The sequence below is a fragment of the Hippopotamus amphibius genome, chromosome 6 (genome assembly GCF_030028045.1).
Source record: "Hippopotamus amphibius kiboko isolate mHipAmp2 chromosome 6, mHipAmp2.hap2, whole genome shotgun sequence".
Lineage (NCBI taxonomy): Eukaryota > Metazoa > Chordata > Mammalia > Artiodactyla > Hippopotamidae > Hippopotamus > Hippopotamus amphibius.
Window position 1 is genome coordinate 121,193,671 of NC_080191.1, and position 143,488 is coordinate 121,337,158.

At 46.6% G+C, this 143,488-nt stretch overlaps 1 protein-coding gene and 1 long non-coding RNA gene across 10 annotated transcripts in view; both read left to right on the forward strand.

Annotated features, from left to right (window-relative positions):
- The first annotated feature begins 8,151 nt into the window (after positions 1-8,151).
- PXYLP1 (2-phosphoxylose phosphatase 1) lies at positions 8,152-78,153 on the forward strand. Of its 9 annotated transcripts, XM_057740026.1 has the most exons (8): positions 8,152-8,217; positions 8,573-8,808; positions 18,930-19,119; positions 43,581-43,712; positions 61,636-61,794; positions 62,608-62,734; positions 70,946-71,085; positions 75,789-78,153. In XM_057740026.1, the coding sequence occupies exons 4-8, from the start codon at positions 43,634-43,636 to the stop codon at positions 76,724-76,726; spliced, it is 1,443 nt and encodes a 480-aa protein (XP_057596009.1). In that variant the 5' UTR covers positions 8,152-8,217; positions 8,573-8,808; positions 18,930-19,119; positions 43,581-43,633; the 3' UTR covers positions 76,727-78,153. The 9 variants fall into 9 exon arrangements, with proteins under 9 accessions (XP_057596009.1, XP_057596007.1, XP_057596010.1 ...); XM_057740024.1 differs by lacking the exon at positions 18,930-19,119 and having other exon boundaries at positions 8,573-8,943; XM_057740027.1 differs by lacking the exon at positions 18,930-19,119.
- Positions 78,154-97,600: 19,447 nt separating this feature from the next.
- Positions 97,601-143,488, forward strand: part of LOC130856117 (uncharacterized) — a 59,030-nt gene continuing 13,142 nt past the window's right edge. Inside the window, exons 1-3 of the long non-coding RNA XR_009054436.1 lie at positions 97,601-97,706; positions 138,494-138,656; positions 139,779-139,861. This is a non-coding gene — a long non-coding RNA (uncharacterized LOC130856117). The remainder of the gene's footprint in view (positions 97,707-138,493; positions 138,657-139,778; positions 139,862-143,488) is intronic.

Consider the following 143,488-nt stretch of genomic DNA (forward strand, 5'->3'; position numbering starts at 1 on the left):
TACACACTCAGTCACAAATTGCTCTGTCACCCAGGCGTGTCACTTAACCTCTCTAGCCGTTGCTTTTATCTGTTACATGAAATGGGATTATGTTTGTTCCTGCTGAACTGACAGTGATCACATTGCGATCTTTGCTTGTTTGGCCAGATGTCTCCCCAGACAGGCCCAGGAAGCTGTTCAGGAAGTGAAGATTCACTGTTGTCTTCAAGGTCCCCAGCACAGTGCTGGGCAGGTCCTAGGCACGTAAGGAATGAATGGGGATTGGCGGCTTCTTGCACCCTCTCCATTCTTTGCCCACCCCTCACACGGCCTTTTTGCTGGCCTCTCACTCTTCCAAAGGGACTTGGGACCATCCTACCTTTCATACTCTGGGACAGCAGGGAGCACCCCAGTTGTCCCAGGCCTGCTTTCCACTCTACCCCAGACAATGGCTCAACTCAGCTTCTCTGCTTTGGACCATTTTGCAGCCCAGGAAGTGTCCAAGGTGTTGGAGCCAGGTATGATGGATAGAGAGAAGGGGGCAGAGGAAGGAGGGTGAGGCCATATAGCTTTTTGCTCCCTGTAAGATGTGTGAGAATATACTGGATGCTCTGTGCGTCAAAGGAGCAGCTAGATCTAACAGTGCTTCAGTTTCTTGGGTGGAAGGACTCTTTTGAGCCCCCACTAAAGGCAGGTGGACAGGTTTCTCACTAAGCCCCAAGCAGAAGAAACAAAAGGAAAACTACATCAAAGCAAATCATCATCTAATTGCTTAAAACTAGTGATAAAGAGAAAATTATAAAAGCAACCGGGGAAAAAAAAGACGCATTATGTAAAGAGGAAGAAAGAGAAGAAATGATGGTAGATTCTTGGAAACAATGCAAATCAGAAGACAGTGGTGCAACATCTTTAAAGGACTGAAAGAAATAGACTGTCAACCTAGGATTCTATACGCAGTGAAAATATTTTTCAGAAACAAAGGTGAAGTCAAGATATTTTTCAAACACACGAAAACTGGAAGAATTTATCACCACAAGACCTATAGTACAAGAAATGTTAAAGAGAGTGCTTCAGGCAAAAGGAAAATGATACTAGATGAAAATATGGATCTACACAAAGAAATGGAGAGCGCCAGAAATGGTAAATATGTAAATAAGCATAAAATGACTCTTTGTTATTTTAAAAATCACCTTAAAATATAGTTGATGGTTTAAAGCAAAAGTAATAACAATGTATTATGGAGTCTGTAACAAACATAGATGTAAAATGTATGAAAACAATATTGAAAAAGGCAGGAGGGAGCAATCAAAGTATATTTTAATAGTTTCCTTATACTGTACATCAAGTGGTAAAATAAAACTAGAATGACTGTGATAAGCTAAAAATGTATAGTATAACCCTAATACAACCATTGGAAATAAAAAAACCAAAGAGATATAACAAATAAGCAAAGGAGGAAAAAAAGAAATCATAAAAAAATACTCAACAAAAAAGAAGCAAAATAATATAGAATGGGACAAGTAGAAAACAAATAGTAAAATGATACCATTAAACCGAACCAAATTATTAATCTCATTAGATAAAAATAAACACCTCAAATAAAAGGCAGCGATTGCCAGACTGAATAAAAAAGCAATGCACGACTTTTTGATGCTTACCAAAAAACTACTTTACATTTAAAGACACAAATAGATTAAAGGAAAAGAGAAGGAAGAGGATGTACCATACAAACCGAAAGAAAACTGGAGTGGCTATGTTAACATCAGATGAAGTAGCTTTCACATCAAAGAATATTAAAAGGGATAAAGGGGCAATTCATCAAGTGTACATAAAAATCCAAAACATTTCTGCACCTAATAAAAGCTTAAAAACACATGAAGTAAAAATTAATAGGTCTGAAAGAAGAAATAAATTAATTATAGTAATTATAGTAGACATCAACCACTCACTCAATTTTTTTTTTCAGATCTTTACTGTAGTATAATTGCTGTACAATGTTGTGTTAGTTTCCACCGTACAACAAAGTGAATCAGCTGTATGTATACATATATCACCATATACCCTCCCTTTTGAGCCTCCCTTCACCCTCCCTATCCCACCCCTCTAGGCTGTCACAAAGCATAGTGTTGATCTCCCTGTGCTGTGCAGCAGCTTCTCACTAGCTATCCATTTCACATCTGGTAGTGTATATATGTCAATGCTATTCTCTCAGTATGTTCCAGCCTCCCCTTCCCACCCTGTGTCCTCAAGTCTGTTCTCTACATCTGCGTCTTTATTCTTACCCTGCCACTAGGTTCATCAGTACCGTTTTTTAAGATTCCATATATATGCATTAGCATCCAGAATTTGTTTTTCTCTTTCTGGCTTACTTCATTCTGTATAACAGAGTCTAGGTCCATCTACCTCACTACAAATAACTCAATTTCTTTCCTTTTTATGGCTGAGTAATATTCCATTGTATATTTGTGCCACATCTTCTTTATCCATTCATCAGTCGATGGACATCTAGGTTGCTTTCATGTCCTGGCTATTGTAAATAGTGCTGCAATGAACATTGCAGTACATGTAACTTTTTGAATTATGGTTTTCTCAGGGTATATGCCCAGTAGCGGGGTAGCTGGGTCATATGATAGTTCTATTTTTAATTTTTTTAAAAATACATTTTATTTATTTATTTATTTATTGGCTGCATGGGGTCTTCGTTGCTGCACACGGGCTTTCTCTAGTTGCGGCGAGCAGGGGCTATTCTTCATTGTGGTGCACGGGCTCCTCATTGCCATGGCTTCTCTTGTTGCGGAGCATGGGCTCTAGGCTCGAGGGCTTCAGTAGCTGTGGCACATGGGCTTAGTTGCTCTGTGGAATGTGGGATCTTCCCATAGCAGGGATCAAACCTGTGTCCCCTGCATTGGCAGGCGGATTCTTAACCTTTGTGCCACTCAGGAAGTCCCTATTTTTAGTTTTTTAAGGGACCTCCATACTGTTCTCCATAGTAGCTGTATCAATTTACATTCCCACAAACAGTGCAAGAGGGTTCCCTTTTCTCCACATCCTCTCCAGCATTTATTGTTTGTAGATTTTCTGATGACCGCCATTCTGGCTTGTGTGAGATGATACTTCATTGTGGTTTTGATTTGCATTTCTCTAATGATTACTCAATAATTGATAGAAAAATAGAAAAAAAAATCAGTGAGAATCTGGAACAGTTGAAAAACACTATTGACTTAATTTGCATCTATATGACACTCCACCCAATAATAACAGCATGTACATTCCTTTCCATTACTGTGATTGATTTGGGGCAAATTGATTACCCGCTGTCCCTCGTTTTCTCTGAGCATAGAATTCTACATTGGCAATGACTTCCTTTCAGCATTCTAAGGCTGCTTCCTAGCTTCCATCTTTTCTGTTTCAGGTCCTAAGTGGAAGTCTGGGGTGTCAGCTGGGGCCCACTCCTCTCATGTGTACTGACCTCCCATTTTTTTGTCTCCCAAGCAGCTATGAGACTGCAGAAAGCTCCACCAGATTCCTGCTCTCCTCCTGTCTCCTTTCTGCTTGGCTTCTAATTGTAAAACGAGAGGGATGGGCTTCCAGTCCCTTCATCCATTCATCCAGTACTTATACGTGTGTTTTTGGCACTTCTGGCACTGTTGTAGATGAAATAGACAGCCGAAATCCTCGTTGCCCTTTTATGACTTCTAAATAAGATTTTTGTGGGTTCATTTAGTGCTTGTTTCTTTTTCCCTTAGAAACATCTTTCAGTTGGGCTCAGAGGTTAGAGGACAAAAATGAATCTTTGGATCTATGATTTAGCAAATTACTTCAGTTCTTTGTGATTTTTTTTGGCTCAAGGTCAGGTTTGAAGCCATCTCTTATTTTTATTTAATGTGGTTATTTTGTGTTCTGTTCTTCCAGATTTGCCTTTCTAATTAGATTTCACCCAGATAGATGGTAAAATGAGTTTGCCATCCCTGGTTGCTCTTAGGAGGGGCAGGGGCTTGTATAATAAGCCTGCTGGAGTGGGGAGAAGGGGTTGCAGCTGGTAGCAAGTACAATGACCATGCATACATAAACAATGCAGCACAGACCACCCTGGAGCTGGGAGGCCCGCGCTGCAGTTTTGAAAAGTATATATGTGTTAGGGAGAGTGCAGGATTTTTGAAAGAACCTAAGAAATGACCTTTAACCTTTTACAAGATATTTATCTCCCTGAGGCCCTGGGGTAGCCAGCGGCGAAATGGATACACGCATGGAATAGTCTTCGCGCTTTAAATCTTAGTTTACTGTTTATTATATGATTTGACACAAATTTATTACAGATAATTTAAATTGTCATCATTACGTGTACTTTGTCTTTTCCCAAGTTTTCACAATGAATGGGTCCTTTTATAATCAGAGAATCAAAACCCATGGTAAATGGAACTTAAAAATAATATTCATAAACCTGATACCGTGGTGGGCACAAAATACATGTTTTGTACGGATGTATTGATATAATTCTGTTGCAAGGCAGGGTTGTGGACAGCACAGACCTTTGGAACTTCGAACCTCACCCGGGCCCCTAAGGGCCTCCCTGGTACCATTGTTACCTCAGACTCCATGTTAGACTACTTGTCTTCCCCCAGTCAGCCCTTTCAGGGTGGGGGCAGTAGCCTCCTGTTTCTCTAAGTCTACAGTGTAGGACAAAAGAGGCTGTACAAATATTTGCTCAGCTTTTTTTTTTTTTGCTCATTAGGTTGAAACTGAATTGAAGATGGGCACCCACTCCCAGCTGCTCCAGGCAGGGACTGCTTGCATAAAATGACAGCTAGTGCTGCGTGGCAGAATATTCATGACTTGGCTGAGTTGAGTACTATTTTTATAAGATGGGAGGGTTCAACTTTCCATGAGTTCTGAGTTTCCCTGGGGGCCAAAATGTGTGTGTGGGAAGGACAAAGGCTGGGAATAGAAGGGGAGACCCAGGTTACGAGCAAATGGCACTGCGCTTGTTTCCTTTCTGCTCTGTTTTATGGTCATTGACGGGCATAGCTTGCTCCTCTGTTAGATGAACAATGATGGTGATCGTGACTCTTTTGCAGGGACCAATGTGCCAGGCGCTGCGCTATGGGCTTGTGCTACTCAGGAGTCTTGGTAGCAAGTGATAGAAAAACCAATTTTCGTTTGCTTGGGGAAAAGCAGGGATTTATTAGACATGTACTTGAAAATCCAGGTCCTGGTTTTAGGCCTGACAGAGAGCTGCCTATCTCTCGACTCTGTTTTCCTCTGTGTCAGCTTTGGCACAGCCTCCCCAGGTGCTGGCCAGAAGGCCGCCAGCTGCTTCAGGCCATATCTTAGCTCCTCAACAACCACAGAGGAAAGAGGTTTAACGGTGGTAATGGTGTTGGGTTGCTTCCCCATATATATTTTCCCTGCAGGAATCTTTTCTTTGTCTTTCCTTGTAGCCCCTTCCTCCTTTAAGTTTCAGCCAAGAAGAGTTACTGCCCCAGGGGCAGGGAAGGGTGGGTACCACTCAGAACCCAAAGTCCAGAGGGAGGAGGGAGAGGATACCTCCTCCAGGATGGAAGTGGGGATTGAAGCCATCAGAGAATAGGGAGAGTGAGGAAAGAGACTGAGAGGTCAAGTCTAGGGAGAATATGATGCCTGGTTCCCTGAGGGGCCTGGGGCCACCTGCATACCAAGTCTTGACTTAGGGAGGGCTATGGTACAAAGACAGAAATCCCAGATGAGTTAGGGGGAAGTTGTAAGCAGAGAGGGCCTGTGTCCCACTTCCTGTTTGGAACTCTGCCCCACAAAATGCCCTGTGCCAATACAGGAGCTGCAGCAAGGTGAAGTGTAGTGTGGCAGATTTTGTGGGAACTAGTTAGCGATGGTGCCCCTGTGTCACCTTCAGTCCTGCCGTGACAGAGAAGGGACCCAGGACCAGGCACTTATGGGGGATGAGAAGGTAGCAGAGAGAGAGGGAACCACCATGGGTTCACAGTGGCTGGGAGAACAGGATGGACAGGTGACCTGCTCATGCCAACCAGAGTCAGGCCCCAGTTTTGCAGGAATGGTAGGCAAAGAGAAGCATTTTTCTTTCTTTTTTTTTTCCTTTAAGAACTTTTATTGAGATACAATTGACATACAATAAACTGCATATATTTAAAGTGTACAATTTGATTTTTTTTTCTTATTAGCAATGTATATATGGCAATCCCAATCTCCCAGTTCAACCCTCCCCTCCCTCCCCCCCCACCCCCCCACCGCCCCCCCCACCCCCGTCCCTTTCGCCACTTGGTGTCCATATGTTTGTATGAGAAGCATTTTTCTTCTGGCCTTGGTGCTGTGAGGTTGTGAGCCTGGATCTGCCAAGGACTTGCAGGGATCCTGAGAGTATAGCTCACATGCTAGGAAGCAAAGCTGGGAGATGGAGAGTCCCTGAAGGCTTTAGTTTCCGGAACTAAATCCAGACCTGAAGCAGATGTGCCCTGAGCTTTTAATTTATGTAAGTCAATCAATTCCTTTTTGTTTAAGCGAGTGTGAACTAGGTTGTATGTCATTTAGAGCAGAAAGTGCCCTGACTCGTGTAGGGAGGAGGGAGGCAGCACCAGGGAAGGGGTAGAGGCTGAAATTAGTGAGAGGACAGTCAGCAGGATTGTAGGGGGAAGGAGGAGAGGTGCTGGGCGGGGTGGGGTGGACTGAGAGCCAGGTGGGAGGGTCTGGGGTGATGCTCAAGGGGATAGTGAAAGGATTTTGTGCTGCGAGTTGTGGTTGGTGACTGGGAGGGGTTGTGTCGGTGGTCAGGGCAGGAAGGAGCTCAGCACAGGGTGGCATGCCAGGAATGGGGTGAGAAAAGCAGGTCATCGGGGTTTAAAAGCAGAGGCTCCCTGGACATAGAGCCTTCAGCTGAGGAAGGCAAACCAGGAGGTTGTGGAAATGGTGAGACCATAGACCAGATGTGGTTGGGAGCTGGCCAGAGGTAGAATTTGGTGCTGGGAGTGCTAAACTGAGATAGAAAGTTCTAAGCAGAAAACCAAAGAGTAGGTAGAAATATGGGTAAAACATCTCCATTTCGAGTGTGGATTTGGGAGCCACCAATACAGAAGTGAAAGAAGGGGCCATGTGAGAAACTCCTCCAGAAAGTGCGCCTGGAAGGTCAGCAGTAAATATACTAGGAGCCTATTCTGTGCAAGACCAGTTGCTCTGGGGCACGTAGGGGTCACTGTAGACCTCGAACTGACACCAAAGGCCTCTCTGACAGTCGCAATTGGTCAGATGATCTCGCGCAGAGAAATCAGGTAGGAATCACCACCAGCTGGAACCCAACATTTTAAAGAAATGACCCCTCCCCCCCAATACGGTATCAAATCAAGTTCAACGGCATGCCTCTTGGGTGTCTAACAGGGAGTTAGAGAAATCAGTCAGGTGCTCTATGGCTCTGCAGTAGCGCTGAGAACGCTGAGGACCACGGACCGGGAAAGGGTGGGAGGGAGGCTGCCGGGACCCCAATCTCCCCAGGGCGCCTGCAGGCCACCCCGAGACAGCAGCATGGAGGTCTAGAGTTGACACACAGGGCCGGATGTGGTCGGAGCCGGAAGGGAAACGTGGAATAGGCTGGGGGCGGGGTGGGGGGGGCAGGTGGCGAGAATCGTGACAGTTTGGGTCTAAGTGGCTGCATTCACCCGGCAATGGTGGACCCCAAACACGCGCGCCCAGCTCAGCACCGGACCCCGGGCGGCGCCGGGATAGGCACACGGCCCACAGGCACCCCTAACAGGGCTCCGGACCGGGGCCGTGTCTGTGCACCCGGCCCAGGCGTGGGTCCGTGCAGCCCCCGATCCCGAGTCCCGCACAGTTAGGCGCGCAGCGGCCCTGCGCTCGGGTGGCCGCCGACCGCGCGCACTCAGGGTGCCCGTGGCAGTGGCTTTCGCGCGCCGGGATCGCTGAAGACTGGCCAGTCTCTGGGGCTTGTGCGCGGCCTCCTCCAGTCAGTGTCCTCTCCGCAGCCCGCTCCCTTCTGGCGGGCCGGGCCGCACCGGATCGCCGCCTTCGGGGCGGAGCTCGAGGCGCCCAGCGGCGGGGCGGGCCGGGCCGGGCCGGGCCCGGAGCGCGGCGAGGTCAGTAGGCGGCGCTGCGGCGTGTCGCGCTGCCCCGAAGTCGGTGCGCGCCGCCCTCGCCTCCCCCTGCGCCGCGCGGAGCAGGCGGCGAGCGCCCCAGCGCGCGCGGCGTGGCGGAGCCGGGGCCGGGCCGGGAGCACGGGCGGTGAGCGCGCCGCCGGCCGCGGGGCGGGGGGGTTGCCTCTGAGGCTGAGCGGAGCCCCCCTCGGAGGCCCGAGGAGAGCGGGTGTCCCAGGGTGCGGGGCTCGGAGACCGAGGGGGTCTCCTGGACGCGCCAAGGCCGGGACGACCGGACAGTGACTCCGGTGGGAGGGAGGGGTCGGGGGCGCGCTTCTGAGCCCTGGGTCTGAACCCCGCTACTAAGCTCCCTCCTTCTTCGCCGCACCTTCCCCAAACCCCAGCCCCCGACGCTCTCGCTCTCCCGGACCACCCCCCCTCCGCCCACCCGCGCGCGCCGGGATCCCAGCCCCCGCCTGCTGACCCGCCGCCCCCTCTCCCAGCCCCGGCGCCCCCTAACCCGGCCTGCGATCCCGCCGCCCCCGGCGGGTGCCTCCCCTGAGCCCCGCCGCCTCCCGCCTCTCCGCCTCCAGCCCCGCACTCGCCCGCCTGCCTCCGCGGTCCCGCGCCTCCAGCCCGCGGCTGCCCGGCCCCCGCACCCCCTGCCGCCTGATTCCTGCCGCAGCTGGAGCTCCCGGGATCCCCCTGCCCCGGCCGTGGCGAGCCCGCCGGTCTCCAGGTAAGCAGGCGGCGGCGGCAAGTTCTCCGCGGCCTTCCTCGGGGGTGCGGCCGGCGCCTCCCGGCAGCTGCCCGAGTCCCGGGGGCCCCGCGGAGCGGCCGCTGCGGGCGCAGGTCAGCATTCCAGAAGGCTCAGGTGAGGGCTACGTGGTTCACACCTCCCCCACCCCCCACCCCGCGTTTCTTTTGCTCGTGAACTTGCCTAGGTCGCAGTCTTTTAGAGAAGCCGGTTTTGTCACCCACACAAAAGTGGATGTGCTTCGAGCTGGTGACTCTCCGGACGGCTGGGTCGGTCTTCCAAGTTGTACCTGCGGGTGGTTAGAGGATTAGCGGCGCAGGAGCCTTATTTTCCCGCTTCGGCGGGGCGTTTCGTGGGGAGGGAGGACGTCCCCGCCTGGGTAGCCAGTGCCTTCGTGGGAAGACAAGGATGCTTTGTTAGCATTCGGAAAGTAAAATCGGGAGAGTCGTGGAATCAGATCGCGTGCGAATGGGCAAAGGTGGCGTGGACGCCCAAGGGAGCCTCAAGAAGGCTCCACAACGTGGGGACATTTGTTGCTATCTGCCGAAGGCCCGCGGGTGAACCAGAGTGTGGAACTGGCAGTGCCCAGGCAGCCTCACAGACGTGACGTGACTGCGGACGGAGCTTGGCAACAACTCCTTCTCGGAGGTGTTGGTGCCCTGTCTGGACATCTGTGAGAAGGGGGTTTACAGCAGGTGGTTTGAAAAGCCTGGTGTTCTCTGGAGAGAGGTGGAGATGCAGGGTGACCGCCAGAAAGCCAGTGCATGAACCTGCCCCATCCCTTCTGCTGGCTTTTATTAAGTCTTGAATTAAATGAATTGGCTATTTTAGAGAAAGGACATGTGGGAGGTGTGTCTCTTTTACAGATTAGCTCCTGGCCAGCCCACCCTCACTGATGGTTGGGAGTCTGCTTTTGGGCACCAGGGACTAGATGGGCCACCTGGCCTTTGGAGCACCTCACTTAGAGCATTTGTGGAACTGTGGTATCTGCACCTCTTTCTTTCTAGTGATTGGCCCAAAGACTAATTAGCTTAATATCCTTTCACCTTAGAGTAGTGAATTAGTAAGTAATTAGCCCAAGGTCACACTGGGGCTTGGTAGGCTCCCTCTGAGTGCCGACAAATTCCTGTGGGTTTCTCTTCAACCTTCACCAGGCTGCTGTGTGATGAGTCGTTGAATGTCAGGTGCCCCACTGCCCAGGAACACCTTCAGAGGTGGGATGGAAACATCTTCGTGGCCCCAGCATTCTGCCTGGCACCCTCTAAGTGACAGGTACTCGGTGTTTGTCTAGTAAAGAAGTAGATGTCCCTCCTGAATCCAAGCTGTAGGAGTCCATAACCCATGTGTTGCCATTGCGCTGCACTGTTTCCAAAACATTATCCTTCCGTGTATCAAATTTTAAAGAAATATCTCATCTCAGCAGAGACATTCATTTCTGTGTGTTTTGGGGGCAGAGAGCTCAATTTGGGGGTCAGGCTTTGACATCTGGGTCTCTAACCTCAGGGGGTACTCCAGAATTTCTGCAAAGAAAAGCCGTTGTCCTCGTGCCACAGTTGGGGTGAGAGGGTGATGGGCACTGTGAGAAGCTGAGGCTTCCTGCTGAGGGGTGAGTCCTCCACAGCTTCACTTCTAGGGCACTGAGCTGTGGCCGCAGCCCACTCCAGCATCCCTCATCCTTGCGCGTGGTGGGGGAAGCCACCGGTGGAGCCCCGCTGCCTGCTTCAGACCACAGCATCTTCACTCCAGTGGGTGCTGCCCACCCCAGGGAGAGCTGGAAGCACCAATTCTTGCACTTTTCCGGCAATCTGACTTGCTGCTCTGTTGCGGGGAGGGAGACTGGTGTTTGGGGAAGGTGTTTCTGTCTGTGGGAGGTGGCAGTGACCCACTGAAAGGTGGATCAAAGTCCAGCTCTTCGGCCTCTGTCAAAGGCCAACCCTGGAGAGAACGGCCAGAGGCTGAAGGGGTGAGAGCAACGTGTGTCTCCTTTTTTCAGGAATCTGGAAAGGGCTGGAATTCAGCGTGTCACTTTGATGTGGGAACCTACACTGCCCACAGGTTCACAGCTGTCACGGGCTTATCTTCCTCACCCTCACTGTCTCTGTCTCCAGGCCTGGCTCATACCCAGGATTCCTGCAGCTGGTAAAAAATCTGTTTTCTAGAAGAGGTTTAATTAATGCCTGCAGTTTGTGAGTGAGAGAGGAAGAGAGAGAGAGCTTGCTATCAGGGGTGGGGGGGAGGGTAGGAAAAAGGGTGGCAGAATAACCAAGGTCCTGGAAACTCACAGAGGTAGACCTCAGTCCTGGGATGTGGTTCTTGGTTGGTAGATGAGGACATGGGTCCATATCCTGGTGGAGGGGTTACCATTAGGAGCAAAGTCACTGAGATAGGAAAAGTGGCCCCACAGTTACCTGAAACAAGGTGTGCTGGGCCCAGTGTTCTGCTTCCTAAAAGGCCTGGAAAGCCAGCTGAGGGCTGCACGCGGCGAGGTGGGAGAGCACTGAGCCATCTGAAGTTTTGGATGAGGGTTGTGCCCCTTGAGCGACAACGTTGGTCTGGGGTCTGGCCTGGGGGAGCCAGCACACACCTGAGATGCTGAGGGGAGTGGCCAGGGGAGTGGCCAAAAGAGCGGCCGCTTGGAGGGTCTGTGCTCCTGCAGTTACAGGGTGGAGAAGAGGCAGCAGCTGCTTTCTGGTAGGATGGTGAGCCTTTTGGCAGAAGCAGCCTCCCAGGGACTCTTCTTGAGCCTGCTGGGCAGCCTTGCAGATGGAGTAAGGCCTGATGAGGCCCCTGCACGGCAGCCATGAGGAGACACCCGTGAACCAGGAATGACCTGTAGGTTTGCTCTAAGTCCAAAAGGCAGGAGGGCCAGCATGGCCTAAAGGAGCCACAGACTCCAGCATAGTCAGTAGCCTCCACCCCTGAACCAGGAGGCTGCTCTGAATCTTCTTGGGCCTTGGTTAGAGAAGCACTGGCTTTGGAAAAGAAACAGCGCTACCAGTAATGAAGAGAGGAAACATCGAGGAGCATGGAGGGTGTTAATGATTAAAAAGCATTGAGAAAGAACCTGGAGGAGCTTTGCGGTGTAGTTCCTGCAGCCAGGAGGCAGCCTTCACCTGTATCCTTTAGGCTGCCTCCTGACTGCTAGAACTACTCCACAAGGAGTATCTAGGATTCATCGCTGCATCCCGGTCCCTCTCTCCCCTCCTCCTCTGCAGCCCCATCCTCCTGCACTGCACACATGGATCAAGCCACCTCTGTGCTGGTACTAGGGTGGAGGAGAGGTGGGGCAACTCAAATATCTAGTGGTAGCAACTTAGGAACTTGAAAATCCTGTGTATTTGCGCAGTCACTTCCCCAACTTATGTGTTCATGTTTCTGTATAATGAAGCATCCTTTTGTCACCTGCTTACCATGCTCTCTGTCTCTGTGTGTAACCAACATCCTTAGAGAGAGCCACAATCAATAGCGTAGAAACCAGAGCGTTAAAGAGCAGACTAAGATGAAAATTATTGCACCTGGTTCTGAAACCTCCCCCTCCTCTCCTCTCCACTCCTGTTTGTGGTTAGAATCATCATTTACACCCAATTTACAAGTAGTTTGAATACTATTGGAACTACCTCTCAATTACATGGAGATGTGTCTTTCCAACTAACAGAGACCACAGCTTACTTTCCTAGACTCACCTCACTCTTGGATCCAGCGCCAAACCTCAGGCCTTCAGAGATAGAGCAGTATTATTTTGAGCTTTTTAATTATAAAGTAAAATGAAGCTCTTGCTTGCTAATTGTCTCAGTTGCTAATATAGGAGAATTTGAAGTTAGAATAAGACAGTTACTGCCTTGTTAACTCTTTATGCTTCTAAAGTGAAAGAAGCAGTTGGATTAAGGTAGAGAAAAGTTATTAAAGTTAGGATAGAAATGTCTGGAAGCTCAGAAGTGATAATGGAGGGACACAGTCTTAAAGAAATAAATTACGCTTTAAACATTGTTACTGAAATGTGGAGAGATATAAATAGGAACTTCCGTAGACGTCTGCGCAAGTGTAGGATTTTGACAAGTATAGATTGATAGGCATAGAAATTTTGATCTGTCGTTTTATTGAAATGTATTAATTATTATGATCATGTAGCATATGATATTATGCTTATGTAGTAGCTTACCATTTAAATAGGCAGCTGTGTTCATGATACTGTTCAATCCTTCTAGCAAGTCTGGGATCTTCTTAGAGATGGGGATGTTGGACCGCAGAGTGTTTGTAAGGCTTCCCCTAGAATTCAGATCTCTTGAGCAGAGAAACACTGTATACCTAGATCTTCCTGCTACAGTCGCTTGCTAACTCAATGTGGTTACAGTGTTATTTGAAAATTACTGGTGTTCTCCTGCTTAGGGATAAAAGTAGGCATTGCTTTTCTTTAAAATGTTCTGTAAGTCAGATGAACAAAAACAGTGCATGCTTAGCACTGTCAGAGACTGTCTGGAAGGATTTTTCAGGGTGTGTGGATGTCAGAGGTTCTCTCTTTTTATTTTAATTTAATTTTTTTAATCGAAGTATAGGTGGTTTACAATGTTGTGTAGAGGTTCTCTTTTGATGATTTCCTAATACAAAAGTTGCTGTGATTGTGCACTCAGTGCAGTGGTTCAGCGTGTAGGCTCTGAAGCCAGATTGGCTTTAAATCCTGGATTTATCATCATTAGACTTGTACCCTTGGACACGTTACTTAACCTCTCTATGCCTCGGTTTCCTCTTTTGTAAAACTGAGGTGATGATAATAATACCTACTTCATGGTATTGTTATGAAGCTGAAATGAGATAGTGTGTGACAAGGACTTAGAACATTTACATGAGTAAATGTTAGCTGTTTTTTTGTTTTGTTTTGTTTTTATACTATTTATTCATTCCTTAATGTATTCATTCAAAAACAGTTTTGGTACCGAGTGCACGGAGATGATGGATGTAGGATGAAAGATAAGATACACACAGCCTCTGTCCCATGGAACGGAGGACATCAGACTTAAGTTCACAGTGAAGGACAGGAATAATAGTGCGGGCATTTCCCAGGCACTCACCTGGCTCCAGGCCACCTTTTATGGCCACGAGAGGTTAGGGCGTAGCCTGGGAAGCATTGACTGTTGGGGTCGGGGGAGGCAGTGCAGGGATGGTCCTTCAGCTGGTCCACGCTGGTGACGTGGCCTTGCCAGCTGTGGAAGACAGGCACTCATTTGACTGGTCTGTGTCTGACACATGCTGGTCGTTCATGCTTTAACTGTTACTCTCGGCCCCAGGTCATTAGTGGGAAGCGTGATAAGAGACTGTAAACTCGGTGTTTACTCACCCGGCTCACCAGCACTATACTTGGTCTTGGTCAATAGTACCAGATGCTCTAACTGCTGTTCTGGACTGGCTCTCCTGCAGCCTGGGAAGCCCCCGATACCATCAGAGACCCAGTTCTCTGAGTGGGGAGTGGCACATCTGCTCCTGAGGGTGGGTAGGGGACGAGCCTGAGGCAGAAGGCCAGGCTTCTGCTAAGACACAAAATCCAGCCAACTAAATGTGAAGATCTAATTGGCTTTATTCAACGGCTTGTGATTTGGGCAGCATCCCATCTAGTAAATAGAAGGGCACTGTGAGGGGCTGCGCAAAATAGAAGGTTTTTATAAACAGGAGGAGAAAGGGGCAAGGAGACTATTAGTAAACGAAAATCAGGAGTTGTTTCAGCCAAGTCAGCTTCTTCTTGGTGAGGGGCAAGGGTCTATCATGTAGTTTACCTCTACTTTCTTTGGGCGATGGGGGGATAGAGAGGACCCATGTGACAGATTATCTCGCTGGTACTGGCCAGAAGATTCCAGACTGGCCAGTTAAGATTACATTTCTTAGGACTTCCCTGGTGGCACAGTGATTGAGAATCCGCCTGCCAGTGCAAGGGACACAGGTTCATTCTCTGGCCTGGGAAGATCCCACATGCTGCAGAGCAACTAAGCCTGTGCGCCACAACTACTGAGCCTGCGCTCTAGAGCCCAAGAGCCACAACCACTGAAGCCCGAGAGCCGCAACTACTGAAGCCCATGTGCCTAAAGCCTGTGCTCTGCAACAAAAGAAGCCCCTGCAATGAGAAGCCAACACACCACAACGAAAGAGTAGCCCCGACTCTCCACAACTAGAGAAAGCCTGTATGCACAGCAACAAAGACCCAGCGCAGCCAATCAATCAACTAATTAATTTAAAAAAAGATTACATTTCTCAGGAAGGTCGAAACTGCACTTAGGTCAGGTGTTAAATCAGGTTTGGTATCATGGGTTTTAGCACAAGTGATGCCATTTTGGGCCTGTGGTTTTCTCTTTCACCCTGTCCTGTGTCCTGTGTCTGCCATAGCTGGAAACTTCTTGACCTGAAAGTCTCTGGGAAACTGTTGATAGGCTTGGGTTTAATAACTGGTCCCGGAAAGGGAGGTTCTTCCTCCTCAGACCTCACCCTCCCTTGCTCCAGTGTGGCAGCGTGCCCATCTAGCCCTCACCATCCTGTGCTGGCCTGCAGCGGCGGGCTGAGGACTGCGGAAACCTGTGATTGCGGCCTCAGAACTCAGGCGCTTCTCTGCCTCGTGTGATAAGCACACCCTCTGCTCTACACTGGAGTTCTTTGTGCTGGCGAGTCGGCAATCAGACTGGAAACCTGATCATCAATTCTCTTAATGGGGAGCTTGCTTATTTTATTCCTTTTTAAATTTCTGGAATTTGAAGTCAATGAGGCTTTATCTTTTTTCTTAAAATGCTTTCCCTATGCTTGGAAAGTAATGGCAAGTAATGCCATTCATTCATTATTTATTTTTTTATTTGTGTGTGGGCAGCATTGAGTTAAAAGGAGGAAAACCTTTTCTTTAGTTTCCAGTTGGTTCCCCAGCTGCTCTGACTTCTCTGGTTTGGTTGCCTCTTGATTTCCCAGTTGGGGTCGACTTTTGTCGCCAGTTTGTCTCCGTCGCAGTTCTTAATGGAAACACAGACCCAAGAATCGAAGCTTGGACGTTTATGGTTGAAGGTCATGGCAGAGACATTTGATTTTTCCGGCTCTGTCTTCAAGGTGAAGAATTACTGTGTCTTTGAGAAAGAGAGTCTGTTGTAGGAGATCCTCGTGTCGGCAGGCAGGAGGACCTGAGCCAGCCTGCCTCATCCTCAGCTCACATAATCGCCAGCATTTCTGAGTCAGTGCTGTGTGAGGGTTTTATATTCTTCTCTTGTGCGTCTTGCTCTGACTGCTGATTATCTTGAAACAGCTGCATTAATTGATGGCGTTTAGGGACTCAACGTGCAGTAAGTAATTGCAGTTGGCTCGGCTGAGCATAGCTCATTCTTGCTACTTGCTTTTTTAGCTTGAGGGGTGTTTGCTCTGTGTGCCCAATGCCAGAAAGGGAGTTGGGGGCTCCGTGCCTCAGTGCCCACCCACCACTCATCGCTCACACACACACCCCCTCCCCAGGACATCGTGTGTCACCGCAGCATCCCTTCCCACTGCATTCAGATTGTCTGCCCAGCTTGACTGGGAGCTTCTGGAGGGCAGGGGCTACACCCAGCTCATCTCTGAATCTTCATCCTTTAGCACAAGAACAGGCATGAAATAGCCCTCAATAAATGTTGGGTGAATGAATGAGTGGTTGCAAAGCAGGATTGTGTTTGGCTGCAGAGTAGCAGAAAGCTCTACCTTAGTGGTTTAAGCAAATAATGGTTTATTTTTCTCATGTAACAAGATGTTTGAAGGTAGGTGGTTGCTGGCATTGGTTTCAACAGCTGATGTGTGTCTGAACTGACACTGTTATTTTCTTGGCCTTTTCTTCATGGTGGCAAAATGGCTGCTGCAGGAAGGAGACACCAGCCACACTGGTACAGACATTTTTCCTCCAAAATCAAGCAGACCCTCCAGCCAGAACTGTGTCACATGACCACTTCCTGTTAAAATGGCCTCATGAGTATTTAGCAGGGAACACTGCTGCTAAGGTAGGCTCCACTGAAACAAACCAAATACAGTTGACCCTTCAACAACACATGGGTTTGGGGCACTGACCTTCCTCCACCCCCAAGTAAAAAACCTGCATGTAACTTTATAGGTGGCCTTCCATATCGACAGTTCCGCATCTGCGGGTTCAACCAACTTCAGATCATGTAGTACTGTATTTACTGTTGAAAAAGACTTGCCTGTATGTGGACCCATGTTGTTCAAGGGTCAGCTGTACACTTCAGCACTCAGATATGATGGGCATTTACTTTTTGCTCACACAAAGTCCAAAATGGCTGTTCCTGAAAAGGGAGGTGGGGTCTCATTTCCAAAAGGTGATTCAGGGACCCAGGTTCTTAAGGCTGCCATTCTCATTTGCATCAGTCAGTAGACGAGGAAGGAACGTGGAGAATGGAGCATGGGAAGATTTTGTGGGCCAGACCGGAAGATGGAGAATTACTTCCACTGACATTCCATTGGCCAGGGCTTAGTCACATGATCACACCTCCTGCAAGGGTGGCTGGGAAATGGAGGAAGAGGAGATGGGTTTCATGATGAGCTAGCAATCTCTCACCATGAAATCTCTCACCATGTCCCTCCCTTACTCCTACCCGCCCCCCGCCAAATCAGGATTCTGTTAGCAAGGAAGGAAGGAATATTGAGGGGCAACTGGAGGTGTCTATCTTGGAAAGAAATGCTGTGCTAAGAAAGCTCCAGCCAAAAATTGTCTTTATTCTCAGATTAAATGTCTTCAATCCTGGCCTCTGTTCCTACCTTTGGAAACAGGACTAACAGAACAATGGAAAGTCTTCATTATTCCTCTTTCTTGACTCAGGCCATGTTCTTAACAGCTTTGAGGGAGTGAGTCCTAGTGGATTCCCCTCAGCAGTTGGAGGTTACCTGAGAAGAAATGGCCTTCAGCCTCCTCAAGACCAGAGGAGCCTCTGAGAACACGAGCCTGTGAGAGCTGCTTGCTCATGAGCCTTTCAAGTACCCCTGTTCACCCAGCCTCCCAGCATTTCTCTTCCTCTTCCCCAACCCCAGCTCACATCCAGAGAGGAGGGGATGCCACAGCAGAGTGACCTCTGCTTCCTACTTGAACCCACTGAGAAGTATTTTCCCACCACTTCCTGCTATTTTTTCTCGGTATACTTGTTGGCGAATGGTTCATTGACCTATTGGATTTCAGTGCTTTGTTCTTGTTCAGTTTGCTGTAGGTTTCAGTGACCGGTGCTTCTCCATCCACAGCATCCTTCTTGGTGTCCTTCTTTCCTCCCTCCGTCCCTTCCTTCTTCCCACACACACACCTAATGAGTACCTGCTGCTTCCCCAGCTCCGTGACACCCAGCCCTGGGGGAGGTAGGTAAGGAAGCCGACACGACACGAGCCTGTGGCGTTAAGGAGTGTTGTGGGAGGGCTGTGGTTGCCCAGTGTGGGAGGACCTCACCCAACCTTGGGGTTAGAGAAGGCTTCCGGGGCGGTGGGGGTGGGGGGGTGGAGGGAGGTGGGATTTGAGCTGAGTCTAAGGATGACCGGGAGTTAACAAGGTCAAGAAGGCGTCTGGGCCAAGAGGGTGAAATGGCAGAGACACTGAGTTGGCAGGAGGGGCACTTGGGATTCAAGGGAATGGCGAGGATGCAGTGTGCGGGAGTTGGGGTGGTTCGGGGTTGTCGCTCACTCATTAAACGCTGCCATGCTCTAGGCCCTGGGCTTAGAGCAGTGAGCAAGGCAGATAACGTCCCAGCCCCAAAGGAGCGCGCGGTCTGGGCTCTAGGAGAGGACAGGGCTGCAGAGGAGGGTGGGCTTGGCTGCAGTCCCAGACTCCTGCTCCAGAGGGTTCGCTGTCGGAGGCTGAGTAGGATGTGGGCTCCGTCGCGCGTGTTGTCACCTCTTGTGCCCTGTCCCTCTGTCTCCAGTCCTCGTCTGGTCCTCTGCCCTGGAGGTACTCAGGCTATAAAAATAGAGGCTGGCACCAGAACACCAGCGTGCAGTTGAGGAGGAAAGCTGGAAACTGTCATTACATATCAAGAAAGGTGCCAGCTAGATTTTTGGTGGAGTGCATTCTCGGAGCCCCAAGGATACGTTTCTAAAGTTTGCTTACAATTTTCTTTTTCTCCTTTCAGCTCATACCAAATCTTCTGGCCACTTGGCTCAGAATAAATATGTCCTGGGCCTGTTCCCCACCCATGGGCTCATTGAAATGAACACTCAATGCTGAAATCCACCAAGTGAGGACTGGCCTTGCCCTGGGCTGGCCCGATTGGAGGGGCTGAGTCATCTCTGCGGGGCAGCCCATCCCGGGTTCATGTCCAGGTGAGGACTATGGTCAGTGCTACCTGAGGAGGGACCAGCTCTCACCCGCCTGAAAAGATTTTCTGGTCTCCCCAAGGAAATGAGAGCTGAGCCAGGGTTTGGAAGAGCTGTCAGCTGGCTTCTCAGTGATGAGTGGCCCCAAGGGTGGTTTCTTTCATTCTTCCTTCCCAGCCCTGTTTATTGCAGTGAAATTGATGCTGGGGTGGGGGTGGGGGGTGGGGGCCCGGAGTGCAGAGAGAGGATCCTTTGTGCTAGTTCAAGCCCAGGGCTGAATGTAGGGCACTTTGTTTCCAGGTAGGGGGATCTCAGTCTGTGGACCAGTCCTATGGTGTTTATTGGGTACCTTTTTGGTGCCAAGTGCTATAGGGAACATGCATAATAATAGAAGAGAAGGAGAATCATTAAACCTGTGATGTTGTGATTTATGGTAAGAAATATGTATTTGTTCTTTGTCACAGTTTCTGGCACTGAGCTCCTAAGGCCCTTGAAATTTCCTAGAGGAGACTGGAAAGGTGTCTTTTATTATGTTAATGAGGTGACTTTTGGAAAGCCCCCAGGTAACCTAAGGAGGCGGGCTGGTTGCCGGGAGAACCAACCTTGTGATTAGAGGATTTGAACTTTCAGCCCTACCCCCGACTTCTGGGAAGGGGTTGGGGGCTGGAGGTTGAAGGAGTTGTAATTGGTCAATGATTTAATCAGTTATGCCTGTGTAGTGATGATCTTGGTTCTTGTCTTCTTTGAAAAAAAAATTCTGTAAAGAGATGTAGAGTAAAGCAGGAACGGTGTTTATAAGTGTTGCGGAAAACCGATCCCACGAGAAACCAAGCACCACACTCAGAGAGTTGGAGAACTCAGGTTTATTACGCCAGCGGACCCAGAAGAGCTAACGCTCCAAACTTCCCGGCCCCGCTTCAGGGGAGTCTTCTCCTCGTATAGGTTAAAACATACAGCTATCATTGGTACAAACTATTGGTTACAAAATTACTATAGGTTGGGCAGTCACAGAGCCCGGGAGCTGCTGTGGGCCACATGCATAAGGGGGAGGGCTTCTAACAAACTTGCAGGAGCAGAATATTCCATTCTTATCAGGACTAAGGTCACAATTGGCATTCTCATATTGGTTACAGGTTGAAGTTAATGATCACATGACAAGTCTATGTGCAAAGGGTCTCAAACAAAGGCTAGGGGTGGGTGCCTAAGAAGGAGGCATTCTTCCCTTATCTGATCACTCTAGTAACTCATTTTACTGTTTAACTGAGAGTGGCTGAGCAGGCTTTTGCAAGAGAGAGGAGAGTAAGCAATCACAAGTATTGAAGTTCCAATTTTCCTCATCAGTTACAGTTGATAACTAGGTAATCTTGTTCTTATCGCGGCACAGCAAGCCGTCTTTACAGAAACAGAGCTAGCATGACGTCATAAACGTCACATCTCCCCCCATCATTAGAAGCAGAGTACGTGTGGAAAGGACACACGGGTGGATTCAGAGGAAGAGTTGTGCTTTTAGGGTGACTTAAATTACTTGTATGGGGGCGTTTTTCCAGGTTTCCTCTGGCCATCTTGTTCATTGTCCATATCTGATCTACTCAGGGCCCTTCCCAATGTGCGTGCACATCTTGTAGCCAAGACGGATCCCAGCGTGAGGGTTTCCGGGAGGCTGGCAGGACATATTATGGGCTGGCACCCCCCCTTCCCTGACCCCAGAGCAACTTTGCTGCACACATGTAGTTTGGGAGGTCTGCTTGACCCCAGGAATGAGAAATATGTGGCCTCCTTACCTTTTTTCACCCAAGCAGGGCTCAGCTTCTGCAGAGGATTATCTTTATCTTTACGTATCTGTCCTCAGGAGACAAATTCCAGCTGCTCAGCCTGGGGCCCATCTACCTCCTCCCTCAGTGATGCCCCCATAAAAACTCAAAGGACTGGTTTGGAGAGCTTCCATGTTGGGGAACACATGGCGATGTAGGGAGAGGGGCACTCTGGGAGCGCGTGTGAAAGCTGTAAGACCTTGCCCACAGACCTTGCCACGTGCATCTCTTCCATGTGGCTGTTCTTGAGTCATCTCCTTTTGTAATACACTGGTAATCTAGCAAGTAAATTGTTTCCCTGAGTTCTTTGTGCCACTCTAGCAAATTAACTGAACCCAAAGAGAGGAGGTTTGTGGGAAGCTCCAATCTATAGCCAGTTAGAAGCACGGGTGACAAGCTGGATTTGCAGTTGGCATCTGAAGTGGTAAGGGAACAGTCTTGTGGGATTAAGCCCTTAACTTGTGAGCTCTGAAGCTATTTCCAGGTAGATAGTGTCAGAGTTGAGTTTGTCAAGTGAAAAAAGTGCACAACCTGAAAATTGGGAATTATGTTTTATTTGCCAGACAAAACCGAGGACGTAAGCCCGGGACACAGCATTTGAGATAGCTCTGAGAGACTGCTTCTGAAGAGGTAAGGGAGGAGCCAGGATATATAGAAATTTTTGCCATAAAGATCACATAGTCAGAATATCAAAAGATCACTGTTAATTAAAGAAAACCAGACATCTCAAGTGAAAAAATTTAGAGCTTTTCTACGTATGGGAACATGCAAAAGTCAGGGTTCATTGAAATCATTCCTTTGATGTGCGCCTCCTGGGGCCAGTATCCTGTGCCTTCTCCTCCTGAGTCCCCTCAGGGTGCACCCTGGGGGGTGGGGTGAACACCCAGCTGGTATCGGAGAGTTGCTTGGTGCCGTGGGGAAGAAAACCCCATACACGTTGGACTTAGATGTAGAATCATTACTACCCTAAGTGCTTTCCAGGAAATAATTAATCTCTTCCCCAAACCCAGGAATGGATAATTTTACATTCTACTGGAATCTAAGTTCCACATGGGTAGGAATTTTGGACTGATCTGGTCACCACTCAAACCTGTTTCTCTGACTGTACTTGGCATATAGCAGATGCTCAGTAAATATTTGGTGAATGAATAATTGAATCACCATTTACAGGTGAGGAAACTGAAGCTCAAAGAGGTAAGGCAATTTGCCTGGGGTGCCACAGCCTGGATCTCAATCCCAGGGAGGTATCAGGAGCTGTGGCTTGGGGTTCCCAGCCCTATTGCTCTTGAAATACCCAGTTACTTCTAGGATAGCTCTGACCAAATGCAGCACAACCATGACGGAACCTTGCGTTGAGTAACTGAGCTCAAGGCCCAGAAGGTTGTCTGTCTTCTTTGTGCCAACGCCTTATAACTTGAGGGTAGGCTGAATACACAGGAGTGTACCCATCACCAGAGAGTGATGTTTCTATAATGCCGCCTTCATCCTGTCGTGTATGTGTTCAGGAACCTTCTGTGGCTCCCTTCTCCTACGGGAACCTAGTCTGGTTCCAATCATTCTCTACCTGTTCACTGATGAGTCACTGCATAAAGCCTGCCATCAGTAAACAGTTCAGAGAGGAGCTGGCTGCACCCCCGCCTCTGTACCACCGCATACATCATTTATCCACCTCCAAATGCCTGCTCACGTCAGGCGTGCCCACTGATGTCCTCCCTGCCCCTTTAGTTTTAACACAGTTTCTGCCGCTTCCCTGAAGCCCTCTCTGACCATCCTAGCACAAGCCACCCCCAACCGCCTGCAGCCCCAGTCTGTTTGTACATTGCATTTCCTAATGATGTTTCTAGAACCCTGAATTCTGCAGTGTGATGGGGCTTCCACTGAGTGGGACATGAGGCCCCTCCTAGCAAGCTCTGCCTTTATCTTTCTTACACATCAAATTCCATGTTGCATTGAGCCTTTCATAACCACTGGTCTCTTTATAATTTATCCTGTACCCACCCTGTGACTTCTTGCTTAACTACATTGATAAATAAATTTTACAGCTTTTTTTTTTTTCTGATTTTAAAAGTAAGGCATGTCTACTTAAGAAAATTTGGAAAATGCAGAATATTACTGATGAGAAAAGAAATCTTCTAAGATCCCATCACCTGCTTTAAGAGTTGTATGCCAGTCTTCTGTCTTGCAATTTGTTTGTTTTAAAGAAAATTAAGATTACTTGTAATCCCAGCTATAAGCATGCATAACATTAACGGCATTTTTTTTCTCTTTCCAGTGGTTTTTAAATTTTTTTTTTAATCGTCATATTATTTTTAAAAATAGTAGTAGGTTCAAAGTTCTGAAGTGGAAACAATAAAAAGTCCCACTCCCACCTTTGTTTCAGATCACTCAGTCCAGTTTGGTAGCATGTCTTCTTTTTAACATAATTGTGTTCAAACTGTACAGCTGTATTAGAGCTTGCTTTTTTGATTTAGCAGTGTAACATTTTCTTCTATCATTACTAATCTTTTAAAATTTGTACACGACATGTGGTGGAAAGAAAGCATTAAATATGTGAGTAGATATTGAAAAGTCTACAATAGTGGTGAAAAGTCCACCCCTGTTAATTTAGGGGGCTGTCTCCTTCTAGACCTTTTTCTGGAAGTTCACATGTTGCCTTAAAATTTCCACATGTCTGTTGAGATATGCAGATGTGAGTTTTACCTACATGAGATGCTCCTGTATCTGTTACACTGCTCTCAGCACCCTCCCGTCTGTCTTTCACTGGGCAGTGTCTCCTGGAGGTTTGTTCACATCCACACCTGACTCCATCTCTTTGTTTTAAGGCTGAATCATGTTCCATTGTATGGACAAACTGTAATTTTCCAGCCATTTCTGTACATGTGAACATTTCAGTTGTTTTCAAATTTTTGTAGTTACTCCTACTGCTGCTTTGTACACATGAGTGAGCAATTTTGGGAACTAGATACCCAGAATACAGATTCTTAGAGCAAAGGGTATATGTATTTATTGTTTTAATAAGACCACTGGTTCTCTACAGATTCCATTCCAGGTAACCCCCTCACCAATGGTGTGTGAAAGAACTCATCCCTATTGAGACTAGCATTCACCGGAGATGAACAATCTTTTATTTTTTTGCCCATCCAAAGGTTGAGGAAAGCCATGTCGTTTAAAAATTTGTATTTCTTTCCACAGTTTTCTAAGCGTATACAGATATGCATTTAAAAAATTTTAGAGTCATGCAGTACACAGTTCTGTATGCTTTTTTCCTTTTTCATATGAAGTCACATTAAGATTTTCACATTTTCTTTTCCTCGTCATTGCATTGTCCTCAAAAGCTCAGTTGTTCAAGGATATAGTCTTACTCAACTATTGCAGATCACCTGGAGTTTATTTCTGTCCTTAATCTCCAAAGACCCTGGGAATGACAAGGAAGAAAAGAGAAACCCTCTGTGGAGAATTAACACAGGGTCTGTCCAGGAAATAGGGACCACATTAAAATCTGAATTAAATGTTTGCGCAGGGGCTCACCCGAAGGTATTTGGCAGGGAGATGCCTAAAGAATCACCATGAGCTCTTGTTCTGTTAGGTATTGAATACCACGTGTTCAGTGTTAAGAAGCTTCACAGTTTCATATGTTCCATTATGAAAAGCACTCGGCTTTGTTTGTTGTGTTTTGGATGGAGGATTATGATGCTTCCAGAGCATTTAACTTCCGTGAAAACATCCAGGAGGCAGTGTGGTGTAATGGGAATCGCGTTGAGCTGGCAAGGTGGAGAGCTGGCTCCAGCACTTCCCCTGACGGCTGTGTAGACCAGGAGAAGACACTCAGCCTCTTGGGTCCCCCGGGTCTACGTGGTGAGGCTGACCAGGGTGTGAGTGGATTTGGAAAGCCTGGTGGAGGATAGGCTAGTAGTTAGAGGCCAATTCCAGCTTAGTATTAATGAGAATTCTAAGAATTCGCAGCTTCTAATAATGGGATTGTCTGTTGTGATATCATAAAAAAAGTAATATTTGGTCTTTGTCCCAGCTTCCTGGTACACAGCTCCTAAAAACCCTTGGAATCTCTGGAATGCCAACGTGTCTTTTATATGCTAATGAGATGCCGGGTAGCTGGTTGGGGTGGGGAGGCTACAGAGCTTCAGAATGAGCGCCTGTGCCCAAAAGGAAATGATTAAAGGGTTATCATGATCAGCCCTACCCAGGACTTCCAGGCAGGGGAGAGAAGAGAGCTGAAGCTGAGTTAAGTCAGTAGAGGATAGTGATTTAACCACTCTTGCCTGCGTAAAGCCATGATAAAAAACTCTAAACGGTGGGGTTTAGAGACCGTCCAGGTTGGCAAACACAGAGAGGTGCCAGGAGGGTGGCGAGCCCGGAGTGACAGAGCCTGGAGGCGCTGTGTCCCTGCCCCATACCCTGCCCCATACCCTGGCCTCTGCGCTGCTTCCATTTGGCTGTTCCTGAGTAGTACCCTTTATAACAAATCCATCGTCTGTTTCCAGATTTGTGAGCTATTCCAACAAATTATCAAACCTGAAAGTAGGGAATTTGTGGGATCCCCTCTGACTTTGGAGCCAGGCGGGACAGGCACAGAGGTAGACAACCTGGGGACCAAGACTTGTGACCGGCATGTGAAGTGGGCAGTCTTTGGGTCTGAAGCGAACTCTGGGCGGTCAGTGTCAGAATCGAGTTGAATTATGGGACACCCAGCTGGTGTCCGGAGAGTTGGAAACTTGGTTGGTGAGAGAAAAAACCCCCCATGTTTGGCGTCAGAAGTGTTTTGAGTAAAAGTAGCTGAATATCATCTGCCTCCAGAAATGTTCTAATATGCCGTCAGGCAGCTCTGTGCCAGGCATTGTCCAGTGCTGGAGACACACTTGTGAACAGACAGACCCCATCCCTGCTGCTCGGTGACTTACAGTCAATCACAGCAGGCCAGCCAGGCATTTCAGTGTGCTTGGTTATGTAATGATAGTCCTGTGAAGTGTCATGAAGGAGAAACACGGGATGACTCGAGGGTATCCGACAGGATGCTGATCTAGAGAGGGCAGTTCAAGGGCAGGTGCCCTGAGAAAGTGATCTTTGAGCTGGGATCCAAGCACGGATTGGGGGCAGCAAGGTGGGAAAGAGGGAGGCACAGGAGAGGCAGTGTGCTGGCCACAGGGAGGCGGGGAGGATGGGTTGCTGGTGGCTGGAGTGAGCCTCTCCTCTGTTCATTCATCCAACAAATATTGATTGAGCCCTTGCTCTGGGCCAGGCACCGTTCCTGGCACTGGGGTTACGAGAGCAGGGAGCAAGACTAAAGTTCCTAATCTTATGCCTCTCACTGTTGCTGCAAAACGAGTCCTCCTCAAACTGGGTGCTTAAGATAACTGTCCTTTTCCTCTCATCCTCATGGTCTGGAGGTGGATCAGGCTCAGCCAGTGCTTCTCGCTCAGATCTCTCATACAGCCGTTCAGGAAGTGGCTGGTCTGGAATTGTCCGAAGGGTCCCTCACTCACAGGTCTGCTGTTGGGCATCCCTGTCCCTGGGTGGCCTCTCGTGTGGTTTCTCCTGTGTTGTGGCCTCAGAGCTCCGGAGCAAGTGACCCAGGAGAGAGCGAGCCAGGTAGAATCTGCATAGACTTTTCTGACCTGGTGTTGGAGCTCATGCAGCATCATTTCTGTGCCTTTCCACTCCTCAAGGCAGCCCAATGCCTGTTCCCAGGACCTAGAACCTCCTTCTGATGAGAGATGTGACAGAGAATTTGTGGACATGCATTAGAACCTCCACGCTCTCACACTGTGCTCTCCCGAGCATTTCAGCCTTGGCTTCAAACTTACCTACCTACCTTGGGTCACTCATCAGAGTCTTCCTGAGAAGGCAGCCTAATGGCCCCTGAGGGACCCACCTCCCTCCTCTGCCCAAGCAGCTCCAGAAAGGTATAGTTTTTTTCCACCTCAGGTTCTCTCCTGTGAGGGCTTGTACCCTTCGTGGACTGGTACCCCAGCCATCTGCCCAGCTGCCCCAGCCTCCTAATTGGGTTGTCAGAGGACCGGCATGGACACAGGTCCCAAGTCCCTAAGGAGCAAGGCTCTTCTGGGGGGCTGAAAGATGGCCAGGATGGCTGGAGGGCTCTCAGGCATGCGCGTGAGGTGAGGCTGGGCCTCTAGGCCATGAGCAGGGTTTGGTCCTCATCCCAAGAGCCATATGGGAGACGGCTAAAGGGCCGGAGTTCTGATGACCACCTGCGGGGAAAATGATAGAAGAGCGTCCTTCTGGAACAACAAGATTTTTGCATTATGGTTTTAAATGAATCTGTTAGGATGGTTTATTTTTCCTACAGAGGAAGGCGTCGGGTATGTTCCTATTTTGAGAAAACGAAACAGCCTCCATCCTGATTTGATCAGTTGGAGCAAGACTAGTGATATGGCAGTCTGTGGTTAGTTATCACGGAGTCGGTGGGCAAAGCCAGCCTTCCATAACCAGCAGTTCACAGCAAACATTCCCACCACCGTGATGTCCTGTAATACACACAACAGTGCCCAACTGATAACGCAACAGACTTTGGAAGATGACTGTTAAAACTCTAAATATTACAGGATAGCTCTTTGCCCTGTTTAGTACACATATTTAGAAACTCAGTTTTATGATGCAAATACAGAATAAGTATTTGCTCATTTAGCCTAAGTTTGTGGAAACTGGTGCGTAAACAAGGATTGTGGCTCTACCCGTGTTTGGCATTCTCAAAAGCGCTTACATCAACAGCTTCTTCCTTCATGTTTCTCATTAAGCACTGTTGAATTTTTTTTTTTTTTAGGACCCCTACTAAATTACAAGTGAGTATGACTCACTTTGGAAAACTTGAAAGGGCCTGCCATCCACTGAGTGAGGTGGCTGTCTTTGTTCCGAGATCTTTCCCTCTCTCAGCTCCAAGTTAGGGTTCAAGGCAAGCATGACGTCCCAGATCACAGTGATGTAAAGATGTAAATAGTCAGAACTCTCCAGAAAGTGTTGCCTGATAATAAGCTTAGCGGGTTAGCCCCAATGTATGCATTTAAATATTCCTAGAAAACACTTGCTGCAAAGCAAAAAGAAAAATTTATTGGCGTATTTTCAGATGGGTAGCAGATCCATGAGCAGAAAGGAATTAATCATTACTGAGCTACTATGACTCTGGTGTGTTGTGACTATTTTGCTTAATCTTTATCAAAAGCCTATGAATATGGACAAGTAATTGTTAAGCTGTTATGACAAATATACCCCCAAATTTCAGTGACTTAACACAACAAGTTACTTTTCTTTTACACAACTGGTCCAGTTTGGTTCCAGGACAGTGGTATCAAGGGTGAGGGTGTATGAAAGGGGTGAGAGCTCTGTCCCACACCGATTTGGGGCCCCACACTTGTGGAAGCTCTGCTTTTGTAGCATGTGACTTTCAAGTTTGCCTTTTTTCTCTTTTCTTTTGGTTATTTAATTTTTATTATTTTTCAACACTGTACATTCATATTTACTCAACACCAATTTATATCCTATCTTCTTTTTTCCTCCAGTTTTATTGACATAATTGACATACAACATTGTATTAGTTCACCTTAAACATTATGTACAACATAATGATTTGACATATGTGTATATTGCAAAATAATCACCACAGTAAGTCTAATTAATATGCGTCACCTCACAGAGTTACAGAAATTTTTTTCTTGTGATGAAAACTTTGAAGATCTACTCTCTTAGCAACTTTCAAGTATACAATACAGTATTGTTAACCACAGTCACCATGCTGTACATAACATCCAAAGAACTTATTTATCTTACAGCTGGAAGTTTGTACCTTTTGACCACCTTTACCCATTTCCCCTAGCACCTACCCTCTATCTCTGGCAACCACCAATCTGTTCTCTGTTTCTATGAGTTCCTTTTTTTTTTAATATTTCACGTATAAGATTTCACACAAGATCATACCATATTTATATTTTTCTGTCCAATTTATTTCACTAAGCATAATGACTTCAAGATCCATGCATGTTTTCACAAATGGTAGGATTTCCTTCTTTTTCTCAGCTGAATAATATTCCATTATGTGTATGTGTGTGTATATAAACAACTAAGTGTCCATCAATAGGTGAATGGATGAAGAAAATATATAGATGTAGATACAGATATATATCTTGGTTATTATAAATATTGCTGCAGTGAATATGGGGTGCAGATGTGTCTTTAAGGTAGTGGTTTTGTTTCCTTCAGACGTAGACCCAGAAGTGAAATCATTGGATCATATGGTAGTTCTAGTTTTAGTTTTTTGAGGATCCTCCATAGTTTCCTATAGTGGCTGCACCAAGTTACATCCCCACCAGTAGTGCACAAAGGTTCCCTTTTTCCATATCCTTGCCAACACTTGTTATCTCTTGTCTTTTTGATAATGGCCATTCTGACAGGTGTGAAGTGATGTCTCATTGTGGTTTTGATTTACATTTTCCTGATGATTAGTGATGGTAAACATCTTTTCATGTACCTCTTGGCCATTTGTATGCATTTGTATGTTGTCTTTGGAAAAATGTCTATTCAGTTCCTTTCCCCTTTTTAAATCAGATATTTTCTTTTTCTTTTTCTCTTTTTCTCTTTTTCTCTTTTCTTTTCTTTCTTTTTTTTTTTTTTTTGCTGTTGCGTTGTGTGAGTTTTTTTTAAAATATAGTTTGGATATTAACCCCTTATTTGATGTATTGTTTGCAAATATTTTATCTCATTCCATAGGTTACCTTCTCATTTTGTTGATGATTTCCTTTGCTGTGCAGAAGCTTTTTAGTTTGATACAGTCCCACTGGTTTGTTCTTGCTTTTGTTGCCTTTGCTTACAGTGTCCAAATCCAAAAAATCACAACTAAGCAATCTTGGAGCTTACACCTATGTTTTCTTCTAGGAGTTTCATAATTTCAGGTCTTACGTTCAAGTCTTTAATCCATTTTGAGTCCGTTTTTGTGTATGGTGTGAGATAGGGATCCAGTTTCATTCTTTTGCATGTAGCTGTACAGTTTTCCAATACCATTTATTGAAGAGGCTATCCTTTCCCCATTGTATATTCTTCACTTCTTTGTTGTAAGTTAATTAACCATATATTCATGGGTTTATTTCTGGGTTCTCTGTTCTGTTCCAGTGATCTATGTGTCTGGTTTTATGCCAATAGCATACTGTTTTAATTACTATAGTTTTATATACAGCTTGAAATCAGGAAGTGTGGTGCCTCCAACTTTGTTCTTTCTCAAGATTGCTTTGGCTAATTGGGGTTTTTTGTGGTTCCTTAAAAATTTTAGGCTTGTTTTTCTATTTCTGTGAAAAATGCCAGAGGAATTTTGATAGAAAATGTAGATTGCCTTGGGTAGTATGGACATTTTAACAATATTAATTCTTCTAACCCATGAGCATGGACTATCTTTCCATTTATTTTGTCTTCACTTTTTTTCATCAGTGTCTTATAGTTTTCAGTGTACAGATCTTTCACCTCCTTAGCTAAATTTATTCCTGGTATTTTATTCTTTTCAGTTCAATTGTAGATGGGATTGTTTTCTTAATTTCTTTTTCTGATGGTTCATTTTTAATGTATAGAAAGGCAACCGATTTTTGTATATTGATTTTGTATCCTGTAACTTTACTGAAATCATTTATCAGTTCTAATAGATTTTAGGTGAAGTCATTAGGGTTTTCTGTATATAATATTATGTCATCTGCAAATGGAGACAGTTTTACTTCTTCCATTCTGATTTGGATGGCTTTTAATTCTTTATCTTGCCTAGTTGTTCTGACTAGGATTTCTAATACTGTGTTGAATAAAAGTGGTGAGAGTGGAAATCCTTGTATTATTTCTGATCTTAGAGGAAAAGCCTTTAGCTTTTCGCTGTTATATATATGAGTACCATTGACTTTGAGGCTTATGTTTCATTACAACTTTAACCCAAGCTCAATCAATCTAAATATAGCTTATTATGGTGTTATTCCCTACGTTATTGGAAGGGAGCTGGGACTAAATAGCAATTCAGATTCCTTCCAAGATAAATGTCTGTGATTCTATGTGACTGTGTTCTTAGCTCTGTTTTTGTTCTGTCTCTTTGTACATGTAAAGGAGCCCCTCCCCCCCCCCCCCCCCCAAAAAAAGAAAGAAACCAGTTTTGAGAGTTTCTCAAAACATCTGACTCCGAGAATCTTTGGATCTCAGCACATGGATGCTCCTACAGGTCCCCCCTGGCAGCCCCTCCCCAGCACCTCCAGCAGATAGCTGCACATTTGACCACCTCCTTGGGCAGGAGGGCTCATTCTCTATTGACACTGATGCTGCCAGCCTCCCATTGAGCCACCCAGCAGTTTTCTAAAAGATTTTTTAGAGGCATGGACTTCCTGTCGACCAGCACCAGCAGTGATGATGACACACACAGGACCTGGGGCCCCAGGTCACGACCGAGTCATGGGATGGACCAGCAGTGAGCACAGGTTTTGTCAAAGCTCTGTAGGTGAGGGTGCTCTCAGCCTGAAAAAGCCCTCCCTGGGAGAAACGCCTCAATCTGTTGCATGGATAAGTGCTGCGTTGAGGTATCCGCCCAGAGCAAAATTCTATTTTCATGTAGTATTGTTAACACAGAAAAAATGCAGCTTTCAGAAAGCATAAGTGGCCTTGGCAACCTGCACTTTCAGGCATGCCTGGTTCACTTTGTACAGCTGAGATTCTCGGGACATTGTAAGCTTTTTTTTTCTTTCTTTAGAATTTTGACTTCATCCCTGAAATCTTCAATTGTACACCACTTATAGTTCCAGTTTTACAGCCCCGTCTATTTAATCCTTTTGTGCTTTCCTTGACATTTTAAGAAACTTTTAATTGACACAGTTTGCTTGCAAAATAAAAAGAATCAGCTATATTTTTATGAGTGGCTTTGTGGTGAGTAAGGCATGCCAACTGTGTGTTCTCTCTTTTTTGTTGAGGTACTTATCGTTGCTCTTGACGTTCTAAAATAAGAATGCCAGTTTCAGATGCGATGCTTCTAAAACTTAAGAAAGAGCAAAGCAGCCAAGTCGGCTGGTATCCAGACTTCTCCCCAAATGTCAGGAAAAAAATCACTGCAGAGTACATAAAAATGAAAATCCTGGCTTGCTGGATTATTTAATTCAGTCTGTTCTGGTCCTGTGAAATGATCAGTAGCCCTGACAAGTTTACCCTTTGTCGAGCTGGAAGAAACCTCAAAGGGGAGAGTGGTGGGCATGTGTAGCTCACAAATGCAGGGCAAAAGAGCACCTCTCCTATTTCAGGGATTTAAAAATACTAAGTCTGCAGATTATCCGCTTCAAAATCTTTTTGGAAAGAAATGATAGATAAATAATTCATGCTGCATATTTAAGCACATGTGAAGTACGGAATAAAAGTCTTATCGGTAGAACATGTCATCAGTAGGCTGAGGGATGCTGCTTTGCTGGTTGTACCTGAGCAAACCAGCACTGACGCTCCTTAAACACACAATTATGACGACACGTGCTTTGATTGCTAGATCTGAAAAGGGCTGTTACTGTCATCAGATGACTGGGTTTGAGAATAAGTTTTTAGAATAATTGTGTGTGTTGTCAAATCTTTTCCAGCTGTGGGCTGTTACAGGCATCCCCTCCCTCCCTAGGTCCTAATGGAACTCTGATTCTGTTCACCATCTCCCTCCCTGCGTGGGCCTCTGCCAGGCGATGAATCCTGATTGGTTTCACCCAGTCTCTGAGGTCTGTTCGCAGTTCTGGTGATCAGTTTTGGGCACGGGCGTGTGACACAGTTCTGGCCACTGGGTGTTTGGGGAAGTCCGCTGGGGGGTTTCTGGGAAAGGCGTCCTGGCGTCCAGTAGAAATGTGCAGGATCGTCCCTTCTGCCTCTGCCTGTTGCCAAGCGGGATGCCTGGAAAGTGGTCACCATCTGTGATCCTTGAGGGGAGCCATCCTAGGGACACGACAAACACAGAGGGTGGCAGACAGCCCAGAGATGGAAAGATCCTGGCTTCCTGATATTGCCTTTGAGTTGCTGAATTAAGCAACCCTGGAGCAGCAGTTCCTAACACTGTGACACGTTATGTGAGAATGTTGACGGGTCCCTTTGCATTAGCAGGGTTTTCTGTTACCTGCAGCCAAGCCGTCTTCATAGATACATGAATTGTTTGAGATAAAACAAAATATAACTCAAAAAGAGCAAAGGTTACCCCAACCATGTCTCATTTATATCATGTCTAAGAGTGATGTTCAGCCTGGTCACTGATGAACTTAAGGCAGTCCGTCATGAGTGTGTGCGTGCCTCCGCATCACACCCCACAGAGGGAACCCCCCCGGAGAGGACCCATGTTCTTTACAGCTGGTGGTGAGTTCTAGTTAGGGTATTGCTCTGGCTGCTTTGACAGAAATGAAATAACAATGACTTTTTTTTTTCTTTTTAAATTTAACTTTTATTTTATATTGGAGTATAGTTGATTTACAATGTTGTGTTTGTCTTGGGTGTACAGCAACCTGATTCAGCGTTACATATATCTATTCTTTTTCACATTCTTTTCCCATATAGGTTATTACAGAAATACAATGACTTTAGAAGATTGTGAGATTGATTTTTCTCTCCGAAAACAAATTTGAGCTGGTAGGCGATCGAGGAGATGGGTGGCCTGCCCCACGGGTTCTTCTCTGTCATCTGCAAGGATGTTGTTTCCATGGGCACCGAGAAAGCTGGCTTACCACCACGCCAGGGTTTCAGAGCCTGGGAGGGGGTAAGAAGGAAGGGCAGAGTCGAGTAGTGGAGGCAGCCTCCTTTTGACCCAGAATCGCACATATTAATTTCCAGTCACAACTCATTGGCTGGAACCTGGTCACATGACGACAGGTAGCTGGAAGGGCGTCTGGGAAATAGCTGTCTCTAGCTGGGTGGCCATGTGTCCAGCTAAAACCTAGAGGGTTCGGTTAGTGAGAAGGCAAGAATAAACACCAGGTGATGGTTAGGAGTGTCTGCCACGTGTGTGTCCTGTGCAGTGACAAGGAAGAGCGTGACCAAGGCAGAGTGCTGGCGGCCACTCTCTGGTTGTGAAGCGGGGATGTGAGCCAGGATGGCCAGGCTCCCAGAGCAGCCTGCAGCCTTGTACTGGTTCTGACCTGCCCTCGGCCCGTCTTCCGGTCAAACAGGGGACTTGAACCAGGTGGTGTTTAAAACCTCTTCAAACTGACCTGTTCTGGCACGGCCCTACAGCACAGGCATTCTGTCCCTAGAATGGGCGCAGAGAGCTGGTGGCAGCAGGGTGAGTAGCCCGCATGTGGTGGTGAGCATTAAAGCCATGAGAGAAGTCACTGCCGACCTTTACTGAGAGCTTATTAGGAGCCCGGAACCGGGCTGTGTCCCTTACACAGATTAACCCCTGTGAGATGGATTGTTCCCATTTCACAGATGGGGCCGCTGTGGCTCAGGAAGGGTTAGAGAAGGGCTCTAGACCCAGAGCCCACATACTTAACTCCATGTCTTGGGAAGGACTGGGACCTGCAGTGGGATTTGTGGGGTGTGGCCAGGTCATACTGAGCCCAGAAAGCAAGGCCGGAGAGCACTGGGCCTGATTCTGCCCTTATCCAGGGCCAGCTTCGGGCGTGATCTGCAGCGTTAGTTGGCTCCCCCACTGGTGACCCTGTAGCCAGGAGGTGGCTGTTGCTATTCTTTGGCACATCTGGGCACGACGTTGCCATGGGTTACATAACCCCTCACCAGGCTTTTCTTCAGGAGGAGGGCAGCGTGGGTAAGAGAGGCGCCCGGGAAGGTCGGTGTGCGGCGCAGCCCAGAATGTCCTGGGAGGCACGTTGTGTGGCTCTCAAGCATCCTTTAAAGTCTCACCCCTGCCTCAGGGCCTGCTCCTGTCCCGTACTCCCAGAGGCGGCTGGTGCTGGGAAGAGACAGAACCCCGGCCGTAGAACCTGAGGGTCAGTCCACGAAGTAGCCGTGCCCCTCAAGCTGGCACTGCGTGCTGGCCTGGCTCCTGAGATCAGACCCCTCCTCTTGCTCCAACCTGGAGGTCTGTGGCTTTGGGCCCTGAGGGGACTCCAGGAAGGGAGGGGGCATCAGTGGGTGTGCAGTCCCCTTGGTGGTGGGATTCCTTGGGGTCCATGGGTAGCCTGGCCTAGGTGTGGTGGGGAAGGCCCTTGCAGCCACCTACCTGTTGGCCCCAGGCCACAGGCAAACTCCCTGTGGAGGAGCAGACCCAGAGGAGGTGAGGGCTCCCTGGCCCCGCCCCAGTGGGGCCTCTGGGCAGCCAGCTGTCCCTGGGCGCAGCAGACTCACCGCGTGAACAGCTGTGGGGTGGTGCCCGGACTAATCCACCTCCGTGCTCTGGCTCCTCTCACTCACAAAGATGCAAACCCTCCTACTGCTCCCGCAGAATCAGGACAGTCTTACTTAGTGCTGTTTCTTTGGTTTGTTCCTGAAGTGCAGATGTTTTCCTAAAATGCAGTTATAAATGCATCAGCTCCAATCTGCTCCTTTTTTTTTTTAAAGGCTTGTGCCTTTTTTAAATAATTAATTATTTATTTTATTGATTGTGTTGGGTCTCTTTTGCTGTGCACGGGCTTTCTTTAGTTGCAGTGAGTGGGGGCTACTCTTCATTGTGATGCACGGGCTTCTCATTGCTGTGGCTTCTCTTGTTGCGGAGCACGGGCTCTAGGCGCGTGGGCTTCAGTAGTTGCAGCACATGGGCTCAATAGTTGTGGCTCACAGGCTTAGTTGCTCCACGGCATGTGGGATCTTCCTGGAGCAGGGATCAAACCCATGTCCCCTGCATTGGCAGGCGGATTCTTAACCACTGTGCCACCTAGGAAGCCCTCCAGTCTGCTCTTGAAGATTGAGCTTGGGCTGAGTCTCCTCCACAGGAAACAGCACCACCCTCTCTGGGCCTAGCTGGGTCCCCTCCCCTCCCCCACTCTGCTTCCCCCTCATGGTACTGGTTTCACAGGCTTGATGTTCTATTTACCCATTGCTCCACTGACCAGATTGTGAGCTTCCTTTTTTTTCTTTGGTTTTTAAACACTTAAAGAAAAAAAATTTTTTTAACCTCAAAATGCAGAGGATCGTATGATATACCCTCTAGGAGTCATCACCCAGCTTCAGCGATTGTCAACAGTTTGCCAGTCTTGGTTCATTAATTCCTCCTTGATCTTTCCCTGTCACCCCCCTTCCAGAATGTGTTAAGCAATGCCTACATCTCATCTCTTTTCTCCCGTAAGTACATTTCAGCTGTGAGCTTCAAGGTGGCAGAAACTGTGTCCTGTGTCTTGTGTCCTCAGCACTTCAGGTGGTGCTCAACACATACTGGCTTTGGGGAAATATGTTGCTTTGAATCAACTGATTGGCTGGATGAATGAATTGGTTTCAACCTTTGGGACCCAGCCGGCACATCAGCTGGAATTTGAATAACTGGAGTGTGAATGACTGCTGGGAGCCCACAACTTCTTTGGTGCTTTCCAGGAGGTTCTGGAATCTATCAGGCTCTCACTCATCAGACTTTAAGGTTGGTTTATTCTTAGCCAAGCCTCTTTGATTTTGCAATTAAACTCCACTTTGAGGCGACCTTGGAGAGGGAGAACTATGAAGATGTAGCTTTTACCTTTGCTTGGTTCATATTTAGTTCACAATTATAGACTTGAGTTTTTTGTTTTGTTTTGTTTTTTAATTACAATGCTGTATTTACTTAGGCCAGAATGATTAGGATGGGGAAAAAAAATCAAAGTATATAATACATCTAAAGCATTTTCTTTAATACCATCTTTCTATTCCTGGTAATGGTATTTTAACTACACAAATGAGATCATTGAATGCACATTTTTCTTTCAAACGGTCATGGTCATGTTTAAGACGCTAAATTCTGTACACTTGGAAGGGGACTCTGAGACTGGAGTCCCTAGACACGGCATTTCCAGCTTTTACAAGGTGAAAATCGGGCCAGGGTTTGGGCTTTGGAAATCTCTGGTGGCAGAATGATAATGATATATTCTTTTTTCCTCTTAATTCAGAAATGGTGTTTACCGTCATACAATAATGGAATTGCCTATTTACTAGTGCTTTTTTTCAGAATTACATTCTAAAATTTTTTCTTTCACTATTCAAATCTGTTGTAAAGTTGGATTAAGTTAACTGTCTTCTGTTTGCTTCTTTGTTTGTTTTCTTTTTTGCTGCTTCATCAGGGATTCAGAGTCACACTTCTCTTTCTGGGTTTAAGATAGTTTTACCGTGTGGGTTTAGCAGTGGGGACTGAGGCTGTGCCCAGGAGATGTTTGATGACTGTTAACTTTATATGTTCAGCCTGCAACATGAAACAGTGGTTTCTGCTGAAGTATGTACAGGGCTTGGATCTGGTCATGATGCCATGTTGAGTCAAGAGCATCTTCCATGGGAAGTGATGGGACTTGAGAGAGATTTTATAACAGGGAAGAGCCAAATCTGACTACCTGTTGCATTTGTTTCTTTTACTTTAACCTTTGCTTCCAGTTGCTTTCGTTCACTAAAAGGATACTGTCTATACATGATGGCCTGCCTCAGGGAACTCTGCCTCTCTGCCTGGATGTTAAACCAAAGTGCCTTTGTTCAGGGAAACATCCAGACCCTGTCTACCTATGGATGGCTGCGAGAAACAGGAAATTAACACATCCCCTTGCCGAGGCTGTCCGTTCCAGGGGATATTTGCAAAACTTTTGGCCTTTTTTTCTTCCTCATCTCCTCCCCCCTCTCTGTGCTATAAAAGAAACTGGATCCAAACCCAGATAAGATGGTTATTTGGAGACATCAGTCTACCATCTTCTCAGTCTGCCGGCTTTCCGTCCTTGCCTCGACACCTCCTCTCCAATTTACTGGCCTGTTGTGCAGCAAGCAGAGTGGGCTTGGACTTGGTAACAGTTTTAGGATTAGGAGAGGTAGGAGCTGTGCTGAAGTAGGTCGCAATCCCCCAGCATCTCACCCTGCTGGTGTGGCAGTGACTCTTCCTGTGGACTTTGCTTTCTGGGCTGTGAGTGAGCAGGCTGTGGGGTTTCTGCTGTGGGCTGAGTCCAGGCTGTCGCTTGGCATGACTTGGACAAGTTCAGTGGGGTGTCTAGAAGAGCTGCAGTAGACCCCAGGGCTGTGCGTGCTCCAAACTCCCGTGGAGGGAATATACAGGAAGATGGCCAGAAGGGAACCCAAGGAACGCTTGATTTCTTGAGTGGCCAAGAGCCTCCTCACCGGGGACGGGAAAGGAGAAAGGGGCTCTGGAGCATGGGACTGGGCTTGGGCTCCAGAGACGGAGAGAGCCCGTTGGCTGGTAATCCTGTCTTCTTAGGGTGGGGCCCAACAGAAGCTGAGACAGATGTTCCAGGCTGGGAAACCTGTGGTGAGGCGGGACACCACAGCTGAGTCAGCTCCCAGGAAGGCAGGCTTGGGGGGGCAGGGGCAGGAAAGGGTTGCAAACGTGGCTGCTCGCCCTGGTGGATGGGGCTGGGCTGGTGCATAGGGAAGTGGCCCGTGCCCAGGACTTGGAAGGGGAATCACAGCATGGAGCAGAAGCAGCAGCTCAGGGAAACGGCCGAATCTTTGTGTTTAGATGGTGGGCAGGGGTCTGTATAACTCCTCCAGGGCTGGAGAGTCAAACACAGCACATCCCTGCTCTGTGCCAAGTGCTCTGCGTATTATATTTATTCCTCACCACCCTCCTGCTCTTTTACACTCTTCCCCCCAATCTTATTTAAAGATCAGGAACCTGAAAGTCAGCAAAGTGAAGCTGTCAAGAGAACACAGAAAACAGCCGCAGAGCAGGGGATTGGCGCAGATCTGCCGATCTCTGAAGCTCATGCTTTCCACTCTATCAGGGCTCTCCTGAGTCTCTTCCACTGAAGAAGTGAAGAAACACCCAAGGCGGAGCCATGCACCGGGTTCTCACATTGGAGTCCTAGCTTCAGCTGCAAATGCAAACTTCAAAGCCATGTGAATTTTGCATTATATCATTATACTGTAACCATTAAAAACAAAAAAGAAAAGAGCATGCCTTTCCTCTCCAAGTTTTCTGGGAAAAGAAGCTCCAGCAGAAGGCATGTATGTGTTTACCTCATGCCTTGGTGTCAATGTGCTGCCCCCTCCGCCCCGCCCCTGGGCTGTGTGCACACCAGGCTGGGCCTAACCCAGTGGAAGTAGTGAGATTCTGACCATGATTTGCCATTTGCAATCTGCCAAGGGAGAGTCAGAAGGTAGGGGCACAGAAACCCAGAGCATATCAAGGGGAAGTGGTGGGTGTTCCCAGATGGAGGCCTGTATCATCAAATGAAAAGCCACAGATATGTGGAGATGTCAGTAGCCCAAGAACTAAAAGCAGTAAGGCAGTCACATGATCCCAGCCATCTGGTTAACCCAGCATATCTTCAGTATTTTAAATCTGGAACTAAATATAGCCCCTTTCCCAAAAAGCCCTCAGCATATTGAAGAAGGTAGACGAGATGGAGCTTTTGCATGGGATGCCTGTGAAAAAAGATGAGGATATGGAGATCTAGACCCTGGCTTGGAATTTCCTGGTAAAGACCCAAGGTATTTTCTCTTTATTGGAATAGTTAGCTTTTGCTTTGCATGTATCAAGCTCCCAAAACTTAGTGGCTTAAAACAGCAACCTTAACCTGTTTGCTGTGAGCTGGGGTTTGGCCACGCAGTTCTTTTAGTCTGGGCTGACACTCCAGATCCCCATCTATGGGTGGTGTGGCTGGACTGGATGGTCTGGGCTGGCTTTGCTCCCGTGTCGGGTGATTGGCAGGCTGGTTGTTTGAAGAGCGCCTCAGCCGGGACTGCTTGCCTTGGCCCCGTGTGTTCTCTCATGCTCCAGCAGCTTGCCTGGGTATCTTCACACAGTGGTCTTGCTGTTCTAAAAGCAGCCAAGGAGGACAAGCCCTAATGCATAAGTACTTTCCATGCCTCTGTTTGCAGTTTCTTTGCTATCTTCTCATTGGCCAAAGCACATACCTTGTCCAAGCTTAGAGTCAGTTTGGGAGGAGACTACACGAGGCTGTGGGTACAGAAAGACATGAACAGATTGGGGGCCGTCACTGCAGCAAATCAAACCTGTCTGTAAGCCTGAGATTTAACTTAGCAAAAGCAGTCGTTTCCACCTGATGCCCATCTGAAGACGACTCTGAACCATATGGTGATTCATCCTCGTGTAAAAAGGCAGTGTACTTAGCGGTTCTGGTGGCCTCATCGGTCTGTAAGTGTGGTGGAAAATCTCCCAAGAGGCTGGAGGCAGGAAGTGGTTAAAGGGCCAGTCTAGCCTAGCACCAGAAGAAAGTTCTCACCTCCTACACCCAAATGCAGAGCAACCAAGAGACAAGCCTGGTCTCTGAGCTGCTGAAGCAAGAGACACCACCAGGCTGAGAAATCAGGGGCGGGTGGTTTCCCCGGGCAGCAAGGTTGCATCCCAGGCCCACAGTGAGAGGCTGAAGATGGCATTTGAGCCCGAGTGACAGAAAGAGGGGTGGGGGTGATAACATGTGACCACTTAGTACTCACAGAGCTGGAGGAACCAACAAACAGGGTAAGAAACTCTCCCTGTTTCCCAGGAGGAGGGAGGAAGCAGCAGAGTGAACTGACAAAAGTTGGGTAGGTAACAAAGCTAGTGAAAACCATTTTCTTTCGAGTGTCTGCCATATGCTGGGGATTGTACTTAGCCTTTAATTTAGTCCTCACAACATCCCCAGGTAATTAGTCCCAATTTACAGATGAGGAAACTGAGTCTCAGAGAGGTTAAGTAACTTGGCCCATGGTCACCAAGCTTGAGGTTCTGACCCAGGTCGGTCTGCCTCCAGAGTGCTGTGCCCTTTCTCTGCATGTGCTGCTGATGTGGTCCCACATGAAAAAGTATCTTTAGGCAGCAAGTGCTGTCCCTTCTAACAGAACTCGGAAAGACCCCAAAGGCCATCAGCCAGGCAGGAGCGCTTCAAGACATTTGTGTAATGGAAAAGGAGCCCTTCCAAAGGTGGTGGTAGCCTCAAAAGAGGGTGGTAGCGTAGCAGAAGGGAGAGGAAGGCATGAAGGAAAGCCCCAGCATATTTATTGTTGGGGTACAGGGACACCCACCCAAAAGGAGACAGTGCACTGAACCTTCTCACCATTCTATGATCTGATCTCCAGTCACACACCCCACTCACCTTCCCCAAACTAAAAGGATCCCCTTATAAGAGGGTCATTGTAAAGTAGAATAAATCCAATCAGGAATGACTGAGATAGTGGGAGGTTCTGAAATCCACAGGCTAGTGAGCCAGAAGCAGCCAGCTGTCCTCGGGCAGCTGGTGAGTGGCACATGCCAAGAGTTAACTTGTTCTGTGTAGGTACATGGACTGCAAGAGGCACAGATCTCATTTCGTATCTTGTCATCACCACTTAATAACCTTGTGCCCTTGAGTTTCGATTTTCTGCTTGCACGTTAGAAATTACCAAGCCTGTTCTCCACGCATGTCAAGGGAAACCTAAGGGAATGGATGGTTTTGAACGGTTAGAAGTTCCTGGTTCCTGGAGGAGTGGAGCAAGGGTTGGAGGCTGCCCAGGGGAGGCTGCTCAGAGGGAACACGGACATCCCACCCAGCTGGGGTGTGTTTTGGAAATACTGGCCAGTGTTTGCAGCTGAATTTCGGTGCCTTCCATGTTCATCCCTGGGAGCTTGGCCAGGCAGCAGAACCTGTCCAGGGTGACGGATGGAGAGACTGTGATTTGGATCTGACTTAGGTTGTTTTCCTCTGGGCGGGGAGGGGCATGGTTACTGTTGAACCATCAGATGAGCATGGCCACGGACACCCCCAAGGTCAAGGATACGAAAGAATGGACTAGGATGCCTCCCAGACACCCCAGGCGAGGCACTCGCCAGCCTGGATCAGGGGCCCAGAGCCACCCAGGCTTGATGCTTTACATCTAGGGTTGGGGTTTGTCCACATGAAGGCTTCACCCTCTTTGTTGCCTCAGGAGGGAACAACTACAGGGCTACCGTCAGGTGGGCACATATCCTGTCTCTTACTGTGACCTCAGCCACTTCAGGGGTTCAGTGTAAAAGTCCTGGCCTTGGCCCCTCACCACGTGCAGATTCTGGTGAGTTGCTTTCAGGGTCTGTGGGTGTCCTTGCAAACACCCCCAGCGGGAGGCCATGGGGAGTTTGAGTTTTTGGAAACAGAAAACAGTTTTGGGGGGTCCCAAATATATGAAATCCTGGGTGGGATCAGCCGGGGTCGTGAATTTGTTTTAGCCAGTAATGCCAGAGAGCTTGTGAGGCTGGTGAGTATCCCCAGGAGGGAGATCATCTTGGGACATGAAGCACTGGCCCCCGGATAGGCGTGGTGACTAAAGGGACAGAGGCAGTGCTCATTTGAAGGTATAAATTGGAACCTGTTTTTTAACAGAGTTGCCAGATGCTTGACCTACAGGCTGTTGTGAAGTGCAAGTGTATTTTCGTCCGTCTTTTAGCCAGTGTTCTCTTGTGGTAGAAAGTCAGACAGGTCTTTTAAAGGAGTGGTTCTCAACCTCCCTTGAGGACCCCAGGTGTGGAGGTAGGGTGGGTGGGGGGAGGGCAGCTGGGAAGCAAGAGACCTCTGGGCTCAGGCTCCTGCGTCGTTGCCTGCACATGTGCTTTTTTTTTTTTTTAAACAGCTTTGTTGAGATGTAATTCACATACCAAACAACTCACCTGAAGTGTATCATTCAGTAGCTTTTAATATATTCATAGAGTTGTGCAGCCCTCACCACATTAGCAGGTGCGCTTTTATCTGATTGCTTTTCTATTGTATTTGAAGGAGAAAAAGATCCTGCCACTAAAATCGGGTTTGAAATAACTGTTATAATCTTGCGGTGGCTAAGAACCTTTTCAGAAGAGGCTGTGATTTTCAAGTTCTATTTTAAACCCCAATGAGAACCAGGAAATAAACTTGGTATCTGAGACTGATGGGGTAAAACCCATAGCAACCATTCACTGTCTTCACAAAAGGGACGTTTAGAGCGTCATTCGGCATTTTTAAAAGTCCTTTTGCACTGTTCTAACATGGTCGGAGGAAAGTAGAATGGTGGGTGGGGCTGCAGGAAGACCCGTGGATGCAGCTGAAATAGGGCCAGTGGTCCACGATGCGGGGCAGCTCTCTAATTAGCAGATGGGGCTACTTGGTGTAGGAACAGATCCTCGACACAGCCCAGCCATCCCTAAAGGCATTAAAGCGGGGCACGAGGCAGTGATTGACATTCAGGATAACGACTGACGCTGAAGAAGCAGGGTCATCCTAGCGAAGTGTTCATCAGAAACGGCTGAAGATTTAGAAGTTCAGGGTCAGCATGGGGTGAGCGTTTGCTGGTCCTCATAAAGACTTCACGTGTCTGGCCCACCGTAAGTGCTCAGTAGACACCCTGTCCGTTTTATAAGGCCGTGCTGTAAAATCTGCCTCCCTGTGGAGGTCAGATAAACGAAGCCTCCTCCAACCATTCCCACTTATTAATCAGAAGGGCGCCTCCTCCGCGGGGCTAATCTGGGGGCAAAGACCTCAGCAGCAGCGCGCGATCGTTCCCCGACGGGGATTCACGCTTCCCTGCAGGAGGACGGGGCTCACTGGGTCATCTTCAGTGGACAGGCTTGGTGTGCCACCTCGAAACACATGTGTCTCGCCTCTCCTCTCTTCACAGGACATGTTCCTGATTGGAGGCGGAACCATGAGGAGGCGATAAAGCGCAGAAGCATGCTTTTCCGCAGTCGCTTCGTGCTGCTGCTGGCGCTGGCTGCGCTGCTGGCCTTCCTGAGCCTCAGCCTCCAGTTCTGTGAGTGCGGCCGGCGGGCGGGTCCTGGGCTCCGGAACAGAAGGCCCCGTGGGGGGGAAGCACGTCGGTCCCAAAGCCTTTGTTCTTTAAACGAGCAATGAGCTTTCAAACAAGCCAGCCTTTCTGTGGGTGGTGCGGGTGGTGGGTGGGTGTGCCTCTGTGCCTGCGAGGAACGGGAGCAACCACCAGGCCTTGTGACGTGTCCTTGGCTTCTCCCTGGATTCCTCAGCTGCCTCGTTATCCCTGGATCTTTAGTTCAGGTTCCCAGGGCAAAGACAGTCGGGGGTCGGCGTGTGTCCTCATGGCAGGCCACACAGCAGAGGTGTCTGGCCCACCCGTTGGTTCTTTGGGGGCTGGGTGTCCATTGTGAGGGAGGGTGGGGGGGTTAGGTCCCAGTACCAAACCCAGCCCCTGGGCAGCAGGGCCGTGCTTGGGAGACCCGACATGGTGAGGCAGGAGCACAGCTGAGGAAGCCGGTCCACGGGCCTGCACTCTGCCCTTCTCCCGGAGCTTGTGCTCAAGCTGGGCCCCAAATCTGTGCGCCCCCCTGCTCCCCGAGGGTGGTCGTCCTCAAACACAGACCTGACCCGGCACCTCCTTGCTTGTCACCCTTCAGTGGGGAGTCTCTGGGAGGCCCCTTGCCTTCCCGGGGCCCCTGTCTCACCTTGAACTCTACTCCATAGCCTTGCCGAGTGGCTTGCCATTCTCCATACACCCAGGCTCTTCTCTGAGCCCACATCCCGCCTCTGCCTGGACTGCTCTCCTCCTCACCTCCCTTCCGTCCTCTCCTCCCCATGGTTCACTCAGCCCTATCTTCTTCAGGAACATCCTGTGACTCCTTAACTGGGTCTGGGCTTTTTGGTTGTACATCCAGGGTGCCCTGAACCTGCTCCCCTCCTTACACTAGCCATGCCGTATCATAGTTTTTTGTTCTTGTGTCTTTTCCTTCTGCAAGACTGTCTGCTTTTTGAGAGCAGGGCCCATGTCTGTTTCCCTCCTTATCGCGGGAACCAGCACTGCCAGCCGCACAGTAGGTCTCTGGAACGCTAAACTGGGTGAAGGAATGTACACCTGCTCTAGAAAGCAGGCTGCCTCTAATTCCCAGTCCTTCTGGTGCTGTGTGCTTGAAGCCAGGAAAACATCTGTGCCATGTCTGCAATCATGTTTTTGCTGCCACCCACCTGCCCTCCACCTTCCACCTCTCCCTCATGGGTGGGAGACAAGAGCTTGGCCCCCATTCCTGCCTGGGACAGCTCTGTGAGGAGGTGGCGTTGTCTCTGTTTGCATGATGGAAGGAAGGGCAGGTGGCTGCGAGAGCGGGATGTTCTGAGTGTGCTGCGGGACGGGGGAAAGACTTGGCATTTGGAATAAGTGGTTTCAAGGGAGGAGGCTTTGAGCAAGTTTCTCTGCTTCACCTCCAATTTGTGCCATATTCCATGTATACATCTAATGCATATGACAGGCATTTCTAATAGCAAAGAGAATTAAAAATACTCACTTTATCCTTCCAGAATAGGGAAAGAGGTCAAGAGAAAGTGTGCATAAGAAGTTTAAAGATACTCCAGGTAGTTAATGAACTGTTAAAAAAAAAAAAAAAGAATCTTTTCCAGAAAGTATATTAGGACTTCATTCATTTAATTGTTTTTAACTTTTCATTAAAAACTTTCCCTCCTTTCGTTGGAGAGGTGGGATGTTACAATCAACCTCGATTGTTATTCTCAGACCCTGACAGGTTCGGAGACGTGAATGTGGGTTAGTTGTGTTTGCTGCGTTTCTCTTGAATGAGGTGGTTTCCACGTCACTGAATTGGCCTGTGTGTTTTGCTTATATAACTCTTCTGAAAGTACCTTCTGTTTTAGGAGAGCCAATTTTCAGCGGTACTTTTTTTAGGAAAAATTTTGCAGGGTAAATTGGCCTGCCTGGGTCTGAGGTCTTTATTCTTGAATACGTTGGAGTTCGGGAAGATATTAAGACATGGACGTTCTTACTGCTCTTCTGCTTCTAGGTAAACTAACTTTAGAATTTAACAATTTTTGTGAAAATTGAGTTAAATCTATTTATTTAATTGCTTTATTGGTTGCTGATTATTATGGTGTAAGAAACTGGACTAATTCGTAATACAAAGGTGTCTGCTAAGTAACACTTATATTTTTTTTCTGACCCTAAATTATATGGACTTTTTTCTTTACCATTTCTTTTGACTAATTTGTGAGTACCAGATTAGAACATGTGATTGTTTTAGGTGTTATATTTGAGGCAGTCAAATAGAACTTGATTTTCTTATGTTTTAAGTGAACAGTATTATTTGTTTTCTGAAATGATTGTATATTTTATTTTATCTTGTGGAGAGTTTTTCTTTTTCATGGGAAAGTTATGACCCAGGTAACAATGAAAAAATCAGGTTGTTAAATTAAGCATTTCTTCCTCTCGGTACAGAAAGTGTGTATGTGAACCTACATATGTTTATTAAGTGCTTACGTGTGTTGGATATTTTTCTACACTGTTGGGGTGAAGGTGGTAGGGAAAGGATACAAAAAAACATTAAAATACAGTTTGTAGTTTCTCAAACTATGCTTATTTTAATTTACTTTTTAAATTATGTTTATTTTAAATGGTAGTAATGACTCGCTGTATGCTAATAGACAGTAATGAAAATCACTCATTTTGTAATTTCAAGTCCTTGATGTGTTTGAGTTTGGAAATAGAGGGATTCTGAAATTCCTGATATTCGAATCGAAGAAAGGAACAAGTAAGGCATAAATATCACTAGTTATTCTAGTTAAAATGAGTACAAGTGGGAAAATAACTTCTCAAAGTGAGGGACTCCTTCAGTGCGACAGGAAGAGACCACTGGGTTCTGAAGACTTGTGGATGATTCCTTATCATGCTGCTTTTTCTGCTTGTTTGTAATCGTCCTTTTTCCTGCCTCAGCACAGCCTTTCCTTCGTGCTTATTTCGTGCTCATTTCACCACGTTCCAACCACCGTTCCCAAAATGGCAGCGTGGCAGGGGCTCAGCTCCCAGACCCTGGAACCGCAGCCGTGGGTTTGAATGCAGCTGTGCCACTCAACAGCTGTGTGCCCTCGGCAGCCGTGGCCTCCTGGAGCCTCTGTTTCTTCTTCTGTAAAATGGAGTTCGTTGTTGCTACTTTGAGACATTGGCGTGAGAAGGGAGGTTTGCGGAAAAACCCTTGGCTCGGGGAAGCGCAGTCAATGTAAACAGTACAGAGTCCTGTCATGATGCGTCATCGTCAGAATCCAGGGCTCTTGGTGTCCCAAAGGCTGCTTCAGCCACTTGTGGAGAGAGCTTTTGAAATAGTATATCATGCATTTCTTTCTTTTTGATCAGAGCTCCTTGGCCATGACAGGGGTCAGTCTACACTGGGGCTCCTGTACCTTGGGTAGGGCCCTGGTTGACCAGAGCAGGTTTCTAAGGGAGATGCCCAAGGTGAACTGGAAACTCAGATTCCCAGGGAGAAGAGGGGAGGGTTAACCTGCCAAAGTGAAGGCCAAAAAGAAGGTTGTCTTCAATATCGGAAGAGCCCTTATCTCTATCCATTATCTGCAGGAGGAATTAGACCAGCCCTGTGTGGCCTGGTGACCACGGAGAGGCGTTTCAGTTAAGTGTCAGGTGAAGCCTCCTGACTGTCACCATCTTGCAGAGGTGGAGTGGGCAGTGTGTACACCCTGGAGCGTTGCTCTATGAAGAATAGAACAGCAGGCAGGTCACTGGACCCAAACCCATTGAAAGCCTCTTCGGACTCTGAGGTTTTGGGAATTTTATCTTTCCTTGTTGATCCAGCACCATGAGTTTGCATAGCCTTGTCCTTCAGCAAACGTTCCACTGTGTGCTGGGCCCTGAGCTGGGAATTTCATCGCCCAAGAGGCACGGAAGCGGTCTGTCTAGTGGAGGAGAATCCCGAGCAGATATGTGGAACACAGTGTACAATGTGCTGGGACAGGAAAGAGGCAGCCCCACGAGGAGGTGAGAAAGAACGTGGACTCCAGAGCCAGACTGCCTGGATCTGATCCCTGTCCTGCCACTTGCCAGCTACGTGAGCTCAGGCACGTTTCCTACCCTCTCCATGGCTCGGTTTCCTCATGTGTAGGATGTGGATAACGAGAGTTGGTATTTCATTGGGATATTTATAACACACCTAGAACAGTTCCTGGCACATGGTAATCACCACATGCAGGTTTGTTAAATGAAATGAATGAGAGATGACTCATGGCAGGGTGACGTGAGAGGATGGAGAACAAGAAGCCACTCCAGCCTGGGAGGTCAGGGAAGATTCATTCCCAGAGGAGGTGACATCTGAGCTTGAGCCTTGAGGGATGGTCCAAAGAGGAAGCTGGGAGTTGTCCAAAGAGGAAGCTGGGAAGGGCATTCCTGGCAGATGGAGGTGGGTGTGCAAAGGCAGAGCAAGAGAGGGCAGGACCAGGTCAGTCACCTGTGTGTAGCTGTGAAGGTGGACAAAAGCCAGGGCCACCTCCGTCACCACGTTCTATCCTGAAAGTACGGGGAGCCGCTGAAGCCGGGAAGACAGCATATCATCATTTTGTGCCTGGGAAAGACCACAGTCTGGTACAGTGTTTGTCAAAGCACTTGATCAGAGTCGCCCTGGGAGTTTGTTAAAATGTGTGTTCCAAAAACAGAAAAGAGCACATCTGTGCCCCTCCCCATAGAATCAGAATTGGGGGAGGGAGGACTCCCTGGGGGTTCTGATGTGCACAGAGTTTGGGTGCTGCCCATTCAGTGTCTGGGGGAGGGTGACGCTGAGAGACGCCTCGGGGACCCCTTTCCACCTCCAGTTAAAGGCTGAGGGTGGTCCGATGAAGGTGTTGGCCGCAGAAGGAAGGAGTGAAGCTGAGAGCAGCAGGTGGGTCTGTGGACTTTCAGCTGATCGGGTGGTGCAGCAGGACCAGCATGAAGAAAGAGAAGGGGAGGTCCTACCGTGCCGCGTGGGAGCCTGGCTCGGAGGTTCAGTAGATGCTGCCTTCATTCATGCATCCACGCGGCCACTCACACAGACATCCCCTCTCCACCTGGGGCACGTGTCCCGAAGGCCGAAGGAAGTGCCCAGAATAGTCTGGGAGGTCAACCGTGTGGGGCCGATGGCTCCCTGGGTCTGGACGAGGAGGCCTGGGGGGAGTGCTCTGAGCAAGCAGAGAAGCAGGACAAGCCCAGGCCGCTGGAGGAGGTGGGGGCCGAGCCGGGGGAAGAGTTGGGGAGTCAGTGAGGTGCACTGGGGCCACTGGAGGTACCCAAGGGCCCAGTGGGTGCGGGGTCCTGCTGGAGGGAGGATTCCAGGGGCTGAGCCTGAGAGCCCCTGTCAGAGCCCCCGTGTGGCGCCTTCGTGTTCCGTGCTGCCTGGTCTCCCAGGAGCACGAGGGGGCAGCTCCAGACCCGTGGCCTGTGGGTTTGTTTTGTTTGGCCCAACCAGTGTTTTCACATTTGAAAATTTATTCACCAATGTTTTAAAACTAGGCAATTTCACCTAAACTGCCAGCCCCTCTTTTAAGAACCAGACGGTCCACGAGCCGAGGCCCACAGCCCCTTGCGGGGACACTCGGCTGCGGCCAGCAGCTGGGTGGGGGCCGTGAGCCTACCTGCCGAGCCCTGTCCGCTGCAGAGTTCATAGTCCCTGTGCCCGCAGAGGGCGGGGAGGACAGGGCAAAGGTGAGATCTGGGCGGACGGAGGAGGAGAGGTCGTGAGAGAGACAGAGCAGCGGCGGGGGGCGGGGCCAAAGCCCAGGGAGGCAGGTGACCCGCCTCAGGGTCTCAGACGGGCAGGTGAGGAGCCCCCGCCTGACCAGCTATGTGCGTGCCTGTGTGGGGTGTGTGTAAGTGGTGTGTGTCTGTGATGGGTGTGGTGTGTGTGTAAGTGACGTGTGTATGTGATGGGTGTAAACGTGGTGTGTGTGAATGTGGTGTGTGTATGTGATATGTGGTGTATGTGTGAATGTGATGTGTGTGTGTGATGTGTGTGATGTGTGTGTGTGATATGTGATGTGTGTGTGTGATATGTGGTGTGTGTGTGTAAGTGGTGTGTGTATTGATGTGTGTGTAGTGATGTGTGCAGTGTGTGTGGGGGTGTGTGTGTGAATGTGGTTTGTGTATGTGATGTGTGCAGGGTGTGTGTAAGTGGTGTGTGTATGTGATGTGTGTGTGGGGGGGTGTAAGTGGCGTGTGTATGTGATGTGTGCGGGGTGTGTGTGTAAGTGCTGTTTATATGATGTGGTGTGTGTGAATGTGGTGTGTGTGGGGGTGTGTGTGTGAATGTGGTTTGTGTATGTGATGTGTGCAGGGTGTGTGTATGTGATGTGTGTGGGGGGTGTGTAAGTGGCGTGTGTATGTGATGTGTGCGGGGTGTGTGTGTAAGTGCTGTTTATATGATGTGGTGTGTGTGAATGTGGTGTGTGTGGAGGTGTGTGTGTGAATGTGGTTTGTGTATGTGATGTGTGTGTGGGGTGTGTGTAAGTGGTGTGTATGTGATGTGTGTGCAGTGTGTGTGTAAGTGGTGTGTGTGGGGTGTGTGTGTATGTATAAGCAGGGTGTGTGTGAGTGAGTGATGTCTGTACATCCAGTAGTTTCCCTGGCACCTTCCTTCCCTGCAGAGCCATCATTTTCCTGTATCCTCCAGCCCCCATGTCCCCTGCCTCATGTTGCTTTGGTCTGTTGTCTCCTAGGAAAGAGAATAACTAGGCTTAGTAGAGCAGTGTGTAAATTAAAAGAAAATCGCCTCGGAGCAGGAGAGAGAGCCAGGAGCCCCCCTGCAAGGTGCCTGGGTGTTGGGACGCTCGCCTTGGTCCATCAGACCCTGGCTTTCAGTCCAGCCCACTCTTCGAGGAGGTCGGCTGTTGGCATTTGCGGCTCCAGCTCTTTGTGAGCCCCCGGCAGGTCCGTGGCGTGTGGTGGCGGGGACTTGCTAAGGGACAAACGCGCATAATCACAGCTGCGCGCGGGGTCCTTGGCCTGGTCCTGCGTCCTGCCCTCCAGCCGGGGGGCTTCGTCATTCCCTCATCTCTCTCTGGTGTCCATTTTATGGAGAAACGTGTGTGTCTGGGTGATTTGTGTGTATTTCCCCAGAATTCATGAAGATCTTAATATGTTTTGGTGGCAAAGGTTTGAGGATGCAACCCTCAGGATGCCAAGACTCTAATGTACTGTGTATTTAAAAATCACAGTAAGATTCCTCATTTTGGTGAGTTGAAGTCAGAAAAAATGGTAAATTTAAAATGAAGGCTTACGGGTTTTTTTCTTTTGTTTTGTTTTAATAACGTTTTTTATTGTTTGGTTTTTTTGGGTTTTTTAAAATTAATTAATTAATTAATTTATTTATTTTATTGGCTGTGTTGGGTCTTTTTTTGCTGTGCGCGGGCTTTCTTTGGTTGCGGTGAGTGGGGGCTACTCTTCATTATGGTGCGTGGGCTCCTCATTGCCGTGGCTTCTCTTGTTGCGCAGCACGGGCTCTAGGCACGTGGGCTTCAGTAGGTGCAGCACATGGGCTCAATAGTTCTGGCTCACAGGCTCTAAAGTGCAGGCTCAATAGTTGTGGCGCATGGGCTTAGTTGCTCTGCGGCATATGGGATCCTCCCGGCCCAGGGATCAAACCCGTGTCCCCTACATTGGCAGGCGGATTCTTAACCACTGCACCACCTAGGAAGCCCCAAGGCTTGCGTTTTTAACCTAAGGGTTCTTAGGTCCTAAACAAATTTTTTATTTAATATTTTTTAAATTAAGCTTGATCCTTTTCTTGGAGATTTATTTTGATTTCTGAGAGTTTTAATTTTGCTTTTTCTTTGAATGTTTCATGTCCAGCTATCACATAGAGTTAAATATCAAAAATTTCTGTAGATAAGTGACAAAATTAAGTCTGACAAATCAGCTTTTATCACATCTTAAGTTCATGTCATAGTTATATTGGAGGCGGTGAGAGTATCATGTATCAGGCAGCTCCTTCCACCAACTAAAAATGGGACACGTTTATGTCCATGGGTCATTTCTAGTTTTCTTCCAGGGTGTGGATGTTGTTTCTCTCTCTCTCTCTCTCTCTCATTCTCTCCCCCTTCCTTCCTTCCTTCCTTCCTTCCTTGTTTCTGATCTTAGAGAATTTCTCCTAAGAATAGACCGGAGGACAGAGATGTATGCTCGAAGATGTTTATTGCGGCACTGCTTGTAAGAGGAAAAAGAGATGTCAACGAAGTGTCCAGCAGGAAGTACTGCAGCATCCGTTACACCGTGTTTACATAGATCTGTCTGTGTTGACTTGGAAGGTTGTCCATAATGTATTTACTAAAAGGACACGTGGTACTTTTATATGGGAGTGTGTGAGTGTGTGTGTGTGTGTGTGTGTGTGTAGTCAGCAGTGTTGATAAGAAGGGGAATCTCCCATTTTAGAGGAGAGGAAACGATCAGGGCTAGTTAGGAAAATTAGGAAGTGTCAGTAACATGAGTCAGTGAATTCAGGAGAGTATGTGCCCGTCGCCAAGACCGTGTGAAGAAGGAGACAAAATCGGAGAGGAAGCTTCGGGATGTTGACAGCGTAGCGCGCACTGAATGGAGGTGAGCCAGGGCAGCAGTGGGAGTCTGCCCCGGTGGAGTTTGCATAGATCAGCGTGGGCCCCACTCCTGTTGTCTTGGCAGCAGGGCTCCAAGCTGACGACATTAAAAAAAAAAAGAAAGAAAGAAACCTGAAGTGAGGTAAGTGGTAATCAGAGGCACAGAGCCCTGTGATCTTGTTAGCTCCCCACCTGGGGAAAGGGGTTGGAGGGGGAGGTTTTGAGACTGATCAGGAATGAGATCTTGGGGGACAGAATCTGAGTCCTGAATAAGAAGGTGAAGTCAGGAGTGCACACAGAGAGAGCCTGGAACCGTCTCACCATCCTTCCCGCCAGCGTGGCGCCGGCACCTCATGCCTCACGGAGGCCCCGCAGAGCCAGGCCGCCGGGCGTGCGAGGGACAGGGAGTCAGCCACGCTGTGGAGCCCTCTCTGATTTAACTGTTTCGGGCTCCGGGATCACCTCTTGCCCTCCCTGTCTCTTTCCCTCTCTTTCCTGTGTCATCTGAGGGGCTGGACCCCACTGGCCAGGGGTCTGCCTCTTGGGGAGCCTGGAGCCCAGCCCTGCTTCTCTCCAGCCCCAGGTTTCCACCAGAGGGTGGGATGGCCGGTCTTCACAAGCGTCCAGGTACCTCAGGGCCTGGCGCCGCTGCAGTGCGTGGTCTCTCGCTGTGGTGGCCTCCCCAAGGCTCTCTCACCTCCCGGCCGCTCTTCCTTTTGATCCTTTTCACAGAACCAAATGACCAGCTTTGACCCACCTTTCTGAGCAGTTAGTTTGGTGGCCTCAATGGGGTGCAGACCTTTGAAAACACAGAAAACTTTTTGTTTTGGGGGAAGGGGAAGCAATGTCCTGGGGCCATAGTGACCCCATCACCATTCCCACAGGAGCAGTTTCACCTCCAGCAGAACATCCAGCCACACACACATGGTAGCGTTCACTGGGGGTTCTCTGGGTGGTAAGAATATGCGTGACTCACTTCTTTTTATTCCTTAGTATTGATGGCTATTTTAGGAGGAACATCTGTTTATATGAATTGTAAAGATCCCTTTTCATTTTGTAAAAAGAAAAAAACCTCTTCTCAAGGGTGTTGAAATTGGAAACCTGTTTCCAGGTGCATTGAGTCCTCAGCCTGAGTCCATGGACGTCTGCGTTGTCTCATGTGGTTTCAGGGGTGCTGTGAACCCCCAGAAACCAAATTTAAAAGCAATTGTATGCAGTCCTTTTTCAGGGATGAGGATCAGTAGCTCTTATCAGATTCTCAAAGGTAAGGTAGAGGGGATCGAGGCCCTGAGATGGTTAAGGATGGCTGAGGTTCTTGTCATAGTTCTTTTTTCGGGATCTGTCTTGTTTCTTTGATTTGGAGTCTTTGCTGCTTGCAGCATCTAACTCAAGGGACCCAGTTAGGTCAAGGACAGTTACCAGTGGCCCCAGAGGAGTGTGAGGTTTCCTGGCCCCTCCAGGAGGCCGCAGCTGGGCTCAGGCTCAGGTCACAGTGGGACTCCTGCCCCTGCGCTCTGGCCATCCTGTGGATTTAGGTCTCAAATGTCAGAAGATGGTCAGGCAGGGAGGAGATAAGAGCTTGGGAACAGCCTGGGGCAGGAGCTGAGTCCTCAGCCCCATGAGACCCACCCTGTTGTGGGCTCTGGTGGTGGGGTTCTGGTTTTTATTTGAGAATTACACACATTTTTTTTAAGCTCTTTATTGGACTATAATTGCTTTACACTCCAGTACCAGCTTTTGAGGTGCACCAAAGTGAGTCAGCTGTATTTATACATATATCCCCATATCCCCTCGCTCCTGCAACTCCTTCCTACTCTCCCTGTCCTGGCCCTCTAAGGCATCACCCATCATCAAGTTGATCTCTCTTTGTTATACAGCAACTTCCCACTAGCTATCTATTTTACAGTTGGTAGTGTAAATATGTCTATGCTACTCTCTCACTTCGTCCCAGCTTCCCCTTCGCCCCCCAACCCCTATCCCCATGTCCTCCAGTCCATTCTCTGCATCTGCATCCTTATTCTTGCTCTGTCACTGGGTTCCTCAGCACCATTTTTTTTAAGATTCCGTATATATGAGTTAGCATACGGTATTTGTTTTTCTCTTTCTGGCTTACTTCACTCTGTATGACAGACCCTAGGTCTATCCACCTCATTACGTAGAGCTCCATCTCATCCCTTTTTATGGCTGAGTGATATTCCATTGTATATATGTGCCCCATCTTCTTTATCCATTCATCTGTTGATGGGCATTTAGGTTGCTTCCATGTCCTGGCTACTGTAAATAGTGCTGCAATAAGCATTACGGTCCATGTTTCTTTTTGGATTATGGTTTTCTCTGGGTATGTGCCCAGGAGTGGGATTACTGGCTCATATGGTGTACACACATTTTTATAATCAGCGCAGTCTAGAGGCAGAAGGGCATGAAAGATGCCACAGTGGATTGAGGAGCACAAAGGGAATGGTGGTAATTACCTGTCAGAGCAAGCCATCATTCTTTGGCAGGCCAGTGACGGAGAGAATTCAAGAGCCTTTGGGACTAGGAGGAGGAGGAAATCAGAGAAATCAGGCGACGGGACTGGGGGTGTTTGATTTATGAGAAGGCGTATCTTGAATAAGCTGAATGATTTAAGGGAGTCGTGGCCCCAGGGCTGACTGAGGGCGGACTTGAGTGGCACGAGGAAGCGGTGACTGTAGTCTCCTAGCGAGGTGACCAGCCCAGGGCTGAGGTCCCAGCAAGGGTGAAGCAGGCTCTGGAGCTAGGAAGATGAAAAGCAGGTGGTGGGGCCATATGTCGGTCCTACCAGCTTCTTGGCTGGCGCAGTGAGTGGTGAGACTTGTGGGGCAGCGGAGCCCAGAGCGGTGGAAACAGAAGTCAGCCAACACTTGCCCACCTGCCCAGGGACCCCTGTGGACCCCTGACCCCTGCCTTCAACCTGCCAGGGTGTCTGTGTAATCAGAGGAAGAGCTGACAGCTGAACAACAGCAGGATAAGTAAACGACGAGGGCAGGGACGGCAGGAGGCGGGGGTTCCGAGGTCGCCTGACTCCTCGTGAAACCGCCTCTTCCATGGGGGGAAGCTCTCTCTCCTGGAAAGAGCCTTGATTGACACAGTTGGCTAGTGCCAGGTCCCCTCCCTGGGGCCGTCAGCACGGCAAGGACAGGGTCCTGGAGGAGGGGCATGACCACGGCCACCACAGCACAGGGTTGGCATCGGACAGGAGCCACCCACAGGATCACCCGGCCCTCTGTGAGACCCTGAGCCGTAACGTATGTTTAGGCACCTGTGTTTTAGCCACTCATGACTCCGGGATGAGGGTTCATCTTGCCTCTTCTATGCTGGCTCACAGCATGGACCCCCTCAGACAGAACCAACCCGCATGGGGTTATCCCAGTAGACACCACACACAAGAGTGTGCTCAACCCAGTAGTGTCCCTACTGCAGGGAAGCAGGGGCGGTGCTTTGACCCAGGAATGGGCCCCTGGTACCCCATCAGAATCTCCTGTAAAGGGTTGCCCACAGTGGGTTAAGACTAGAGATGCTGGGAGAAGGCCAGGAACGGGGTAGGTTCTTGTCCTCTGCCCTGGACCAGAGCCCCCGTATGGAGTGATGAGCTGGAAACCGTGGACACCGGCTTGGTGCCCTGGAGGAGAGGCACTGGCCTGTCTTCGTGCAAGTCAGAGTGATTCCAGGGAAGGAGCTGCCTGCACACGCCTGGCTGTAACACAGCCCGCTGACCCGGTGCATCACGGAGCATGTGGAAGTAACTGAGGGGGCCTGAGGCCCAGGCCAGACAGGAAGGAGCTCGCGGCCTAAGGGCCTGTGCTAAGTCATGATCTGACCCTGACCCTGGACTCTTTCTCTCCTTTCCTCTCTTCCGTGGGGACTGTCAGTAGATTAAAATAAAAATTAAAAGAAGCAAATCATCGTTGGCTAAAACATCTCTCTTGAGACATAGTCATAGAGTCGGCTGCTGAGCAGAGACTTGCTGTTAGGCCCTGTCTCACCCGAGGCTCTTCGGAGCACTCTTGTGGCGACTCCCAGTATCTCCTTTATAGCCAAGTCGTTCCCACGTTATTCCTACACCTGTCACGCCCGAACCAACGACCAGGCTATGCAGAGGCACCGTGACTGAGACCATTTCCCTCTAAGGACCACAGGCTTTCTGCTCCCTTTTTCTTATTTAATATCTTACCACCCTCCACAACTAGATTGTAAGCTCCCTGGCAGAAAGGCAGAGACGTTAGCCTTTGATTCTCTGAAGAATTCCCAGCAGGTGCTCCATACCTGTTGGATGGCTGGATGGGAGGTGCATAAATACCAAGCCTGGCAGGTCAGCAGGCCTGGGCCTACAGGCCACGGGACCCCGGGCAAGTCCCTTGACCTGCCCCTGCCGGAGGTCTATTGCCTGGCTGATGGTTACTCTTCCTAGGATGAGGTCCAAGACTGGAAAAAGCATTGCCGGCCAGTTTGGCTTGACTTCTAGTCATGGCTACAGGGATGTTTGCCAACGAGGCACACGGATCCATCCTGTGTGCATTGGGGAGGGTGGCGGTGAAACAGGGGAGGGGCCTACGTGAAACAGCACCGGATTATCTTACCGTGTGTTTCTAAGAAGTTTGCTAGCTGCTGTTATGAGTGAGGGAGCCCAAGGACCCGCTTTAGAGGCCATGTTCTCTGCCATTATTTGACACTGAGACCTCACTGGCATCTTTTTATACAAGAAGGGTTGTAGATGTGATGACAGGATGAAAGCGATTGGAGGTGAGATGAGTAGGGAAAGCGGACGTATCCGCAGGGGGCCTACGAAGCCATCTCTTCTGCTGGAAAATCACACCGCAAAGAAACTGTGTGCCTATTGGTGCTGAATTAATTATCAATAAACGGTGTCTCCTATTCTGTAATTCACGTTGGTCACAGTGACACAGGGGTCCCAGGGCACTCATCTAGGTTCATGGGGTTTTTTATACCGACGTGATGAAACTCGTTGTCCTCCCATCTCTCTGCCTGCGGGGGCTTGCCAGGAGAAGCGGCGGCCCCAGGTGTAGAGTCTGCTCCCCAGCCCCCGAGTCTGCCCCTCAGCCCCCTCTGAGATGAACAAGGCGAGCCCAGGACTCCTAATGTGGCAGGTCAGGCAGCAGCCGGGACAGAGGCGCCTCCAGCCCAGGTCTGCTCCTCCAGGCTCCTTTGCAGCCAACCTTTCCCAGGATCCCTGCACATCAGCCCTGGTGGGGCCAGCTGGACTGGGCTTCAAAGGTGTCTAGAACCAGATACCTCATCCTCCTCTCCTCTTCCCCCTGTAGCCAGCTTCATTTCAGCCTTTCAGCCCCAGCTCGGGTGTCTTCTCGAGGAAGCCTCCTTGGATGATCCCCAGCCCCGGGCTGGTCAGGTAACTGCTCTCCCTTAGTGCTCCCACGTGAGGATGCAAGACGGTACTTCAGCAAAAGCATGGAGCACAGTGCCTGGCTCAGAGCAGACCTTTAGTTCAACAGATATTTATGGAGGGGCTGCCCTGTGCTGGTTGGGGTTGGTGAGGGACTATAAACTTGAAAGAGGCATAGTTCTGGCCCTCTGGACATTTGGGTTGGCGAGTTGACAAACTGTGGACACCTCTGCTTACATGTACTATAGTGTGAGCCAGGAGGGCAGCAAGAACCAGGTGGGCTCGTAGAAGAAGGATGTCCAAACCACTTGGGGATGCAGGGTGGGCTTCCTGGAGGAGGTGACCCCCTGAGATGGGTTACAGAGTTGGCCAGATGTGGAGAACAGAGGTTGGGGTGAGGGTAGAGTCACAAGCAAGAGGAGGGAAACATCCTGAGGAGCATCCTGTGGGAGTGGGGGCATCTGTGAGCGGTTCGGGACGATGAGAAGCAAGCTAGGGGACGGGATGTGGGGAGATGGAGCTGGGGAGATGTCTTACCCCGTGGCTTCTACGCATCAGAACTTCCCCTGGCTGTCTGGTATCTGGAGGACCCGTGAAAGGGCCCCACGTGGAGTGACACTGTGTCCTGGTGACTCAGGAAGGTGTGAAACAGTGCAAGGCAATCTCAATAGCTAGTGGGCGAGGCTGACAGGCCCAGAGGAAGTAGCAGATAAAAACTTTCTGGATGGAAGCTTTCTTTACCTGTGGCTTTCAACCCGTTGCTTCCTTGAGTTGTGGGTGGTTCCTGTCTTAGTCCATTGGGCTGCTTAATAAAAATACCATAAATTGGCTGGCTTATGAACAAAAGACATTTATTTCTCACAGTTCTTGAGAATGGGACATCTTAAGTTCAAAGCACTGGCAGATTTGGTGTCTAGTGAGAGCTCACTTCCTAGAAGGCATCTCTCTGCTATAACCTCACATGGCAGAAGTGGGAGTGGGAGAGATCTTTTACAAGGGCACTAATCCCATTCATGACAGCTCCACCCTCTTAACCAAATCACTCCCAAAGGCCTCACCTCCACATACCATCACATTAGCAGTTAGGATTCAACATGTGACTTTGGGGGACAGAAACATTCAACTGATAGCAGTTCGCAGGTGGCAGTCCCAACAGGCCTAACTCCGTGTGCTCTCAGATAAACCAGCAAACTGTGGGGACTCTGGGATGCATAGGGACCCGTGCCCCTCTGTCCCTGTGTCACTCATACTATCATGTCTCCTTAGCTTCACCTTTCCCTGGCCCTGACTCAAAGGGGGTGTGCCCATAGGCGTGGCCAAGGGGCCAGCACCTGGTACCACTTCATAAAAGAGTGGCGTCAAGGATTGAGGGTGCCACACAGCTGGAGAGGCTGGGTCATTAACATACTGCCTTAGGACATCTACTTTTCATCCTTCTCTTGACCTGGCACGAATCCCCTTATGGTAAATGACCACTGGACTCCCAAGCTCTGTGTTAGCAGTTCTGGACCCTTCTAGCTGTTAGGAAGAAGGTGCCTCTAGGACCAAGTATAGGGCCTGGAGTAATGAATTTATTGCGAGTAATGAATGAAAATATGCTTATTGAAAAAAAGTATATCTAGACATTATAGAAATATACATATATTTCTATACATATAGAATATGTGTAACATATGCTTATTGTAAATCTGTATCTACATATGTATGTGGGTGGACTGGTAAAACAATATAGATGGTTACAGAAAAACAAGTGAAAATACTTCTTCACACCCCATTCTACCCATTCCCCAAAGGCATTGTGATGGATGTCCTTGTAGACATTTTTCTGTTCATTTACATAATAAAATGCCTGTATATTCATACATTTATAGTTAATTTTTTCTTTCCACCAGAAGGATTATATAAATATCCAGCACTTGGTCTACTCACTTCATTTATCTTTGATTTTTTTCCATTCTTTTTAACTGTGACAGAATATTCCACTGTGGATATAACATTCTGTTCTGCTGATGAAAGATATTTAGGTCATTTCCCCTTTTTTTGTTATTATAAACAGTGCTGCATTGAATCTCTTTGGCCATACATCTTGGTGATGGGAATTGATATCTTTGTCAAATACATTCCAAGAGGTAGAATAACAGGGTCATGGATAAAGCACATGTAACATTTTGGTGGCAACTGCCAAATGCTCCTTTCAAAAAGCCCTTCCAGTTTCCCCTGTCACCTGCAGTGTATGGAAATGTAGGTTTTACACCCTGGCCAGTACAGATATTATTGTTAAAATGTGAATTTCTAGTCTGGTAGGATGGGGGCAATCATATCCTCTTGTTTTATTTTGTACTTCTTTAAGTATGTATAAAGTTGAACATTTTTTCATGTGTTTATTGTCACCGGTATTTATTTTTCTATAACTGACCTGCTTATATCCTTTATTGATTTTTCAGTTGTAGGAGATCTATGTACTTTGGATATTAATAATTTGTTATATATGTTGCAAATATTTTCCTCTCAGTGGATTGCTTATCTTTTACCTTTGTTTATAACATCTGTTTGCCAAAGGGAAGTTTAAAATATTTATTTGGGAGAATCTGTAGAAGTTAGCAATTTAAGTGGACTTAGACTGGTAATTGGGCACTGTTTTAGCTGTTGTTCAAATGTGTGTATATATATTATATGATGATTGATAAGCCTTTTAGAAGTTAAATGATTCATGGGCACACCTATTTCCATGTATTTCCTCCGTTGGCAATGCTAAAAATCCAACTATTATTATGTAGGGAGTTCCAAACTGGGAACTCTTAGAAAGATTGGGGACCACAGACCCAGAAGATGGACTTACATCTGCTTATACATAATTGATAAAGTGTATTATCCAGGACTTATTTGGTTGAAAGTAACAGAAACCTAACTCAAACTAGCTTAAGTAAGAAGAAGACTTTCCTGACTTACAGAACTGGGACATCTAATGGACACTTTGACCACATCTGGACTCAGGGGCTCAGAGGGTGGATGTCCTCAGGGCTTCCTTCCTCTTTTCTGTCTGATAACTCTCTTCATTTGTTGGTCTGGCTTGTCTTTACTTAGCCTCATTTTCTTGCACTGCAGACAGAGGCTGTCCATGGAGGGACAGATGGTTGGGACAGCCCCAGGTTTCTATTCCTAGAGGTCAACGTCCAGGAGAAAAGGAGTCTGTCTCCTCATGTCTGTTGTGTACCTCTCCCAAGGGGGCAAGATGTAATTGACAGTTCAGCCGAACCACATGGTGGGGAAGGAGTGATTCTCTAACAGAAAGAGGGGTGCTAGGTGGACAAAGATAATAGTCTACAGGGCCCACCCATGACATCCAGCAGATGGTGGGGGAGAACCTGGCCTGGAGGCAGAGGAGCGCGCTTGAGATGCTGTTCCATCCACAATGTACACCTTGGGCAGCTGCCTCAACCTCCCCTTGGGTTCGTGGCTCTCTGCTCTGTAAAATGGTCTCTTGAGGATTAATGAGTGGGTGCCTGTGCTTGGGCTCAGGGGGCCGCAAAGTGCAAAGCAGATGATATTAAATGAGATATATCAGATGCCTGTCTAGCACTGCATAGGCACTCAATAGGTGATGGTTTTAGTATTTACGTCTTAGTATTCACCAGAATTCAAGGAGCGTTCAGAACAAAGTAATCAAGTTGTGTGAAGTTAGTGTGTAAGTTCTTCCTTTAGTGGGTGAGGCGCCCTCTCTGGAGCCCCACCCAGTGTTGCATAGATAATTACTGATGAGAGAGCAGTGGCATTGAGGAAGGGGCAGGGCCTAGAGAGGGCTTAAGAAACAGTTCTTGAACGGGAAGCTGACTTTTTGCTGCATTGAAGTCCAGCCTAATTCCGAGGGAGAAGATAGTGACGGTGCAAATCCAGCTGCCCTCTGGGTCCATCTAGCTGGCCTGCGCCCCTCCCCCCACCCCCCCCCCCAAGTGTGTCATGCCCTGCTTTGCTTTCCCTGCAGTCCACCTGATCCCAGTGTCGCCAGCTAAGAATGGAGCGGCTAGCAGGAATCGAAAGAGAATCCTGCCCGACCCGGTGACGGGGCCGCCTGTGGTGGACCCCGTTCACGAAGCCCTTTTGTACTGCAACATTCCGCGTGTGGCCGAGCGCAGCATGGAAGGTAGGCCTGGCTGCGCTGCCCGACGTGGTGTCATCGTCAAGCAGCATCTAAGGAGCTGGACGGCCAGGGCCCCAGTCCTGCAGTTGCCGCTAGGCTGTGCCCTTGAATGAGTGTCCAGGTCTCATTTTCCTCTTCTGTAAAATGGACGTAACTAGCAGTCCCTACTCACAGGGCTGCTGGGAGGATTAAGTCACCTCTTCGAGCAGCACGGGGCTCGGCGTCAGCCCTCTACAAATGTGGGCCATCATCCTGACTATCAGTGAGACGGCAGCGGGATGGAGAGGTGGCCTCGGCCGGCTCCAGGGTGTCACCCTCGGCTAAGCCCTTTCCCAGGCGGGCTCTCCAGGGCTTAGGACCTCCACAGCTTGCCCTGCTGGTGTCTTGCAGTAAAAGTGTAGGCAAATATGATTTCTGTGTTGAGTTTTGCTTTTTTTGAAAGTGTATCAAAGAATGATGTTGAATATTTATCTGTTTGTGCCCTGCCGTGTTTTACAGGAGAGAGACTTAAAGCAGAAGTCCCTGTTTCCAGTACTTCTGTGGACCTCCCCTAGCCTGTGGGTGTGCGTGAGGCTGCATGAAGAGCCTTGCCCACATTTAATTGCCCTCCGCCCCTGCCACACCCCAGAGCCTTCCCGTGACTTCCAGGGGTCTGGGACATAACCAGCCCCGTGAGGCTAGCCAGAGGCCCCCCTCCCAGCACAGCACCCTTCCGCCACGGCACCCTTCTACCATGGTCACCCTCCCCAGCTCTGGGAGGTGAAAGGGACGGGCATTTCCTGGCTGATAAGTAGATGATGTGCTTCTCTCTCGCAGGTCACGCTCCACATCACTTTAAGCTGGTCTCAGTGCACGTGTTTATTCGACATGGGGACAGGTACCCACTGTATATCATTCCCAAAACGAAGCGCCCAGAAATTGACTGCACTCTGGTGGCTAACAGGTAAATTGCACTTTTCCTAAATGTCACTTTCAAGAATCTGTTGTCTCCGTTGAAATCAAAAGGCTGACTGGAGACTTACAGAATCGGGGAGTGGCCTACACTTGTCCAGTGAGTACTGTTTGCCAGGAGTCTGATCTTCAGAACACTCCTGTAGGTTAATCCCATTTCACAGTTGAGAGGATGGAGGCCCAGAGAGGTGAGGACACCTGTCGAAGGCCACACAGCAGATAAACTGAGATTTGAGCCCAGTCTGCTGTCTGCAGTCTCCCATCCTGCTGTTCTTCAGTTTGAGAAACAGCTGGGACACGGTGCAGTGATCCCTGGGTTAGGAGTCCTCGGACCCTGGCATGACCGTTCCATTCAGGGGAGCAGGTAAGTCCCTTAGTCTCTCTGAGCCTCAGGCTTCTGTCTCTAAAATGGGATGACGCTGCTGACCGTGCAGGGTTGGGGTGAAGAATAAGTGGCTGGATGAGGAGGGTGCACATTACCTGTTGCCAGGCCACACACGTGGAAGACGTTATTCAACCTTTTCCTTCTTCACAGGGGTAGAGACAGCCTGCTCTCAGTTGAGATGAAAAATACTTGAAGAGAGAGTAGAAATTGAGAGGCACAGTTAGCAATAAAGTGGTGGGCTAGGTCTCAACAGATGCGTCAGGGGACACATAAGCTCCCAAGCAGACTTTACTGAATGAGGAGCGGAGACGGGGGAAGCGCTCGGTGGGGAAGACGTTGGTTTGATGGAATGCCTTGGGTGCCAGCCTGCCCCCGGCAGCACCAGCCCAGTGGAACCATTGCCTCCCTGCAGCCAGGGCTGCAGTGTGGACCCGGGAATTCCAGGTTAACCCTTTGCATCTCAGCCTTCTTATTGTCTAATATCATGGGGAAGATGAAGTGAACCATTTTATGTAAAAACATCACAAAATACTGCGTGACTCTAGGCTTTCATTTCCTGCTGGAGGTCACGAACCTGGAGGCCTGGGGATTTACATCTTCTCTTCTGTGGTCAGCAAGCGTGGATGCATGTCCTCGTGTCCCACGGGCTGGGAAACACCCTGGGTGGAGTCCAGCCCGTGTCAGAGCACCCGGCAGTCCCTGGCTCTCTTCCTCGTCTCTAGCCCTCTGTGCCGGCCCTTCTGCTGGGACCCCCTGCCCCTGCCAACCATTGCCTGCCTGCCCCTCCCCCTTCAGGCCTTTGTGCCTGCAGTTTGGCCCGCTGGCCCCCTCCCATAGCTCCTTCCAGGCGCCCTGAGATGGCTTCCCTTCCAGGAGAGCTCTCCCAGGGTGTCAGGAGGGATTCTCTGCTCGTATCCGGGACCGCCACCGCCTCACTCAACCTGGAAAGGGGGATGTGTTGGAAGAATCTCAGAACAAAATATTTAGTGACCAGATCTTAACTGGCTCAGGACTAGGCAAAGGTGGAGGCCACTTGCTGTGCTGGGTATTAACCCTTTAGTCTCTGGGCTGGAGCATCCAGGGTGGCAGGAGGATACAGGGAGGGCAGCTGGGAGAAACAGCTTTACTCCTTCAGGCACAACAGAGGGTCAGCAGCTGGCACAGTCCTGCCATTGTACAGGGACAGGCGGGCCCCTAGGCCTCTGAGCTGGCCAGAACCAGAGCAGCCTCAGGGGCTTTGCGGGAGGTACCGTGCTTCAGCTGCCAGCTCGAAGCTTCTGCTCCCCTTTCTCTGGCTGGGCTTCAGGTTCCCAGGAGTGAGAATGGGTCTGCCTCCAGGCCAGTCAGCTGTTGCTGGAAGGTCCCTGGGCACTGTGAGCCCTCTGGGGGCCACCTGGCTGTTCCCAGGGAAGGGGCCTCTTGGACAGGGCCGCTGGCAGCATGCAGGCCTCCACTGGGCATGCCGGAGCTCTGCAGCTTGTCCTCCCAGCATCGTTGTCTCTGCCCGGCCCGCACCACCGGCTCCTCAGGGCGTTGGGTCTTATTCCTTCCATATCACTGGTGCCCGGCCCCAGCCTGACATGTAATAGTTGTTGGACTGGGTTGGTTGCAGAATGAATTCAGGAGCCCAGTGAGAATCGTAGGTTATCATTGCCTGTCATGTAGCTCTTGTAGTAGATTTGAGTCTCGACCATGAAATCCTTTGAGACCATTGTCACCTGTTTGATGTAGGGCAAATCCCTTCTCCTCTCTGAGTGCCAGTATTCTGTCCTGGAGCATGGAGAGAGTAATACAGTAAGTCCCCTACATATGAACGAGTTCCCTTCTAAGAACGAGTTTGTAAGTCCAATTTGTTCGTAAGTCCAACAGAGTTAGCCTAGGTACCCAGCTTTAACAGATAACGCCAGACATGTGAGCTAACTTACGTGACTGGACACGCAAACGCACGTTTGCATCTTTGAAAGCTCGCAACTTGAAGGCTTATAAGTAGGGGACTTATTGTACCTTCCTAAAACATCCTTGTGAAGTCTACTGAGGTGATGGAGTAAAGTGCTGAGCCCGGTCGCCACGGAGAGCTTGAGAAATGGTGTTTCATTTACCGCAGCAGCCTGGAGTCTCCCAGGCCCGGCCTATTTTCCTTTCTGAGTGCTCATGGTCACGAGGCCAGGTCAGGTCCCCGGGCCCCTCGTTCTGCCACGGCGATGATGGGCCCCCTGACGGGGCTGCTTCTGGAGCTCCCACCTGAGAGGCGTAGCTCCTGGGGACCAGCTGCCCTGGCTGCCTCTGCTTCATTTCCCCTGGCCTTGCTCTTTTGGCCTAGTTCTGTTTTATCCAGTATTTTTAGGAGCTCCTTTCAATCCTTTATAGAAAGTGGGTGGAGTATGCATGCTTCATTAATTAATGATGGAATTAAGAAGTCCATGTTTTATAACAATAAAAGTTGACTTGTCATTATCAACAGACATTTAGTGTAAAAGTGAGTAGGACTCCCAGCAAAGGGGACCCACTCTGGGTCTCTGAATCCCCTGGGACTGTGGGATCTGGGTCATCACCTGTGCCTGCTGCCTTCGCAGGTGCCAGTTCAGCTTCACAAATTTTTCATTTTTATGGCCTCCTCAAAGGCAGAGCCTCCTGAAGCGTGCCCGTTACTGGTGTCTAGTGAAGAAGCTGTGGGCTGGCAGGCAGGGATGCAGTGAGCTGAATCAGCAGGAGCCAGACACCCCAGTGTTCCCCTTCGCAAGGGCACCTTCCATGGCTCTCAGAGTTTTGCAGTGGAAGCTGCCTCTTCGTAAGTAGCTGTGGGCTCAGGAACACTGTCTGGCTGGGAGCTAGAGGTTGACTTGGGAGGTCAGCATGTGGATGGCAGTTGAAGCTCTGGGCTTGAATGATGTCACACACAGAGCCTACGAAATGAGGGAAGGTCCAAAACCAGAGCCCTGTGAGAGCACCAGCCAATTACAGCACAGAGAGAAAGGAGGGTCCCAGGAGGAGATGGAGAAGTTGCAAACTGGAAGGAGGCAGGAGAGAGATGTTATGAGAGCTGAGAAAGGAGAGCTTCAGCAAAGGGGACGGAGGGGGACAATCATATGAAACAGAGCGAAAAGGTCCAGAAAGTTAAAGACTGAGAAGAGTAAATTGAGTTTATCTTTTTAGACATTCATTTTATTAAGAATATAAAATGATAAATTCTTTAATTAGCATAAATTGTAAAAATCTGTGATATGAACTTATTCTGGCTTCTAGCCAGATAAGCTTTTTTGAATTATGTTTTCTGATAACAGTGTCACTGGTCTTATAATTCTTCTCTGCTTGTCTTAATGTTCTGTGCAGAACTCAGTAATTCCTCAGATTATGCCTAAAGCGCAATAAATTTTCTTACAGGTGTGTAGATTAGCCTCCGGGTTCTGTCGCAAGCTTTGTGGCATAAGTAGGTGTGAAAAAATGCATATAAAAACGTAAATAAGCCCTCTGAAGCGAATGGTTTGAAGGCTTACGATGGTAGCACTGCTGGTTCTTTTAATTTTCAATATGAAAGTAGATTTCCAGTGAGAATACAATAACGTGAGTTTTTCCTGAAGAAGTCGTCATCATCACAGATACAATCATTTCTGTCTTGGTCCGGGTAAGGCTAGGCTGCCTGCTGTCATATAAAGAGAACCAAGGGCCGTTCCCTGGCAGTCCAGTGGTTAGGATTCAGCGCTTTCACTGCCATGGTCCCAGGTTCAATCCCTGGTCTGGGAACTAAGATCCTGCTAGCCGCTTGGCACGGCTGAAAAATAAAAATATTTAAAAAAGAGAACCGAGAATTCATTGCCTTTGATAACAGAAGCTTATCTCTTGCATGAAGGTCTGAGATGAGTGTTCCAGGTTGCATAACTCGGCTTTACCTGGTCATTCAGGGGCCCAGGTTCCTTCCGGGTTGTTGTTCCCATCATGCCCTAGGGATGTCTGTGTGACTGAACCTGGGTTGCTGTGGTGCCCGAATGGTGGCCAGAGGGAAGGAAGAGAGTGTGGAGGGGGCACGCCCGTGATCTGAAAGCCTACATGCAGATGGGCATACACCCTTCCATGCCACTGGTGAACACTTAGTCACATGGTGAACACTTAGAACACCTGACCACTAGGACCTCAGAAATGGGATCTAACCAAGTTCCCAAGAAGAGGAGAATAGATTTTAGAATTGGGTTGGCCAAAAGGTTCATTTGGGTTTTCCTGTAAGATGTTATGGAAAAAGCTGAACGAACTCTTTGGCCAACCCAACATAAATCTGTTAAAGAAAAACCAGAGCCAGAGAGCAGACAAAGCAGTAAAAACAGATCTCATTCAGGAGTTAATGCAATCGGGGTAGAACTGGGCTCAGTTCCAAATACAGCATGGACAAGTGGGGCTTAATAGCCAGAGAGCAGGGCGGGGGTCAGTGGATGGAGAATTACTAAGAGGAGACATCAGGGATGCGGGGCTTCTGGCTAAACTGACGCCACAGGATTCTTACTGAAGACACAGCAGGGGGATCAGATACCCCCGGGCTCCAGGAATTTCATCATGTATCAAGGGTGATCAGATGTCAAGAGTGGGAGATTCAGGCTGAACCCACTTAGCAGCATTTTTGCTAAAAATGGGCAATGCAAAGACAGATATAAATCCAAAGAACATGGAAGTCCGAAGGTCAAGGCCTGGTTGGGAAGAGGGTTCCGAGGAGACTAAAATGTGGTCAAAGAGAGTCTGTCTTAAGTAACTGATTCACTCACAGTGGCCTTTATTTTTAATATTTCCATCAAAATCTGGATATTTTAATAAAACCTATGGGAATTTGCCATATTCATTGCTACAGATTATAGAAGGCTCGGACTTTTCTTGACGCCTCTAAGGTTGGGGCACTTCCTAGTTGAAATCATTTACATGTGTTTTTGAGGTATCTACCATGTACTAGGAACACTCTCGATTCCAGGGATGCAGCAGTAGATGAGGCAAGCAGGACTGGTCTTGGGTGACTATAGCTGTGGTAGCTGAAGTGGGAATCTCAGTTGCCTGACCAGGGATGGAACCCAGGCTGCAGTGCTGCCCTGGCTCTTGTCTGCTTTGAAGAAAGAATTCAGCAAAGAGACAAAAAGTAGTGAGGCAAGTGCAGTGTTTATTAGGGGAGAAGATAAGTGTGGAGAAAGCATGGGTGGGCTCAGAGAGAGAGAGAGAGAGAATGAAAGAGAAGAGCGATCGCACCGTGTGCTTTTGGGTTGGGTTAAATCACTTACCTGGAGGCAGTTCTTCTGGGTTTCCTCTGGCCAATCATCTTGCTTTGTTTGGCTTTGAGTCCACATTGGGTCTGGCGCAGAGCCCTCCCGTGTGCGTGCATCTTTTAGCCAAGATGGATTCCAGCGCGAGAGTCTCTGAGAAGTTAACAGAACATATTATGGTCTAGCACCCCCTCCCCTGAGGATCCTTTCTGAGCATGTACAGCTTGGGGGTCTCCTTGACCTCTGGAATGAGAAATATGTGGTCTCTTTATCTTTTATCCAAGCAGGACTCAGCTTCTCCTTGTTCCTGCCATTATCTTTATCTCAGAGTATCTGTCCACAGGGGACAGATCCCAGCTGCTCAGCCAGGGCCCCATCTATCTCCTGCCTGAGGACTTGGTCATTCAGATCCAGGACAGGCTCAGGGACTCAGGCTACCTGGTCCTTTTCCTGATTAAAAGTCTTTTGTTATCTCTTCCGTAAGTGAAATTTTTCTTCCATGAGTTGTCATCTTTCCATATCAAAAACAAGTTTCTATGAATATAGTTAGATATTAACGCATTATTAAGCAGTCAGATTCCCTGAAAACTTTCAGTAGTGAAATTTCATTTCTAAAATCGGTAGCAAAGCTTCCTTAGATCCTCGAGCATCACCAACCTGAAATAATGGCCTGGAGCAGAACATGTGACTTCTGCTGATGGATAGCCTTTGTTTATGTGGGTTCATTTTGGCAGCCTCATTATCAGTCTGGACATTTTATTTCCCAGTTTGCAAATATTTATGTGTTTTAGCCTCAGGGAAAATAACACATTCTCTGTTTTTATGGAAAGCCATAACGCTCTGTAGCAATCCAGGGTGATTTATTAGACTATATACTGTATGTCAGGATTAGCATTCTCTAATTTTAAAACATATTTCTGTAATGGAGTTTTTTTAGCTTTATGTTTTTGAAAGATAATAAACTCATTTTGGCAGCCATTGTAAAAACATTGCCAAAGTTAATTAGGCTTTCAGACAGCAGGATTCTGCCATTAGACAATTTATCTTTGCTTCTTTTCATGCTGATTTAGTTTAGTTGGGAACTACTCTATCTGTCCACCTCTGTTCAGCTGGAAAATGTATAAATATTCATAGGCCATTTCATTATTCAAAGAAAAGGTGTGTATATTCATAGGTCATCTCATTATTCAGAGAAAATGTGTATATATTCATAGGTCATTTCATTATTCAGGGAAATTTTGTATTAGTGACTAGAACACTAAATCTTGATTTACCATGTGTACTTCATGGCAGAAATATAAATAATGTCAGATCTCATAAATAACCTGGTTATTTTTCACTACTCATGACCACCCCACATGCAATGAGATACCATATGTGGAAAATGCATAGTGATCCATAGAGATCTGGGTTTTCTTTTCTTTTTTAAAAATATTTATTTATTTATTTATTTATGTATTTATTTTATTGGCCGTGCTGGGTCTTTTTTTTTTTTTTTTTTTTTTTTTTTTGCTGTGCACGGGCTTTCTTTAGTTGCAGTGAGTGGGGGCTACTCTTCGTTGTGGTGCGCAGGCTCCTCATTGCCGTGGCCTCTCTTGTTGTGGAGCATGGGCTCTAGGTGCGTGGGCTTCAGTAGTTGCAGCACATGGGCTCAGCAGTTGTGGCTCACAGGCTCTAAAGTGCAGGCACAATAATCGTGGCCCATGGGCTTAGTTGCTCTGCGGCATGTGGGATCTTCCCGGAGCAGGGATCAAACCCGTGTCCCCTGCACTGGCAGGCAGATTCTTAACCACTGCACCACCTAGGAAGCCCTGAGATCTGGGTGTTCTTAATCAGTTGATTTTCTTCACAGGAGATTTTCCAGAGGTCACATAAGTTAAGGATTAAGGGTTACCCCAGTGAAGGTTGGGGTACATTTTCTAGGAGCAAGAGGCAGTATATGAAAAGTCTTGAAAGCGTGAAAGAACAGGTTTGCAGGAGGCACAGAAAGCAGATGGTGCATTAGAGCACATCATTAGAGAGCCCTAGGCCTCCAAGTGAGGCAGGGCCAGAGGAGACTGACAGTCGTGTGTGGCTTCTTGGGAAGGTGGCACTGTGGAAGAGCAGTGACAGTTGGGGTTGCCTTTTACGTTGACCTCACTGGCCGTGGAAGAGACAAGGAGGAGCCCACGCCAACCAGACAAAAGCCGCCTGAGCTAGAACCTGTTCAGGGAGGCAGGGATGCAGGAGAGAGGGGCGGAGAAGCCCGGGAGGGCACATGTGCAGGGTAGGGGGACGGGCGAGATTGAGGAGGACCCCCAGCTTAGGCTTGGCTGCCTGGTGGGGGTCGGTGGCCTCCTGGAGGGGGAGACAGGAGTGGTGCCAGGTGGATGAGGTCAGCGCGGACTCCCACAGGGCTCAGGCTGGCCTGACCGGGTGGGGATTTTATATGTAGGGGAGGGCGGGCGAGTAATCATGAAACTGGAATGTACTGTTACTGTGGGTGAGAAGGGGCTTGACTCACGTGGGATCCTGCTTGCTGAAGCTGAAGTTATTGTGGACAGTTTCGGGGCACACTGACCGCTACGTCTCTGTGTTGTCTCTTTAGGAAACCGTATCACCCTAAACTGGAGGGTTTCGTGAGTCACATGTCAAAAGGATCCGGAGCCTCTTTCGAAAGCCCCTTGCACGCGCTGCCTCTTTACCCCGGTCACCAGCTGTGTGAGATGGGCGAGCTCACGCAGACAGGTATGTGCAACCACTGTTCCCGCACTTACTCTCCCACCTGCTCCTGTATTTGGCGGACGCGTGCGGCGGCGGGGCCTCCTCCTGGGGAAGGCGCTTTAGGCGCAGGAGTGAGTCAGGACCAGCACTCAAGCAGCTGTGAGCCCACCAAGGTATCTAATTAAACACCTGATTTCTAAATATTAAAAATAACTTTTTTTCTTATTACAAAAACAATATATCTTCATGGAAGAGAAAGTGGGAAAGGCAATTAAGCAAAAGGAAGAGAAATTTAAAGCACTCATAATCCCAGCAAGGAAATTACTACTCTTTCTTCCTTGTTTATATCTGTACACACACGTGCACGCATGCGTGCGTACACACACGCACACTCTCACAGGGGTATCTTCCTAAACACTATTTTGTAACCCACTTTTTTTTACTTAACAATATATTGTGATAATCTTTCCCTATCAATAAATATTCACCAACAACGTCATTTCTGACAGCTGCCTCTTATTCCACTATGGGTGGGCCAGGATGTATGTAACCAGCCTCGCGTTCTTAGATACTTCAAACAAAACAGCTGAGAGGTCTTAGTGCACCAGGTCTCAGGGAGACACGCGTATGACAGAGCCCCACTGAGCACGGAGTTTGTCTGGCGAGAGTGTTCCTCCCAGAAGCCCATCTCTCCCTCTGCAGCCCTATTTGCAGCATTGTGCAGCCAGTTCACTGTCAGCGTAGGTTGGTGAGTTAACTGTGGGGTCACCTTTGTCAGGAAGAGAAGGAACTGGTGGTCCCCAAGAGGTTCCAGCTTCCTGCTCCTTCAGTCTGGGACCTCAAAGGACCTTTGCGTGGTCACGGGCCTCTCTGGAGGAATCCGGATGACCTATTGGCCATGTTCTGTTTCTTGATCCACCAGCATCTTAGGACCTCAGCTTTGTTGGAAGGAAGGTCTCTGTCCTGTACTTGGCCCTGTTGGTTTCACCATGTTTTGAAAGCCATATTATGGGGAGGGGGGGATGATATTAAGTGACAGAGTGGGGTGAGCTGGAGGCTCTGGAGCAGGGGTCCCCAACCACTGGGTCACTGAGTGGTACTGGTCCACAGCCTGTTAGGAACCGGGCTGCACGGCAGGTGAGCAGCGGGCGAGCGAGTGAAGCGTCCTCTGCTGCCCCGCATTGCTCCCCACCACTCACATGACCGCCTGATCCATCCCCTCCACCCCCCACCCGTGGAAAAAGTGTCTTTCATGAAACTGGTCCCTGGTGCCAAAAAGGTTGGGGACTGCTGCTCTGGAGGACTGTCCTTGAATAAGGAGTTTTGTCCAAAGCTTTTGCCAATTAGTTCACATGCACAAGCTCTGCCTTAGTTTAAAACAGCAGTTCTCCTCCTACCAGATCCAGCGCCCCTGTTTATATATATCTAGCCCTTTTATTAGCAAGTATTTTGTGGTGCTCCCTGAACTATCCTGAAGTAAAATTCAAATGTAACCTTTCTATATAAATAATTTTAAAAAACAGTTATAGCAGGCTCTAACTGTAATATGAAGTAGAAACAAAAGAAAACTAACTTATTATATAATTCTGTATATCTCAACATAAATGCTTAGCACAGCTTGGTAGAAAATAGGAAGAAGTAATCAGTTGCTTGCCCTTCAGTGTAGACTGGTGTGTGTGACAGCTACAAGTGCAGACTCATCAAGGGATGCATATTGGTGGCTTTAATACCTCACGTGAGGACATGATTTTTTTTGACAAATTGTGATCAAAACAAAAGACAGATGTCTCTTCATTTATATTGCATTTCTGGAAAATTCAGTAGATGTTAATGTTATGCAAAAATGGTTTCGTGGTGATGGACACAAAATCCAGATTTGAGATTGAAGTATTTAAATAGGGTTTTCACAGGTGGGAAGGTCTTGTACATTCAAAAGTTATGTAGAACAGAGAACAGTTCCTTGTGAAGACTGTGTAGCCCTTGGCTCCCACCCACTAGGGGTCAGGAACGTTCCTCCCCATATTATTGTGACAATCCAAACCCTCCCCGAGGGCAGAAATGTGCTTACCGGGAACCACTGGTTGCAAGAAACCAACTCACACACAAAAAGGACATTTATTATAAAGATTCAGGGTGACTCACAGACGCTTAAGGGCAAGAATAGGACCAGACGTCCACAGACTGGTACCAGCAATAAAAAAGCTGTGTGTCCCTGCCTCTGTGGTTTTGCTGTGTGTCTGTCAACACAAATGGTCCTAGCCACGTGTAGAGATGATCTTACGTGTTCAAGTTCTTGGGGCAGTCTGATGGGGTCCTTGAGTCAATGTCCACCAGCTGGCTAGGAAGTCAGGATAATTGCGTCGAGCAGTTATTCATCCCCACCTTTCTTCTCAGCTGACCTATTATCATTGTTTCCTAAATTCGTATTACCCTAGAAATCATTTTTGCGGTAGTTGGCTCCTGTACCCTAGTTCTCTTTTAATGGTCAGTTTTATCTTCTATTTGAAAGTTCACATTGCTGCTAGAATCATCATTTGTAAGTGACACACTTCGGGCACCCCACTACGTAAGGAACTATGTAAGATGCGACGGATAGAGCCTCCTGTGTCCCAGGTGCTTTGGCAGCTGCTGCGTGTAGGGGAGGCGGGTGGCTGGATGACTAAGACACTCCGCTGCCTGTCCTAAAAGGAGCCTGCGGCTGCAGTGGGACAGCGAGTGGAGACCCCCGAGGGTGCTGCTGCCAGCTGCAGGCTCTTACAGAAGAAACACGGGCTTTGGAGTAGACAGGCCTGTGAGACGGGGCTCACACCATCTTCCCGGCAGAGCTGGTGGCAAGCTGCAGTAGCCAGCAGGTGTAGAGAGCCTAGCACAGTGCTAGCATATCGGCGAAGACGGGAGGGAACAGTTAATTCGACCTCGGGGCAGGGAGAGGGGGCGGGGAGGACAGAGAAGGTGGTATTGGAGCCAGGAGGAGGATTTCGCTGGCAAGAGAAAGGGAAGGGCGTGAACCGAGCCATGGATATGCAGGTTGTGTTTGGAGAGGAGAAGCCCCGAAGGGGTGGTATTTCTGCAGGAACACGTAGGGCGGAGGTGACGTATCAGGACTAAGAGCACAAGGTTGGGCCCGACTGGGGCTGGAGCTCTGGCTTGGCCACGTCTTCACTGTGAAGGGCTCGGGCCTCAGTTTCCTCATCTGTAAAATAAGGAAAGGGGGGATAATAATAACGTGCCTTCCTTGCTGGGTTTTGTGAGGATTAAAGGAAGAAGGGCCGGCACACAGTAAACGCACCGACTTTAATATATGTAGCTTCAGAATACAGGGTAGGCCCCGAGGGGGACGCAGGCCAGACACAGATTCTGGATGTCTGTCACTCGTGGTTGGTCCCTTTCTGCGGGTCATTTGGAAATGCTAAGACCTGCCCCAGCCCAGATCTCTGAGGGAATTCTGCTCTCAATACTCTTCATTCCAAGTAGGACCTAGACATCTTTCGTGGGTTTTTTCCTGAGCTATTCCCCTTCCTGGGCCAACACCCTTCCCTCTGTCTCAAGCACTTCAGCCTGAAGCTGTCTCATCTTTCTGATGGGGCTTTTCAAAGCATTCAGGCGCCTGAATAAGTGGCATACTGGTCATAGGGCCCGCCTGTGGTTGACAGTCTCAGAGAATTCAGATCTCGCACTGAAATTCCATCCCGATATCCTGTTGGCTGGAGGGTGAGCGTGCTTTTATCTTGGACTGCCTTCTCCTGCTTGAAGATAAGGCTTTTGCAGTTTGTTTGTTTTTTTCAAGATGCTATAGTGCGGCATAGTTCCCGTGCGTAGTTTGAAGCTATAACAACTAAAAGGTAAATGTAAAATTCATGCTGCAACCCATGCTCCATCCCCCTCCCCTCACTTCTGTGCCCCCGTCATCCCCAGGTAACCACTGTACATCCTTCCAAAGTTTCTCTTTGTAAAACACAGGCAGCTGCCAATACACATTCTTATTTTCCCCTCATTTTTATTTAAAAGCAACATAATAAACATACTGTTCTGCGGTTTGCTTTCTTTTTCCCCCCAAATATTCTGAGTATCTGGGAGATCATTTCATAGCCATACAGAGAGAGTATCCTTGCTGATGAGCAGGTAGAGCCCTAGCAGGATTGGGCAGAATGTACCGAGGAGGTGAGCAGAGAGCCTTTCAGCTGGGAGAGTAGGGAGGATGGTGTGAAGGAGGGAACCTCCCCAAAGTGAGGGGACTAGGCAGCCAGTAAGCGACTTGTTCTCCTTGCCTGACTGATTTCTGTGAGCTCCCCAGGCACACTGAGGAATGATTTGTCCCTGGGCAGGAGGGAGAAAGCTCTCCTTAGGCCTCTGCCGGTGACCTCCTAGACATCCACCAGCAGGATGGTCCCTACCCTCTGAGCCCCACCAGTCACAACCCTCCTCCGGGGAGGGGCCAGTCAAAAGAGAGGGATCGAGGCAGATAGATGGTCCTTGTGCTTCCCAGAAAGGCATGGGTCCAGAGGACAGGTCCCACTCTGCTCGCCCCTTCGTGGATAACCCCGCGGGGCTCCCTTCGCACGCCGACGTGAGCCCGTTCTCGTGGCTTCCGCACACTGGGGGCTGGGCTCGAGGATGTCATCGCTGGCTGTCTAAAGCATTCCAGAGTTGGATGGGCCTCAGCTCCCCTTGCTGTTCCTTTTGCTAAGCTGGTCCTAAGGCAAGTGTGTGGTGCTCTTGTGTTTTAGGGATCGTGCAGCATCTGCAGAACGGCCAGCTGCTGAGGGACGTCTACCTGAAGAAACACAAGCTCCTGCCCAGTGACTGGTCCACGGAGCAGCTTCACTTAGAGACCACTGGCAAAAGCCGGACGCTGCAGAGTGGGCTGGCTCTGCTGTATGGCTTTCTCCCAGATTTTGACTGGAAGAAGATTTATTTCAGGCACCAGCCCAGCGCTCTGTTCTGCTCTGGGAACTGCTATTGCCCAGTGAGGAACCACTACCTGGAAAAGGAGCAGCGTCGGCAGTACCTGTTACGTTTGAAAAACAGACAGCTGGAGAGGACCTATGAGGAGATGGCCAGGATCGTGGACATCCCCACCAAGCAGCTCCGGGCCGCCAACCCCGTAGACTCCATGCTCTGCCTCTTCTGCCACAACATCAGCTTCCCCTGCACCAGGAACGGCTGTATGAACATGCAGCACTTCAGGGCGATCAAGATGCATCAGATAGAGGACGAGAGAGAGAGGCAGGAAAAGAAACTGTATCTGGGGTACGCACTCCTGGGCGCCCACCCTATCCTGAACCAGACTGTCAGCCGCATGCAGCGTGCTGCTGAGGGCAGGAAAGAAGAGCTTTTTGCTCTCTACTCTGCTCACGATGTCACTCTGGCCCCGATTCTCAGTGCCTTGGGCCTTACTGAAGCCAGATTCCCGAGGTTTGCGGCCAGGTTGATCTTTGAGCTCTGGCAAGACAGAGAGAAGCCCAGTGAGCACTCCGTCCGGATTCTCTACGACGGTGTCGACGTCACATTCCACACCTTGTTCTGCCAGGACCACCACAAGCGGTCTCCCAAGCCCATGTGCCCCCTCGAAAACTTAGTCCGCTTTGTCAAAAGGGACATGTTCGTGGCCCTGGGTAGTGGTAGTACTAATTATTATGATGCATGTCACAGGGAAGGATTCTAAAAGGTATGTGGTGCAGCGCTAACAGAATCTATGCCAATACGGAGGGATGGGAAAGGTCCACTTCTAGTTCTATTGGCTGCTAAGGGTACAAGATAATTTTTAAAGGCTGGAAATCATGCTTGGGGGCCACATAGATTTGGGATTGAACAGTGAATATGTTGCTATAACTCGGTACACAATGGCCACTTCACAGAGAAAGGAAGGTACCTTATCATAGCCAGTTTGTTGAGGATGCCAGAATAATACCTGAGTACCCAAAGTTGCCAACCCAAGTGTGTATTCCTTTGATCTGCCTTGGTCTTATTTGATGGAACCGGCAAACCTCAGCCAAAAGTTTCTTAACCTGGGACAATCTTACCTTGTCCTTGTTCAGTGAACAGTTTCCGGAAGTGATTTATCTAAAATAGGGGTGGGCAAACTTTTTTTGTAAAGGGCCAGATAGTAAATATCATAGACCTTGTGGACCAAAAGGCCACATACAGCGTCTGTCATAGCTACTTGACTCTGCTCTTGTAACGTGAAAGCAGCCACAGACGATGCATGCATGAACAGCCGTGGCTGTGTTCATAGGCCACACAGAACAGGCCATGGGCCAGGTGTGGCCTGACGGCTATAGTTTGCTGACCCCTGTTCTAAAACCCAGGCTTAACTACAATTGCACTTTTAGCACTTTGCGAGAGAACCAGTTGAATACCCAGAATTATTCAGTGGTGCCTCCAGTAACTTCTGCTAGAAACACAGAATCTGGTCTGTATCCAACATTATAACAAAACTTGAGGGGAGATAAACATTGAATCAGAATGAATCATAGAAACATTATTAGAATAATACTTGATGTTCATGATGATTGTGGTATAAGATAGTTTCGAGTATTTGTCTTAAATATCTGTCTGCTGTAGTCTATTTGCTGTACATGCTGAAATTTTTGTATTCCATTTAGTATTTTTATAGTCTAGGAAAATATTTTCTAAGACCAGTTTTAGATGTGCTCATGTTCCTATGATATATTCAATTTACTGTATCTGCTTGGTGGTTAGAAGGGAGCCAGAGGCTGAATTCAGGCACTTTCTTCCAATACAACTAATAATGGCTCATTCTCTCTGACAAGCAGTAGAATTGGATCAATTTTTAAACCATTTCCGTCGGTTTCAAATGGTACATTCTAATTGATTTTTAAATAAGTTTTTGGAAGAACTTTGTTACTAGATAGTTAAATAATCTTTATAAGGTATTTTATATATTAGAAGCAATTATAATTAAATCTGATTTCTGACTAAAATGGTGCTAGTTCTGTGTGAAGAAATAGAAAGTGAGATTCCCCAATGTCATTGGCATTCCAGCCTTTTTTCTGTTTTGTTTGGTCCAGTATTGCATTTGAATACATCTGTTTCTGTTAATAAATTTTTGAAGATTACTCGTACATACAACTTACGGTTTGTACCTATAAGTCACTGCTTCTTTTCAAGTGAGTTCATATTTTTTTAATTTATCTATTTTTTTAATAAATAAAAATGTTTTAAGTTAGAGAACTCAACAGTACACGTGGGTAAGGGAGGGCCAGGCCCCAGCCCAGTGTGGCCAGCCATGGGCCGAGCTGGGCCCGCAGGGGTGGCGGGAGAGGACAGCAGTCATGTGCTGGGCCACAGAGGGGCTGCAGCTTCCTCCTCGGACAGCAGCATCAAGGCTCGGTGGCCGGGAGGACGTGTCACAGCTGGTGGCCTGGGACTGGCGGAAAATTTATCTCAAGGGCTTTTTTTTATTGCTGAAAATCATGTGTTATCTCTCAAGTATTTAAAGCCTAGAAAAATAAATAAATAAATAAAGCCTAAGCAGGTTTTTTTTGTTTTTTGCTCCCACTCAACAATCTATCTGAATCAGAACTGCTAAACACAGCTTGAAGACTTAAAAGTGAATGAGATGTTTTAAAAATTGATTTGCAACATCTGTTGGTAAAGGTGGATATTTTGCCTAAGAGCCAACATTAAAAGTGTGGATAGAGGTTTTGCCTTCCAGGACCTTGCGTGTGCATGGCAGTAGAGTGTCCTCCTCAGCATCAAGTTCTGAGACATTTCATTTCCATGAGCTAACACTGAGCACCCAGCTGAGGTTGCTGGATTTCGTCCTCAGCTGCAGGGCAATGGACTGAATGGCTTAGTTTATGGCAGGTGTGGGTATGCATGCTGTATATTCAGCTTTCTTGTTTTCATGATTAAAATTAATACAGGCACACTGGGAAACAATCAAACAACACTGAAAACAACTTCAAAGCTGAAGTTCTTCTCTAATCTCACCTCCAGAGAGCACACTGTGAGCTGCCTGAAAGATATTCTTCCAGAAATTTAACATGCCGATACAGAAATATTCATGATTTTTAAATAGGAACAAGGTCATTGAACATATATTGTTTTGTGACTTGCTTCCTTTAAAATATATTTTAGGACTTCCTAGGTGGCGCAGTGGTTAAGAATCCGCCTGCCAATGCAGGGGACATGGGTTCGAGCCTTGCTCTGGGAAGATTCCACATGCCACGGAGCAACTAAGCCCGTGCACCACAACTATTGAGCCTGTGCTCTAGAGCCTGTGAGCCACAACTACTGAGCCCATGTGCCACAACTATTGAAGCCCACGCGCCTAGGGCCCGTGCTTCACAACAAGAGAAGCCACTACAATGAGGAGCCTGCACACCACAATGAAGAGTAGCCCCCGCTCACAGCAACTACAGAAAGCCCGTGTGCAGCAACGAAGACCCAAATGCAGTCAATAAATAAATAAAATAAATTTATAAAAATATATATATATATTTTATTCATTTGTTTCCTTTAACAATATGTCTTAGACATATTTCTCTTTAAGTTGCTTCCCTTAACAGTATATCTTGGAGAGTTCCACACTGAGAGAGGGTGAGGGGTGGGGGGGAGAGGGTGGGGGAGAGAGAGAGAGAGGGAAGGAAGGGGAAGGGAAGGGAGAAAGGAATACAGCGCTTTTTATAGCTATAGCATAGTATTTCATGATTTCATGATATAGATGAGACATTTTAAAATCTCATTAAAAATGAATGAAACTAAAACTTAACACCAAGGTATTAAAACAAGACTGCAAGTCTTTTCAGGTACACAGAACAAAGCAGAGAGGCCAGCAATTGTATGTGTTGATTAATATAAGTAGAGTACATATTACTTCTCTAAATTCACTTAGAAATAGAATTGAAGAACTTCATCCAATATTGCTATTGAGCCTATTTGAGGGTCTTTGTAGCTATAACAGAATTAGATGTTTGAAAGATTTGAGAGAGTCCTTTTTCTAGACCTCATAAAGATTGATGTGGGAGAGGCAGGGATGCGTCCGTTTCTCTGAATCTTCAGCCTTCTGAACAGATTGAGCAGTCCAGGCTAGTGTGGGCGTAGCCTAGTGTGTTTAAACGCAATGTAAGTAGAAAGCAGAAGGCGGCTGGGGCTTACGCTGCAGGTCTGGCTTGGATCGGGGCTCGCTCGGCGTCCTGGCCTGGGCAGCAGTTAGCTCCCGTTGCTCAAGGCCGCTGAACGGGACGTTGGGTCGTGCCCCTGTAGAGCGCCCGCCCCGTGGCCAGCTCAGAGGAGTGATCATAACTCTGGCTTAGGAGGGACCAGCCGACTTCATCAGAGTGCCTGGTCAGGCTTTCCGAGCCTCTGAAGCCCTACTGCCAGCTGAGAGTGGCCTGGATGAGGAGAAGGTATCCCCAGCACAGCCCCTCCCAGGGCTGCAGAGCCCCTCACAGAGGGGTGGCCTGAAGCCTGGCTTCTGGAGAACTCAGTAGTAAAGGCACCATTTGGGGGGTCCTGCTTCCCCCAGGGGGCCCCACAAGTATCTTTCTATCAATCTAAGCAACCCTCTGAGGAAAGTCCTATTACTCCTACTTCAATGAGAAAACAGTCTTATTAGGGTGAGGTCAGTTTTCAAAGGCAGTCAAAGCGCAGAGTCTAACCCAAGTTTACGGGATATCAGTGAAATTTACAGCCCACGGACTGACACACTGGGGAAGAGGCTTTCCTACACTCATTTAATCCTCCCAATGACACTACAATATACCATGTTTGCGTGTGAATATCAATGAGTCCTAAAATATAGTGGGATTATAACAGCTATAAATTTAAATCTAAATGGTTAGGGGAATATTCCAACTCTGCCTCTGACCTTCTGTGGTTACTGTTTTTGTTAAGAAAAAACTTCTTACAGATGTTATATTATACTCAGCCACTAGGAGGCAGCATCAAATACAATGGTTAGCCGGTCTTCCACTTGTAAAGAAGGTAGGTATTTCGGGAAGTGTTTTAATAGGGTGACCAGCTGTCCCTGTTTGCCCGGGACTAAAGAGTTTCCCAGGATGCAGTATTTCCAGTGCTATAACTTAGCAAGTTCCAGGCAAACTGGAACAAGTTCATTAACCTAGTGTTATGGGAGACATGCGTTAGGTGGTACTGTCATTCCCATTTTACAGAAACAGGGAAGCGTGATGGAGTGACCTGTCTGAGGTTTCCCATAGCTAGCTAATATGCAGCAGAGCTGAGGCTCAAAGCGGTCGTCCATTAACTTAAAGAACCATGTTCTTAAGAAGAATGTGATAACGCGTCTCTGAACCACCCAGGACCATTTGGTTACATGCAACAGAAACCTGTCTACAGTGATTAAGCAAATAAAGCTTTCCACTTTCTCCAGTGGCTCCACCATGTCATCAGGAACCCAGGCTGCTGTCTACATCTTACTGGCCAGAATGGGGTCCCTCAGCCCATCTCCAATGCAGAAGAGTCTAGGAAAGGAAGTATTTTTATTGGGCGCAATTGCTGTCTCAAACAAATCAGGCCCTCTTAATAAGGGGGGGGGGGAGTGATACTGGTTCAAGAACCAGCAGTGACTGTCACATGCTTCAAAGCCACCCCTTAGAACTGAAGTGTGGTAGATGCTGCCCCACTCAGATTCCCTGCTCCAGGACTTCTTCCCCAGTGGCTGGGAGGGTGCAGGCTGGCAGTGCTTCCCTTCCCAGGCAGCCACATCCACTGACTGGGCAGGGCAGGGATTTCAAGCCCCAGGGACAACCCTGGAGGGCCATCCCAGCTTCGGGGCTCTGTGGGGGCTGTTGAGGCCCAGTGACTGCATGGCAGCCCATTTCTTCCACCTCATCCTGCTTCCTTCCCTTCCTTCACAGTGTCAACCCCAAGAACACACCCCAGTAAACTTCCTGCCTCCACATCTGTCTCAGATCCTGCTTCCTGGGAACCGAGTGCAACGCAAGGCAGGCAAATCCTAGGGATGAAGGCCTCTGCTAGTCTGGGCAGTAAAGCTGGAGTCATTATTTGAAAGCCATAATGTAGCTATTGATCACAAATTTCTTCTCTCACTGCCTGTGAGAGGCTTACTGTTTCACTGCAGAAACTAAGTAAGCACGCATGAAGCAACAGGAGACCTTTGATGTAGGACAGTCCAGCACTGATTACAGAGGGCTGTTATACCAAGACTCACCGTTTAGTAAACACATATCAGGGGCTGGACACTGGGCCAAGCACCCAACTGACAGAGTCTCTGTCTCACAGCATGAGTAGGCATCTATGAGGTCTGTTTTACAGGTAAGGAACAGAGGCTCAGAAGTAGACCTAGGACAGCACAGTCACTCGTGAGCAGCAGACTCAGGGCTGGGCGGGACTACAGAGCTTCCCAGCCGCCTTAGCTCACCCCTTCCTCTACCCTCCCACAAGTGAATAAGTAAAACTGGGAACCTGGGGTGTAGGCAAGAGTCTACTCAACCCCAGGGAATGATCTCTGTTATAGGCGTTCATGTTTCTGGCATTTTCTAATGCAGCATTTCCAAGAAAGTAGGATCATCTTATAGTGGTTGTCTTAGCCTGGGTTCCTCTGAAAAGCAGAGTTTGAGGAAAAAATAACCTTAAGTGTAGGTATTCAATAGGAAATGTGGTCCCAAGGAGCAGAGGTGAAGGACAGAGAGGGAGAAAGGGGAGGGGAAGCCAGAGCGAGGATGCACGCTGAGCTGACCGTGGTGACCGGCTCCTCCAGCTGCGGGGCCTCCCAGAAGCCTCAGGAGATGCATCTCCTCACTGGTCACCTGGGGGAAGGGAGGGGACGTTTATCCCTCAGCTCTGTCCACAGCTGTGTCCTCTGCGCTTTTGGGTGAAACATGCATGAATGGGTCCACCTGAGCATCCGAGAAGCCCTCAGGCAGGAAGTAAGAAAAGGAGATGCTGTAGATCAAAGCCTGCAGGGCCTGGTGGCCACACAGTGGCTGGGAAAAGATGTGAGGCTGAGAGAACTGGGACTGGAGCAGGTGATGCGCGGGCTGTGAGCAGCGTTCTTTGAGTGCTTTAATATGCCAGACGCTGCATTGTGTCTCATAAGCCTAACCTGGTTTCATCCTCCCAGCAACCCTGTGGCTTAGAAATCATCATTGTCATCTCTCAATTGTAAGAGGAGGAAAGAATTGGAGAGAAGAGGGCATTCGCCAAGGCCTCACAGGCAGGGAGTGACAGAACCGGGAGTCAAACCAGCCTGACCCCTGAGCCCTCGCTCAGGATCACTGTACATCATAGTAAATATTCCTCCCGGGGCGCCACGTTAAGTATGTGTGTGCGCTTACCGATACGCGCTAAATGCACACTCAGTGTTTCTGCCGTATATGGACTGTACCTTTGTGCCAGTGCAAATCCAACCATGCCACTCCCTGTTAAAAACCCTTGGCCCTCCACTGCACTCGAGCAAAAATCAATCGAAGCTTCCTAAGATGACTCACCAGGCCCTTCAAGATCTGGCCCCCACTTACCTCTCCAGCTTTATTACTTGCAATAGTACGTGACTGAAGGGCTTGTCCACAGATGGTAGTTGTTGATGTGTTTTTTCGCGTGCCTGGGAGAGAGAAAAGGGTCTTCATGTCACCATGTGGGATGTCAGGTTTGCAGAGTCTCTGAAGGGGACAGTCCTGTCCAGGGCGCCTCCAGCAACTCTTCCTCAGGACCTAGCAACCCCCGGTCCTTCACCCTCCTCCCCTTCCCACCTGTGTCCCTTTCCCCAGATCCCAGAAAAAGAAACTGCTTTCGAAGCACACGGACCTAGTTCAAATTCAGTTCTGTGTCACTTCCCAGCTACGAGGCCTCAGGCAAGATATCTAGTCTCTCTAGGCCTCCTGTCCCTCCTCTGTAAACCTCGATGACACCTCCCACGAGAGAGTATATATTAAAGCCCCAGGCACGTGGTCACCTCCACGAGAGCTCTACTACTGCCCCCAATTACTCTTTCTTTTCACTGCACCGAGTCACCAAAACCGGCTGGAACCGGAATATATCCCTTTTTTTTTTTAAGCCGGGAAGCCCACCTGGAGGCACAGCATCACGCTCGAGGCATAATTGGGAGATACAGTCCCCCCGGCTCACGCACTTCCCTTTGGGCAAGAAAAGAACTCAGATCTTCTGAGTCTTGCCTTTGTGCCCGTGCCGTATTTGACACCTTACATAAACGTCTCAATTATTCCTCAAGGGAAGGGAAGCTCATTTCTCGTCCTTTCCTCGTGTTTCCTTCATCATCTATGTCTAACCTCCAGCTTCCTGCTGTACTTAGAGCTGCTGTCCGTTGCAGGAGCAGCAGCTGACCATAGAGTTCAGCTAAGGAATGAGTCCGGAGGCCAGGGCCATTGGGCTGGCCCCACCATGGCCCCTAGAGGAGCTGAAGGAGAGGCAGCCCGGGAAGTGACGTGCACCTTGACAGAAGACAGATCCTGCCCTGGGTGGCTCCACTTTAGGGAGCTGCACCCCTCCCTGCTCCTGAGGGCCCCCCAACCCCAGGGAGGCACTCTTCCTTCTCCATCCTCCCTCCTCCCCAGTGCCCAGGAGAGGCGAGACCTTCTCCTGGTGGGCAGCTGGCTGCTTCCTCCCAGCCTGGAACCAAGAGTGTCTTGGCTAGGCACTCCCCAGATGAGAAGTCCTGTCAGGAGCCTTTCTTCAGAAGCTGACCAGAGACAGGGGCTTCCGCAAAGGGAAAGGGGCACCCTGTGCCCGGGAAGGGACGCCACACTGCCCTCTAGTGGCAACGCCGCCTGGCCTGTGTTTTGCAGTTTTCCCTCTTTCCCTGTTCCCCACAGCAGATGAGGCCTCTTTCCCAGCAAACTGAAGCTCCCTCTGGTGGCCTAGGAGTCAACTCTTCTCTCCACCTGTGTACCCTGTCTTCAAGATGTGACAAGCAGAGACACAGTGTCTCCATACGGTCTCACTCCAACTTCCCTTTTGTCTAACTGATGAACCACCAACTGTTTAGCAGTTTCATAACGGGCTCCCTGATGGACAGACAGACCATTAAATTGACCTTCTGACTGATGGATCCTGATAGGTTACTGTCCATCTGAAAAATTAATCCTGAGTAACTGACTGGCTGGTTGGCTGAGGCTGACCTACAGTCTAACTGACATAAATAATTCAACACCTGATAAGCTTTTATTTTTTTAGGCCACACGGCTTGCAAACCTGAGCCCCCTGAGGTGGAAGTGCAGAGTCCTAACCACTGCACCGCCAGGGAATTCCCTACACCTGGTAAACTTGAACTACCTGCCTGGCTGACTCACTCACTAACCAGCAGAGGACTGGCAAGACTGACAGCCTGGCTCCATAACTAGGGGTAACAATTGGATGGGAGGAGAGGCTGCACCTTCCTCATACCTTGCTTCCTCTGCAGGCTTGGGGGCCTACTCTTCTCCCCTCCAGAGCCATCTGAAGACCGCAGAGGGGGGCAACCTGGAAACCGAACTTCTGACCTACCACTCGTGAGGTTCTTAACCAGGGCTCCGCAGATGGGTTTCAATTTTGTTTTCCAAATAGTGTGGAGATAAAGATCGTGCTATCTGGGAAGAGGGTTCACAGCTTTCACAGGATTCTCAAAAGAATCCGATATACACAAATATCTTCAGCACTATTGCTCAGGGAAGATCCTCAGCAAACACATTATGGGCAAAGCCCTTACCTAAATTCAAGCCCCATTTCTCTCTCACATCGGGCCAGGGTGGCAGGAAGGTAACTAGGAAGACTGAGAGTCATAGTGGACATGGATGTAGTAAGGTGGAAGGATAAACACTGAACTGTGTGTGAATTTTCTGGAGAGAAGCCCAAGGATATTTATGTGTGTCCTTTTGGTGTGTAGGCTACACTTAGCCCAAGATGCTGGGCACCCTCAGCTCTGGGCAGAGGCTCTTTGAGCTGAGACAAAGGATACACTTACTAGGGTCTTTGTCTGGGGTAGGGAGTATGCGTGAGCATGTGATTATGAGTAGCTATGTGGCTGTGTGTATTTACACACCAGCATACTCACAAGGGTGGGTATAACAGAGCCGTGTGGCTATGTGCCTGAATATCCTTTGTGTCAGTGAACATTTGAATAGTTTTGTGACTGTATCTGCACATGTGTGCTCGCTTGTGGACTTCTCAAGTCTTTTTTTTCCTTTTTAAAGATTTATTTTATTATTTATTTATATTTTTGGCTGTGTTGGGTCTTCATTGCTGTGCACCGGCTTTCTCTAGTTGTGGCGATCAGGGACTACTCTTCCTCGTGGTGCGCCAGTTTCTCATTGCGGTGGCTTCTCTTGTTGAGAGCACGGGCTCTAGGCGCGTGGGCTTCAGTAGTTGTAGCACGTGGGCTCAGCAGCTGTGCCTCACAGGCTCTAGAGCGCAGGCTCAGTAGTTGTGGCACACAGGCTTAGTTGCTCTGGGGCATGTGGGATCTTCCCAGCCCTGGGATCAAATCTGTGTCCCCTGCATTGGCAGGCGGATTCTTAACCACTGTGCCACCTGGGAAGCCCTGGACCCCTCAGGTCTTTTGGGGAGGTTGGAATAGATCCTGAGTAAGAATTTCACTGAGAATATCTACAGACACGCCAGCAGCCGACACCAAAAATCTGGGAATCCTCAGCTCCTCCCCCTCCTTGAACTCCGTCATCCCCTCAGTCCACCGCCATCAAAGGCTCCCATCACCTCTCCCTGGACTACTACTCACTCTTCAACGCCCTCCCCTTGCGACCCCTCCGAACCGTAGCCACAGCGACCTTAAAAAATGAAGTTAGGACTGCAGCGCGCCCCACCTGAAACCGACAACAGATTTACACTGTCAGGGGATGACGTCCACCTCCTCCGTGTGACTCGAAGGTCCTCTCAGGGCCGTAGCCCTGCTCACTGGGAACTCTGCGCTCTCGAAGCCCCGGGCTTTAAGTGCATCGTCCCTGGGCCTGCTCCTAGGTCACACCCCAACCTTTGACTCCGATGCCTCCTCCTCCCGCTTCTTACGCGCTGCTCCTAAACCCCACATCTCGGAGATGATCACTTGCTGCTGTAACTGCCCAACTGCAATTGGCAACTGTAACTGACAGAGGACCCAAGTCCGTCTGTCACGTCCCACCTCGAATCCCCTCCCCACAAGACAAGCCCTAAGCCGCCGCAGGTCAGAACCGCGCCCCACACACGCGCTAACACGCCGCTCCCGCGCCGCGGAGCATTGTAAGCTGGGCCGTAAAGACGGACAGGCGTCTGCGCACAAAGACCAGCCGGAACTACGACTCCCAGAATCCTCCTGACCAAGACTCCATTTCCCACAAAGCCTCGCCCCACCTCCTCCCTCCCCCCCCGCCCCGGAACTGCGCTCTGTTGGTGAAAGCGGAAGTTACGGTGAGTCTGGCAGTGGAGTCGGTTTCAGGAGTAGGGTGGTGCGAGGTTTTGAGGATTGTGTACCTCCAGGGGTCGTCCGTGAGTCAGAGAAACCGGGACTTCAGAAGGAAAGGACCTGGCGACAGCCCTTCAGCGCGTTGTTCTGTTCCCTCCGGCGTACACGACCAGGCCCGCTGCAGCCTTGCACTCCCCCTGCCTGCTGCGGCTTTGTCGCTCTCTTGCCACCCCTGGGCGTCTCTGGGGTTGGAGGCCGATGGCTAGATGGTCTCGGGTACCCCTTATTCCCAATCCTGCATTGCCTGTCTTCCACTGGGAAGAAGTGAGGACCTTGGCTGTAAGGGCATAACCGTGTGGGTTGCACAGCTCTTTTGCTTTTACCAGCAGTAGCTGCAGGAGTCGAAGCTGTGGGCAGTGGGGACAGGTGTGGACAGTAGCAGGGAGGGGGGAAATTTGTGTTTCCTGACCTGCTGTCCCGGTTCTCAAGAGGATAACTTCCCTGCGGCCCCAGCCTTATGGCTATCGAGGGCCCGTTCAGCACATGTCTTCAAATGCTTGGATTCTGGAGAAGGTCAGCTTCCTTCCTTGGACCCTCCAGTCCCAGCCTCATCCCTCAGACCCCAGCAACGCCTGTCTGGGCGCCGTTGCCTATTTTCACCTTTCCCATCGGCAGCCGCTTAGAGCACCTGGCTAGAAATGGGAGCAGTTGGTGGGATTGGGATTGAGATAACGGGGACTGGAGCATTTGGAGGAAAATAGAAGGAAAGGAGGGGACTAAGAAGGAACTGTAGAACATTTAAGAGACTGACATCTACTGAAGCGAAATGGGACGGTTATAGGCGTGACGGAGTGAGAGGAAATGAAACTCTCCATCGCTGTATATCTCAAAAGACAGAGCTATATGTATCCTTAAGCAGGCAGATGAAGAACACCTTTTTCAGAGTTTCAGGCAAGGTCAGATTTCTTTGTTGAAAGACAGGGGTCTGTCAGGCAGATTACCTCATCAGTGCTGACCATGAAATTTTACACCATTTGGTTAAAGGTCACATTCCAGGGAGAAGCTGAAACTGCTGTTAGGTTAGGTATTAAGTCTTGGTTTGCTGACGTGGTACATAACACAAGTGACTCCATTTGGGGCCTGTTGTTTCTTCTTTCAACAGAATGTCCTTAATGAAGCTGTAAAAAGTATTCATTTTACTCAATTTTGAACCTGGAGTACATGTCCTTGTGTTATTCTGTGTGACAGAATGTAAAGTGTACATAAAGCAAGTCTGCTGCATTTTAAGATGCTGTATTCTCTTGAGAAAAAGTGTTAAGAAAGATAGTTACATGTGCAGTCTTTCAACCCCTGTACTGTTGTATAAGAATGTGCTGGTGGGCCTGTAACATTTCCTTACAAAGATATGAAGGGCTCTCTCAGGCTGTGCTGGGCATATCTCTTTGTTTGGGTATATCTTTCCCTGTTCCAGACTGCATGTGTGCTTCTTTGTTCTGCTTAAGCATGTGTGTCGTATGGCACCTGACCAACCCTACTTCTATATCTGGCCCCAGCAGGGAGGGAATTGGGTCCGTTGCTGGTAGCACAAGAAGAGTGCATACAGATCTGCTGGCCATAGGGGACAATCACCATTGAAGCTGATCTTGCTCTTGCTCTTCACAAGTGAAGAGTAAAGCATTGTTCCACCCAGTGCCTGTGTGAGTTGTGTCTTTCTGGCAGCCCCGACACCAGCAGGTTGACACCCTGGGGCTGCTACTCTGGTGGCAGGTGTTGTGATACCAATTGCTATCCTCTATGCAGTGGGACTCCTCCCCTGGAGGTGATAGTAGGTGTCACTTGCTCAACAAAAAGCAATTCTGTGCTCGTTTGATTTGCTAGCTGCACTAGACTCACTTCTAAAAAGCATCTCTTTTACTTGAATGATTGGACGACAGTGATTTCTTTTGGACTTGGGTATTTAGTAGACATTTTCTGGAAAATGAACAAAGTCAGCTTGTCACTTCAAAAGAAACAACTGAGATTATTGTTGCCAATGATAAAATTTGGTCTTTTAAGCAAAAATTAGAATTTTGGAAAACACATATCTACCAAACTACCATAAATCTTGCCAGCTTCCCATGCTTAAAAGATTTTTCTGATAAGCTTGGTGGTGATATTAGCAAATGTGATTATTTACATATATTAAATAATGAAATGTGTCAACATTTGGAAGGTCTGCAAAGCTCAGCATATTAGATATCTGTTGTTGCATAACAGATTACTCCAAAACATAGTGATTTAAAACAACAAATATACATTATCTCACAGTTTCTGTGGGTCACAAATTTGGGAGAAACTTGCGGGAACTTCAGTTGTGGTGTGTGGGCACTTTAGTTGTGGTATGTGAACTCTTAGTTGTGGCATGCATGTGGGATCTAGTTCCCTGACCAGGGATTGAACCCAGGCCCCCTGCATTGGGAGCACAGAGCCTTAGCCACTGGACCACCTGGGAAGTCCTAAGCTGTCTGTCTCTTGAGGCTGCAGTCATCTGAAAGTGTGGCTGGAGCTAGACTACCTGTTGCCAAGGTGGCACACTCTCATGGCTGTTGACAGGAGATTCAGTTTCTCATCATGCGGACCTTTCCATCAGGCTTTAAGTATCCTCACAACGTGGCAGCTAGCTTCCCCCAGAGCAAGTGATCCAAGACAGAGAGTGCAAAACAAAGGCATTGATGTCTTTTATGAGCTACCCTCATAAGTCACACTCTGTAATTTCTACTACATTCAGTTCATTAGGAGTGAGTCATGTGTACAGCCCCACTCAAGAAGAGGGAAATTAAGCTCCACCTCCTAAATGGAGGAAGACCAAAGAATGGTGGACATATTTTAATAGCACTACATTTAATGAACCAATATTTTCCAAATACGCAATGTATGATGTTACAAAACCTTGATGAATGGGTAAAAAAAAAAATCTATTCCAATTGCAAGATAGTCCAATGGATTTCTAATGTAATGGAGTATGAAAAGTTCATTGATATAGTTTTAGATTCCACATTGCTACTAACCCTTAAGAAGCTATCATTTGTTGAGTTTTGGTGTAGTATCAAATAAAAATATCCAAAATTATCTGAAGAGGCTATTAAAATACTCCCCTCATTTCCCACTACTTATCTCTGTGAGGCCAAGTTTTCTTCATGTACTTCATATATACATCTTATACCCAAAACAATATTAGGACAGACTAGAATGCAGAAGCAGGTATGAGAATCCAGCTGTCTTCTATTAAGCCAGACAGATTTACAAAAATGTAAAACAGTGTGGCCCTTCTCACTGATTACTTTTTATTTTGGAAAATATATTTTTCTTAAAAAGTATGTGTGTGTGCATTAAGTATTGGATTTATTATTATAACTTTAAAATACATATTTAAAAATTTTCTCAGTTTCAATCTCTAATATGGTCGTTACTGATAGACATAATCCATATAAACTAAAGCTCTTTGGCATCCTCAATAATTTTTTAAACTGTAAAGGGGTTCTGAGACCAAAAAGTTTGAAAACCACTGTCTAAGCAATCATGATGGTCTTGTTACCCTTGAAATGACATGTTTAGGTCTGGGCATGCGAAGCAGTTCTGGGCAATGACATATGAGGAGAAGTAGGCATTGAGTTGTTTTCAGTTCAGGGTATCAAATGGGAATATACATAGGGTCTTCAAAGGGATTGGTAATGTTTCTTATGCTAGATGATTGATATGTGATGTTTATTCACCTTTATCTCTTACATATTAAATTATTTTGTATGTGAAGTATTTTATAACAAAAAATTTAAAAGAACACATGGAAGGGAGCTTCCTAGGTGGCGCAGTGGTTGAGAATCCGCCTGCCAGTGCAGGGGACATGGGTTCCATCCCTGCTCCAGGAAGATCCCACATGCTGCGGAACAAGTAAGCCCGTGCACCACGACTGTTGAGCCTGCGCTTTAGAGCCTGTGAGCCACAACTGTTGAGCCCATGTACTGCAACTACTGAAGCCCACGTGCCTAGAGCCCATGTTCCATAACAAGAGAAGCCACAGCAGTGAGGAGCCCGTGCACCACAACGAAGAGCAGCCCCCACTCACCGCAACTAAAGACAGCCAGCGCACAGCAAAAAAAAAAAAGACCCATCACAGCCAATAAAATAAATAAATTTAAAAAAAAAAAGAGAACACATGGAAAAGAAGATTCCTTTTCCTCTAAGTAAGCATTGTATCTGTTTTGTAGCATACTCATCTGGTATACTGGGCCCAAGTATGTACTGTAGGGCTCTAAAGAATTTTGTGTTTTTCATGGTTCTCTGAGTCTGTGTCAAAAACATATTTGTGATATTTGACTTGTAACCTGAGAGTCCGCAGACCTCTTGCCACATATGCAATCTCACTACATTAACAAAGCTGTCAGTTCAAGTTGTACAAAGTCCCTCATAAGAAGGCCTTCCCTGCTCTGATTTAGTCCCTTCTCCCCTAAGGTCAGACAGGATACCAAGGTCTGTTGTGCATCACAGCTTTGCCAAGTTCTGTCACCTAAGGCCCTTACAAGAGTAGGTATCAACTGGGCTTGCCAGCTCACCAGTTCTGCAAACTACCACGCACCGAATTCACTTTAGACCCCTTTTAGAATTTGTATGAGCACATTCTAAATGGAACCCACAACAGGTACAAAGGCAGGCTCACTACATCGTTGTTGAGTGAGTGGACCCTCTCCCAGTGTGGTCACCCATGTGGTTCCAGCAACCCACAGTCACACTGAAGGACCTGGTTTCTGAGTTTCTCCTACCCCTCCTCTTAATGTAACTTTCTCAGAAATTCATAAATCAAGTAGTAAATTAGAGAATCCAATTAAGTTTGAGTGAGTACCTGAAAAAAAATCTGGGCTTGACTATCATGGGTAAAGGCGGAATGCCTATTGGTCAGACACAAAACCTTCTGATACAATTGTCTACATATATATGTGTATTTTAATAAAGCGTATTGCTATATGACTAAAAAGAAAATGAAGGAAAGGGAAATAGACATATAAACCAAAGGAATGCAGTCACATTTTGAGGTATTGAGACAGATACGCTGATAGAGGAAGCAGACCCATTTGCTGAAAGCTGATTTACTGTTCAGTGTACCATATTTACTTCTGCTTATGCCTGTTTATAAAGTTTACTTTATAAACAATTCATACTGGATGGAATTTTTAAAACAATCTTGGAACATTTCTGCAAAATCTTATTTGGCCAGTATTCCATTATATCTGCATAACAGCATTTTAAGGGCTATTCAGTCTGTCGCAGCCCAGTTAGTTAGAAGCAAAGAGACATCTAGGAGAAAATATTCATGAAATATATAAAAGATAAAAGACATAGCCCACATATGTAAATCAATAAGAAAAAGGCAACCTAGTTGAAAAACAGACAAAGAATATTAACAGGCAATTCACAGACTAGAAATACAGTTGACCGAAATACATTTGACAATGTTTTAAACATTAGTAATCAAGAAAATACAAGATAAAACAACAGGAATATGTTTATTTTCACAACATATTATCAGATAGTTAAAAAGAACAGTAACGTTGGTGAAAGTGTTTCTGACATCAAGGCTTTTCATAGAATTCAGTGTTGATGTGAGTGTAAATTGGTACAGAGTTTTTGGTAAGCAATTTGGCTGTAATCAAAACAGCATGGTACTGGCACAAAACCAGAAATATAGACATATGGAACAGAATAGAAAGCTCAGAAATAAACCCATGCACATATGGTTAATTAATATACGTCAAAGGAGGCAGGGCTATACAATGGAGGAAAGGTGGTCTCTTCAATAAATGGTGCTGGGAAAACTGGACAGCTGCGTGAAAAAAAAAAAAGAAATTAGACATTCTTTAACACCATACACAAAAATAACTCAAAATGGATTAAAGACCATAATGTAAGACCAGATACTATAAAACTCGTAGAGGAAAACATAGGCAGAACACTGAAATAAATTGCAGCAATATCTTTTTTGAGCCATCTCCTAGAGTAATTAAAATAAAAACAAAAATAAACAAATGGGACCTAATTAAACTCAGAAGCTTTTACGCAGAAAAGGAAACCATAAACAAAATGAAAAGACAATCCACCGAATGGGAGAAAATATTTGCAAACAATGCAACTGACAAGGGCTTAATTTCCAAAATATACAAACAGCTCAGACAACTCAACAGCAAAAAAACAAACAATCCCATCAAAAAATGGGCAGAAGACCTAAAGAGACATTTCTCCAGAGATGAAACACAAGTGGCCAATCAGCACATGAAAAGATGTTCAACATCACTAGTTATTAGAGAAACACAAATCAAAACAATACAATGAGGTACCACCTCAAGACAGAATGGCAATCATTTAAAAGTCTACAAATAACAAGTGCTAGAGAGGGTGTGGAGAGAAAGGAACCTTCCTACGCTGTTGGTGGGAATGTAAGTTGGTGCAGCCACTGTGGAAAACAATATGGAGGTTCCTCAGAAAACTAAAAATAGAACTACCATATGATCCAGCAATCCTACTCCTGGGCATATATCCAGAGAAAAACATGGTTCAAAAGGATACATGTAACCCCAGTGTTCATTGCATTGCTGTTTACAATAGCCAAGACATGGAAGCAACCTAAATGTCCATTGACAGATGAATAGATAAAGAAGATGTGGTACATATATACAATGGAATATTACTTAACCATTAAAAAGAATGAAATAATGCCATTTGCAGCAACATGGATGGACCTGGAGATTATCATACTAAGTGAAGTAAGTCAGGCAAAGACAAATTTTGCATGGTATTGCTTATATGTAGACTCTTTAAAAAATTGATACAAATGAACTTATTTACAAAACAGAAACAGACACACAGACTTAGAGAACGAACTTATGGTTACTAGGGGGGACTGGGGGCGGGAGGGATAGTTAGGGAGTTTGGGACTGACATGTACACACTGCCGTATTTAAAATAGGTAGCCAACAAAGACCTACTGTATAGCACAGGGAACTGCTCAATATTCTATAATAACATAAATGAGAAAAGAATTTGAAAAAGAATATGTATATGTATAACTCAATGTTTGTCACACACCTGACACTAACATAACATTGCTAATCAACTATATTCCAATATAAAAAAAAAAAAAAAACCTTAAAAAAAATCATCATTAAGACACCTTTGTCTCCTTTGAGGTGGTAGGAAGAGCTAGGACAGAGTGGGTGGGGCTAGGGAATGATATAGTGGGAGGGACTAAAGGACTGGAGTGTCAGGGGAGGGATCTGCGGGACTGGAAGTGATTTGGCCAGACTGGGATTGACGGGTGAGGGGAAACTGGCTGAGGGTTTGGAGGAACCAAAAGTTACTTGAAAGGACTGGGGGAAGTGAGAACAAATGGCAGGGGGAGGACTGTGACGGATTAGAAACAACTGAAGAAACTTGATGAGAGGGAGGGGAAGGGGTGGAACTGGCAGGGACTAGGAAGGTAAGATGGACACAACTGGCTTTCAGTGAACTGACCCAGAGCCACTGGCAGACAGGACCTGTTAACACTGAGCAAGGGCTCTGTGGAAGAAGGAGGTTTGAAGCAAACAGGAAACGCTAATTTTCAGAATACTACTAACTGTGCCTTGCAGAGTTCTCTTACTTCCTCTTGTCTTGGCTCTGTTATTACATTGTAGTTTGCCTCTAAAGCAATGGAGACCTTTGAAAACTCCTTTGTCTGATGGTCCAAGGTTTGAATCTTTCCCATGTGAAAGGTACAAAATAGGCATTTCAGCTGCCTCTAGTAGAAACTTCCCCTGTCACTCTTAAAACTCGGGAAGTTGCTTCAGATCCTGGGAGGGCATGAATGAAGGATCTCTCTGCAATACAGTGTAGGTATGCATAAGGGGGTGCAGGTTTCTTTTTCTTCTCTCTTGGTTTGAGTCATGCATTCTTTAGGAAGACTGGCTTTCTCTGTGGTTCGTGCCATTTTCCACCCAGTGAATCGCAGGGCAATCAAACAGCAAGAATCTTCAGGGGGTGGAGGGGTGGGGTTATGGGCTGAATCATATCCTCCCAAATTGCCTATGTTAAAGCCCTAACATCTGTTACTTCATAATGTGACTATATTTGGAGATGGGGCCTTGAAAAAGGTGATTAAGTTAAATTAGGCTGTTAGAGTGGGTCCTAATCCAATCTGACTGGTTTTATTATATAAGAAGAGTGAATTTGGACACACAAAAGACACACCAGGGATGTGCACACATAGGGCAAAGGACACAGCAAGAAGGTAGCCATCTGGAGGCCTGAGTATAGATGGTCCTGAGCCTAAAGATGTGGATGGTGACACGGCCTTGCTAGGCTGAAAGAATGGAAAAAGGGGGAGACGACTTCAGACTAGGGAAAGGATGAGGGAGCAGGTGACAGCTTATTCCACTGGAAGGTTCTTTGGGCCCTGGTATTCCAAAGAAACTAGCAAAACTCAGCAGACTAGAGTTTTTGTTGTTGTTTTTTAATTTTTTATTGAAGTAAAGTTGAGTGACAATGTTGTGTTTATTTCTGCTGTATAGCAAAGTGACTCAGTTATACATATATACACATTCTTTTTCATATTCTTTTCCATTATGGTTTATCGCAGGATATTCAGTATAGTTCCCTGTGCTATACAGTAGGACCTTGTTTTTTATCCATTCTGTATATACCAGTTTGCATCTGCTAATCCTAAACTCCCACTCCTACCCTCTCCCACTCCCCGCCCGTTGGCATTCACCAGTCTATTCTCTATGTCCCTGATTTTGTTTCTGTTTCATAGATAGGTTCATTTGTGTCATAGGTTAGATTCCACATATAAGCAATATCATATGGTATTTGTCTTTGTCTGACTTACCTCATTTAGTATGAGAATCTCCAGGTCCATCCATGTTGCTGCAAATGGCATTATTTCGTTCTTGATTTTTATGGCTGAGTAGTATCCCATTGCATATATGTACCACGTCTTCTTTATCCATTCATCTGTCGATGGACATTGAGGTTGTTTCCATGTCTTGGCTATTGTAAACAGCAATGCAGTGAACACTGAGGTGCCTGTATCCTTTCGAACCATGTTTTTCTCTGGATATATGCCTAGGAGTAGGATTGCTGATCATATGGTAGTTCTATTTTTAGTTTTCTGAGGAACCTCCATATTGTTTTCCACAGTGGCTGCACCAACTTACATTCCCACCAACAGTGTAGGAGGGTTCCCTTTTCTCCACACCCTCTCCAACATTTGTTGTTTGTAGACTTTTAAATGATGGCCATTCTGACTGTCTTGAGATGGTACCTCATTGTATTGTTTTGATTTGTGTTTCTCTAATAATTAGCGATGTTGGGCATCTTTTCATGTGCCTATTGGCCATCTGTATGTCTTCTCTGGAGAAATGTCTCTTTAGGTCTTCTGCCCATTTTTTGGTGGGGTTGTTTGTTTTATTGCTTTTGAGTTGTCTGAGCTGTTTGTATATTTTGGAAATTAAGCCCTTGTCAGTTGCATTGTTTGCAAATATTTTCTCCCATTCTTGAGTTTCAACATTGCCTTTTTCTTTGTATAATCCCTACCTGAATTCCAGCCAATTGCTCCTTGTGCCTCCAGCAGGCTCCTGAATTTCAGGGTTGTGTTCACTGCTATATCCTCAGAACCATCACCTAGAACAGTGGTACTCAACAAGTATTTCTGAATGGACCAATAGACGTACGTATAGGTAGATGAGTGTGTATATGAATCTATCTGGGTCTAGGATGCAGTACCTGCTCCAACTTCCCACAGCAATTTGTGATTCTCTCAGTGGTAGGTCCATTTCTCCTTCCACCTGCCCCCGATGGCTCTAAAAACCGTTAGTCATTTGGCTCAAATGCCCTAGCTTTGGAGACCAGCTACTTATTAACTAAACCGTTGCACCACTCACTCTTATAGCCTTAAATTAATTTGGGTTAATTCTTAACTGTTTCCTTTCTGTTCATGTGTCATTTAATGGTTTGCCTTTATCTGATTTTCCCCAATTTCCTGTGCATTTGTGGTTTTCTACAGGAGCTCTGTACCAGAGGCCTCACGCGGCCACACCAAACGCGTGTGGGCATCTAAGGTTTCTAGGAGGGCTCTCCTGCTGCTCTGGGTCTCATCCAATTGGTGTCCATCCAAACATTCCCAGCCAAGGTTATTTATGCTAGAGGAGGAAGAATGCCTGCCCCAGAGCCTGTTCTTGGGGAAAAGAAGAATTGTTGATATAGCCTGAGCCCCCAAAGAAGAAAGATTTCCCTGCAACACCTAAAGGTTGGTGACATACTTTTTCTCCAACTCAGTGAAAGCTGTCCATGTTTGCTTTCTTTTCCATAAATTTCATTAGTGTGTTTTGTCCAAATGACCTCTGGAATAAACAGGAAGGAAAAATGTTAAATCAGTAGAATAAGCTTCATGGGGGACTGAGAGTTCATCCATCATTGATTCTCAACAGCTAGCATGGGGGGGATAGGCAGATGCTTAATGAATGTTTGATGGAGAGAATGGTTGGAGGGAAGGAAAAAAGGAGTGGAGATTGCTATGAATGGAAAGAATGCTAATTTATTATTTAGAAATAATATGATGATAACATAGTTGTGTTTTCAAAGCTAATTAGTTGCATCATCACAGACACCTAGAATCAATAAACAAATTAAAGTCAGTTTGCAAACTGAAGGATGTATTTATAAAGATAAAATAATAGTGGAGAACCAGAATAACAACAAAACAAAAAAAGTGCTCTTTGGAACTTAAGCATACAGATAAACAGCAGCGCTCGTATTTTAAGATAAATTCAAAACTCTGTAATGTAATAGCCATTTGTTCTGTCCATGCAAATTCTCCAAAGCAAATTAAAACAACCCAGGACTTTATTTATGGATAAATGCAAGCTGATCATGGAGGTGACAGAATTGACTGAAAGTGGTCAGTTTAGTATTTAGAAAAGGTCAACTAATCAGAAATTGTGCATTAAATAAGTTTATAAATATCTAGACTTCCTGCTGTTGAGAGGGATTAACCACTCAAAAGTATTTTATTATGTGTCAGGGAAAAACATCTCAGTGCAGAAAAAGAAAAAGATTATGGAAAGTAGCTTTTTTTTTTTTTTTTAAGTATCAATCTTTCATTTATTTGAGATCATACAGGCCACACCATTCAGGTCCAGCAAAATAACTCTAAGTGACACATACATGACAAAAGAACACATCACTGTGATGGAGGGAATAATTAAGATATATCATTTTTATAGAATCAAGATCTCAAAACTAAGAAATTGTTTCTTTAGCAATTCAGATAGTGACATATATTAAAGTTCTCAATGTTAGGAAAAGTCCCTATAATTTTTTGTCATTTTAGTTTGGGGAAAATAAAATATAATGTAGAGGAAAAATCTAAAAACATTTCCAAAACAAAGTCAGAGAAACCTCTGTTTTGACACCAGTCTTGCAAACATTGCATTAATGAGGCATGTGATTTGTTTTGAAGGATTTGCAAGAGTGATTTAGACTCTAATGATCAGCACAACTGTATTATAAAAGAAAAGTGTTGGTAATATAGGTAGATGATGACTGATGACTGCCAAAAAAAACAAGTACTATCCTCGCTGCTGTGGGGTGTTCCCAAAGTTATAATAAGATGATTCAGGCTTTTCTGTGTACAGTAAATTTCACCTTGAAACATTAGTGCAAGAGTTCAATGGGTCCCAAACTTCAGCCGGTGATTATTTTTGTCCTATTTTTTGCCACTTGTACCACCAGTTAGCAGTTTTTTTCTTTAACATAATTCTTCAAATTATGTTTTTTACCTTAAATATATTTAAAAGGACACAATGGATATTACCACCTAACGTCATCTCTGATAGGCAGTCTTTGGAAAACACTTCAATAACAAAATTGATAATAATAATAGTAATTTAAGACTATTTCAAAACTAACTCCATGAGATAGAGACACACTGGTAGAAAAGACATTAGAATCCTTAAAGTTCATGGGAAAGAGTTTGGATAAATCATATGCTCAGATTACAGTTTGCTTTTTTGTGGCTTTATTTAAGAAGCAAGTTAATGTTTACATGACATTGAACTTCAAAGTCCAGGCAATAAAGAGGAACATAGAGAGAGAAAAACAGTTGGCTTGTCCCTTCTTGCTTTTCCTTACCCTGTGGCGCAGCCCCGGGGGCAGCAGCACACAGACCCTGGAGGGAACCAAAGCGGGGGGTAGGGTCTTATCTTACCAGAGTACAATAATTTTTTATTAAGTTGTAAAAATTTATTATGCTAATATTACAAGCGCTGTGTTTCCTGACTCACATGGCACTTATTCTTGTTGGAGTTTCACTATGTCTTTAAATAATAATCTTCTTTTCTACAGTCTTGGTGTAAAATTCTTCACCTTACCCCCTTTGTATGATGCAAGCTCTGACCATGTTGTGTGTCTTTACTGTGATACTCTTGGTTTGTAAACATGAGTGCTGAAGAATCCTTTCTGATCCTTTCCTCTTTGTGGGGTTTTTCACTTCTTCCTGACTTTTAAGTTAGGCCAGCCTCGTATATGACCCCAGCAGGATGGACAAGGGGTGAGGGCTTGCCAGATGCACCCCTGCACAAGACATCCTTCCAGGCTTGCTTCGAAAGGAAACTCCATGCCTGGAGGCAGCAGTAAACCAGTGCCTCCCTGGAGGGAAGTCACTACCTGCATTTTAAACTAGTCATATATTATTTTGAGGTATACACAGATACATTAGAAATGTTAAGTCCTGGTAAATGTCCCTTTAAAGTTGGGCTCCATAGTTGACAGGTCTGTGTGTTCCTAAAAAAGTATCTGAAAGACAGGAAAGGAAACTGAAGAGATTTTCTTCAAATGAAAAGGCAGGATGAAATTTAAAGAGCTAACTGTCTCCTCCCTCAAGGAGGGGGGAACAAAACTCTGCACTCCTTAAGTGTGGGCTACACAGCGTGACATCCTTCCAAAGAGCACAGTATGGAAGGGGGCAGGGAGTGACTTACAGTGGCGAGACCTGACAGACCTGACCTCAGCCAGGGGACCAAGGTCAGCATCAGCAGTGATAACTCACGTCAGTAGTGTGCACCATGATGTGAGGTGATGAAAATGGCACTTTGCCGCTATGGTCGTCCCCTCCAAAACCTATAACCCTAGGCTAATAATGACTAAAACATCAGACAAACCCAGTTTGAAGGAAATCCGATAAACATCTGACCAGTAGTCCTCAAAACTGTCCAGGTCATTAAAAAGAAGAAGAAAGTGTGAGAAACTATCACAGCCCAAAGGAGCCTAGGGAGACATGACAACTAAATGTAATATGGTCTCCTGAATGCTGCCCTAGAGCAAAAAAAGGACATTACCTACAAACTAAGGAAACCTGCATAAAGTATGGACTTTAGTTAACAATAATGTATCAGTATTGTTTCATTAGTTATGACAAATGTACCACACTAAAGTAAGGTGCTACCAATGGGGGCAACTTGGGTGTTGGGTACATGGGAATTCTCTCTGCTATCTTCTCAACTTTCCTCTAGACCTAAAACTATTCTATAATAAAAGGCTTATTAAAAAAAAAAAAAGCTAACTGCCAGAGAAACCAATGGTTGAAAAAATTCCGAGAATCTTTGTGACTTCCAATATTTCCTGAAAATCCAAGAGAAACTTGATAATCACATCAAGAATTAGGTGGTGCCTCTGATGGCTCTTGCCCCAAGATTAATGGAAACAGATTCTAGTTGTATAGTCTTCTGCTTGAAGTTACTTCAAAAGGGAGGAGCCAGGAGGAAAGGCAAGGATAAAATATTTAATATACACATTCATTCATTCACACACACCCCTTCAATGAAACAGTGACACTCTTTCCCGATCAACTCTCCTAGTCTGCATGGACTTCTCTGTGTCTATTCTTCCTTACAGGTGGTGTTTCTCACACACTTTCACATGCCTGCTACCCTACATCTTTCTGTCCTGGGCTTCATCTACCACTTGCTTGCCCAAATAGATCCACCTGTCAATAACTCCGTGAGCCCGTGCTCTTTTAATCCCTCTTTTCTGTGCATGATGCCACCACCCCCTCAGTCACCCCGATCAGTAGGTCACCCTTTGCTGAGCTATTCCTCAAAGCCCCTGAGCTACCAAAGTGTGCAGATTCTACCTCCTAAACGTTGCTCAGAGCTGAGCCCCTCTCTCCAACCTCAGAGCCTTAGTTAGGCTTCTTACCAAGTCTCATCCCAGAGACAGCCTCGGTCCCCTAGCTTGCCTCCCACCTCTAGGCCATCTACCCACCCCCTGCTCTGCCTACACAGGGCTGTCTAACACACAGACCTGATGCTGCCACTCCCCTGGGGACAGCCCTCCAAGATTCCCTGTCGCCCCTGGAATAAAGGCCAGGCCCATCAGCCCAGCACCCAAGTCCCTTCGTGAATTACTTCCTCTTGTCATTCTCCCCTCATCTCCTGCCATGTTCCCAAACTCACCTTCTGCTTCTACCATACCACTGGGAATTCCCTTGCCCAATTTCTCTCCATGCCCTCCTCCTACTTGGGCTTCAATAACCAACCCAAATTCTCTCTGGGAACACTCTCTGAGCCTTCAAGCCTGAGACAGGCGCCCTCAGGGCTCTTCCTTAGTGTTCTGATAGGTGTCCCCCTACCAATCCAGTCCCCAGTCCCCACCCCCACTCCCCCCACACTGTGCAGAACTCGGGCACCCAGGTCAGTCATTAATTCAGTAATTGACTAGTCTAAGGACTAAAACTACAGTAGTGAACAAAACAAAAAACACAACAAAAAACCCTGTGTTCTTGGAGTGTTCACTCTTTGCACACTGCCTTTGATTTTCCTTCTCCCTCGGGAAATTTTGAAGGTGAGAACTGTTCTTATACGCATCTTAAACGCTTAGCATAATACGCAGCACACAACTGGTGCTCAAAAAATACAGATAAAGGGTCCATGATTGAAGGTCCCTGATGTTCCTCCCATCCTTAATGCCAACTCAAAGGATAGGAGTTACAGGAATGCCTTCAACATGCAGGGCAAAAACAACTTGAGTGCCTCACTCCATCGCACCCCCAAACCTCCCAATTTAGTTAATTTCATTTCCCTTTGGGCCACAGCAGTTTAGCGGTGCGTCTGCGTGTTCTTCTCTGAGGGTGTCCACTTGCCTCTGGAGGGAACAGTTCTTACACAATCAGAATATCGTAAATGCTGGTTGTTTTTAATTTTAAGAATCAAGCTCTAGATGAAGCACAAGCAGTTCTATTTCTAGAACAGAATAAAGATGTTATAAACTTTGTTGCCATGTAACTGTGATAGTCCAAGGGCCAGAGCTTAGGGATGTGGCGGAGGAGAGCAGAAGTGGAAGGATACGCAAAGCGGGTTAGTTTCCTCCGCTACAGAAACGGAAGTGTCGGAAGTGTAGGGAAGCTGCCTAGCGCAGATGTGTCAAGAACTAGAAAGCTATCCTTAAACCTCTCTTGCTTCTATTTCTCGGACAGTCTTTGGTACTTTTTTTTTTTCCCTAATTTTTTTTAATTTTATTTATTTATTTATTATTTTTTGGGGGGTACACCAAGTTCAATCATTTGTTTTTATACACATATCCCCGTATTCCCTCCCTCCCTTGACTCCCCCCCACCCTCCCTCGAGTCCCCCCCACCCTCCCCGCCCCAGTCCTCTAAGGCATCTTCCATCCTCAAGTTGGACTCCCTTTGTTATACAACTTCCCACTATCTATTTTACAGTTGGTAGTATATATATGTCTGTGCTACTCTCTCACTTCGTCTCAGCTTCCCCTTCACCCCCCCGCCCCCTCCCAAACCTCGAGTTCTCCAGTCCATTCTCTGCACCTACGTCCTTGTTCTTGTCACTGAGTTCATCAGTACCATTTTTAGATTCCATATATGTGAGTTTGCATACAATATTTGTCTTTCTCTTTCTGACTTACTTCACTCTGTATGACAGACTGTAGGTCTATCCACCTCATTACATATAGCTCCATCTCATCCCTTTTAATAGCTGAGTAATATTCCATTGTATATATATGCCACATCTTCTTTATCCATTCGTTTGTTGATGGGCATTTCGGTTGCTTCCTGGTACTTTTTATTTGATGGCCTTTGGTACTGTTTCAGATTTTTTTTTTAATCAGATGCACACTATTGTATATGTAAATTTAGCAAGCCAGTGAAGGAGAGATGGCATGAGTGTTTGGGCAGAGGGGCGGCACAGTCACCAAGAGGCTGGTTTGTGTTCCCTCCTCGCGTGTGGATACGGAGGGGCGTTGGAAGGTGCACAAGCCCAGTGATGACTGCAGCTGGTGACCTCAGGGGGGTCTGGCCTTCCCATCAGTGCTGAGTCACTGGCTGAACTGCGGCTGACATGCTCTCCTGACTGTAAGGCCACCGTGGTGCCCTCCCCTTGGCCCCCAGAGCCTCAGGAACAGACTCCTAGGAATTCAGTAGAGGTGCTGGGAAGTCCAGCATAAGCTTCCAGAAAGTCTTCCTCCACCTTCCTCTTTATCCCCTTTTCTGATGATGTCATTCTCATCCATCCTGTGGAGCTGTTGGACAGAACACAGCCTCTTCCACTGGAGGACCAGGATGAGAGGGGGTGCCGTACACTGCCTCGTCTAGGAACCTTGTGTAGGATACTCAGACCCTGTACCTCATTTCCCTCCCATCCTCCCCACGCCTGTGGATTCTTGATTATGTAGGGGACACAAAGGCAGAGAGAGCTGGCCAGACCAAATGTGCTAGCATCAACTGTGTCTGGTGGGGGAGCATCTTAAGCCATCATCCCCAGGGAAGTTTGTAGCATCAGGGCCCTTCCCTCAGGGCAGGCTGAGCGCAGCCCTCACCTTTCCAGGACCCATTCATCACCATTGCTCACGTCTGCTCCAAGAATGTGTGTGCATGTCATGTGTGGGTGTTTCACTGTGATGATCTTGGAGAGGTTTCCACCTAAGGCCCTTCTCCTCTGAATTCCTTTGGCTGTGTGGTAAGCTGAGGCTGGGCTGGGAGAGGGTTTGGGTATTCCTGTTTCCTGGATTTGGGCAGAAAGAGGAAGGTCTGAGAAGCACAGAGCTAGTGGAAGATTGCTCTCGCTGGCCGCTGCACAAGTGTCTGGAGATCATGTATTCTTACTGGAGAGGATTCTTCTGGGAAGCCTGTGAGTCAAGACCCCCTGGAGTCCTCAGCTGGGTGACTTCACATGAGTCATCGCAATGCTTGGTGAATAAGTGGAGATAATGGATTTTGCCTTCACTGGCCTCAAGGCATGTGACCCTTGGCGGGGGGAGGGTCAGTAGCGGGAAAGTGTCAGCCACGTTCCCCTTTGCTGACCCCTCTCTTTTCCTGCGGACCACGTCAAACAGCACATCTGAGCAGCTTGATGTCTGATTCTTGCTCTTATCTTGTTTTTCTTTTTCCTAATGGTTTTTTTCTCCTAAGTTGAGTCATTCAGGGCTCTTCATGGCCTCTGAAATGAGTTGAATTTTCCTAGCCTTTCATTTGAATTCTGGCTCCTTCCCATTTTCCCATTCTCCAACCAAATTCATCAGCTAACCATTCCCTGGACACCTCGCAGACATTCCCACCCTCGCCCATGCTTCTCCTCTCGTCTGGATGCACCCACCATCCCCTCACCTCAGATTTTACTTTCTCTTCTTATGTAAATCTACAGAAACCTTGCCCAAGCCCCACCTGGCCTCTCCTCCCATCTCTGAGCCCATAGCCCTAAGTGTGCTGGTCATACCCTTGTGCTGGGCAGGGTTGGTGGCTGCTGACATCTTATCTGCCCTGCCTCCCCTTTATGTTGAGGACATGTCTTTCACTTTGCTGTGTTTCCAGAACGTTTTCAGAACTCGGGGCAGGCTATAGTATGTCTATAATATGTAACGGGTGCTCCTTGATGTTTGCCTAAGATAAGGATGAAACAAGCTGCCGCCCTAAGCAGGTCACCTAATGTTTGTTCTCAGGGCCCTTGGGTTTTAGGGGAGCCTGCAGCTGAGAGTGGAGGGAAGGGCACAAGAGAAGAAGCCCGGAACTAACTAGGCTTATAACTCTTCTGTATGGAGGTTCCAAGTAACGTTAAAAAAAAATTCTTTGTGCTGAAAATTTAAAAACCATTGCATCCCACTGTTATTATTTCCATGCCTCATGTGACAAACAGTAGGAAAAAATTCATGCCCACCACTGAAAAGTGTGCTCGTAACACTGAAAAACCATCAGAAAAGGAAGGGTTTGGCTCAAAGAGTGGGCATTTTACACAAAACCAGGAAAAATGATCTGACCTGTAAGAAAGGGACAAATGAACTTTGCCAAGGTAGAAGTTTGCGTTTTGGGTCACCAGAGGTCACAAGTGATGGAAGCTGTGACGTGAATCATCATGTGGTTAGACCTCTCTCCTCTGTGCAGGTCTCTGAGGCCCCCAGGGGTCAGCTTGAAGCCAGGGCCGGTGAAGCCTTGTTTGGATTTGGGAGCCAGGATGGAGCGGACCGGCTCAGTGAGAGGGAATGGGCGGTGTGAGGCCAGGTGAGGGAAGCCAGGGCAGTGGCCTACTGGCTTGGTTGCTCCCTCAGCCCGCTTCTGCCCGCTTCTCTCTGCCAGCCTCTGCTTGTCACCCCTCTCCTTGTGCTCAAGATGGCCATCAGCCCAGAGGCTAGGGTCACCCTGGCACCAGGGCCTGTGGCCCTCTGAGCAGCTGCGGGTCACATTGTAAGAGGGAGATTCTGGGGGTGACTGGGTCCAGCCCATACTGAGTGGAGGGGAGGGGTCACCAGGTGGTCAGGCTGGGTGCAGGAGGCCAGGAGGGACCAACAGAGCAAGCTGACTAACAGACCCTGCACTACCCTTTGCAGGGGTCCTGAGCCCACATGTCCATTGCGCCAGCACAGGGGTATGGCAGGGGGGATTTGCACCGTCAGAATCTGTCAACAGCTGTGAGGTTTTTGCTTCCCCTGGAGGCTGCAGCCTCGTTTTCTCTCCCCCAGCGTGGACTTTGCATCGTAGGACTGTGTCTGGTTTCTCAGCTTTGGCAACAGAGGAAGTCAGAACACAGGATGCCGTGGTACACTGTGTAGTATCTTACGTACAGGGTAGGGTCTGAAGCCAGAACGTAAGATGAAAATACACGTAATCAAAATGTCTCTGGAAAATCCTTTAAATCCTGCATAAGGTATGGGACGCATAGCTCTCTTGGCAAACCCAACACAGCCGGTTTTTCCTTTAGCACCAGTGCAGGCTGTGTTTTTTGGCTGACAACCAAGGGATGTGATTACTGTGCATTCAGGGGCCATGTGTTATAAAAAAAAAATCTTTAAGTGTTAGATCCATTCTCAGCTAGAGAGCTCCAGGGGGAAATGCATGTTCTCTCGGAGGCATCTCCTCCTAGGAATGTGGGGAGTGGGGGGGTACTCCGTAGGGTCCTCCCCCGCCCTTCGCTTCCCCCACCTCCTCTCCCCGCCCTTGCTCCCTTCCTTCCTCCATTCCTCCCTCCCTCCTTCCCTTCCTTCCTTCATTCTTTTCCTTCTTTCTTTCTCTCTTTCTTTCTTTCCCTCCCTTTCTCCTCCCCCCCCCCCCCACTCCCCATTTCTTTCTTTCTTTCTGCCAAGCATATGTGATGGTTATATTGACTTCAGTTAGTTGTTCCTGGGATGGGATGATGCTGTGAAAGTGCAGTACCTCTGTCTCTGCCCCATTAGGGACCTAGGTATCTTTTCTCCACAGGGGCATGAGGTGCTCTCCGAGGCAGGAACAACACCTTGTAGTTTGCAGCATCTCCCCACTACCTTCCCCAACCCCAGGCACCACCAATCCCAGCCCTCTGCATGTACAAAGTCCTGCTTAGATATGCCTTGGTTAACTGGTTAATTCCACCCCTGCTATGCTTGGTTCCCTTACCTGAGAAGTGAACGTTAACTAAGGAAGGGAAAAGGTACGTTAAAACAAAACACTTAGCTGATTTTGAGCCATTAGCTAACAATGGAAGGCTCATCCTTCAGGTCATTTCCCCAAAAATGAACAGATGGCCTGGATCAGTGGTCTTCAACTTGGCCATCCATAAGAATCACTGGAGAGGACAGATTTGATTCAGTAGCCAGGGCAGGTCAAGGATATGCATTTCTTTTTTTCTTTTTTAAGAACTTTTATTGAGATATAATTGACATACAATAAACTGCGTATATTTAAAGTGTACAATTTGACATTTTTTTATTAGTAATGTATATATGGCAATCTCAATCTCCCAATTCATCACACACCCTCCCCCCCCAGCTTTCCCCACTTGGTGTCCATGTGTTTATTCTCTACATCTGTGTCTGTTTCTGCCTTGCAAGCTGGTCGATCTGTACCATTTTTCTAAGGGATATGCATTTCTGACACCACAGCCGCTGCCGCCGTGACCCTCAACCCAGTGCTGAGGCAGGACCACACCACACCATCACGGAAGGGGCGAAGGGGCCATGATGGGAGAAACAGCCCCATGTCCTCATGTATGAACTGAGGATAACACTGAGTTTATACTGAGGATAAAACCTGGTAGATTTGTTGTGAGGACAAAATGGCTTAACATTTGTGAAGCATTCAGAGCAGCACGTGACACAAAGTAAGAGCCATACAAGTGTTTTTAGGTAATGATCATTTGTAAAATCCCACGCTAGTTGTCTGCCAGTACACTCTACCCATACACCTCCAAAAAAAATGAAATCAACTTCTCAGATGCAGGTGAAACCCCGGGTGGAAAACAAAATAAGATGTGTGAATGTTACTTGTCATAATTTTACTTGCCCTGGAGGAGGTAAAGATGTGGTCCACATCCATTGTCCTAGGTGGCTGGCTGGGCTGGAAGAACAGCCACCACAGACGTAGGCCTTCCAGGGCTACCACCTCCACTCCCAAAGGCAGCACGGTTATTCTTCCCAGGACCCAGCTCACCTCCTCAGCCAGCCTCCCCGCAGAGGTCTCTATTGACCCCACCCCTAGTATCTGTCAATCACATTACCCCACGTTGTTTCATCCTAACGGTTATCACTATGTGAGATGATCTGTTTTACATATATCTGTTTAGTTATGATGTCTTCCCTGCTAGAATGTAAGCATACCTGTCTCATTCTCTACTACACCCTGCACCTAGCGCAATGCTTGACACCTAGTAGATGCCCAGTTAATATTTGTGAAGGCACGTACCACAACAGTGCCGGAGAGTAGGAACTGAAGGGGAAAATGTAGCACACTCTTTCTTTTGTGCCCATCGTCATCTTTCTAGCTCTTATTACTGTGAGCTCAGAGCTGCTTCCCAAGGGCTGGGCGTCTGAGGGCAGCCCGTCCTATATGGGAACCCCTAACCACCGGAAAAGGACCCCCCCCCCGACTTTCCCTAGAAGGCTTGTCACCCCTGACCTGACTGCTGACCAGTGGGACATTTGTCTTCAGGTCTCAGCTAGGTATAGTGGCACTGGCTGGTGCCTTGGACAACCCTTATCCTCAGAAATATTCGCACACTCTACATGGAGACATAACACCCAAGGCATTTGGGCTTCCCAGCCAGAGCAACTGGCATGCTTTTCACCTTCCTTCTCTAGAGCATCAGGTATAAAATTTACTGCTATATATATATATATCGAGATGGAGCATGGGCTGGGCATCTCGGTAGCTCAAATCAAAGACAGAAAATTCCTAATTGGGACTCACAGATGAATTTATAAGTACAGCCAACCCAAGGGTTTGTAGTGTCTCTCACCAAGACCGCTGTTGGCATTTGGTCTGGGATCCTACTTTGTGGTGTGGGACTGTCTCACACACTAGGACATTTAACATCCCTCGTTCCTGGGGAACTAAATGACAATATCCTGGATGTCAAAAAAATGCCACCAAGCATTTCCAAACGTTGGCTGAGGGTGAGACGAACCCATTTGAGAACTGCTAGTTAGAGGAAAGTAAATTGCTTCATTTGACCTTAAATGTGGTGTTTTAGCATCAGCTTGTTTGGGAAGTTTTAAAATTAATTTGTAATTACAGAAGCAGAAATTTATTTTAGGTAAAGCTGAAGTCTCCTTGGACAACTACTTGCAGTTTTAGTCGCCTGCCCACTTCTCTGTGAAAACGAGTGTGAAGGGCACGGTTTCTGTCCCTTTCTATGTGCTTCCATACATATAATAGAAATCTGTACACAAGTCTAGTAGAGGGTTGCTGATTTGTGTTTGTATACACGCATCTCATCTGCAACTTGAGATTCTCAGTTGGCAACGTGTGCTGAAGATCTTTGCCTGTCAGAACACATAGAGGTGCCTCCTCCTTTGTAGCGGCTCACAATATTTTACCGTGAGCCTCTTAGTAGACAGCAGCAGAGGAAATTACTGCCCTGGATGAGGCAATGCCTGTGGTCTGGTCACAGGACCAGATTAGACAAAAGCTGAGGTCATTTTGAATCATTGCCTCCAAGCCTGCTGCTGTCTGTAGAACAAAGCAGTGCCTTGACTTGAATTTGGAAGTAGCATCTCTAAGCCTGGCTACTCTGGCTGGTGTATAAGCCCAGCTCTCTGACTCTCCTGCACCAAAATGGATTCCTTTCCTTCCTCAGTCTCTAGCGTGCCATTTTCCATCAAGAAGTTCTGGTTATAAATGAGCATGTTCGATGATCACCTTTGTCCCTGAACCAAGTAATGCATAAAGGAGGATGTTTACTTTTATGAGTAATTGTAGGTCTATGCAGTGATTGCCTCATACCAGGCACTTTCATCCTTTATCTCTAAGCCCCACAATGTCCTTCACAATCGGTATTACTAGTACATTTTTATAGATGAGAAAACTGAGACCTAGAGAGGTTAGATGATTGGCCCAAGCTATTCAATTATTGAGTGGAGAGCCAGGGCACAAACCCAGGGCTTGCTCTCAGATGATAAACTGTGATACCATCTATTTATTTATTTAGTCAATAATATTTATTGAATGTTTATAATGTGCTGGAAATGGTACCCAGCACCAGGAATATAGCAGTGAACAAAGCAATAAACAAAGAAGAAATCTTTGCCTTCACAGAGCTTACCTTTTAGTCAGGGAGATGATTGAGAAGTATGTGAATGAATGTAAAGCAGAATAAGAGGACAGTGAGTTGCAGAAAGAGCTTCTTTAGAAAGGGTGTTGGATAAAGCTTTCCTGAGGTGGGCACATTCAAGCAGAGACCTGAACAAAGCAAGACAGTGAGCTATGCTGAAATCTCAGGTGAACCAGGCCGAGATCAGCAGGTGCAAAGGCCCTGAGGTGGAGCATGCTGAGTATGTCTAAGGAACATAAGGAGGTCAGCAAGGCCAGTCTGGAGGCAGCAAGGCAGGGAGATGTGGAGGTCAGAGCAAAGAGAAGCCAGGCCCTGATCACTTGAGCTTTCTAGGTCATGGTTAGGATTTTGGAAGGATTCCAAGCATGAGGGGAGTCATTGGAGAGCTTTGAACAGGCAAGTGGTGTGATATGGCTTGTTTTTAGAGAATCATCCAGGCTCCTATAGGAAGGAAGATTGCAGGCAGGGTGGAGAAGATTCAAGAACATCAGTTAGAAGGCCACTGTAGGAATCCTGGAAGAGAAGATAGTGGTTTGGGCCAGAGTGGTAAGCTGGGGAGAGGGTAAGAGTGTGTTTTGAAGGTAGAACCAATAGGGCTTTTTGATGAACTGGATAACCCTTAAGGAGGAAGAAGTGCAGTTAAGAATGACTGCTGGGTTTTTGCCTGAGCATCTCATTGGGATGGTACCATTTACTGAAATGAGAAAGCCTGGTATGGGGTTGGGAGTTAGGGAGCACATTTGGGGAGGCGTGGAGAATCAGGAGTTCTATTTTTGACACATTACCATTGTGATGACCGTTGGATGTGCAGATGGAAGTGTAGAATCAGCAAGTGCATCCATCAGAACAGAATCCACACTAGAGATACATTTGGGAGGCATTGATGCATTCACAGGTGTGGCACTTAATGAGTTTATGAGGAATTGAGTAGAACTGTTCATCTAGCTGATGTGTAGCTCTCAGTGCTTTGTGCTTGGAATACAGCAACAAGCAAGACAGACATGGTGATTACTCTAAGCGGCTTGCTCTAAGCCCAGCATGCCACCAGGAAGGGTCTCGACCTCTTATTATTAAATTTGTTAAATGTTAGAGTAGAAGCAAGCTTAGAGATGCTCAAGTTCAAGCTCCCACATTGCTCTCCAGTTTACAGCAGAGGAAATTGAGCCCTGGAGAAGTTAAATGCTTTGTTAAAATCTGTTGTTTAGAAACCACCTACATTTTAGATTTTTTTCAAAAAATGCAAATGTCCAGTCCACACTGTTCATACTGTTCATTTTTATTTATATTTTCTTATACTCTTAGAAATAAAGTTGAAGTTGAGTGGAGAGTAAAAAAATGGTTAAAGACTTTGCTAAAAGACCTAAGAGGAATATGATTGAATTCAATAAATATTTATTGAAAACCTACTGTACTAGAGACTACAGGTATAAGGATGATCAAGAAGCATCCAAAAACAGCCCGCAAGATGGGAGAAAATATTTGCTATTCATATTTCTGATAAGGGACTTGTATCCAGAATACATAAAAACCCTTACAACTCAATAATTAAAAGACAAATAGACCAACTAAAAGACTGACAAAGGGAAAAAATGGGCAATTCACAGCATCCAAGACCCCAGTAGTGGGGTCAGAGTCTAGTGTAACCTTGTGACCTTCCTCAGAATTCCAGGGGGTCCCATCTCAGGAGTAGGGCAGAAGCATCACTGGGGAGCTCAGGGCTTGGTGTTAAGTCATAAAAGGCAGTGTGGCAGGAGCATCAGGGAACAGACACAGGACCCTTGGAGATTAGATGATGACACGAGGCCAAAATATGAGCAGGCCAGGCCACAGGGCTGGACAGCTCCCAGGAGTGAGGGAGGGAAGAGATGGCAGAGGAGAAGGACTCTGAGCAAAGGGGGCTCAGCAGGTGAAATGCTTCTCCCTAGGTGGCCACAGATGCTGGAAGATGGTACCTAAGACCACAGTATGCTTAGGTTTCTTGTCTATGCATGGTCTTCTGGTCCATACCAGCGGAAGGTCGTAACCTTGGCCCCCTGTTGGTTGAAGATTCCAGGACAAGGCAAGTTGAAGATTCTGGGGCCACAGCAGAGAAAGAAATGGACTGACATCTTGACAGCCACAGTGGAGCCAGGACCAGGCAGATTTCAAAGTATGATCCTCCTTCTGGGTAAAGAAAGTCCACAAAAGCTCTGCCTCAAACATGGTATAACCTTGAGAAGGTGATGTGGCTCAGATTCATGTCAGTTGTCTCCTTTATCTGCATGCCCCCGGGACACACTCCATTGTGTGAATTCCATGAATGAGGCCAATGGATTCTCTTGTCAGTGATTCTCAAGGTTTTCCATCCAAGAACCTCTAACAGTGGAGGAGAGAAAACTTGGATCCTGGGAACTCTGGTGAACGTGGCTCTAAATAGCAGGTCCAAAGCACAAAATCTACTTTATGTATCCCGTTTACCTTAGGAACCCAGGTGTACTTTGTATTCTAGTGATAGCAAGACAGGAGACCTTAAACTGTGGTCAGCTTTACTTACGTTTTAGTTAGCTCTGTAATAGTTTTCCATTGTTGTTGTAAAAATCACCACATACTTGGTGACTCAAAATACATACTTGTTGACAGAGGAGACAAGGTGTCAGAGTAGAAGGATGTGTGCTCACCTCTTCTTATGGAAACACCAAAATCACAACTAACTGCTGGACAACCATCGATAAAATACATACTTATTATCTGGCAGTTCTGAGGGTCAGAAGTCTGACATGGGTCCCACCGGGCTAAAGTCAAGGTGTCGGCAGGGCTGTGTTTCTTTCTAGGGGCTCCAGGGGAGAGCCCCTATCCCTGCCCTCCCCAGCTCGAGAAGCTGGCCCCCTTCCTCGGCCTGTGGCTCTCGTCTTCCATCTTCAAAGCCAATGACACTGTGTCCCCATGGCCCTTCTTCCACAGTCACGCTTCCCTCTCACTGGCTGCAGCTGGGGAAGGCTCTCTGCTCTGAAGGGCTCCTGGGATTACACTGTGCTCACCCAGATAATCCAGCATAATCTCCCCATCTCAAAGTTCATGACCTTAATCACTTCTGCAAAGCCCCTTTTGCCCTGTGAAGTAACACGTTCACAGGTTCTAGGGATTAGGACCTGGACATAATGGGGGGGCCATTATCCTGCCTATCACAGTTGGTTTGGCCAGAAGCCCTTCTGCCAATCCTAGGGAAGAAATGAAGGTAATTGCCCATCTTCACAAGAAGATAGCCAGGCCAGATATGTATCTAGACACTTCTTGTCATCAAGTGTCTAGACTCTGCTGTGTACTGCCAAGAGTTAGTAACCTCCCTTTCCCGAATGTGCCTCAGGGGACTTTTGCAAAAGAAAGTAGCCGGGTAAAACTGTATTTGGGTGGATTGAAAAGATGAGGCAGCCACTCTGGGTTAGATGTCTGGTCTGGGAAGAAGCTCTGCTGGTTTCTGTGGGAAGAGGAGATGCAGTATTCCTAGGAAGGCAGAATATTGACTAAAAAATTAAAAAATAAAAAGCTTTGAGAGGGTAGGTCAAAGTCAGTCCCGGGGACACAGGTGTGGAGTGACCACAGGGCTGCCCCTGGGGATGGAACGTCTGGGCCTGGACAGCTGATATCGGACCACCTGCGCTGGGAAGAGGTAAGGGATGCGAGGATGCAGGGATGTGAGCATTGAAGAAGGTGGAGTTATTCCGTCCCGCAAGATCTAAAGCCAAGCAGACTTCATGCTGCGAGGATAGTTTTCTTTTCCCAGCCCCATCTGCCTGCATGTGCGATTCACGGTGTTTCTCTTCATTCAACTTTGACCTGATTTCGTGTGAACAAATTCTCCTGGTCTTATTGTGCAAGGAGAGTATTCTCCCATCTCTCTCCCCCACCCCAGATTCCATCTCTGAGCTTGCATGCGCTGGCATATTCCTTCTCCCTGAATTCAGAAAATCTGTATAAAGGTGTGGTGTGCATGCGTGCGTGTTGGGAGGCTGAGACATGGGAGAGTGGGAGCCTGCTCCTCTCCCAAGTGCCGGTCCCAGTGCCTAACACACAATAGGTCTCCAACATCAGTTTCCTTCCCCATTCCAACAGCTTAGCTTCCTCCCCAAGCCCCAGACTTGTGGCAACTGAAAACAGCCCTGTGGAGTTCCCAGAGGCCTCTCAGGGGACATGATCAGCCCCACGGAGAACTTGTGCTCAGTGTCTTTGAGCAGAAGGCAGTGCCTGACCTCAGCAGGGACTGGGATGGCAGTTTCCTATGTGGGGAGAGATTTCCTGGGACAACCCCTGACTGGCAGCCAGCTCCCTGAAGAGTGACTGTGGTTTCTCACCAGTTAAAGCAGTCACCTCCCAGACTCCTGCCGCTCACCCTTTGACCACGTTCTGCCCCAGCCACCTCAGAGGTCCTTCATCCTGTCTGTACATCAGAATCACAAGGACCTTAAAAATACTGACACCTGGTTTCTCGCCCCACAGACTCTGACTTGACTCGCTAGGGAGTCCAGCTAGTCTCATGCTCCCGGGATCAGCCTGCAGGGCTCATCAGTGGCCAGGAGGCTTTCTTTGTGAATAACCTTGAGACTGGGGTTGGGGTCAGGGAAGCAGCATTGAAATAAATGCTTCCCATCAGCTGGGAAGCTTCTTCATTAGCTCCTCCCCCTTTCATGTATTCTACTCTTTCTCCTTGTCTCCCTTCTACCCATTTTTATTATAATTACTTAGAATTAATTGTGCAGTTCCCTTTTGTTCATCCAAGTTGTTCCATTGCAACGAAGGGTGAGGATGAAAAAAGGCAGCAGAGTCTACAGCTTCTTAATGTTTTTATTTCCTCTTGGCTTGGAAGTCTTGCTGAGGGAGCAGAGGGGAGTTGGGGTGAGACGCTCAGACTCAGGGTAAATAGGAAATGAGTCAATGTCCAGTCTGGCCCAGCCTGGCCTGTTCCATGTAGCCAACCATCAGACTTTCTAGAAAGCACAGGCTGAAGGCGTGTCTCAAGCTCTCTGGGTTTCCTTCATGGCTTCGTGCTCAGATCTGCTGGAGACTAAAGCTCAAGGCTCCTCCACATACCCGGTAAATTTCAGACTTTCTGAAAGAAGGCACTGTCTACTGTGAATGTTTTATTCTGCCGCCTGCCAGGGGGAAATTAGTGTGGGAAAAGAGCCAGCTCAGAACTTCCACTACTAGCTTTTATAAAGGAAGAATCAAAGAACTGTTCTTCATTTTTTTTTTTGCAAAGCCTCGGTTTCAGAATATTATTCTTTTACAGTCTCATGACTTTTACTGAAGGATCTTAAACTTAGGTGGTGTTGGTTTAAAAGCCACACGGTGTGTGCGTTCTGTGTGGGTCAGCATTTATGCCATCATGGAAATTGTAGTTGTGCAGCTTAGATTATATGCTCCTAGTGTCAGAATTACACATAAAATGAGAGGAATGAAATGGTTTCCGTGTCCAAAGGCTGGTTGATGGGTTTTCTGACTTAAAAAGTAAAAGTGTCATTTAATTGGTAGCTATATTAGCAATAGTTTATGGCTCATTTGAACCTGATCTTAACCCATTAAGATAGCCCTGGCTCCACTCGCCAAGACTCTGGCTCCAATTTAACCTGAGTGCAGACAGAGCTGCAGAGGTATACATATATATATTTACATTGTACACAGACATATATTTAATGTAAGGAATGTCCGTACTATGTACATGTTGCTCAAGTCATGGGCTCATTGGTTTCAGATCCACTCCTTACCTTCTCCTGCTCTGCTCTGTGTCTCAGGGGGACTGGCCACTGTGGTTTTTCCAGGCTGCCAGGTCACCTGGGTTCCAGCTGGGCTCGGCCAATGAGACGCACTGGATTGGGGGAAGGAAAAGGCCAGGGTGTTTCTATCCTGAAAGCCTCCACCCCTTCTGTGACATTTCTGACAGTAGCTACAGTAGCTGTAGCAAGGCCCCAGCCCCTGACAGAAGGGCCAGCTGTGGTTCTAGCCAGCACCAGTGATCCCAGTCCCTGGAATTTGGTAACACCACCTCCTCTGATTTTCCCTCTGGCCCAGACTTGGCAGTGACTTCCACTGTCACTAATTCAAACTTCCCAGATGGTCCATCAACTGTATAACAAATTCCCTGCATTAAATTCCCTCTGTTATAAATATGTGTGGTAATTTCTGTTGTTCTGGGTAGACCCTGACTGATAACATGTGTCATGGTTAAAAGGTACTTTTAACACAGCATTTTAAATCAACTATACTTCAATTTTTTAAAAAAAGTCTTTTTCTTTAACATAGGTTACCCATTAGCAAATTCTTTAATTAGGGTTGTAGTTACCAATGTATTATTATCTGTAATTATTTGTTTGACAAGTAGTTCAGAGTCTGTTGAAGTTGTTACTACTTGCCAGTAAAATTTTTAAATGCTTAAATTCCATAAATGGTTGTAAATTCTACCATCTTGAGCTTCAAAGCAGTGGCCTAATTTTACTAAACACATTCATAGGATAAATGTAATGGAAATAGTGCATCATGAGCTCACGAATGATTATTATTCATAATAGAACTACTACTATTTTGTATTTTGCAGAAATAGCTCACATTCATTCTTGAGCTAATAATGTACATACTGACTTCCAGCAATAGCATCACAGAGGAATGATCTGGTAGTAGTTACAGTAAAAGAAATACTCATAATAACTACATCAAAACTGGGAAGTAATTTATATCTCCCTCTTTAAGTGATTTATGTTTATCATTACTTGCGATATCTTTTCTGAACCTTTGCCTAAAACCCTCTCTCGTGCTGTCTGCAAGTTCAGATCAACTATATCATTCCAGGAGGGGAATGCATTAATAGTCTATCTTCTAAAAGCCCTCAACTATAGCTAGTCACCTTGGCTACCACTTCCTTTCTTCCCTCCTTTCTGCATCTTGCCCAGGCTTAAAGGACCCTGCAAGTGTAAGAAAAGAACCAGGATTTCAAACATGGAAACTGGCACCATATCTATCTATATGGATGTCTGATTAAAAATGGCAGATGAAGCATGCTTGATTTTATCCTCACCAAAACCCCCACTAAATTGATAATAATGGCATTTAAAAAGTGATGAATACCCAGTAATGGCAAAGGGACTCTCAGCAGATAAGAGGTTTCAAAGAATTACTGGAGTGTAGACCGTGGATAGAGGAGTGATGCCAGAAGAAAGAGAACAGAGGAAGCTAAACTTATATCACGTGAGTGGGAATTTGGAAGAGGATAGAATGGAGAAGGAAATCTTTTGCAAGACAGAACTTGGGACACTAAGCAATTCATAAACAGCAGCTGAGTGAGTGATGGGGCTGAACCTATGGTGATTGATAAAAAGGCACAAAGGAGCAGTTGGCCTCTCACCCCACTTGGCAGCCAGATAGGCTCTCCCCACTACATCCCCCCTCCCAATAAAAAACAACAACCTTGTTCTCCTCTCTACGAAATGTAATGGCCCCAAAGATAAGACCCTGACACACTGGGATTTAGGAGTTCCCTAGCTGGGTCTTTGCCAAGTAATCATAGTAAAAGAAATAGAAGCAGCAAATAATTATATAACACTATAATGAATACAGTATGTATTCATTCATTTAATGTTCACAACAACTCTAGGAAAAACTGAAGAACAGAGTGGTTGGATAACTTGCCTAAGGTCACACAGCAAGTAACTGGCAGAGGTAGATCACCACAATGTAAAGGCCCAACTAATAAGCCCCATCCACGTGCAAAAAAAGTGTCAATTAGCATCTTTTTGCCTCATACTGAAGTAAAGGCAACTGAGGATGTTGTGAAGAAAGATCACAACATGAAAGATAAATGGAAATAATCACAAGAGTGACCCAGAGGAAAGCGTAGAGATATGAAACAGAAAGGAAGAAAGAAAGCTCCAATTAGTGTCCTCAGAGACATTCGAAGATATTTCATCATAAAAGAACAGGATACACTGAAAAAGAAATAATCAGAGAAATGCAAATAGCCCCGCAAATTAAAAAACAAATTTCTATTAAAAAGTTCAACAGAAGCATTAGAATATAAATTCAAAGAAATTTCCCGGAGAAAGGACTAAGAGATGGAAATTGTAAGAGAAAAATGTCTTAGAGGCTAATCCAAGGTGTCCTACATCTGACTAACAGAAGTTACAGAAAGAAAAATTAGATAATGTGAAATATAAGATGTTTTCCAGAGGTGAGGGACATGAGTCTCCTAGACATATAATCATAAAATTTACACATCAAGGATATAGAAGAGGTCTGCTATGATGTTTATGATCTGTTTTGAGACCAAAACTAAGCCTTTTCTGCTCTCTCAATAGTCTAGAAGTTGAAAATGAGTAACAGGGGCTACATTATCACTCTGATTACATGTCTTTTCCTGTATAGCTCTTTGGGTTTTTTTCCTCCCTGGAGTTTGTGTTTGCCTTTGTGAGAATCTTTGCCATCATTTTATTCTCAAGTCTACCTAATCTCCTTATCTGATCAGGCATTCTCTCAAATCCCCTTCTTTGCCCCTGAGATACTCCTATTTGGACATTTTGCTCTCCAGGCTCCTGCACCAGAATCACACAGTATCTTCCCTGGATTCGATTGCTTTCTGGATCCCTGGATTCTTGTTCTTTATGGTCTTACTCCCTTGATTTACTGAAGCAGATCCTAGGGTAACTTCTTTAGAAAGGATGTGTAGGCAGTCAATTTTCTGCCACCTCATATTCAATTTTCACATTTAACTGATACCTTGGCTAGGAGGAGATTTTTACGCTGAAATCATTTTTGCTTGGAATGTTAAAAAATTGCTCCATTGCCTTTTAGCATCCAGTGTTGCTAATGACAGGTCAGATATAATTCAAATTTTTGTCCTGTTGGTAAGCTCACTTCTCTCCTCTACTCTCACCCTCTTAAAATGAGTGCATCATGCAATAGCAATACAAGCATATTGTTAAAAGGTGTGGAGGTATCTACCAGAAGAAATGCCTTGGAAGGTAAGAAGTAGTTGCATCTGCAGAGCGGGACTGGAAAAGACAGAAAACCATTGCTTTTATTTTTTCTTAACAATGTGCATGATTTTTTTAAAATAAATTTATTTATTTATTTATTTATTTATTTATTTATTTATTTATTTATTATTGGCTGTGTTGGGTCTTCGTTGCTGTACATGGGCTTTCTCTAGTTGTGGTGAGCAGGGGCTACTCTTCATTGTGGTGCACGGGCTCCTTATTGTGGTGGCTTCTCTTGTGGAGCACAGGCTCTAGGCACGTGAGCTTCAGTAGTTGCAGCACATGGGCTCAATAGTTGTGGTGCACGGGCTTAGTTGCTCTGCAGCATGTGGCATCTTCCTGGGGCAGGGATCGAACACATGTCCTCTGCATTGGCAGGCAGATTGTTTAACTACTGTGCCACCAGGGAAGCCCTGTGCATGATTATTTTGACAAAGTGTTAAAAATTATAAAACACAAGTTGCAAAAATGTAAAGAAAAGCAGGTGAAAGATAATCACACAAGTCAGAATTGTGTTACTTCTGGGTCAGGGAGGCAGCTGTGCTCAGGACTCAGGAAGGGGATGCTGGGGCTCCTGGAGAACTGACCTCACTGCCGTTTGACTTGGGAGGGTGATCAACCAGCTGCTTGCCTTATTCTTATCCTTTATAAGTATGAAGTTTTACATTTATCTCCTGATAAATGAGTCACAATTTTTTTAAAAAGGCACATGACATACTTTTATTCCAAAGACCAATTTAAACACGTAGTCCAAGTCCAGTATACAAAACAAAAATTGTCTTACAAAGAAAAAATTATAAATAACATCCATCTTCCTTTTTTTGCCTCTCTCAGATTCAGCATTATAAACTGAAAATATTGTGTTATCTTCATCTAACAATGTATTATTTTTATCAGACTTAAGCTGATATTTTTTGAGGGTTTTAAAAATCTCCATGGAAGAGAAAGAAAAGATGTAGTTTGAACCTCAGGTTGCTCAAGATTTTAACACGAACAAAGTGAAAACCTTGTTATATGAGATTACACTTCTAAAAGTATACTTCCAATTCTTAAATTCAATTCTTTAATTCAGTTCCACATTGACTGAGTACGTGAAACTACCAGGAATTCATATATTTATGCCAGCCTGGTTCTTTTTTTTTCTTTTTTTTTTTAAATTTATTGGCTGTTTTGGGTCTTTGTTCCTGCGCACGGGCTCTCTGTAGTTGCAGAGAACAGGGGCTACTCTTCACTGCAGTGTGCAGGCTTCTTATTGCGGTGGCTTCTCTTGTTGCTGAGCACGGGCTCTAGGCGCACAGGCTTCAGTAGTTGTGGCTCGCAGGCTTAGTTGCTCTGAGGCATGTGGGATCTTCCTGGACCAGGGGTCGAGCCCGTGACCCCTGAATTGGCAGGCGGATTGTTTAACCACTACGCCACCAGGGAAGTCCCGATGCCAGCCTGGTTCTAAACCTGAGGTACAGACAAGGTCCTTGCTCTCATAGAGCTTACATTCTAGGGGAGCAGGGTAGACAGTATTTAGCAATTTAATAAATAAATGTATAATATATCAGGGGATAAAGCAAAAGAAAGCAGGAAAAGCAGCTGGGGAGTGGGCTATTTCCTGTCAGACAGGAACGCAGTGAGGGAGGAGCCATGTGTTTATCTTGGGAAAGAGAATCATCCCAGCACCTTGCCTGCTTCCGGGGATACACAAACATCTATGCTTCTGTCCTCGAGGTGTGTATAGGCTGTGAAAGAACCGGGTGATCCTTTGACCTCTCAGAATCCAAATTTCATGGACTCTTAGGATTCAAAGTATGTTGAAGATGTATAGATGAGGAGAAGGTCAGTGGAAGAGCTGCAAGTTTAAAGAAAGATGAGGAAGGAAACAGAAGTGGAAGAAACGTTCACCAAAGGAGGGCTGGCTAGACTGAGCGGAGGGAAGGCCCAAGAAAATGGCAGAAACAACAGTATGGGTGGGTGAGGGGCTGGGGAAGAACTTCAAGCCGTGCTGCGGCCGTAAAGGTCATATCTGTAATCATTACAGGCTCACAGGCCAATGGCCTCAGACATCAAACAGACAGAGGAGGCTGAGGAAACCTGACCACAAAACTGAAGCAGGAACACCCACCAAATAAAACTAAGCTGCCTTCAGTCATAGTGCTGATTTCCACTCAGGAAAAAAAAAAAAAAAGCCTCCCTCCCAAAAGCCTTGTAAAGTAGCCTAGTGCAGGCCACAGCGGGAGCCGAACACAGCATGACGCAGAGCAAAGCTTCCTCCAAATAGACAGCTGTCCCTTCCCCCCAGCCCTCTGCTCACTTGCCAGGGCTACTCAGACCCTCTCTCCCCACCAGTCTCTCTGTCTCCATCACCTTCACTGTTTCTCTTCCTCCCCCCTCCCCCCACCCCCCACTCTTTCATTCTCTCCAAGCCAACCCCCACCTCCTCACCCAACCCTAATCCTCTCTTCTTTCAGGGAGCTCTGACCCCTTTCCCCTAAGGGTGATCCCCCCCTTCTCTAGCCTGTGCCATTTTGCATCCCTTACCTCAGCTCAGACAAACCAAAGAATTTCCCTCCAACCCGCACCCCTAAGAAGGAAGAGAGAATTCTAAAAACTTCTCTTTGAATGTCTTCACTTATGTCACTAAACAGAAAGCAGGAATTGACATTGGAACCCATGGAGGAAAACTGAGAACCAATCACCCACCAATACAACAGCTATTGCAGTTTTCTGGCGGGTGGGGGAGGAGGGGAGAAGGAAAGAGAACAGTGGCTCTGGGCTGCCATCGTTCCTGTGCATGTCTGTCTCTCCCAATGGATTATAGAGACCTTGTCACTCATTGTTGGAGTCTGCACCTCCCATAGCGCCTTAGTGGATATAAATACTTGAATGGAGGAGTGCATCTGAGTGAACGAGTGAATAAGCAAGTTCACACAGCAAAATCAGACATCGAGTGCAATGAGATTGCTCCCAGGTGCCACTCACTCACCTTTAGCGGGGATGGTTTCTGGGGAGCTGTGCTGGACTCCGGCAATTGTCTCCAGGGACACTCTGCTTACTCCTCCTGCAAGTGTGGTCTTGCAGAACAACGTGGTCATCAGCCACCTTCTGCAGTTTCTCATGACCACCTTGTGAAGTCAGCACTTGGACACCTGGTCTCAGGCTAGTTCCCAGGTTTCTCCAACCCAGGCCCTCCGGACTGGACTTGTTGATTTCCTAAGTCAATAATCCCTTCATTATCCTTTACTAAAAGTGCGGACTAACTCACACCAAGGTACAGACCTCATTAGAAGTTCTATGCACAACACACATAATGCTTGCATCTCAAAGTCAACTTTTTTTTTTTTAGTACCACAAACATCATTACAAAGATATCATTACTTACTAACCCACAGAACCTCTGACACTCGGTATCTCTCTTGGGAGCTGCCTGCTAATCCTCCTTCAACTCTGCTGTCATCATGGAATTCTCCTGCTGGAAACTCAACCAGCTCATGTCTGAACTCTGATGCCCAGCATTGAAAGTCACCCGCGATCTGGTCCCACCCTCCAGGTCGAACTCCAGGTGTTCCCCGTTACTCCCAACATCACTGTCTACCTCATAACCAGGCCGTGAGCATCCTCACCCCTGTCCCTTTTCCAAGTCCCTGGAAACGTCTCCTTCCCTTCCACCTCTCTCTTCCAGCCAACTGAAATCAGGAAACTGGATGGGACAAGGGTTTCCCCCCAGGACGCCTCCTCCAGGGATGCTTCCCTGAGTTATCCAGACCTTGTGGCTCCCTGGGCTCCCCGTGTTTTACCTGCCACCTCGGCCCCATTGTGCACTTCATGGCCCACAGTCTTATATCTCCAGTGAGCTGGTGCCTTCTTCTTGGAAGGACCATATCTTTTATTTCTCTGTATCTGCGGAGTACCTGCCACATTGCCTTTTTGTGTAGTTGGTGTTACTTTAAAGCTCTGAGTCAAAGGAACTAAATCTCTTTGTCGAGGGACTTCTAGTTCACCCAGTTGTCCCCAGCTGTACCTCCTGGGCACTGGGAGAGTTACTAGTGTCATCAAGATCTAGGTCTAGGCTTGTGGCCCCAATTTCAGATGGCATTTTCATGATTCTTCTTGAAGATCCTGTTTCTGTCTTTTCTTTTTTTTTTTTTTTTTTTTTGGCCGTGCTGTGTGGCATGAGGGATCTTAGTTCCCCTACCAGGGATCGAACCCGCACCCCCTGCAGTGGAAGGTGGATTCTTAACCACTGGACTGCCAACGAATTCATTTTATCTTTTTTTTTTAATGGAGGGTAGAGCATTGGGAAGCTCTTGAGAACGCATGTTTCCACCAAATTAATATATGCATATTAGGAATGAAACTATGCATGTTGTCTAGAGAAGAGAGGATTCCTGAGAGGTGAAGATTATGATCAGGGGAAGGAGTTAAGGAAGCTCTAGTCAAAATGCAGGTGCCGCACTCATTCCAAGCGGGGAATTCCATAGATTATAGAGAGAAATGTGGGTGGCAGGTAAGGACTGCTCCACCACACCCAGGTGCAAAGGATGCTGCCTTTCTCTGTTTCTCTAAAACCAGATTAAACTTGGCTTCAAATTTCTTACTCTCTAAGGTTGGGGAAGAGCCCAATATCATGATTATTGGGTCTCCCTGTCCCTGTCTCCCAGGCTCTCATTGGGCCCAGGAAAGAAGGGATATCCTGATCCGTAGGTCATGGTGGGTGCCATGGTTACCACCGTTCCTTCTGCCACCCCACGTGCTGGCCTTTTCTGGCTTGGAGGACCGTGGAGAGGCTTCTTGGTGCTATGTTCCTCTTGCCACTGGCCACAGGCATCCATGGAGATCCCTACCCAGGCTCTGGAAGCAGGAGTGTGTGGAGTCCAGCCACCACCGGCTTTCAGGTAGCCTCTCACCCAAGTTCCGGCAGGAATGGTGAGACACAGACCTCCTGCCACCCTGGAAACCTGTACCCAATACCTCTACACATGTACACCCACACACATGCACACAGAATTTTTCATCTGAGGGAAGCCACCATAAGGTTGGGCCAAAAATCCCTCCTTTCAAAACAGCAACTGTTTCCGCCATCCTGAAAATTCTTCTTACTGTGACTGGTTTCCAGCCAAAGATCTGAGTGAAGGGGCCTTAACCTGGGGCCTGGAAATGTCTCTGTTTAAGACTCGAAGTACAAAGGACTATTTCTTTTCCCCCAGGGGGAAGGCAAGCCCAGAACTTAAAACTCAAGGCTGGGAAGAAAATTACCTTATCATTCTTTTTTACTGATAAGGGCACTGCAGTAAAAAGGGTAAGACCCCGACTAACTTCTCCGTCACTCTCCGTTTCATGGGTGAACACTGAGCCTGTGGGGTGTGTGTTTGTGTGGCGGGTGGGGGTGGGATAGCTAAAAGCTTAACGCAGGAGATTTGGAGCCCTGATGAAATCTCAAAGGGCAGCTTAACAGGAGACGCCAGGAAAGGAACCCGAGCCACGTGCCTGCAGCATTAACTGTAGCAGGTGCCACTGTGTCCTGTGACCATTTGAAATGAGGAAACGGCAATTTGCAAAGATTTCCTGTGCAGCTGTTGGTCTAAGGCTGGTGCGAGGAACAGGGCTGCCCATATAGTGGCCCAGGGGTCAGGAGGGCCTGCAGACCCCCTGTGCTCCCCTCGCTGAGACCTGCAGCCCAGCGGGGGCTGGGCCTGCGGGGACACCTTTTTCCAACTCATCAAATGTGTTATAGGACTGATATGGTTCTATTTAGGAAGGACAGTGGGATAAGGGAATATACGACGCACAGGAAAAGCCTGCATATTTGGTGGACTGTACAAATTATGAAACTCTGTACTGAGACGCAACCTTATGTTAAAGCAGGGAAACCAGCAGCAGGGAAATGAAAAGCGTCTATACAGCTGACGCTTGATCAAGAGACGTGGGGCAGGAGGAAAGCAGGGCACAGTTGCCTGCCTGCACCCCTCCCCTTCTTCCCCAGTCCCCCCACCTCAGCCCTCCCCGTAGAGTCAGTCAGCTGGTCGTGCACCGTGTTAAGAAGCAGCCAGGTGATACGGCTAATATCAGTCCAGGCAAACCAAGGAGAGTTTTTAAATTAAATTCTCACTCACAGAAATAGAGTAGAGCTTTTATAGATAATTATCGCTGCCAGGGTTCCTTTTTCAGTTTTGCAAGCAAGTGAAAATTATCTTTAAAAGTGTACTCTATATAAGCCTCTTAGAATGGGGAAATTGGGATGGGAAGGACTTGAGATTTCCTTCATTAATCGTCAAGAATGGCTTTTTAAAAGTTCATTTGGGAATTATGAATAATACCTGTTCGTGGCAGAAAATAATTAGATCCTACCAGATTGCTCTTTAAAAAGTACATACATTAAAATATATGTGCAACACTACCGTAAGTTTGACTTTTTTCCCCATACACTTGACAGTTATGGATAGTCTCAGTCTTTTTCATGTTGGCCCATCTGACGGGAAAATGACTCTCATTCCGTTGTCTCCATATCCCGACGCTAACGATGGTAGCAATTTTCACAGGCCATTTGTCATTTCTGTTTTTTCTATGAATCACTTGTTCATATTCTTTGCCCTTTTTTAATGTGTTGGTTTTTTAGTTAGTACTGATATTCGTCTTTGAGCTATTATAGCTCTTGAAAAAATGTCTTCTCAAAGTCTGTCCTTTGTCCCATAACTTTGTTTATGGTGTCTTCTGCCATCCAGATGGCTTGGGTTTTTATACAGAGAAATCCATCACTAACTTTCTTCATGGCATCTAGGATTTTGTGATTTACTTAGGAAGGGCTCCTCCATCATAGGGTTATTTTTACTTTTTCTGGTACTTTTACAGTCTTTAAAAATGTTTGTATCTTCAACCTACGTTTGTTTATTTGGCATATAACACAGGGGTTCATTAACCACCTGACCATTCATTAACACATTCATTAAAAGCACCTAATCTCATTTTCCATGTGTCTTGGAGAAAAAGGGAAACTAAGCTCTTTTATCCACCTGAGAGACAGCGGTGAAAACTATGCAAGGGAGGAATGGATGTTTAGCACTAGTTTATGTCCAACGGAGATCGTCCGATCTCGTGGGAAGACTAGTATAGCAACCACACCTGAAATGGTCTTGATCTGCAATATTCTTTCTGACACATAGTTACCCCCAACGTCTGATTTGAAAACTGTGGAGTGAATACAGCCAGTGAGGTTGTGTATCCATAAGCCTGTGAAAGGGAGCGATAAACACCGTATGAAGTATGTTGAATTCTGTGAATTCAGAGAAACAAGGGACAACTCTGCCTGGGAAGACTGGGGAGAACATTTAAAGTGGACCTCGAAGGCAAGTTAAATTTTGAGATACCAAGGTGGTGGGTGAGTTCATTCTAGGCCAAGGGAACCTAACAGCAAAGGCAAAGAAGCAGAAAAGCATGGGTTGTATTTCTGGAACCACGTGTGAGCTGTCCAGTTGTCTGCCTTACAGGGAAGTAACGAAGGATTAAGTTAGACGGTAATTTGAGGCTGGAGGGTGGAAAGCCTTGAATGCCGTGGTGATGAATTTATGCTTTGTGTTCTAAGGAATGGATCACCTCTTAAGGTTTTATTTTTTAACAGCTTTACTGAGCTGTATTATAATTCATATACCATCTACTTCACCTACTTAAAGTGTGCAGTTCAACGGTTTTTAGTGTATTCACAGATATGTACAACCATCATCACAGTCAATTTTAGAACATTTTCATCACCTCAAAAAGAAACCTTACACCTTTTATCTGTCACTCCCCCCCCCAACCCTCCATTCCTATCCCAGGCCTAAGAAACCACGAATCTATTTTCTGTCCCTGTAGATGTCCCTGTTCTGGACATTTCATATGAAAGGAATCGTATAACACATGGTCTTTTGTGACTAGCTTCTTTTGCTTGGCGTAATATTACCCATGATGGTGTGAGCAACAGAATGCTCCAATCGAAGTGGCTCTTTAGAGAGAATGTTCTAGATGCAGGATGGTGGAAAGGGGCTGGAAGGCCAAGGAGAGCCATTAGGAGGCCATAAAAGTGAGTCGCTGTTATGAGGTCATGTGAATGCTCAATAAGGAAGTTTTGGGCTGCAAGTAAAAAGACATGAACTATAAATGGCTTAAGTAACAGGGACATATTATCTTATTCACATGAAATCTGGAGATGGGCGTTTCTAGATTTGGTCCATGGCTTACCAGTGTTGCCAAGGATTCACCTTCTCCCATCTTTCTCTCTATCATCTTAGTGTAGTGACTTTTATGCTCTGACTTTTCTCCTCATTGTTGTAAGATGCCTTGTTGCTCTTTAAGGTATCACCTCTTCATATAGTTGCTTATAGAATACACATCTTTTGTTTTTTTGTTTTTTGTTTTTTTAGTGTGTGATGCTGTTCTCTCTTCCCAGAATGACTTTTTAAATTCCCTATTCCCCTAATGGCCTCAAGTACTCCTGTCCCTGGTAACTGTTTCATTACTAACTTCAGTCCCCAGTACAGTACCTGACACACTCACTATAGGCATCTCATAAATGCTTGTTGAGTGAGTGATGGATATTCCGAAGCTTCTCGGAACATGCAGAGATTGTGAACAGGTGCAAAAATTGGTTGATACAAAAGATGTCCTACAATGGGGTTGAGTCTTGAGACTTAATTATCCCCAAAAGGTGATACAAGCTAAGAAAGGCAATATTTCAAACAAAATTTTAGACATTGTGTTGGAGCATAGTTGCATCCTGGGTGACAGAGGGCAGCTTGAGCTGACAGTGTCTTTGCATCTTTGTTTTTTAAGAGAGCAAAATTTTTCCCCATAGTCCACCCAACAGACCTTCCCTCATGGACCACTGGTCAGGATCACAGCACATATCCATGCCTTAGCTTCAAGCTAGGCTGAAAATGTGCATGTTTGACATTATCACTTTCTATGATGGGTGGTGGTTTCTGCCAGCAAGAAGGAAGGGAGAGGGAGCTGCTCTCGGGTAGGCAAACAACAACGTCGGCTACAAGGGCCAAAGAAGACTCAAGACAGACCAGCCTTCTCAGTCCAACAAAGGACAGTGTTTCCTAAAGACAGGAGGGACCAGTAGGGCCCAATGGCACAGTGAGGACAAGAAGGGTGAAGACAAAGAAAAAGGTGATGGTTGGTATGCTCTTAGTTGGTTACTGGTAACCTTTAATTACTACCTTCCAGTAACAGGAAAGAAGAAGGGAGTAGATTACAGAGCTTTGAGAAGAGAGGAGATAGATGGTTAAAAAAAAAAAAAAGTACAAAACCTTTTAAACAGAAAGCAGGGGAGAAATTGGGCAATAGGATCAAATGAAAAGTGTTTTTCAAGATGGGAAGACTCTTGTGGCTAACAAGATAACTTATTGAGATGCTAATTTGTGGTTTTTGTTCTCACTACCACAGGTCATAATCACGGAGATTTAAATAGTGGAGTAAAATAAATAATTAAAAATATATTTCAAAATTAGGAGTACATTTGTTTAACATTAAAAGCAAAAGGGATCTTAGGCAAGACATGAAACATAGAAGCCATAAAGGAAAGTGTTTGACTACATACAGGTTTAAATGTGTTGGATATGTAAATATATACTACACACAAAGTCAAAAGACCAATGATAAAGTAGAGAAAAGTATGTATTTGCAACACAGCTAATATGTACCTAAAGATACCTAATATACAAAGAGCACCTACAAACTGATGATAAAAAAACAAACAACTCAATAGAAAAATAGGAAGTGGATATGAAAAGGCATTTCACAAAAGAGACATGCAAATGAACAATAAACTTACTAAAACTTATTCAAACTCACCCATGATACTAATCCCTATATACTGCTCATTATAACCCGGGCACTTTTCATAGAGCTTTACATCTATTTGTTCGTGTAATCCTCATAGCAACCCTGTGAAGGGGTACTTTGATTATCTCCATTTCACAAATGTGAAAAGTATCTTAAAAATCTTATTTCAGGAAATACAGCCATTAAGTGTCAGTATTTTGGCTTCAGACTCTGTGCTTTTAACCACTAAGAGCGAGAGAAATGCAAATTAAAACAAAAGCAAGATGCCAATTTTTACCTATCAGGTTGGTAAACCTTAAAAAGTGATAATACCCAGTGATGGCAAAGACCTGAGAGAATGTTCGGTCTCCTATATTGCTGGTAGTATGACTGGCTTCAGCTTTTTTGAAAACAGTCTGGAAATATCTATTACAATTAAAAGTACACACAAAAAATTTGAGTCAGCAATCTCACTTTGGACAATCTATTCCGTAGGAATAAAAGTAGGACAGTATAGGTATATTTATTGCAGCATTTCTCTAATGGCAAAACAAACAAATGAACAAAAATATCTGGAAAAAAACCCTCTTTGTCTATCAGAATGGTTGAGCAACATATGATCAGCTGTACCAAGAGTCAGAGCACTGGTTCCCAAACCTGAATCAACCTTATACCATTAAAACCTTCTGCTTTGTGTTGCCTCCAGAGTTCTCCAGCGGAACACAACTAATAGGAGATATATTATCTCAGATACAGATATCGATATAGATATAGCTATCAATCGATCTATCTATACATATATATAGAGAGAGAGAGAAAGAGAATTTATTATAAGGAATTGGTCACACAGTTATGGGGGCTGAGAAGTCCTGTGTTTCATCATCTGCAAGCTGTAGGCCCAGGAAAGCCAGTGATATAGTCCTGGCTATACCATGGAGAGCCCATGGTGTATGTCTCGGTCCAAGGGCAGGAGAATATCGATGACCCAGCTCAAGCAAAAAGACAGAGAGGCCACGTTCTCCCTGCCTCTGCTTTTGTGTGTTATCCAGGCCCTCAGCAGGTTGACATTCACCCAACACTGGGGAAGGCCACCTGCTTTACTCAGCCAGCAATTCAAATGCTAATCTCATCCAGAAACATTCTCACAGACACACCCAGAAATAATGTTTAGCCAAGTATGTGGGCACCCAGTGATCCAGTCAAGTTGACACATAAAATTGACCAGTACACAGAAATTTGTTGTGAAATGAAGTTTCTTTTTTTATATAAATTTATTTATTTATTTGGCTATGTCATTGCTGCATGTGGACTTTCTGTAGTTGCAGCAAGCCAGGGGAGAGGGGTGCTACTCTTCTTTGTGGTGTGCAGGCTTCTCATTGCAGTGGCTTCTTTTGTTGCGGAGCACGGGCTCTAGGCACACAGGCTTCAGTAGTTGCAGCACAAGGGCTCGGTAGTTGTGGTTCATGGGCTTAGTTGCTCCGCTGCATGTGGGATTGCCCCAGCCCAGGGCTCAAACCTGTGTCCCCTGCATTGGCAGGAGGATTCTTAGCCACTGCGCCACCAGGGAATTCCCTGAAATTGAAGCTGTATAGCACCATAGTCAATAGAAAACCAGTATTACTTGGTGTGGCTAGAAAGTATCTGTAATAATTAATACAACAACAACAAAAGAATGTTATTTGTTTCTAGTTAGATAGCATGGCCTATAGAGCCAAGCTCTCTACAAAAGAACTCTCAGGTGTCAGAGAGATATTAAAGACACACACCACGTGATGCAGTGACATTTAATGCCCTGTTACAGGCCATCTAATCTCCTTGGAGCCCACTGTACAGAGCATCCCCAACTTCTGGAAGCATACAGGAGATCCTTTTTTTTATTTTATTTTCTTAAATTTTTTTTTTGGCCGCACTGTGCAGTATGAGGGATCTTAATTCCCTGGCAGGGATCAAACCCGGGCCCCCTACAGTGGAAGCACACTATCTTAACCACTGGACCGCCAGGGAAGTCCCCAGAAGATCCTTATTTTTGATCTGAAGAGAGATTCACAATTTACTAAATTAAAAAAAAAGCAAGTTGTAAAGCAATCCAGCTTTTGTACAACAAGCAAAGTTAAAAGAATCCTCTGTATGTGGATTGAGGCTTGTCTTGGCGAGCACATGGAGAAGTGGGTGGATATCTTTTAAGTATTACCACAGGACATTGCCATTTTTGTAAGTCAAAAATGATCTAAAGTTGGCATTTTAATATAGTCCCACCCAATAAGCCACCAACGATGTCAACATTGATTATGTGGAGTGGTGGAAAATCTTTTATTACATTGCTTTTATTATAAGCATGTATTGCTTTTGAATTTTTTGCAATTCTAATAAAAACACTTTCAAAGGAATGAAGGAGAGCACTTAGCCTGAGCTGTCAAAAGCTGTGAATAAGCTGCAAGTCTTTATGTATGTGTCAGTTGTATCTCAGCAAAGTGGGGGGGGGGGAGAAAAAGCTGCAAGTTCTTGGGAGGGTCATACCTTTTCTCTAATCCACCTCAGCACTATTGACATTTGGGGCTGGATAATTCTTTGTTTTGTGTGTGTGGGGGGGAGGCGGAGGGTGGGGAGCTCTCCCCTATATTGCAGGATGTTTAGCAGCATCTCTGGCTTCTGTGTATCCATGACAGTAATATCCCCCCAACCCCAACCAAAAAGCAGTCAAAAATGTCTACAGATGTTGCCAAATATTCCCTGGGGGCAGAATCACCCAGGTTGAGAACCTGCTCTAGTCCTCAATTTCTCATCAGTGAAAGGAGACCTTGAACTAAGCACTGTCCATGCTCCGGTGAAGCACCAGCATTCTCTGATCACATCAATATGGAATCTGTAAACATGCTTTCCAGAAGCTGTTTTCCTCCAGAGCCACTAGGGGGAGCACTCTACAATACAAAGGACAAAACAGAGCACCAGTTCCACCCCACCCACCCCGCCACCGCCTTGGACTTTGCTGTTCCCAGCGCCCCAGCCTATAATAAATAGGCTTTGATGTTGAGAGTGATAACCCTTAACCACAAGGCATGAAGAGCTATTTGTCTTGTGCTTTGTGCCATAAAAGTCGTTGTTTTTAGATATGGGAGAAGAGTGCAAAACATTCTTTGCTTTTTCAACATCCTTTGTAAGGCAGTTAGATGTATCATATCAGTAAAAAAGAAGTGATGCGTCTCCAGGAGGAGAGTCTGTGGGACAACGAGGCTAAAAGGTGAAAGATCTAGTTCTTTCCCTGGTCCTGCCGCTTCCAGGCTGTGTGATGTCGGCCAAGTCTCTTAACCTTTCTGGTTGTGTGTAAGAGAGCTGAGGAGATAGGCTGAGAAATTACTTGCTTAAGGTTACATACTGAGTTAAACGGTCAAGCATGGATTTGGATCTGAGCTGTCGGCTTCATGACATAGTCGTGAGAATCAAATGAGATGGAGCAGGTGAAAGAGTTTTGAAAAATAGAAACCCCCATGCAAGTTCATGGTGTGGATTTGCAGATACTGTGGGAGTGAGAAGGAGTGATGGCTGAGAGGTAGCCTGGGGTTGGGGAGGGAATCAGGTGAGGGTAGTTCCGCACAGGTTACAGAAGATATTCCTCCAGTGTTATAAATTATAGGAAAAGCCCTCAATGTCCCCAAATCCTTTACTACTGACAGAACATAAGGTTTTGATCCCCGTCAAACTGGACAGGCCACTTGAAGACATGTTGCTTTACACACTTATGAGATATTTAAACACCTTAATGAAAGTGAAAGGTCTACTCCCACACTGCCTTTTTAAACTTTTTAAAAACCCTGAACCGCAGTAAGAAATAAGTTTCACAGAGAGACCCAGCTCACACACATGTTATAAAACTGAAACAGAAGTCTTACATGTAATGCACTTGGAAATTTTCTGTTCTGTTTTCTTTTATTCTGTCACTTGAAGCCAGTGCTGGTTTTGGCACAACAGATAGTGGGTCTTTACTTTCAGTTTTAAAAGCATTGTACCAGAAGTTTTCAGGGGAGGAAAGGAGGAAGCATAGAGTTCTGGTGCTGGGTGAGGGAGGAAACACAGATATGGCCCCCAAACATGACTCAGGGAGCCTCAAAGATGAACTTTTTACATTTTGTTAGGTGCTGATTCTTTGAGGAGGAAGAAAAAAACAGCAGCAATCCCAAGCTCACTTAAATAAGTGAGGATGGGCTGCTGGGCAGTGGCCGCCAGGCTGGATGCTCAGAGGTCCTGATGGAAACTCCACACTGTTAACATAAAGTATAGATGGGTGTACTGTGATCACCACCACAACAAAAAATAAAAACCCTACATTTCTTGGGCCCTTCTTATACATCAGACATTGCACTAAGCACTTCATATAAGTGATGGGACATGGATTAAGCTTGAATGCTCCCTGATTTTCCTTTCTTCCTGCTCACTAAGAAGAGTTCTGGCTTTTCCTGTTCAGTTTCTTTTTCTGCCCCATGAGAAGAACTGGGCTGAAGTAGAGGGTCTGGAGGAACATTGGTTGGGGCTGGAGAAAAATCTTTGTAGGGAGCTTGGGAGAAAGAAGAGGAGGTTGAATCTGTGGGATAAAAGAGCTTGGATACAAGGGGGAAAAGGACATTAAGAGGAATTGCAAAGGGCTCTGCGTGATGTTTGAGAAATGCAAGTACTGAATACAAGTAAATTTGAAGTTACTTTTTGGTGACTGGGCTGGATTTCTCAGACTATAACATCATCCTGAGATTGGCCCAGGTGGGTCATGGTCTCAATAGGGTTATATAAGCATTATCTTATATAATCTGCATTTCAAACTCACGAGGTGATTTTTTTTTCATATTAGAAATGGAAGCTGATATAGGCTAAGTAACCTTAAAGTCATACAGCCTATAAATATGGAAAAATACTGCCCAAATTGATCTATAACTAGAACACAATCTCCATCAAAATCCCAGCTAGATTTTTTGCAGAAATTGAGAAGATAATCCTGGAAATCATATGAAAATGCAAAGGATCCAGAATAGCCAAAACAGCTATAAAAAAAACAAATTTGGTACACTCATACTTCCTAGTTTCCAAACTTTTTATGAAGCTACAGTAATCAAAACAGTGTGGTGCTGGTGTAAAAACAAACATCTAGGTCAATGGAGTAGAATTGAGTCCAGAAATAAACTAATATTTATGGTCAGTTGATTTTTGACAAAGAGGTCAAGACATTTCAATAGGGGAAAGAATAGACTATTTTTTAAAATAACTTTTAAAATTTTGGATCAGTTTTAGATGTACAGAATTCTTGTGAGAATAGTGTTTTCAACAAATGGTTCTGGAACAATTGGATATCCACGTGGAAAGAATGAGTTTGGATCCCTACCTTACATAAAAATTAACTTAAAGTGAATCAGAGACCTAAACATAAGAACTAAAGCTATAAAACTCTTAGAACACTCAGGTGTAAGTTTTTATGACCTTGCATTATACAACAGTTTCTCAGATATGGCACCAAAAACACAAATGATAAAAGAGAAGATTGATAAGTTGGACTTCATTAAAATTAAAGTTTTTTCTCCTTCAAAGACTGCCATAAAGAAAATGAAATGACAACTACAGAGAGGGAGATGTATTTGTAAAACATATATCTGATAAAGCCTTTATATCCAGAATATATAAAGAACCCCTACACGTAAAAAATAAAAAGACAAATAATTTAATTTAAAAATGAACAAAGGACTTGAATAGACAGTTCTCCAAAGAAGATATAAAAGTGGTCAATAGGTTCATGAAAAGGTGCGCAACATTGTCAGTCATTAGGGTAATGCACATCAGAACCGAAATGAGATACTACATCACACTCAGTAGGATGGCTAGAATCTAAAACACAGACAATGAGATTGTTGGTGAGGATGTGGAGACATCAGAGTCCTCACACATCACTGATGGGAGTGTGAAATGGCACAGCTCTTTGCAAAACAGTTTGACAGTTCTTCAAAATGTTAAACATAGAGCTACCTTATGACCCAGCAATTCCACTCCTTGGTATCCACCCAAGAGACGTGAAAGCCTACGTCCAAACAAAAACTTGCACGCAAATGTTCATGGCAGCATTATTTGTAACAGCCAAAAATGAAAACAGTGTGTTCATCAGCTGACGTATGGATAAACAAAATGTGGTATAGTCACACAATGGAATATTATTTGGGCATAAAAAGGAATGAACTACTAATATATTCTACAACATGGGCGAACCTTGAGACCATTAGCTGAATGAAAGAGGCCAGACACAGGAGGCCACCCATTGTACAATTCCACTTACACAAAGTGTCCAGAAGAGGCAAATCTATAGAGACAGAGAGAAGATTAATGTTTGCCCAGGGCTGGGAGGTAGAGGCAATGATTGCTAGTGGGCACAAGGTTTCTTTTTGGTGTGATCAAAATATTCTAAAATGAGGTTATGGATCACACACTTCTGTAAGTAGACTAAAATCCATTGACTTGTACACTGTAAGTGGGTTAACTTTATGGCATATAAATTATACCATAATAATAAATTGTTTTTTAAAAAGTGATTGAGGTGAGAGAAATTGGAGGGGGCAAGTATAGCCAAGTCTTCTAAGTCTTTGTGTTTGTTCTGTTTCTTTTAATTTCCAGTATATAACTGCGTTTGTTGTACCAAAGAAGAGGGTTCTCCAGATGGGGGAAAGTTTAGGGGTGTCACTGTACTTACATCTCTGTATCCTCAAATAGATGTTTTGCCCAGTTCTCTGATTTTATCCTCACTGTTAAAATCAACCCCAGAGCATACAATGTAAGGAGCTGCTTCTCACTTAAGCTTACTCATCTTTTCTCCTTCTTTGCTCTATCTTTCTCTTCACATTATCCTGGTCCCACAAGGTAGACTGAAAAAATAATCAGCCTCTGTTCATCTAATTAGAGAAATAAATACCGGTGTATGTGAAGCAAGCAAGTCCACAGAGCCTTTGGGGAAACATCAGGGAGGTTCCCAGAGGCATTTTCTGCAGAGAGAAGAAAAGAATCAACAAGGCTTTGCCAAAAATGCCTGGAACTTAGAGCACTTTCCTCAGCCCAAGGCCAGGCTCTATGAGGACGTTGACGGTGACCTGGGTCAGCTGTTGCTGCTCCCTTGATCCAAAGTATGTGGCTTTCTCTCTTCTGAAACTCACCTCTGCTAATTCCACCTTCCTGGGGAGTCAGCCCCCACAGCACACGTGTAATTCCTCAGAGAGGCAACTGCAGCGGTTCCAGGAACAAGGCAACGACGTCCCTAATGATCAGCAGCACTGGTTTCCTGAGCCCAGGAGAGGGATCCCATGACCAGACACCCTGCCCCACAGTGGAAAGGAGAGCCGTGGAGTGGCGTTATTGAGGAGGCCACCAGCAACTCCCTGCCCACGTCCACAGGGGGCTGGAAAGTCCTGGCATTTATCTTGGAATCATGGAAAGGTACAAACCACAGAATCATGAACCATAGAAGGAGAAGGTACCTCCAAGGTCATTCTTATCCAGGGCCCAGATACCCCCATAAGCGGATGTTCTCCTCTTGCCCACCCTCCTCACCTTGGCTTGAGTACAGCCACTGACGGGACTCTCACTCCGTCCCAGAAAGGCAGCTGATTCCTGGCAGGGCAGTGCTCGGGGCAGCGACTGCCCCTGTCAGAGCCAGCTCTGTTTCCTGTCCCTTCCAGCCCCTCCTAGTGCTCTGAAGCCACACAGCAGCTCCAACTCTTTCTCCAATCTTTGCGCGCGCTCTTGTGTCTTTCTTCCGTCATCCTCATGTTTGCTGCAGGCTTGTGCCTTTAGCTGCAAACACTCAGGGGGCAACAGAGACAAGTCTGGGCCTCTGTCCACTGTGCTCTCAGACCCTGCAGCCACCACCTGTCACCAGGCCTCCCTCTCTTTGTCTTCCGGTTCTAGCTCCTCACCGCCACGTGGACCTGACCGGACTTGCCCCCCTGGCCACTCTGGGTACCCCACCAAGCCTCAGACGTGGTGTTGACCCATCAAAAGAGCACAAGGCCCACTACTGCAGACAGATCACCCCTAACTGCTCCACTACTTCCTCGTAGGACTGGGTTTCAAGCCCCATCATTACCCTCATTTCCCCTCACCTGGACAGGCTGCCCATGGGCATTCATTCATTCACTCAGCCACTCAACATCATGGTTGAGAACACAGGATTTGAGACTGGACGATCCAGATGCTGCCACTAAGTAGCTGTGAATCTTTAGAGAAGTGTCTTAATCTCTCTGAGCAGCTCATCTGTAGACCTGGGGATAATAATAGTACCTACCTCATTGCTTTGTCATGATAACAATAAATGAAATAACCTCTGTAAAGCACTTGGCACAAAGGCGCCAACATTCACTGCAAGCAATTGATACATGTTCTTTACTATTTTATTTTAAAATTATCAGTCATTTATTCATCATGTGTTTACTGAGCCCCGTGGCAGGCACTGGGATATAAATACCCCTCTTAAAGAGAGGGGCCCCCTTCAATTCAGGAAGCGCAAGCTCACACTGGTACCCAGAGAGCAGGGAGTGGAGGCCCAGGGTCACGGCACAAAGGCAGAGACTAGACACTGAGTACTGCGTGCTGCCCAGGGAGGGTGACAAGAGTGCCTTCCACCTTTCCAGATCTCTTTTAGTACCACTGCGACTCCCTGGGTAAGGTGGCACCACAGGGAATGGGGAGGGGGGATACCAGAGGGGGAGGCAAGAAATCCTCGGAGAAACATCCTCCCCTGCTTCTTCTTTGGCAGAGAGCGGCCATGCCTCTGCCATGCAGGAGGGCGATGTCCCCTGGGGAGGCCTTGCTGAATCTGCCCAGGACGGTTCCGGAAGTAGGAAGGGCGGCCGGGGGTGGGGAGGCAGCAGGAATGTTCTGGCCTGCTGCTCGTCCAGGCGAGTGTCCCGAGAGGAGGGCCTCTGGACATCAAAGGTTCCTTTTGTCCCCTTCCGAGTGGCAGGGCAGACCAGCCGCTGGCGATGACTCAGGCCTGGCCCTGACGTCACCCACGCCCGGCCACTGGCCTCCCTCTGCAGCCAGGAAACTGGCTGGGGAGTGGCACTCGCAGGCTGCAGCAGATCTCAAAATAAGGAGGCAACTGCCTCTCTCCTCCTTCTCTTCTCCATCACCCCACAGCACACCTTTCTTTCTTTGCTGCTGCTGCTTTTTTTTTTTTTTTTTTGAAGGCTCACGGAAGGTTTTACTTATAGGTTAACTTTCAAAATGTAGGAAGTCAGAATGGGTGACATCATCAGAAAAATATGTGGAGCTGATCTCGACAAGAAGTGAAGAACCCAGAGCAAGAAGGCGGTTATAACTCCTGAGCCCAGGAAGTTGGCAGCATCTGGGTTTCAGAGGAGCCAGCGCCTCCGAGTAAGTGAAGGCCACCCCCGGGCCCCTCAGTCAGCGCCCTTCACTGTGGGGTGCCATCTTGTTCCCTGACACCTGCGCCTGGCAGGCCCCAGCCCAGAGGGAGGGAGCGGGGCTGCATCTGGGAGACCCTCCAAATACGGCACTGAAAGGATCTCTCTGATCTTTCACTTCTCCGAAGGACCATCAAGAATGCGTTTCCTCTCAAAAAAAATACATGTATACACACACACACACACACACACACACACACACAGGCTGAATCCTGGGGAAAATGGCCCACGTCATGCCTTCCCCCGTCACCCCTCTTGTTTTGTTTCCTCTTCCTCCTTCCGCACTGGTGCTCTGTTTTGGACGGCCAGAATGTTTGTTCAGAGTTCTGAACTGTTTGCTTCCTGGATCTTCTAGTAATCAGACACAAAAATAAACCCTGTTCTAGGCAAATTCGTGCCCTGTGCCGTCAAATGGTATTTTCGCACCTAACCTGTTAAAAGATGGCAGCTCTGGTAAGAAAACGACCACAACCGGTCGCCTTTACCCAGCGTGTTTCTGGTTGTCTGTGGTTGTTCTGGTGCATGCACCTCCACTGTCTCACCACCCTGTTTACAGAGGGCTTATTTTCATTCCTCCGTGTGCTGGCACATCTGGGATGATATTAAACACAAAGACAGATTATAATGTATCTTTGGTGTCTGTTTTGATTTCACCTAAAGAAATCTTGTCTTTACATAGCCTATAATTTTACAAGCTCTGGAAGTTTCCACCCAAGAAAGTTAAGCCCCCAACAGAAAAGTTTTAACATGTAAATAAGAACTGCAGAACACACAGACATAGAAGTCAGACCCAGTTTTCCTGGCTTCCAAAGGCATCTCCTGAATCATTATCTAGTCTTTGTATAGTTTACTTAGCAGAGTAGAATTATTCTTTATAAATTCTGTTTTATAATGATGGGGGGAGGGTATTTTAAAATGTATCTTATGTTATAAATGCAATAGAGAAACCCGTTGCTTACTGAAGAAGAGTGGCAGATTCTTTGTAAAGTGACAACACCCTTTGGAAATTAACCATCACACTGTAATATATATGTTTTGTAGGTCTTACATTTTACTATTTGTTTTATTTTAGTATATCAGGTTGTCTTGAAGTGAGACTCTGCTAAACCATTCTTCTTCTGGCTGTAAGATCTGAATGCTGTGACCATTGATTTGGTGAGTGTCATTGGTTTCTAATGGCTGCTTGAATTTAGTTTATTGCATCTATTCTATTGCTTTGTAGCAAGGTTTAAGGACAGGGGAGAAGGCACAGGGACTTCTGCACACAATGATAGCAGCTGTATCAAAGAGGATAATAGTAATAGTTAAGATAGGCTAATTGCTGTAATAGACTGAAAAATGTATAATGACTCAAACACAATAGAAGTTTATTTCTTGGTCATTAACAGCAGAGGTTAGTGGGGCAACTCTCTTTCACACATTTGTTCAAAGACATGGGTTGAGAAAGGCTCCACCTTCTGCAGTATGTGGTTTTCAAGATCACCTGAGATTGTTTCCACCTCCCAGTGAAGGAGGAAAAAAAGAGCGTGCAAAAGTACACTTGGAGATTTTCATGGCCCCTGCCTAGTGGTGACAACACTTCTGCTCACACTCTATTGGCTAACCCCCCAGTCACATGACCATATCTGACTGCACAGAGCTCTGGGAAGTGTAGTCCCTGGGGTGGGGGTGGGGTGGGGGAGGCACTTCCCTGTGACAGCTCTGGAGAGTTTCTGGAGAAGCAGTCCTCTCTGGCACAGCATCATAAGGAACTTAGAGATTCTCAAGGATAGGATAGCAGAACGAAGCAGCGGGAAAAGTAAAAAGTGATCAGATGTTTAGAATTCTCTAACTGACACTTTCAGGTAAAGAGTAGGCGAGGAGCAGTGGGTGCAGTTCTTCAGGACGCCTCTGTCCATCCTGACCCTGAGCCTTAACGTGAACACCATCAGGCCACCAGTAGTCAGTGGACCACGAAGGACATGCTTCCCCGCTCGTTTTCCCTTACCAGGGTCCTCTTGGTCTAGGACCGTTCTGCCTCTGTCTGCTGGTCCTGGGTCTAGTCATGCTAGTTGGAATTGTCCAGCAGAATTCTGATCCCCCATTGGTCACTAGGAAAGCTCATGGTTTTTTTTAGCTCATGGTTCTGTCTGCCTCTGGGGGCTTTGGGAAGCTACCCTGCTCCAGATCTTGGCATACTTTTTAATATTGGGAGGTAGAAGAGGGAATTCCTGACAAGATGGGTTCTTCAAACCAAGTTATTAGAGAAACATGTAAAAGTAGACTAAAAAGACTCCATCTGGGGATATTAATGCTACCCAAAGGATCTGATATATAATTCTAGCTTTTTCTTTTCAGGAAAAGTTTCAAAACATTTACTGACATGATGAGTGGTAAGATTATAAGCCCTGTTTGAAGAACCGTGAACTAATTTTATATTTTATGTAGCCTTTTCACCATTGTTGGTCTTAGTGCAGTATCCCCCTTGCTGGTAAATATCAGAAACCATATGGTGGTGCCTTTATGATGGCCTCAAGGCATCATAAAGACCTCCAATAAAAATGGACTACATGTGTTCACTTCAGCAGTACACACGCTATAAAAATGGATTCCAGTTCTTGCCCGAGCTGCCTGGTACCTACTTCTCTAGTTTTGTTGTCAATATCTGGCTAGACACTCTGGTTTCTGATTATATTTTACCCCTAGACTTGACATTTCTGGCACCCACACCCACACCCTGAAGAACACACATTGTCCATTGTGCGAGAAGGCCAGCTGACTTGACACAGCTCTTAGGCTCTCATGGAGCCTAACACCTGGCCTCATCTCCTATTACTGCTGCCTTGCCTCTGCCCAGTCCCCTCACATCAGGAGTGGGCTAAGGAGGTGTGGAACAGAAGAATGAGTTATTTATTGCAAAAGTGCTTCAACCTTTAAAAGTCCATTTTCTTGGTTTGGTGGGTCCCAAAAGTGTCTACTGAGCAGGGAGCTGGCCGGGCTGGTGGAGAAAGCTAAAGATAAGACCAGGCTGAATGGGAGAGTACAGTGCCTGCACCTAGGGAGCAGCCAAAAAGAGTAAGTTGAGAACAAGTACCAGGTCTCAAAAGCTGGAGCCAAGTGGGAATGATCTGTTGCCGCACGTCCAAGTCTAAAGGAGTCTGCCAGGAAAAGCAGGGCCAAAGATCATGGTCAAAGAGGGAAAGGAGTCAGGGTCCATTCACTGGGGAGACTCGTTAGTCACAGCTTGTTAATTTCAACTGCCATGTGATAATGACTCCTCAAAGCACTAAGTATGTAGGAATTGACACACCAGTGTGTATGGAGAGGGTGAGCTGGGATCAACCTCCTGATTTTTAACGTCTAGCTGCCTAGCATGGCAGAGAGAGGCATGTAGCCGCCAAATCAGAATCTCACTGCCATCAGCAAGACCCCTCCAGGGGTTGATATAGCATGCTGGTTGATACCACAGACCCACCAGCAAGGCAGGGGTAACAAATACACACTTTATAAATATTTTGATCTATGACATTTTCAAAAAAGTGTCAAAGGAGACATTATGGGGAAAGTTAGACTTCCTTGAGCTTCCTTAACTTATAATTTTATATTTTATTTTATTTTTTAATTTGTTGTTGAAGTATAGTTGATTTACAATGCTGTGTTAGTTTCTGGTGTAGAGCAAAATGATTCAGTTTTATATATAGAAAATATACTTTTTTCCATTCTTGATTCCATATGAGGGGTAGAATTCAAATGTGGGGCCCCATAGTCTTTTGAGAGCTTGGGTCATTCCTGTTGATTTGTGATACGCAGATGTGGTCTGGGCACAACCAGCTGATGTAGGCAATGCCTGGACCAGTTGTTTATTTTTAACCCCAGAGGTTTTATACTTTTCGTGGCATGGGAGTACGAGCACTCCTCTTGCCCTGGGTCAGGACTATGAATGTTCTGTTACTCCTTTTGGAGGATTTTGCAATCAGGCTGCGTCACAGTCATCAAAGCTAAGAATTCATGGTAACGGGGCTTCGTAATTTCTCATGCTGAAATCCCCTGACTTCTTGTCAAGAACGCAGTTGGAAAACACCACACTGAAAACTTCAGGGTTTTGTTTTCAACTCAAGCCTCTGGTTTTCATCAGAACTTTATAGCTTCCTCCTGCCTCTGAAATGGTATTTTTAAAAAATGTAAAACTAAGATTCTGTCAGGATAATTAAGGCAATGCATGCGAAGTGGTTTGGGCAACTTAGGAAAATGTATGGCAAGTCAAGGTGTTGATGAAAACAAGTTATGGCCAGCATTGGTGTTTGGTTTTTGATATTGCTATTAATATTGTAAGTATCATCATTTTTATTTATTTATTTATTTATTTAGTCTTTCTAAATTGACTTTCATCTGAAATCCTTAGCACTACTTCCTAACTAACCAAAGCGTATGGTGTAAAAATGTCAAGGACATTTGGAAAGGTTTGACTCTAGACCAGGAGCCTAACTGTGAAGCTTCTAACCCTATTCAGAGACATTTGACCCAGGATTCACTGAGTTCCATGAGGAAGGGTAGATGTGAGCCATCTCTCTGCCAAAAAAAGATGCTTCTTGGGATTCGATGGGGCTCCCAGTGCATTGCCCAGAGGAGGTTTTGAAAGCACTGCACGGAAGCACTAGCCCTGGGTGGTGCCTCCCAAGCCTGAATGGAGCCCATTATCTGTCCAGAAGCCCCTAAGCAGAGTGCAGTCTGTCTGCTTGGTGTTCTAGGGTGGGGCCAGGGGGCTTACACACAGAGGCAACAAGCATGAGATCAACCCAAGAG

Bases quoted from the DNA above. Each gene is read 5' to 3' on its own strand.
- PXYLP1 (XM_057740024.1), top strand. From the start codon at position 43,634: ATGCTTTTCCGCAGTCGCTTCGTGCTGCTGCTGGCGCTGGCTGCGCTG. The intron at 62,735-70,945 runs GTAAATTGCACT...TTGTCTCTTTAG, and splicing joins TGCACTCTGGTGGCTAACAG to GAAACCGTATCACCCTAAAC. The intron at 71,086-75,788 runs GTATGTGCAACC...CTTGTGTTTTAG, and splicing joins GGGCGAGCTCACGCAGACAG to GGATCGTGCAGCATCTGCAG.